Source organism: Lepidochelys kempii, chromosome 4 (assembly GCF_965140265.1).
Source record: "Lepidochelys kempii isolate rLepKem1 chromosome 4, rLepKem1.hap2, whole genome shotgun sequence".
Lineage (NCBI taxonomy): Eukaryota > Metazoa > Chordata > Testudines > Cheloniidae > Lepidochelys > Lepidochelys kempii.
Genome location: NC_133259.1, coordinates 112,706,995 through 112,851,173, shown reverse-complemented (window position 1 = coordinate 112,851,173; position 144,179 = coordinate 112,706,995). Strand labels below are relative to the sequence as shown.

The following is a 144,179-nucleotide window of genomic DNA, read 5'->3' as shown; positions in this document are numbered from 1 at the left end:
GTACCTCCTCAAGCCTTCACTCAGATGGAGCTGCAAACAGTCAATCAGCCCAGGCTCTGGTTCAGAGAGGGGCGGGAAATAAAGTCACTCAGCTCCAACCTGCATTCAGGTGGGGCAAACAAAGTCAGTTAACTCAGGCTTTCCTTCAGCTAGCCTGTGGGAGGGAGAGACTGCCACTCACCACTTTGGTGGCAGGGGGGATGCAAACCCTCCCTCTCCACTGCATCCCGGCCCAGAGCCCTAAGGGTGGCAGAGGGGTCTGCCACCACATCAGCAGGGATCTAAGCTGCAACACACTGACTCACTCTCTGCCAGCGTTGCAGCCAGACAGGGGTCTGCTAGCCCTAGGCCACTTCCACTTTCCCCCTCCAAGGGTACCCGCTGGTCCGGTGAGATAAGGTGATCGGCGGGGGCCCCAGTTGTTAGCAGAAGCTCTGCTGGGGTTGGACCAGCTGGCAGTCCAGGCCAGTCGTCTGCTTCCTGTGGGGCCGGGTCATCCAGGGGTCCAGGTGGTCCAGGCCAGTTGTCTGCTTGCCCTGGGTCAGGTCAGGATCAGGGGATCCAGGCCAGTCGTCAGCACTCTGCGGGCCTGCTGCCACCTCCCAGCGCAAGTGCTATGGGGACATGTCTGTCCCCTCCAGTGTCTGGGCCCCTACTGAGCTTCCAGGTCCTGCCTTTATACTTCCGGCCCCGCCCATTGGCTTCCGGGGGCAGGGCCAGCAGGTACGTCTCTGCCCACAAGGGGGTGGAGCCACCTTCTTCCTCTGTGTCTGGGGAGGGCCAGTCCACTTCACTACATATCCTCTCTTTGCCCCATTCAAATTAGACATGAGGTAGAGTTAAGACACTCTATATGGGTATCACAAGAGAAGAAGATGGGAAAAAACTGTCACCTGGATCTCCTTTCCCAACTCACCTAAGAAATGCTGCACAGAAAGAAAGACCAGTCCACCGTTAGATCATCTCTTCTGGGGCTAGAGGGAGAGATGTAGAGTTAAAACCGGGAGAACTCTGACAGAAGGACTTTGCTGTGTGTGCCACCAGCATGAGTGTAGCAGAGCTGTGTACTCATCAGGTGGGTCAGGTGAGGTCGTTTGTGTAGCTTCTACTTTCCCATGTTTTTAAAAAACACAATTTCCTCATACTTCTGAAGGTATAGCAAGTGCACTGAGTTAGCATTCAGTGCCAACAGGTGAGGTTGCATGCAATATGAAACCCATCCTCCATATGGATGCAATTGTTTGTTTGACCCCAGGTTGTAGATATCTAATACCGTCACACTGCACTCAAGAGTCTGAGAACATGAGATAACTGGTATTTTCTTTTTTGGGGAATGGCGTGTTGCTACTCTAGGTTTGGCATCTAAGAGCCAGAAAAAGCAATACGGTCACAGCACAGTGAATGGGAATGTTAAGTTTCAGTAGTAAGATGGAGAGTAATACATAATTCCCTGTGACACAGCAACGCTTGGTTCAATACCTTAACTTTGAAAACTGATATACAGAGAGAGAAAAAAAAAACTTTATTCTATTATGCCGTTTTTTTCTTTGTAGAATATAAGGTGCATTGTGATTGGGAAGAGGCACTTCCCAACAGCAGTATCAAAATGAAAATGAAAACTAGTGCTGAGTAGACAAAGGAACATTATACAGAATAGTACCACACTCATACACAGTGTAAATTAAACACAGCTTTTGTTATACATGTCTAGATATTGATCATGAAGAGCCTCTAGAAAAAACCTTTATTTGTTTCTTATTCTTTCCTAGATGCACCCTATTGTAGAATATCATGTCCACGTGTAATTTTATTACCTCTGTCATAACTTTTGAAAAAAGTTTCTTCTCATTGAGCTACCATGATCTTCACACACTATCCCTTGGCTATGATCAATAATGTAAAAAAACTAAAAAAGCAAGAGTTAGCTACTGATTTCTTCAGTGCCTAAATGTAGATTAGTAATAGTAGTACAGCATTAGTACTTGAAGGCCCCCAGAGACTAGTTTGAGCTTCTTTGTAGTCTTGCATTCAAGGGTTTTATTCTACAGACTGGTTCCTCATTTGGCCTCTAGAGCAAGTTATATCTGATCATTTTGTCTTTGTTCTCCTGCTCTGCTAGGATTCACTCCAGTGCCCACTGAGGCCAATAGGAGTCTTCACCAACTTTAGTAGGAGCTGGATCAGTCCCCTAGTTGACATGACACTCAGATTCATTTGTCATTGTTATCTACTCCTTATTCATCACCACTTGACTGGGGTCATGATTAAAACACAAGTAAAACGACCACCACAAGCAAGGTTAAAAAACTAATTAAGAGATGCCAAGGTCTTACCAAAATGAGATAACGAGTGGCAAATAACCATTTATAACACAAGACAAATATTGTCTGTCTAGGGATAAACTTTATTAAACTAAAACTGTTTAATGAAATCCTACAAAGACTGTGTTTGGATAGTGTCAATTTAAACCTAGTACATAGCAGCCTTCCAAGTCAACCGTAACTTTAAAATGTTGAATTACTATTTGTGATTTGAGAATGTGGACTAGCTCTGAACTAATTACTATTAACAGTGGCAATTTTGGCAAGTAACTTTTTTGTTCCTTGTCCCTATTTGCTTGCCTGTCTTGTCTTTTAAGTTGTAAGCTACTCAGGGTAGGGGATATCCTCTATTCTATATGTATAGCACCTAACACAACAGGGCCCCAACCGTGGCTGTGGGCTTTAAGCACTTGCAGAAAAACAACCAACCAGGTATAATTTTAGAGGTAAGCAAATTTATCACTAATTTATTGAGTTGAAGAGGTCCAGAACATACTTATCTATGAATTCACAAAAAGAATGTTTGTGTTAGGATTTATCTACACAGGCACACTCAGGACTGTTAATCTAAATTCACACCTTTGTTAATTCTAAGTGGATTAGTTAAACCACATTGAACCTTTGTGTAGACACTCTTATTCAGAGTTAGTGACCTTAATTCAGTTTACTTTAGTTCCCTTCCAAAGTGCCTGCCCTCTCCCCTCACAGAATCACCTTTGGCAGGCCCCCTTTCCGTAGGGGCTGTGGAGAAGAGGAGGAGCTGGCTACACCAATTCTATTCCAGCAGGACACTCCCCCAAGCTATAAATATTCCCAGCAGAGAAGATATGGCTACCTTCCAAGCTTTTGTGCCATAGGATCATCATGAAGGGACTCGAGTGGAGCTCAGCTTGAGCCTACTGTATCTTTTTCACCAGAAAAAAAATATACCCAACGATGGTATTCTCCTCCTCTAGAAGGGCTATACCACTCTGCACTGATCCTGGCTCCTGAGCTCCTTGGAGGAGGGAGGAAGCAAGGGGAAGCAGTGCCACTGTAAGCATTCCTGTTGGGAGAAACAGAAGAGCTAAGCTAAACAGCATTAAGTTGGGTTAATAGGTGGATGTAGAGCAAGAAAAGAAATTACCCAGACAATGACATTTTTAATAACTAACAGGCACTCTTCCGAGTTCAGTCAACACTCTCTTTTTTTAGGGTTGTATAGTTCTAGGTGTCACCCTAGATCTGAGCATCTTCCATGTAAAATCAATAGCATTAGCAAAGTCCCTAATGCACTTGGATGGAGTTGCTGGCACTTCTCTTTTGGATTTTAAAAAAAACAAACAAACTTTGCTGGAGTAGTACTGAACAAATAGCCAAGATGGCATTTTAGGGATTGGTGCTGCTGGAGGTACCATCGTTCACACGAGCCATGAAGAGAAGTTCTGACCATTAATGGCCCTTCAAAATCCCATTCCACATTAACCCATGTTCTGGCCAAATTCTAAACTTGGATAATTATGTTTTTTGGCTTCGTTTCCTTTCCTGACCAGTTACCTAGGATTGCTATGTGCAATGTGAACAGTTACTCCCCATTGATCACTGCACTTGAGTTATGGGCTTCTTGTGCTTGAATGTGCAGGGTGAAGTATGTAAAGCACTTTGTGATCCTCCTGGATGAAAGCTGCTCTATAAATGTACAATCTTTTGTATTTTTTTGTTGTTTAACACAAGGACTTAATGGAGCATGATCGTGGCTGGTGGTTTGCACCCTTTATAAGAAAAGAATCATATAGCAATCTTAGTGAGGAAAAAGAAGGCATCTTGAGGACAGAAATGGGTTAAAAGAAGCAGTGGACACGACGAGGAGAATTTTCCTTTCGCAAAATGAATGAGTTCCACTATGCAACCCACCCACCCACACTTCCTGTTAGTTTGAAAATTGCATCTGTTTCTTATAAGACCCAATTAATTTCTTCACAAGAGAAGCCCATTTACTTTAGTATGTGGTTGAACGTTTTCTACTGACTTTACGAAATGTTCAGCTTACAATGAAGCTGAAAGCCAGTGTTATTACTTACAGTTAATACCAGGGAACTAGGACAACACTTGCTTTTATCGTTGCTGGTCAGCTGGCATTATGGATCAGAGACTCATTCCAAATCTGAGAGTGCAAAGAGAAGTGAGGAGTCCATGACATATCAAAGCATAGTACTTTAATTTCAAACCCCATTATAATAGGTTACATTTGCCTTACAAAGCTCAGGTAACAAATGTTTAGATATCACCAAGTCAGATTATTAACCCATCTGGAAACCCAGTTGATTAGAGAGCTTTAGTTTAAGCCGAACTGCAGCCTGGACACTGTGTCCAGAGCTAGAGACCTGCTTTATAACAACTTCTTGTACACCTCCCGTTTTCCTCTCTTAGGCACCTCACCTCACTTTCCAAGGTTTGCTCCCCACCCACCCACACTTATTTTTATTTTATTTTGTAATCAGTAAAGGCAAATTTGTCACCTCAGCCTCCTTTGAGCAGGAAGTACTTAGGGGCCACCAACACATCAATCACCCAGAAACATACAAACCAAGAGTAAGAGCAAGTCAAACTACAAAATAGAATTTGGCAATTTATCCAATCATCCCAAGGGGCAGCGCTAATCCTGCATTCCTGCCATCATGTGATGCTGTGTAAAGATATATAATACAGAACTCGCCAACACATTCATAATCCAAGACGGCACCTGCTATCTCTCCTGGATCCAGAGGACCTACAGAGTAATAAAGATACTCCCAAGGTACAAGGCAAAGTCTCTTTGGTAGTATAAGGACAGAAGAATGACATAAACCAGCTCTGCAGCTCCATATATGTTTGCAATATAAATCAACTTCTCACTACAACAAACGTAACACTCTACTCACAGGACTGCAAGCTAGGAACTTGCTGCTTTATTCTACTCCCTACAATCAAACAGGGCATGAGGGACACCTCTCCCTAACAAAACAGGAAGTAGGGAAAGGGGGAGCATGACTCCATTCTCGAATACTCAGTAATAACCCAGTCCACCCCATGATGATGGCTGTAGGGGGTGATTTGCAGAAACCTGAACCACCATGCAGTTCTGTGCATGGAACTCCCATTGAAGCCAAAGGGAGATGCACAAACTGACCAAGCCCAAGGGGAGCTGTAATCGATAACAGGTGCAGGTCCTTAGCACTTTACAAAAATCAGATCCTCAATCTACAAAACAGCATGCAGCATTTCAAGGAATGGGGCAAACAAAGCAAAACTCCATTCCCAGAATAATAGGTCTATTCTTCATTCATTTTTTTCTTCTGCCCTACCAACATTGCACTTTAACAATTGAAATGAAAAGGCTGGATTATAAGAGCTAGATGTATGGATCCAGATAATATTTTCTTTTCCCAATACCAAAGCATATCTGCTGGCATAGCAGAAAATCTACATATAAATCCACAGCAGTTATATGGGGATCTGAGAACTATGTATCCAAAGTTGTGCATTGCAGTCCAGGCTATGAAAGTTGAACAGTATTAGACAATGTTAACTTGTGACTTATTGAGCTGTGAAAAACCAGCTTACATGCAATAATTGGTTTTCAGTTTTCTAACTGGATTATCCAAGGTACAGGGAGAGTTACCCAAGGTATCACAAGGAGTCAACAGCAGAAAAAAGCATTAGAGGATAGTCTTCCTACTGTGGATCTCAGTCTTTTGTCCTAACTACTTATCCATGCAGCTCCCATATACAAATGTGCAGTCCCAGACTGAATGGAGGGGAATCTATGTTAAGCAGTTAAAGCCAAAAGGCCAGAGACTGACCCTTGAAGCCAACAGAAGACATCTGTGTGACTCTGAGGCAGAAATGTCTTTTGAGGCCTGACCCAAAGGCCACTGAAGTCCATGAAAGCAGGGCAGGAGAGTTTGGTTAGGTCAAATTTGTGGTGGAGGGACAGGGAAAAGGAGGGAAGCAAGTGCAAGAGAAAGAAATAGGTTAGTTAAAAAAATTCTGCTGTAAATGAACACTTTTACAAGTATGAGCACAGGCTTTCTGCAGTCTCTGGGTCTGGGTTCACTTACAGTCGCTACTGGTTTCATAATATATAACACGGCAATCAACATCAGAAGTGGGACAATAACTTTAATATGGTCTCTTGCTGCCACGGCCAAGCTTGACAGGCCGTATTAGCATGGGTTTTGTTCTTGGGAAGAGGGAAACAAGGTATTCTTGGATACAAGACTCCTTGCAGGTTATGCAGGAGACAAAAGATCACCAGGTTCCCATACGTAACATACTGTAATGTTCAAATGGGAGATTACTTTGACATCTACTGGCCACTTTAGAGTAGAGCACTGTTAGGTTTCCAAGGTGATTCAGTGCCAGTTCTAGGCAGTTGTTCAAGCTAGCTGCTGTAAAACACGGATTTCCAATCAATAAATAAAAGATATTTATATTGCTTCCCCAGTTGCCTTCTGTACAAACTACCAAGGAAACTGGGGTAGAGGGTTACTTTAATATTGAGGAAAGAGGAAGGCAAGAACTCTGCTTCGAGTGTGTCACATTTTCAGTTGTAAGTGCTGGTATGGCTAATGGCTCTAACATAGCTCTTGAGTGTTGATTCATGAAACCTATTGCCAGGTCCAGGTGCTAGAAAAAGGACCTGCCTGATAAAGAAGCCTGGACAAAAACTAGCAGTGATCTCAACAGCTGCAGTTTAAAGGAAGTAGGGGATCAATCACTCTGGCAGCCAGGAGGAGCACTCACTGCCACGTACTGGCTCCTAGATTCAGGGTTAATATATAGGGAGCTGGGTTCTGCTCTATTACAAGTCAATGAAATGTCTCCAAATTCACTGAACGCAAAACCTCACCATAGGTGTTGACAAGGTTGATTGATGTACACTCTGTGCCCAAGATTCCAATCAGCATCAGCTCTGAATACAGAAATCATAATCTACAGGTAGTACCCACTTCTCCCACTGATGGTGCAGTGGTGTCTGGGCAACATGTATTGACACAAAATGGTGACTGCCCCTGCCTCCAAAAGCTTACAGTTTACAAAACAGACACAGAAGACATGACATATTTAAGCCCAGAGGATGGAATTGCTTGGAGAGAAGAGTTGAGTGCACGAACATGTGTTTTCCAACCCTTGTTTCAAGAGCTTCCATGTTCCCCTTTTGCAGTGAATCTGGACTACCACAGAGCAGTGCAAAGGATGCAGGTGTTCAGATTAAAGCAGAGATTGGGAAAGGGGAGTTTTCCTGCCTCCACTGTCCACTGCCATTCCCAGCCTGCCCCCAGGATTTAGCTGAACTATATCCTACCAGTGACAAGCTACAAACTATGGCTAAAGATACTTCGAAAAAGCAAAAGGTTGTACACTGAAAGGATACACGCTACTGAATACACGTGGGAGGGATTTAAATCGTGTTTGAAGTGGGTTCAATGATGCTTCAATGGAAATACTGCTTAGGATGAATAAAGATGGTTTGTTACAGCTGAAGGATTTTAGGTAAGATGGGAAAACCTGAGTGGAGGGTGTGAAATATCTTAGATGATGTTCTGGGATTCACAGCGTTCTCAGAACTAATCAACGACTTAAAACAAACTCTTTTCTCCCCCTGTAATTTAAACTTTTTACTCTTCCTGGGGTGATTCATAGTCTTATGTTTCTAGCTAAATGGAAATCCATACTATATACTTAGGGTACAAGAATTCCACTCCCCATACACAAGTTAGGTCAGCACAAGTGACTGGCCTATACATTAGACAGTATCTTTTTTCATATGAATTTCACTCACTTCCAGCCCTGCTCCTTTATTCCCCACAATCCCTATTTTTTTTCCTCCAGAGGGAAAAACTGCATGCTCCCTTGTTCACTTTATATTTTCATTGGATTTTTCCTCTCTGCCCCTTTACCACAGTCTCCAAATGAAACACGAACCTAATAATGTTGTAGCCTGAGCTGAACTTTGAAACCCACAATATCTGAGTGGGTTTGAAATTAGGCAAAACAAGTTCTGAAATGCTTGGAAGAAGGCGTTAAGCTGTTTACAGAGACATGGGGACTGAATTATATTTTAAAACCACACAGTGCATAGTTACAAGTAGCTGTGGAGTATCTGAACTCATTCATAGATTCTAAGGCCTGAAGGACAGTTTGTAATCATCTCGTTGGTCCTCCTGTATAGCATAGGCCTTAGAACTTCCCCAAAATAATTCCTGGAGCAGATCTTTTAGAAAAATGTCCAATCTTGATCTAAAAATTTACACTAGCAAAGCCTGAAAGAGGAATGCAAACAAACTGAACAACTGGATAAAGAGACCAAAATGACATGTATCAAAAGATAAGAGCCATTAATTGCAGAAGAAATATGATTAAGGCTACAATTTAGTCATGGGTATTTTTAGTACAAGTCATGGACAGGTCACGGGCAATAAATAAAAATTCATAGCCCATGATCTTTCCTTGACTTGTACTATAAATACCCCTGACTAAATCTTAACTGGGGGGGGCACTGCTCTGGTGGGGCCCCGGGGGATGCTGCTGCTTGTGGGGGGGAGGCCTGGGGCCAGCAGCACGAGCTGCCAGGGGCCGCTGAGCAGCAGCTGCTCCAGCCACCTCTGGGGCCACCGACCCACTGCTGCTCCAGGGGCTGCTGCTCAGGTGGATCGCAGGGCCAGCCACACCAGTAGCAGCTCGGGCAGTCCCCAAGGCCAGCCACACCAGCAGCGGCTCGGGCAGTCCCCAAGGCCAGCCACACCAGTAGCAGCTCGGGCAGTCCCCAAGGCCAGCCACACCAGCAGCGGCTCGGGCAGTCCCAGTGGCCAGCTGCCTGGGGCTGCCCAAGCAGCAGCTGGTGCGGCTGGCCCCAGGGCCCTTCCAGCAGCGGCCAGTGCAGTTGGATGTGGAGCCGCCCAAGTGGCTGGTGTGGCTGGCCCTGGGGCCAGTTGTTTGGGCAGCCCTGGGGTCAGCTATGCTGGCCACTGCAGAAGCCACAGAGGTTGCAGAAAGTCACGGAATCCATGATTTCCGTAACCTCCATGACAGACTGGAGCCCTAAATATGATCAATATAAGAATATAAGTATGGCCATATTGGGGTCAAACCAATGGTTCATCTAGCCCAGTATCCTGTCTTCCAACAGTGGCCAATGCGAGATGCTTCAGAGGGAACAAACAACAGGGCATTTATCAAGTGATCTATCCCCTGTCATCCTCTGGTGGTCAGAGGCTTAGGGACACCCAGAGCATGGGATTAAAGGATCAAAATTACAATATTTGATTGACCCTAAAGAACAAGAGTTGGCGGCAAGATATCAAGGAATTGTATGGTGGTGATAATCCTGAAAAACCTCAACTAGAAATCAACCAAGTAAGCCCTCCAATGACAAATGAAGAAAGTATGGCTGCAATAAGAAGACTTCTGAATGGAAAAGTACAAGGTTGTGATGGCTGAATTGTTTAAAAGCATAAGGGATGAAGGCTCGAAAACCCCATCAAGCAGTAATGAAGAATGGTTGAGACAGGTGAATTACCAGATTTTATAATCCCACTGTGTATCCAAATCCCCAAAAAAGAACAATGCTATAGACTGTAAAGACTACAGATCAGGCTAGTACCATATGCCTCTAAGATACTTTTTCAAGTTGTTCAAGATGGAATACAAAGAAAGATTGATTGATAAGGAAATAAATGAACAATATTTTAACAGCTTCAAATATGGAAAGGGCCATTATGAACACCATTATGAATTTGAAGCTCACATTGGAAATGGGGAAAATAATATATTTGGTTTCAGTGACTTCCAAAAAGCATTTGACAGAATCTACCACTACAAATTGCTCAAAATATTAAGATCTACGAGGACTGATAAACATGAACTTGAGTAGTAAAACAATTGTACTGGAATCAGAAGAAAATTATAATGGGAGATGAACATGAAAGTCTAAAAGAGATCAAGAGAGGAGTGAGACAAGGTTGTATAGTTTCACTGGATTTAATCAACATTTACAGCAATTGTTCAACTAATTTAATTCAAAAAACAAAAGAAGGTATTAAGATGAATGGAAAATGGGTGAATAACACTCTCTATGAATATGACAGTGCTGTTGGCCGATTCAGAAGAAGGTCTAATAAAGTTAGTGGAAGTTATATATAAATATGGCAAGAATATGGTCCATTCATCTCTAGACAACACAAAAACCAGAGTGGAATGCTAGGGTCCTCAGAAAACATGCAAGATTCTAGTGAACACCACAGTTGTACAGCAAAGAGAAACATTGTTTCAGAAGATGGAAGATCAGATACTGAAGTCAGCACCAGAACAGCAAGATTGTAAGAGCCGTTCAGGAAGAATAAACATCTGATAAAAAGGGACATAAATCTGAAAGCTAAATTCTGATTCTTAAAAACTTACATTTGATCTGTGTTAAGTCATGGCTGTAAAACATGGACATTCAAAAAATAGATAATAAAGAAACTACAATCCTTTGAATTATAATAGAGGAGATCTCTGAAAATATTATTGATAGACTGTGTAACCAATGAAAGAGTATTGGAGGTTACTGGAACTCAGCTAGCATTACAGATCTTATGAATAGATTAATGAGATTTGCAGGGCACATTTTAAGATGCTCAGCAGGCAATGCACATTTATGGGAACTGGAAATGAAAGTTGATGGCAGAAGAAAATGACAAAAAGAAGCTGAATGTGTTATCCTGGGGGGAGCAAAAGGACTATTAATCCAGAGAGATTAGCCAAGGACTGTACAAAATGGGCTACCATGCTTGTAAACCTCTAGTAACGGAGATGTTACATAAGAAGAAGAGCAGTGAACAAAATCATGCGAGTGTCACTTCTACAAATTTAGGCCCTGATACTGCAAACATATATACATAGAAACATAGGATTGGAAGGGACCGCGAGAGGTCATCCAGTTCAGTCCCATGCACTCACGGCAGGACTAAGTATTATCTAGACCATCCCTGACAGGTGTTTGTCTAACCAGCTCTTAAAAATCTCCAGTGATGGAGATTCCACAACCTGCCTAGGCAATTTATTCTGATGCTTAACTACCATGACAGTTAGGATGTTTTTCCTAACGTCCAACCTAAACCTCCCTTGCTGCAATTTAAGCCCATTGCTTCTTGTGCTATCCTCAGAGGTTAGGGAGAAAAAAAAGTCTCCCTCCTCCTTATAACGACCTTTTATGTACTTGAAAACTGTTATCATGTACCCTCTGAGTCTTCTCTTCTCCAGACTAAGCAAACCCAATTTTTTTCAATCTTCCCTGTTTTCTAGACCTTTGATCATTTTTGTTGCTCTTCTCTGGATTTTTTCCAATTTGTCCACATCTTTCTTGAAATGTGGCACCCAGAACTGGACACAATACTCCAGTTGAGGCCTAATCAGCATAGAGTAGAGTGGAAGAATTACTTCTGGTGTCTTGCTTACAACACTCCTGCTAATACATCACAGAATGATGTTCACCTTTTTTTTTTTTTGCAACAGTGTTACACTGTTGACTCATATTTAGCTTAACATATGCTCAGTTTTAAGAATGGGAGTAATCCCATGGATGTCAATGAGATGATGTATGTGTGCATAATGAAAACCATAAACAACAATCGGTGGAAAGTGTTATAAACTTCCCTGACATTTGTACTGGGATATTGCTCAGGAGCTCCAGCCATGGACCAGGACCCATTATACTAGGTTCTGTACAAATACAGAAACAAAAGTATGATCCCTGCCCCAAAGACTTCACAATCTAAGTATAAAATGGGGGAGCACAAGTAAAGAGTGAGATAGTATTGTTCAGCATGATTGGCAGTGGTCTTAGCACACCAGCTGCTTAAGCTTAACTGCTGTCAAGCTTTCTGTAGGCATCACGGCATAGAAGAATTTTAAGAAGGGATGCTTACAATGCTTCCCCATATAGTGCTGGTATTAATCTTCCATAGAATATAAAGTGAGGAGAAACATCCTATAGCTTTTGCATCTTCAATTCATACCCTCCCCCACCCCCAAAAGAAAATTCACACACAGTTAGAGGCTGTTTCAATTGTGTCTGCACTAAAGAAATCTTACAAGTGCAGAGGCTCTGTGGCTGAAACTTTATACCATTGAACGATGATATTGGAAGTCCCTGCTAGTATTTGAGCCCTAGGCCAGGTATTCCCACAGCTGCACTCCCAAAACAAAAACAACTTTTATCTTAAGCCTACCATGATAATGCCAGATGCCGTAGGCAAAATTCTCCTCTTACACATGCATGACAGGTTTTGACTCTGATATACTTTGCTCCCCATACATGGGTAAATCTCCAGTTGATGTCAGTGGCATTTCTGTACAAGTAGGGAAAGCATAATACCAGAGCTGAGATCAGCCAAGTGCCTCTGAAAGGAAAATTTTGGCTTTTATTAAGGTTGCTTAGAAAGCACGTATGAACATTGTCACTGAAGTTTTTACTCTGCATCTTTGGATAAAATGCAATCAAGCTCTGTGACAAAGTGGGAATTCTGAAGCCCATATGTGCCTCAGTTTCCCTTATGTGCTGCATTGTTACCTCTGGGCAGACTAAGTCACAGGTGTGAATGGTACCTAACTCTCAGGGACTAAGCAGGTCATTAAAAAGGGATTGGTTGAGGCTAACCCTATATCAGTGAAGAACCCATGAAGACGATGGCGAAGCCAATCACTGGGACTTTGACATGTAGCAACCAACAACCATAAATTGCTCTACCACTCTGCAGGAAGCTGAGCAGTAGTTCCTGATCTGGAGAATAAAGAACTGGGAGGTGGGAGCTACGGGTGTGTGGGCTGCACAAAGCATTCAGGACTCACCTGGGAGTCTGATGAAGGAGGTCACATGGACAGAGACACGGAGCTTGAACAATGGGGTTCACTACAGCTTGGCTAGGCTCTGAGCTAACCAGAATGGACTATGCTTTAACTTTTGGTCTTCTGTGCTAACCTAAAGACTTGCTATGCTGTGTTCCAGATGACTAATAAACCCTGCCATTTTGACAACACTTTGAGAGTGTCACTGCAAAGGCTTGGAGAGATGCACTGATCAGTAAAAAGTGTACGAGTCTCCATTGGGGCCTGTCTCAGTTGGACTCACTGAACAGAGCTAATGGTGTGAAGCAGGAGCACTGCAAGGCCAGAGGTCCAGTCTAAGGAGGTGGTGAAGCCAGCTGGCTTATCCTGGAGGCAGAGCAAGACCCCCAGAGAGTCTGGCACATTGAAGGGGTCCCTCCTAGAGACCATTCCAAAGTTGGGGCCATAGCACTGATCCTGTGAATCTGGGACAAGCTCTTTCAAAGACACAAAAAAGAACATGAAAAACTTCCGAATGAACCTTGAATAAGTGGCCTAATGACTCCCTACTGTACACTGAAGAAATTACTCATTAATTATTACTTGCTCATAAATATATTAAGTAAAATAGATTTGTGGTGGGTGGAGAAAGATAGCGTTCTACATTGTTCAACAGAATCACGTCAGGATTATCCTAAAATTCATAAATGACCAAAACAAAAAGCATTCCTTTACAAACTGGATAAGGCTTTAGCAACAAGGCTTACCTGTAGCAGTCAAGGTTGCATGTAGTTATAGTTATAATGCCAATGACTCTACCTTCATATCCCTGGAAGGGTAGCAGATAAGAGTGACTTGATTGCAGGTCTATAAGTACCTACCCAGGGAATAAATATTTAATAATGCACTCTTCAATCTAGCAGAGGAAGGTATAACATGATCCAATGGCTGGCAGTTGAAGCTAGGCAAATTCAGACTGGAAATAAGTTGTAGATTTTTTAACAGTGAGGGTAATTAAAAATTGAAACCATTTACTAAGGGTCATCGTAGATTCTCCATTACTGACAATTTTTAAAATCAAGATTGGATATTTTTCTAAAAAATATGCTCTAGGAATTATTTTGGGGAAGTTCAATGGCCCTTGTTATACAGGAGGTGAGACTAAATGTTCACAATGATCCCTTCTGGCCACTGAATCTATGAATGTATCCATTTTTATTACATGTATTATGGTAGTACCTACAACCCAGGGTCCATTGTACTAGACACTGTACAATCACATAACAAAGAGACAGTCCCTGCTCTAAAGAGCTTACAAAACAGAGTGTACAACTGAAATTCAACTGTTGCATCTAAATACTGAATTAATTGTGTATGTTAAATATCCTCTAAGTATTACGTAGACTGGGTAACAGTTTTGAAAGTGCAAATACCATGCAATACAAAACAATGTTTAGTCGGCTTTTAAAAACATGCATAACTCTCTCTTCTCTCCAGTCCATCCAATACAGATGCCAACTCCTTTCCTTTCCCAACACTGGCCATTGCAATCCTTTATCAACAAACTTCTCTGTACCTGGAAGGCACGGCTCAGCATCTCCTACCTACACTTCAACACTCATCTTTTTCCTCTACCCAACCTCAGTATTTACCACACTGTTTCCTCTGTTCATTCCTGGCTGTGGCTTCTTCCATGCTACTGCATACATCTGAAGCAATCCCCTAACTAATATGTGAAAAATTACTTAAAATGACCAGCTGCTTGTGGGTTTTTGTACTTTACTGAACTGACTGCTTCTGTCCCAGATCGTGCCCATTAATGGTTAGTCCTCCAGGGAACCTACTACAAGACTGGCATGGTTTCCCTACTGAATAGTGCTTGTAGCACTTCATGAATAAGAAACAAAAAGAGTACATGATAAATACCAATGATGCCACTCTCAGTGCCATGTTCATATTCTCTTATTACCATCTTCATACTTTTTTATTTTTCCCAGCCCCAACCCTGAACCTTTCAAGAATACAATCAACATCTTGATTTGCCAAGCCACAGCCTATTCAACATTCAAATCCATCCCTACGACTAATTAGCTCCACAAGAAGTAAACATTCACACACGCAAACATATCAATCAGAGTTAATCCTTCCATCTTCTCCTGCCATCATTTTTAGATCTTCAGTTCTCTGGAATAGGGACTGTCTGCAGTTTGTGTCTTGTACAGAATTGAGCACATTGTTATCACCTAAATAAGAAATGATAATGCCAATAATAGCATGTGCCATCGAAGTATCTGCTAAATTCTGTACTGGGACATTACGTTTAAAATGTTCATTTCTGCAAAGCAAATTGCTATTGTTTCCCCTCAATGACCCACCAATATAAATTTATGATTTAACATTCTGCAGGGATTATGTAGGGCTAAGAGAGTAGCTCATTGTTTATACTCACGCAAGCCTCTCCTCTCTGTGGAGATTACTAATGATCGTTAACTACAGTATTCCAATTTTAGTAATCCTTTGGGGTGTTACCAGCGAGGCAAGAAAGTTGCAACTTTAGGAATCTGTTACATTTGGAACTTATGGAGCAAAAAGTTGTGTAGGAATCTTTCTGAAACATCACGGTTTCAAAGATGCACTGAGCCACATTGGTCAGGAAAAGTTTCTCTTCCACTAACCAACCACCCGACACACTTCCAAACTGAAAACCTAAGCCCTGACCCTGCAATGAACTCCAAGTAGGAAATCCTCTGCATCCACATGGAACCCCACTGGAACCAGTGGGTTCATCCACGTGTTCTTAGTATATTATGACTTTGAAATAATTGAGTGTAAATATCTGGCTAAAGCCGATCAGTAATGTCTTTAGTGGGTATTTAATTGCTGAAGAATATTCAAATTAAAAGCTATTGATCATGTATAAAGTAATTTAGCACATTTATTTGAAACTCAATGAGCTTTGATACACCAAGATTAAGTGTACAGAATACTTTCCCCTAAACTATGTGTAATATTGGATACCATTCAGAAATGATACCCTCTGTTTGACAGCTTGTGCTGTTGTAGATCATTTCTATAAAACACATTAAAGATGGGGAAAAAAGTTTAATCTGGTTGTTGCAATCATGTCTAGGTTTTCATCTTTGCACTATACATCAAAACAGCTGTGTGAACTATCTTAGCATGCAGAAACTAAGGGCGTGAAGTTATTTAAGTATTCTAAATAGTCGACTACTTAAGCAAAATTAACTTTAGCCATGTAGTATCTCTAAGGTGATCTTAGCACACCTGAAACAAAGACACACAACAATACATACCACAGTGATTGCCAGTTTTTAATGACAGAAGATAGTCACCTGTTTGACAAAGATCACCTGAACTTTTCTAGAAGCAAAAGAAGCCGGTCACCTTTGTTGAGGTGTCAGATTAATAAAGAGGACTAAGAAGAATTTAGGCAAGGAAAGGTCATCTCAGTTTCACTGAAGAATGCCAATTTTTGCCTCATCAGCCTGTTGACATTTAATTTCCATTATTGTAGACAGGACTAAAAATAACTAGTTTGTTTTAAGTGTATTGTCAGACATTGAAATAATCTGGTTGCATTTACTATTTTATTAGGAACGAGTATTTCTCAAATTATGCTATAAAAACCAACAGAATTCAGTTCTTATGATTGTCTATCCTGAAATAGTATTAGAGCAAGTCACCATTCAGGAGTTATTTAACATAAAACTGTATTTCAATATGTCTGAGACTGTTGTAAAGTTTCTTGCAAACTTCTGTATAAAGAATAAATAAAATAATTGTGTCAGAATTTATACATATATACACACACACACATGCTTACAGTGCATTTTGGGTCACATTCATCCCTGCTGTAGGGTTCCAACAGGAGTGAATTTTGTCCACAATGTGGCGAGAGAGAATACAACTAGTAATTAGGCTGTAAGAGATGGAGTTACATAAGTGTCAAACTGGAATGAGGATGGTGAACTGGGTCCAATAAAAGCAGGTCACTAGGGAAAAATAGCTACAGGATTTTTAATAGCTTTGTTCAACAATCATTGGTAGATACAACTCAGCACAATACAGCATCCCAATGCTCAGTCATGGTACAAACAAAGAGTTTGCAGAACACAGAAAAACAAGGATTTAAAGAGGGATTTGGGGATTATGGTCTTTAGGGTCAAGTATCTACATTATATATATATATATATATATAAACAAATCTCTCTTTAAAGCATACCCTTCCAAGATGATCACAAGAAATAGCTCAATAAGAATTAATAAACCAATTACTTTTGACTCAGCCATCAAGTTGTGCACATATCCAAAGTGAAGAACACCGTGAAGTTGCTGCTACTGCACTTCTCCCTTTTATCTAGGTACTTCTATGAGTCCACTCCATTACCACAGTAATGGCCTAGAGCCTCAAGGAGATTTAGGTGCCTCACTCCCATTGATTTAGATGGAAGTTAAGCACCTAAATATTTTTGAGACTCTGGACATTAGTACCTCCCAAGTATTTATGAATTTCTCCTCACCACACATCTGTGAGGTACAGCAATGTTATCCCCATTTTAAAGATGGGCCATGGAAACACAGAAAGATTGGGGCTCAACTGAATTGCATTGATGGTGAATCAAGGATTTTGTAGGTAAATATTTAAATGAGTTTTTGGAGCATTTAGTTTTTGTGATCAACACAATCCTTGAAGAGAGAGGGATTATTATAGAGTCAATTTATCTTCATTTCCTGTATCTTATCTAAACTATAAGACCACAGTAGGTTAACTAATAAATATGGCCCCAATCCTGGAAACACTTAAGCACATGCTAAACTTTACTACCAGAAGTAGTATCACTGAAATCAATGGAACTACTCACATCAGTAGCGTTAAATTCATGCGTAAGCATTTGCAGAATTGAAGGTTGTGCAATTAGCAGGTAACTATCCGATTCTTACAACACTTGTGTTGTCTGGCCTTTCTGGCACCCAGCAGACTGAGATTTTAGTTCAGTTATGTTAAAGTTGAAAATAGATGCTCACTGTAAGACCAGATTTACATCTGCTTAGTACATTGCAGTCTGTCTCTCTACCCAAGGAAAGCTACACACCACCCCCAGAGTCTTGGTCAGGCCCTTTTTCCTCAGGGCTTCAACTTCATTTTCTCCAAATAACACAAATTCAGCACATGAGTCATCTTTTCCCCCACAAACCCACAGTCTTCTGCAGGGGTCTATTTAGCCCCTACATTCCCACTCAGCCACTTGTATCACCTGCTTTCTGTTGCTCAATTTCCCTGCAGTTCTCTACCCATAACTGAGCCACTGGCTGTCTTTTATAATCCCCTAATCTCCATCTGATCAGTCCCAGATGTGATGGATCAACTACGTCCCAGGTCAGACTGGAACCAACTCCCCTTAAAGAGCCAGCCATCCTGTGACATGCACAAAAATAAAGATGATGCTCACACTGAAGTAGATTGGGTATCACAGTCCAGATTAACTGCTCTAATTCTAAAACATAGGTCTCCAGGCCCTCCTGCTCCTGCAGGGAGTGTAACTAAGAGGTATAATTCATTAATAGCTGTCATACTTGTCAATATTGATTTCCTCCATTGGTGGAGCTACTGACTCCTGTCACTGAGCCTTGTTATCACCAGTGGTTGTAAGGTGTAAGGTGGCTTCTTCTCACATTGAAGTCAAAAGCAAACTCAGATTGATTTAACTGAGGAAGGAGCTGGCTCCCAGGGCCAGATCAACAAAAGTATTTAGGGATTTCAGCACCTAAGCCCTAGGTGCCCTGCCACCTGATTGAATCCTCAGCCCCAAGGTAGGCATCCAGGTTCCCCAGGCATTGTACAGGAAGAGGTAAGTGCCTAAGGAAGGCTTACTCAGAAGCCAGACACCGAAGCAGGGAGCTGCAAGTAGTCTGCCAGCAGGACACTCATCTGGGCTGTGGATGACCTGGGTTCAAGTCTTTGTTCCAAATCAGATAGAACAGCGATCTGAACTTGGGTTCCCACATCCCAGCTAAGTGCCCGAACAGCTAGGTCAGGTCACACCCACTCTCAGATTGTTCATCCCTGGTTGGCTGTTGTGACAAATATCAGGTCTTAGGATGCTCACAACACACCGGGAGCATGGGACCCCGCTGGTGAGATGGGCAGGAGAATGCCTAGTTTCCTGCTTCAGCGAGGGCTCTGAGCAGATTCTAAGTTGTGGGGTGATGTCAGCACTTAGGCATTTACAAAGCTACCTATCGGCAGAAACGTAGATGCCTACCAGGTTAGGTGGCAGCAGAGTGGTAGTTTTGAGAATGTCAGGGGCAGCTCAACAGTGGACTTAGGTGCCAGAATACCTGTGTGGATCTGGCCCTTACTGACTGCATGTTACTCTCTCTCCTTGCTCTTGAACTCACAACTCCTGCTCTTGTACAATCTATTTCCCTAGAACCTATAACTGCTAAAATTAAACTCCCAAGATGAACGGTTTAAAATTAACTTGGAATTCCATGACTCAGTCCATCACCACAGAGGCTCATTTGGAGCCATTATAGTCTACAGCAGTGGTTCTCAACCAGCGGTCCAGGGCCTCCTAGAAGGCTGTGGCCTCCTGGAGGGCCGCAAGCTGGTTTCTGGGGGTCCGCCAAGCATGGCTGGCATTAGACTCACTAGGGCCCAGGGCAGAAAGCTGAAGCCCCACCATGCAGGACTGCAGCCCTGAGCTTCAGCACCTTGGGCTGAAGCCTGAGCAATTTAGTTTCATGGTGCCCCTTGTGGTGTGAGCCCCAGGGGCAACTGCCTTGCTTCCTACCCCTTAATGCCAGCCATAGCTTTTATATGGAGAAAAACAATTGTTGTGGTACAGGTGGGCCGTGGAGTTTTTATAGCATGTTGGGAGGGCCTCAGAAAGAAAAAGGTAGGGAACCCCTAGTCTACAGAATAATCTGTATCTCATAAAAACTACTATTGTAGTATAAATTTAACTGGGCAAGGATATGAAATCGTGTGCTTCAGGGCTTGAGCCAATCTCTGTTAGAGACCAGAATGAGAACTATTTGGGGAATATTTTACCCTACACTGGCCTACCGAAAGGTTCTTATACCCTCCTCTGGAGGATCTGGTTGTGGCCACTGATACCTGATTAGATGAACCCAGTAGGGCAATTCCAAAGTTTCATATTCAGCTGTCAGCCAAGGAATTTATATGTGCTATTTAAAGATGTTTCACTTAAACTACACAGGGCCTATTCTTGTTTCTTTTTATAATCTTAATAGATAAATACTGAATCAGTCAATAAATCTGACTTAGGTAGCTAACATGATGCCGTTGGGTATAACTGTCTGTGCCACAGTCTTCAACGCTGAGACAACTTGGATTGATGCGTCACACCTGTAGGAACCAATATGACAGAAATCTGGCATGCTTCTAGTTAAACCTTTCCATTTCGATAGAAACTAGAAGAAACTTATAGAAAAACAAACTTTTCAGGATAATTATTACATTTCCAAAAAAGATCAGTTGATTCCTGTAAAATATCGTGTGCAATGTAATTGTTGCATCCCCTCTTTATCCTAGATAATAAATTCAGCCTTTCCTTAAGAAGTACCTCAACTGAAGCTTTTAATTGTTATAACAGTACAATTGATTTAATCATACATCTGGTTAGTATTCCTTTTCTTTGGCAATTTTAATCAGTGTAATTATCTATTTGACAGTTAGTTAGACGGGGAAAGATCTTGACAAGATACAACTTCCATGCCAATTAATCTTTCCCACAACTTTGTACAATCTAGCAGATGGATCAAACTCAATGCGAGTATTTGACCAAAGGCTATAAACCAACCATGACATGTTTTATTTTAGGCAGTAGCCTGAGAAGTTAATATTGTTTCACAAAGTCAGGCAAAGGAATTACAAATCCTATGATTGTAATAGTACCTGTTTCTTAGAAACCTACCTACTGTATCGGGAGCGTTCACGGTACACAGTTCTTATCCATGACAAAGAAAAGATGGCACCACAGGGTGCTGCTTCTTCAGCTAGCCAGGGGGCAGCGCGGTCTAGCCTGTTTTCATGGTCTCTCAGTGACACACACACCCAGGCTGTTTCTCTTTCACCATCTGTACATTAATTCTTTAGTTCCCAAGCAAAACAGAACATGACACGACACATGTGTACAGCAGGAGAAGACTTAGGGTATGTCCACACTTAAAGCGCTGCAGCACTTCAGCATAGCTACTCACAGCAGTGACAGGGGTTCTCCCATCGGTGTAGTTAATCTACATCCCCAGGAAGCAGTAGCTAGGCTGACAGAAGAATTCTTCCAGCGACCTAGCGCTGTCAACACCAGGGGTTAGGCCGGCCCAGCAACATCTCTCCAGGGTGTGGATTTTTCACACGCGGGAGAGACCTGGCTATGCCAATGTAAGTGTTCGGTGTACACCAGCCCTTACACACAGGCTTCTCTCCTCCCTCCTCTCACCACTCTGAGCTCCGCTGTTTCCTGTTCCTCCCAGGTACTGAGCCAGTTGTCTCATTAGCCCAGCAATGACCAACCAACCATCAGCAATCACCCCCCAACAGAAACTGCTTAATTGCTTCCAGTTCAACCCACAGACCGCTCTGTGCTCCAGGAACCTCAGTGAGCAGAGTGCTACGGCCAGCACTCTGTCACAGGTTAAAACAGTAACTCTATTCAATCATTTTATTTTCTTCACGTGGAGAACAATTCTGCTGCTATATTACACCTTTATGCTCATTAATGTTAATGCAGATATGTGTGGAGTCTCCCAAAAGGCAGACACAGCAGTTAACATACAACATCACTGCATTGTTTTTTTAACTGATTTCCTGATGATATAATTTCCATTACCACTGAACTCTCAAGAGATTCAGAGTGATAACAAGAACTACTGTGTAGACCCACTATTACTTGGGCTGTCAAGAGATTAAAAAAATTAATCACAATTAATCGCGCTGTTAAACAATAATAGAATACCATTTATTTAAATATTTTTGGATGTTTTCTACATATTCAAATATATTGATTTCAGTTACAACACAGGATACAAAGTGTACAGTGCTCTCTTTATATTTATTTTTTTTACAAATATTTGCACTGTAAAAAACAAAAGAAATAGTATTCTTCAATTCACCTAAAACAAGCATTTGTACTCCAATCTCTTTAACATGAAAGTTGAACTTACAAATATAGAATTATATAAAAAACCCTTCATTCAAGAATAAAACAATGCAAAACTTTAGAGGCTAAAAGTCCACTCACTCTTACTTCAGTCAATCGCTCAGACAAACAAGTTTGGTTACAATTTGCAGAAGATAATGCTGCCTGCTTCTTGATTACAATGTCACCTAAAAGTGAGATCAGGTGTTCGCATGGCACTGTTGTAGCCGGCGTTGCAAGATATTTATGTGCCAGACACGCTAAAGATTCATTTGTCCCTTGATGCTTCAACCACCATTTGAGAGGACATGCATCCATGCTGATGATGGGTTCTGCTCGATAACGATCCAAAGCAGAGTGGACCAACGCATGTTCATTTTCATCATCTGAGTCAGACGCCACCAGCAGAAGGTTGATTTTCTTTTTTCTTTGGGTTCTGTAGTTTCTGCATCAGAGTGCTGCTCTGAAAGCATGCTCCCTCCTGATCAGATTTTGGATAGCATTTCAGATTCTCAAACCTTGGGTCAAGCACTGTACCTATTTTTAGAAATCTCACATTGATACCTTCTTTGCGTTTTCTCAAATCTGCTGTGAAAGTTCTTAAAACCAATATGTGCTGGGTCATCATCCAAGACTGCTATCACATGAAATATATGGCAGGATGAAGGTAAAACACAAAGCAGGAGACATACAATTCTACCCCCAAGGAGTAGAGTCACAAATTTAATTAATGCAATATTTTTTTAATGAGCATCATAAGTATGGAAGCATGTCCTCTGAAATGGTGGCCAAAGCATGAAGGGGCATAGAAATGTTTAGCATATCTGGCAAGTAAATACCTTGCAAAACTGTACATGCGAATGCCTGGCTACAAAAGTGCTATGTGAACGCCTGTTCTCACTTTCAGGTGACATTGTAAATAAGAAGCAGGCAGCATTGTCTCCCGTAAATTTGAACAAAGTTGTTTTCTTAGCGATTGGCTGAACAAGAAGTAGAATGTCATGGACTTGTAGGCTCTACTGTTTTACATTGTTTTGTTTTTGAATGCATTTATGTAACAAAAAAAATCTACATTTGTAAGTTCTACTTTCACGATAAAAAGAGATTGCACTACCATACTTGTATGAAGTGAATTTAAAAATATTATTTCTTTTGTTATTTTTACAGTGCAAATATTTGTAATAAAAAATAATCATATCAAGCAAGCACTGTACACTTTGTATTCTATGTTGTAATAGAAATCAATATATTTGAAAATGTAGAAAAACATCCAAAAATATTTAATAAATTTTAATTGGTATTCTATTTTTAACAGTGCGATTAATCGCGATTAATTTTTTTGAGTTAATTGCATGAGTTAACTGCAATTAATCGACTGTCCTTACTATTACTGCAGTTGATACAGCACAAAAAGGTGCTTTGTGCTTTGTTGACAAAAGGACATGGTTCCTCGTCTAAAGAGCTCTTGGTTTAGATTCAAATGGACACAGATCTGAAAGCCTTCAGAAGAAAATGGAAACCCACTTCTTCAACTCAACCTCTCCTCAGTAACCAAAATATATGCCAAAAAAATCTCTACAGAATAAGAAAAAGATAGAGATACAAGGATCTTGCGCTCAGAGCTCACATTAGTAAACAGGTACGGATTTCATAAAAGCTCAGATGCCAGTGATGGGTGTGGTATAAGCAGTCAGATAGACAAAATATCAGTGGAGGGTAGATGAATGGGTGAGAGAAGCAAAGAGTAGGTGGAGCAGAAGTACATAGCACGTTTTGTAAATTCCAGTTTAAAAAAAGAATCTCTTTGTAAACCCACCCCTTTGCCCTGTGTCGTCAAGTTAATTTTCTAGTGGTGTTCTAAGTGACAAGATGTGAAATCCATTCTATTAATTTAATCTAGGTCCAGTTGAGAGCTACCAGGTCTCCCCAGCTGGAAATTCTCCTGATGTGGGGGAGACCCAAGTGGGCATATGGCCCCAGTAGCCAGCTCCTGTGCCTGCAGACGCCAGCACAGGGGCATGTTAGCATAGGTAGCGGGTGTAGCTGGAGTGTTACAGAAGTCAGGTGGCCCTTTGGAGACCATAGCCTGTCGGTATATTTTACAGCAGCCTTCAGGCTGTTCTAATCGGTGCTGGGGCTGGAGCAGTGGAGACTCAGCCTCCAAATCAGGGAGCTGCAACAGCTGCACTGTGGTCTCTGGGTCCAGGATGGATTTGGCACCTAGTATTTTATTAGGTAGAAGGTTAAAATATCTCATCGCAGAATTAATACAAGAAAATTTTAAGCGCCTAATTGTTCTCAGAAAATTGCATTTTGATTATCTTTTAAACAAGCAGGAATTAATGCAGGGAAGTCCTAGGGCCTGGGTTATACTGAAGGTCAGACTAAATGATCACAGTCATTCCTTCCGGCATTAGAATCTACGAAAAATAAATTTCTCTGCTGATTTTTAGCTTTCGACTGTGCTAATGTAGCAATATGGTTTTAATTTCAGATGAGCTATATCTGAGTGACAGCATCTCATACTCCTTCCTAAACCACCATCAGCAAAAGAAACCAGTTGGGAAGCAAGCCTTACAGGAAAATTTAGTCACTGGATGTGAGATCTTGTTTCTTTCTGGGCATGGTTCTGTTCCCATACAAGTCGATAGGAGTTTTGCCTTTGGCTTCAGTGAGAGCAGGCTCGCTGCAATGCAATCCAGTCTGCTGAGTGTGGAACTGGGGGGAGCAATTCATTTCAATATTTCCCTTGTTAATTTGTACGTTTCCATCTCTGAGTCAGCAGCATCGCCCTTAAAGCTGACATGAGGGTCAGGAGGGAATAGAGCTGCTCCAAAGCATATTAAGACTTCATTAGGTTATTGAAGCCAATATTTAAAGACATTTAAACTTAGCTGTGATTTTAAAAAAAGAAAAAAATACTTTATTCCCTTCTGAGCTGTATGCCTGCTTCAAAGAGGCTGCCAATGTAGAAAGGAGAACTTGCACTACAAGGTCATAAAGCCAATGGTGTACCAAAGATTATTTAAAATAAAATAAAAATTAGATTAATACCAGGTGGAAAGGGGCAACGAGGCCTGGGAGAGATGATGGAGTATTAGGGATTTTTTCTGCAGTTATTTTTGGCTTTTCATTATGGTATTCTAATTTTTTTCCCTTTAATGATGCTGCTATGACTAACAAATTCTAAGCTTAAATATTGCTGACTATGGGTAGTTTCACATGCTTGTCAGATAATCAGAGTGGTTAATTTTTCCAGTCCTTTTATTTAATAGTGCTGGGCAACTATAGCAAAATGTATTTGCAAAGATTCTCTTGCCAATTATTTCTTCTGCCGATTCATTTCACTGGTATTCACCACCATTTGTTTCTTTAGGCCTTGATCCTGCAGGCACATACACATGAGCTTACCATTGCTCATATGAAGTCCATGGGACTACCCACAGGTTTAAAGTAAGCATATGTGTAAGTGTTTGCAGGGTCAAGGCATTATTGCCCCACCATTTGTGTTAGCAAAATTTTATTTGCAAGGCTTGTGCAGAGCAATGCGAAATATGTTTGTAAGAATACTCACAGCCAAAGTGCTTTACATGTCCCTAGTAAAGAACTCCTATGATGGCACAAAGTAGATTTGAACTGTTCCACATTTTCTCAGACAATCTGCAAACAGAGAATGGGACTGCCTATGTTTAAAGTTTCAATCTTCCAACTAGGGAACAAAAAGAACAACCTGCAACTCAGGTGACCAATCAGTTAGCCTGCCTAACAAACAGACATTTGCGGCAACTGATTTGTGGCAGGCAATAGGCTAAAATGAGTATGCACAAATTACTGGTTGAACAGTTAGGGAAGATGGACACATCCAGAAAAAAAACTGTTCATGAACACTGCATAATGAGCTCATGAGATATGTCTTAACAGGCAAAAAGATACCTTTGAGTTGTGTTAATTCAATCAAGGTAGCTCAGCATGATTGAAAAGCCATGTAAAGAGGCAGCCTAATGTGTCTGAAGCCATGTTAGTGGGCCATATCATAGCTGAGGCTCTCTTCTAGACTGTAGCATATAAAAACACCATTAGAAAATAAATTATTAATTTCCTTGTGAGTTTTTCTATGGTACTCATCACTATAGTATCTGTGTGCATGATAAACGCTAATTAATATATTTTCACAACACCCTATAAGAGTATTTGCACCCTCTTTGCTCCTAGTCTAGTTGCATTATCAGACTATTGCCAGTCCCAGTTCACCCCCTCCCAACACTCTGGCTGATCTCAGTTGCTCCCTCTCTCCCACACAAACCAGTTAGCTCTCAGTCCAAACCATAAAAAGGGCAAAAACCATATTTTTACCTAATCTTATTCTTGGAAATGGCTGAACAATTTTTTGCTGCAACTTTCCCAATAAAATCAGTCTGAGGTAACTATTTAGCATAGAAATATTTAGCCCAAATGGTTAAACTTTGCTAAGTTACAAGGAACTGAAAACATGGTCTTATAATGGAAAGTGTCAGGCGACCTTAAGAATAGGAAATATTACAACCTCTGCCTATAATATTATGTAAGAACATGCTATCCTCTAAGGACCAAGAAATTGAAAACTGGAAGAAAACAAATCAAGGTTTAGAAGTACTTACCTGCTGGAAGATAGGAAGCTGTAGCAAGCAACAGTCAGCTGCAAAATGGCTACTTTAGGGTTGCAAAATGGCTGCTTCACTGAGCAAAGCTTAAAAGGGCAATCCCCAGTAAAACATTCTGGGGGAACAAAATCCTATCAAAGGTCAATCCAGCAGTATGGACTACTAGTAAGGCTCGGACAATTACAAAGGAAAGCACTTGTAGTGAAAGAGGTGGCTTCCGTGTATTTTACCTAATAATTATTTCATGCTACCATTATTTCTGCTATAACCTGCATTTGCAGGATAACAATTTTTCATAAGATTAAAATGATATAATAAGAGTAGCAGCCAGTGGTGCTATCAAAAGCTATATTACCTAGTGAATCAAGAATTAGACTGGGACTCAGGGGCCCTGAGTTCCATTCATCACTCAGCCTCTGGCCTGCTGCATGACCATGGGGAAGTCGTTGCCTGCTCTATGCCTCGGTTTCCCTATCTGTAAAATGGGAAAAATTATACTTAACTCCTTTGAAATCTAATGATGAAAAGTACTATAGAAGAGCTGGAGTTTTGCGCATGGATCAAGGGCAGCAAATGGCTTTATTCATAATATTACGAAGTTATATATCAAATATGCACATGAACTGAGATTTGATAACAGTCTTTTGTTACTCACAATCAAAATTCAGATTTCATATTGATTAAGAGGCATTAATAGAGAATAACTCTGTTACTGCCTAAGTCTTATCATTACTGTGTATTCAGGAATTTCAGGTCACCTTAGACAATCCCGACAGTATGTAAGCTTATTTGAAGTATATACCACCCATTTAAAATCCTGTCACCTGTGTTCTTCATACCTTGAATCACATAGATGGCCAAAGCTTACACATCTGGGTTAGCTTTCTTTTAATACAATTTGGCCCATTGTCTTCACTGGGTATGTCTCTCTAGCCCCAGCAGCAAGCCTCCTAGCCCCAATGGACAGCTTCAGACCAGTGTTGCTGCACTAACAATAGCTGTGTAGATGTTGCGGCTTAGGCTGGAGCTTCGGAGCACAACCTCCAGTCCCACCTGCAACATCAGAGCTCTGTCTACACAGTTATTTTTATCATGGTCATGTGAGCCTGGCGAGTCCAAGTCTGTCGACCCGGGTGGGAATCTTGCTGCCACAGGCTGTGTAGACGTAACCATTGGGACAACTCCAACGAGTAAAGTTAAGCTTTTGTGTAATTGTGTTCAAGATCAATTTCAGTGGACCTGTTCAAAGTAGTAAAGTTAAGCATGTGTGTGTGATATTGGGACCTAAGTAGTTTCATTGAAGTTTGACATGGTCTCCCCTCCTTTCAAAAGATATTAAGACTACATAGAAGTACTGGACTTCAGTGTTTTAAAGTCAGCTTTCCCAATTTCAGATGACATAGAAAACCACTAAAGGTGTGAAGCACGTGTAGGAAAAAGTGCAGGTTCCACAGATCAAAGTATTATTTATTTTTCTCCATCAATTTTCTTCCTTTGCTAAAAGGACATCCAACATTATTCATAGCAGATCCTCCAAGATACTGTGAGCAACCTCAGTTCTCATAGACCACAGCAGCAGCAGAGGGCTCTCTGCCCCCTCAAGAAGTGCCCAGCACCTGGCAAGGCAGATAACCCATTCACTTCAGGCAGTTAAATGTCCTAAGAAATTATATTATCCAAAAAAGTGACCATTTCCTTTTGTAGTACACAGACAACAAAATAACAGGCCTGGGTTTACTTCATCTAAGAACATCAAATCCGAGTGCCTTTTCACAACATTTATTCAGCTGGTCTGGATAAAAAGTAATGTCCAAAATATTTTGAAGTGTCTTCATATATAAAACTCTCTTACAAATTAAAAGGTCAATGGTTTTGCTCATGTAAATGGCAACGAATCAGTAATAGAGGGCAGAAGTCCAGCTTTTTATTAATTCCATCTCCCAACTCTATTAAATTAAGTAGCAGATTAAGTGCTGTACAGCTACATGGAGAAGTCCTTAGTCCTTCAAATATGTGTTGTTATTAATAATTTGAGACTGTTTTGACGGTCTTACCAGCTCCACATTTTTGCCACTGTAAAATGCAGTTGTTTCAGTGGTGTTAAATTATTGTAAAACAGATCTGCTGTTACTGCAGAGGAGAACAGCAAACTACACTATGCTCTGAGCAATCATCAGGGGTCTTTTTATTGCACGCTTGGAAGTCAATGGTGAATAAAATTCCATTTCCAAATGAATGATTAATCAGCTGTGACAAGTAGCCAGATAATGGACCCAGTAATGAAGCATTTTTATTATTATCTTTATTTGTATTACAGTAGTGACTAAAGCCTCCAACCAAGATGTGGGCCCTGTTGTCCTAGGCAGTGTATCAACAGAGCAAGAGACAATCATGTCCCAAAGAGCTTACAATCTAAACAGAGAAGACAGACCATGGATGGGAGGGGAAACAGACACACAGAGGTGAAGTGACTTGCCCAAGGTCACAAAAAGGTCAGTAGCAGAGCTTGAAATAGAACCCAACACTCCTGTCAACTGGTCATGCTGACTCTCTTTGTGGATAAAGATTAGTATTACACAATATGTGACAACACTTACATTAGTCACTGGTTATCTGCCTGGTTGGTGCCCTCAACTTCAGAAGGGGCAGCATTTCAGTGGAGTGAAGAGATTCCTGCAGTTTATTGATAGTTTGTAAAGTGCCTTGGCATCTCTGCAGTGCTGGGTCAGATGATGCTGTCAAATCTGCAACTCACAAGGACCCACCTCTTCCTACCCACTAGGGAGAGGTGGAAACGTCAGCTCACCGGCTACTATACATGCCCCAGTGCCATATGCTATGGAGCACAAACTCCTTCCTGGTGAATTTAAGTTCTGTGATGTTAATACCCTGAGATCCATGAGAAATCAGAATGCCTCCCTCAGCCTTCACCTTGGGTGGGTCACATTACAGGTTATACTGTCCTTCCATTTAATGGAGAACCGTGCTCCCCCCCTGCTCCCAATCTCTGAAAATAACCCCACACCATCTGTTCACAAGGAAGGACCCACATGTGCTTGGACTAGCCCTGACAAATGGCACAACAGACCATAAATGTGCATTATTTTTAGTATAAAGCATAATATCAGCTCAGTGCCTCTTAATAGGCACTGAATGGGGTTCTAATTTCTATATCCTGGACCAATATCAGAGCTGGGTATATGTAAGTGTAACTTCATTGGCTTCAATAAATTCACACCCATTTGTGTCAGGTGCACATTTTCTCAGAGAAGAGCCTTCCTGGTAGGTGAGAGGAAGTGCATGTGACAAGTTCTAATTCAGCTCAGAGGAAGTGCATTGGCATTAAACTGCACTTCCTTCCTCCAATGCACCATCATTGTCAAATGGAGCAAAAAGAGAAAAGCCAGCTGTTGCCTGGAACACATTGCTAACTGTCTGTGCATTATGGCAACTTTTCCGTGAGGGGCTGACAGGACAGAATCGGAATGCCTCCCATAAAGCTGGGAGCTGCTGACATTGAGCGATGTGAAGGGAAGGGGACCTGTGCTGATCATCAGGGGGAGGGTATGGAGTGTTCACAGGATGACTTGCCGGGGTCACCATCTGGAGTTAGGATAATGGTGAGGTTGGATGTTCAGGATGAATGAGGGAACAGGGATGGGGTATGGGAAGATAGAAAGCAGGCACTTTGTCCTACAGGGGAATTTGATTAGGTAAGGGAGCTGGGGAATATATATGGTAATGTAACCCTTCTGCCCGTCAGAGTTGGCAGCAACAAGGGCCGGGTTCAATATCTAGGGGTTCCATTCCAATAACACAATGCAAACCGGCTCGAGCCCCCACCCAGTGACCTGGGACAAATATATACCACCCCCGCTGGGCGCCTCCAAGAGGCAATACTTCCCCTCTCGCAAGCACATAGTCTGAGTGTAGCAAAAGCCTTTTAATAACAGAGAGAAACAATGTGGCATTATGTTGGGGAAACACCACCAACAAGATTCATAACACAACCCATGAGCAAAAAAAATCCACCCCAGGCAAATTGGGGCATGCCCTTTTCCCTTTGGTTCTTGAGTCCAGCAACCCCAAATCACCCAAAGTCCCAAAAGTCCAATGCCCCAAAAGTCTCTGTCTCTGGTCAGGGCAGCCCCAGAGTTCGAAAGTTTATCTGCGGAGCTTTACCTCCCAACCTGGGTGGAAATGGGACGGGGGTAAGAGGCACCTTACATGATCTGAAGCTGACCGCCCCATAGCTCCATAGCGGCGCTCCGCTCCGCCAGCCGCCCCACGAACTCCTTCGCTCCGCTCCGCTCCGCCAGCCGCCCCACGAACTCCTTCGCTCAGCTCCACGGCACACAAGCAGCTCCTGCCATCCACACACTGCTCCGCGTCAAACTGCTTCACCAGCCGTCCCACAAACTGCTCCACAATATATCTTCAGGCTCCCCCACTACTTAACACAACACTCAGTGATTTCAGCTCTTAGGTGAATTCAGCTTGTAGTAGGGGAGCCCCAGTGCTGGTGCACTGTCAGCTCAAAGTGAGCTCAGCAGCCTATAACTAGACTTCTAATGAAATCAAAATTAGCTCTGATATTCCACAGTGGAGAGAGGAGGAAGTGCAATTAGCATGCAAGGCCCTCACCAAGGGGCCCATGCCACCAAGTATTAATACTTGTCCCCAGCCTCTCTCCCTTCACACAGTTTTGGAACCCATGACCCTTGCCTAGCGAGTGCTACTTAGTTGATGGTGAATCCCTCCATCATAACAAAAGGCCACGTACAGTTCCAAGCACAGTTCCCATAATCAGGGTAATAACAATTTATTCTTCCTGCCCCAATAACAGAGACACTGGGGATCCCACAGCAGCCAAAGTGACCATTTGGGCAGCTATGGTCTCATTCTAGGCGTGGTGGGTGTGCCTATGCAAATGAGATTGGCCCCTGAAGTTTTTTTCCACAACTTGCCACACCTCACCACCAGATGTCAGGGTGGAGCTCATCCTGACACTGCTTACATCAACAAACTGTACATAATAACTAAATAACTGTGTAACCTATTTTTTGTAACCTTGGTGTATCCATCCTCTCATTTATCTTCTTCCTCTTGTAGCTCTCCATTGTGGCCCTATTTACCAATAGGATGCAAACTCTTTGGGCCAGAATTTTGCTCTCCTTTATGTTTACCGTGCTTTTTGGAGCTATATTATAAGTAAAACTAAAATAAAAAAAATATGCCAGAATATATATTGATCGGGGTTCCTACTGTGTTTAAGTCATAATAGGTCTCAATACAGCCTACAGGGAGTTACATCAGCATGATAAAAACCTAGAGTACTTATCAATAACTGAAGATATTGAGTGCATTATAACGGGTCCCAGAGGCATTTTACCAGCTGTGCAGACCTTGGAACCATTCACAGCAGGTATGCCTGGCTTGAAGCTGCATGACAGATACATGCATTCAATAGTATTGAAATATTAGGACTGTTAGCAATTGAGATATTGCCAAAACTGTGCGGGTGAAAGGACCCACTCAGTCTCTCTACCATTCCCAATACCATGAATGCTTATTTTTGTGAGTAATACAATTTTCCAAATGTAATCCGAGCAAGGAAAAGAACATCAGGCTCAGTCATGTACTGAAGTTACTTTGTATGCAATAGGTTTTTGTAATTCCCAGAGATGAGTTGGCCTGGGAAAGACCAGAGTTCCAACCTCTGGTTTTGCCCTTGGTTGGCAGAGGCTTTGGACCCGAGTAGAAATTTGTACTCAAGCCCCTGTGTTTATGAGCAAGAAAAGGCTGGAGTGCTACTTGACCACAGCTCCTGTGGCTGACTGAGGAGTAGGGCTGCTAGGCTCCAAAGGGAGTGAGTGGCATCCTGTATTTGCCAGAAAGATGATAGCGGCAATGCGGTACCTAGAAAGAAATTCAAGACCTCAGAGCTCAAAAGCTCTAATGACTCCAGTTTGAAGACCAAAAAAAACCTTTATTTTGGCCAGAATGATCAAATCTGGTTTTGTGTAGTGTGGTGAGGAACGTACAGGACTAACAGTGTGTCATTGGCTATAGCCAGGCACAGTGGACTAGATCCTCCAAGGTATTTAGGCACCTAACTCAGTGATTTCATTGAAAGTTTGATGACCTTTGAGGATCTGGGCCAAGTTCATCCAGATGCTGTGCAACCCTCCCCATGCTGCTTTGCAAAGCCACTCAGTCATCGCTCTGAAGTGACATGGTCCAGACCACAAAGATGTATGGAAGACATCTGGGAAGTGCAACAGAAATAATTAAAAAATAATGGTCCTAAGTAACTTCATTTATTTTAATCTACCAGTCCGTGTCTCAGCAAAATTAAAATGTACCTACCGAGGTGTGTCCATGGCTCCCACTGCCACCGTATCTAAGTTGGGGGTTCTCAAACTGGGGGTCAGGACCCCTGAAGGAGTTGTGAGGTTATTACATGGGGGGGTCACGAGCTGTCAGCCTCCACCCCAAACCCGGCTTTGCCTCCAGCATTTATAATGGTGTTAAATATATTAAAAAGTGTTTTTAATGTATGGGGGGGGGTCGCACTTAAAGGCTTGCTCTGTGAAAGGGGTCACCAGTACAAGAGTTTGAGAACCACTGATCTAAGTGCTACGCAAATCAGAATAGACTACTTCTGACCCAGGCCCAGGCAGGTAAGGAAGTGCTGTATTACAATCCTTCTTGCAGATGGGGTCCTGACACACAGACAAGGTTAGTGACTTGTTTAAAACAACACAGGAAGTCTGTGGCAGAGCTAGTAGCTGAAATCACCTCTCCTGAGTCCTAGTCTCCAAAAGACCAATTTTCCCCTCTCCTGACTCTAACACGTTTACTCTGAACCTATCACAATAATACTTCACTCTTTATATTTGAAATACCGATCTGCCCAGTACAATTCTACATAATCTTTAAAACATGGGTATTACACCCTGATTTCAGATGGTTAGCAGTAGTAAGACTGGTTAGTACTTTCATTCGTTTTAAAAAAGAGAGTTAGAAAATCTATTTTCAGTGAACAGATACTTTGCACTTTACCTGTAGTTTGCCAAAGTCAGTCAAGCCACTCCTTGTGTGGGGCTAATCAAAATGGCTATGGTTTTATAAGGTGAGAAGGGCCTGTGCAGAGACGCTGAGGGAAGGATCTGGACTCAAGTTTCCTCAAAGCTGGAGGTGGGTCGGTTGCAGTGGTCTGGTTAAAACCCTGTTCTACTCATGAGCCAAGCTTTAATGGTAAACATTTACAAGGCTCTTGGCTCTGCTCCAGCTCTGGTAAAGGGGCCCCAGTGCTGGAAATATTTCTACGAGAAATACAATGTACAATCCGCAAAACATGGCATCAGCACGTCAATTAATATTCAGTAACTCTCCTTTTACTTTCTGATTTCTTTGCAATTCAGTTCCCTGTGAGAGATCCAAACTTAGATGGCATCTAGTGGTTTTGTTTAAATCCAGCAAACACACTGGTGCTTCTAAGAGGTTGTTCCTAGCCCTCTGCAGACCACTGAGAGGTTAGTTTCCGTGTGTTGAATTTGACAGAGAGGAATTTGGGCTATGGTTAAAGCAGTTAGTGATTTGGGGGCTTCATTCAAGCTGAGGTTACCACAATCAAGAATATTTCTACCATTTCATAGGCATAAACATTTTGCCTGAACTTGCTCACTCATGGTGGAATATGGTTTATCTGTTACTTTTTATTTATTACTCGTGTTAAATATTGTGATGCATCTTATGCTGGTTCCCAGTACCACTCGCCAGCAGATCCAAACTGTACACGGTAGTTAAATAACTTATTAAGACCAGCATCTGAAAGCATATTAAATCAGGTTTTGTTCTGTGCCACCAGCTCCCTCTCTAGAATTAAAATTCTTATCTATTGACACAACTTGGCCGCATATCTGCTATTCCAGCCCTATATATAGGATCCTACCAAATTCATGGGCCATTTTGGTAAATTCCACTGTCATAGGATTTTAAATGTAATAAATTTAATGATTTCAGCTATTAAAATCTGAAATTTCATGGTAGTATAATTGTAGGGGTCCTGACCCAAAAAGGAGTTGTGGGGGGGCACCAGGTTTTTGTAGGGGGGAGTTGCGACTGCGACCCTTACTTCTGCTCTGCTGCTGGTGGCGTCACTGCCTTCAGAGCTGGGCAGCTGGAGAGCAGCACTGCTGGCCGGGAGCCCCGCTCTGAAGGCAGAGCCACCACCAGCAGCGGTGCAGAAGGAAGGATGGCCTGGTACGGTAGTGCTACCCTTACTTCTGCGCTGCTGCCTGCAGAGCTGGGCCCGCAGTCAGCGGCCACCACTCTCCGGTGGCCAAGCTCTGAAGGCAGCAGTGCAGAAATAAGAAAGGCATGGCATGGTATTGCCACCCTTACATCTGCACGGCTCTTAGTGGTGCGCTGCCTTCAGAGCTGGGCGCCCGGCCAATAGCTGCCGCTCTCCGGCTGCTTAGCTCTGAAGGCAGCGCAGAAGTAAGGGTGGCATTACTGTGTCTCCCCTAAAATAACCTGGTGACCCCCCTGCAACTCCCTGTTGAGTAAGGACCCCCAATTTGAGAAATGCTGGTCTCCCCCATGAAATCTGTATAGTATAGGGTAAAAGCACACAAGAGACCAGATTTCACAGTCCGTGACATGTTTTTCATGCCTGTGAATTTGGTAGGGCCCTACCTATATAGATGAAACTGCTATGTACATGATTTGAAAATGTGAACTGTAGTTTACTAAAGCTGTACATCCTGCATTGCAAGTTAAATGTTCACTGAATAATGGGTCTTCTGACAGGAAACAATGCTGGGGTTGCATGGGAATGATGTGTACCCTGGGCAGCGACTCTGTCCCCGCCCCTCATCCGTAAAGGGGTTTGGACCATTGAATCAATAGCCCATCCCCCAGTAGCTGATCCTGATCATTCATACCCAGCATGGTCAGATGGGGATTCTGTGATGTGCAGGGCTATCCCAGGACCAGGGCTATGGTTTATTTCATGCACTGTGCAGATTCACAAACCTATCTGCATAATTAGCCAAACAAAACCTGTATTTTCATTTGGAAGTGTTGCCTTTTCTTTAGGGTGATGGTGTTGCTAAGGAGCTCAGTTGTTTGGGGTTTTTTTCAATGTTTTGATGGAGCATAGCATTCCTCTTTGCAAATTGCTGCATTATGTTAAATATAATATACAATACTGTCTCTTTCTGGTTCATGTCAGAGTTAGCAACAAAAGCCGACTGCATGAGATTTATTATAATGAACTGCATGGGAGTTGTGCTTATTACCTATACAATTCTTGTCAGGAACGTTCCAACAGCTCCCTTTAAACTCATCCCACAAAAGGTCACCTTGTTCTTGTCTTGTGGACTTAGAAGTAAAATGGTTGATAAGAGCTGTTCATTTAAAGGAAAACTTCTGATTTTGGTAGGGGCAAGGGGATTGTATAAACCAGTTTCTTCTAACGATGATTTCTCCTGTTGCCTAGACTCCAATATTGAATTCACTTTATCAAGAACATATGGCTTCTCGCTTCCAGCTCTCTCATAGAACTGGCATAAACTGAGCACATTAGATTAAATAACTGATGTAAAAGTAGTGCAACTCCACTGACCACACTGGCATCACTTTAGATTTACACTGCTTTAATAAAGTAGAATTTTCACCATACAGTAGATAAATGAATGTAAAATTTTGTTAGTGATCAATAAAAACGGTTCAGTTACATAGAGCAAGGACTGCAGGTGGCTGAGGGTATGTCTACACTTCAAGTAGACAATCACAACTGGCCCGTGACAGGTGACTCCAGCTCGCGGGGCTAGACCTAAAGGGCTGTTTAATTGCAGTGTAGATGGTTGGACTAGGGCTGGAGCCTGGCCTCTAGGACGCTGAAGGGTGGGAGGGTCCCAGAGTTCGGGGAACAGCCCGTGTCCAAATGTCTACACCACAATTAAACAGCCCCTTATCCTGAGCCCTGCAAGCCCAAATCAGCTGTCATGGGCCAGCTGCATGGTTCTAATTGCCGTATAGACATATCCTGACGGGGCTGCGGCAGTCACTACCTTTCTGTTGCCCATTAACAAATGGACAGAAAGATAGGGATGCTGGCCCAACTTCTCTGCTCACCCCATGGAAGAGCTGGTTATGGCTCCCCGACTCTCTTGGAGGTGTTATACTTACCACAATCCTGGTGAAGTTTACAGCTACGTGTGGGGCTGCTCTAAACTCCTCTGTTTGGTAAAGGTCCTCTATGGACTAGCTGCCAGCTGAGGATTTCCAGAGTGCAGTATACTCTGGTCCGGTCACCTTCCTGTCCCTTATACCAGGGCTGTTGGAGGCTGGCTGTATGGAGATATGGGCCTTCATGGACCCTGAATAGCGCAGAGAATATGACCTGTCTTCACAAGCAAATATGGCAATTTTATACCTGGACACACAGGTGCTGAAACTATGGGTGCAGGGGAATGCTGCAGCACCCCCTGACTAGAAGTGGTTTCGATTATATACCGGGTTTACAGTTTGGTTCAATGGCTCTCATCACCCCCACTATAAAAATTGTTCCAGCACCACTGCCTGGCCAAAAGGGACCCAGTGTCATGTCTCATTCAAATGACACTGGGACAGAATTTGCTCTCAGTTACAGCCGTATAAAACAAAGTTATTGCTCTGCAGTCACTTGAGTTTCTCCAGAGTTACAACTGTGTGAGTTCAGAAATGTGGCTCATTACTGGAGTATCCCCTGCTGCACTTCAGTGTCAGCTCTGGGTATAATCCCAACCCCTAATATGGGCCTGGTTCATTTCCTCCTGGCTCAGAGATGAGAAAGCTATCTAACTGGTCTCTATTCTGATAATTGTATTGAGACAGATCTAAATTTGACCTTCCCAAGGTGGGGGTAGAAACCAAAGAGTTTTAAAATAGGAGAATTATTAGAAACTACACTGAGAAAAACAATCTGAGCAACATCCTAGTGTTCTTTAAAATGGATTTAAAATGGTAAATGCTACACAGTCAAATTGTTGACTTTCAATTTCAGAAAGTCTGAACTGCCTGATATGACCTGTTTTGTATCTATGAATTTGTGGGTGGCAAAGCTAGGAAAGAGGTCAAGCCAAAAGGCTTCCATTTTCCTTCCTTACGTCAGTGAGTGATTCTGAGGGGATGTGCTTAGCTTTTCACTAGTTTATGCTGGATTGTGAGCTCACTCATGGTTATAAATGGGTTGTCTGTACAATTGTTACCGATTACATGCGAATTGCTGCTAAATGGCACAGGCAACCCATTTGTGCCAAACGTTGGTTTACACTTTGCTCTCTTTCCAAGACAGTGGGGAGATAAAAAAGCTATCGGATTGATGAGTGGGATGTCAACATTTCTCTAAAGTTTCCATTAAGCAGTTAAACATTGCCTCACCGTTCTTTAACAAACACTGGAATATATCCAGAAATCACACTTCGTTTTTTCCTAGAAGGCGATCAAATACCTCCCCAAATCCCAGCAAGATGAACCAGTTCTTGTTTATCCTCCATGTCAGGGCTCTGATCCAGACAATACAAATGAGATTTTGATATGTTTTGCTCTATCAGTCTGGTATTCAGTTCTTAACCAACTTGGAATATACCAACTAGCTCCACACATTCCTCTCTGTGTTTCTGCTTCATTAAGGATCTGAACAACATTTGTTCCAAAAGGAGTGATCCCACCCAGATAATAAGCAAACTTTATGACCATACAAGTGAAGCTGAAGTGTACTTCACTATTAGCAATTTCTCTATTATTCAGGATTAGTTTAAGCTACGAGGGGGGAAAGCATTTCCCATTTATCAATCCATCTTTTGACTTTTTTTTTTTTTTAACTGTGGGTGTGGTTTTAAGTTCTGTCCTAAGTCATGGGAAGCAATTTTAAGATACAGCACTAAGGCCTAAATCTTCAAAGGCATTTAGGTGCCTAGCTCCCATTGAAATCAATAAGGCTTCAAGTGCCTAAATACCTTTGCGGATCTGGGCCTAAGTTTCTAAGTGAAATCCTAGCTTCACTAAAGTCAATGGCAAAGCTCCCATTGATTTCAATGGGGCCAAGATTTCTGAGTCAGCAAAGCATGCGAACATGTGCTTAACATTTCACAGGTAAGTCTTATGGACTTTGACAGAATTTAAACATAAACATGTTCAGGACTTTGAGTAAAAGTTCTTTGCTGAACAGGGATGGACTCAAATACTCACACCTTTCCAATCCAATGCAATGTTTGCTTTTCAGAGCTAGTTGTGAGTCTTTAAAATTTGCTTCATTGTTTCTGTTTACTTTGCTCTTGGAAGCTTGCTAGAACTCAAAAGAGGATTAAATATGTGGGCCATGATCCTGTAAACTACTCCACATGGTTGGACCTCAGCCATGGACCACAATAAAGTTCTCTGCAGACAGAAGGATTTGCCTACCTGGAGCAGTTCACAGCATCAAGGTTTTATGGCACAAATGTGCTACAGTCAGTTTTCACACACACAGATAGTTTCCATTATTGATTGGAATCACAGGGAAAATAGGAAAGAGAAAAAACATCAGGTGGGCTATGACTGGTAAAAACCTGAAGGTAAAGATCTCTGCATCGAGATATTGTAGATTTGAGAGCAAAATGTAGCTTATTTTAAAAAGAAAAAAACATTTTCTCTAATAAATGTATAATTACTAAGAATATTTTTTAAAGGGGGACTTAAAATATTTGCTATTGATATGTTTATAAAAACAGTTATTTGTCTTTGGGGGGGGAGGAGGAGTTTTAAAAGTAAAATTAAAAAAAAATCTGGATTCCTAGCTATTTCCTCCAGAATTCAGTGCTCTAAATGTGGTATCTGAGCAAACACCAGCTCTTGACCTCAACTCTATATTCTTCTCAGAGGTTTGTGCACCAGGATAGGGGACTCTGTGTAGTGGTTAAATACAAAACAAACCTGAATTGGTACCTTCTTAGCTTTGGTTCTGGCAGGCCTCTGAAATGAGATTGCTTTCAGTCAATTGGTTATTTCAGCACTTGACATCACCCCCCACACAAAACAAGGCAGGCGGCCAATTAGCTAGCTGGAAACCTTCCAGTTTAAAAATTCACTCGGTGCCAAAATGAACGAAGATGAAGTGGGGTAGAAAAATAAGTTTAAATTGGCTGAACAGTCTGCTCTCTATGGGAAGCTGAAAATAGAAAGCAGCCCATGGAACTCAGGAGCTTCATTATCTTTTATCTGGGGAAGATCAAACTTCCAAATTTGCAAGTTAAACTGGGATACCCAAGGTATGTGGGAAAGTGGTTACAAAAAGGGTTTTATATACATCCCATGTATTGTACAAACAAAACCTAACTACACTAAATTCTAATCGCATTCTATTCATAGTAGCCGAAGCCAGCGTAAAAGCCTTGCTTTCTAGAGGTAAATAGCTAGACTGGTGTTTTAATCTCCTCCTAGTTATCTGATTTCTCTCTTACAAACATGGGAAAACTTTAGATTTGCTTCTTTAGCAACATTCCAAGTTTTGATACTTTAACCATCTGATCATTTGTTGTGTTTCACACAATATAGATAGCACCACAGCTGACTTGTTCAAGCGACATAAGGGTTGCTGGACTGAGGCCATTCTGAATGCAAGAATAGCACTAGAAAATAATCCCTCTTATTGGGAAATGATGCTACTACAGATCTGAAAAAACAGAAAATATCTAATCATAGCAACTGTAAACAATTTGCATATAATCTGCATATAATTTGTATTACAACTTCAGTACACAAACCTAGCATTTACAAGTTTATCATAGAAATTCATAAAATATTATGAGACAATGAAGGTAAGCATTTTAAATATGAAGTACTCTAGCTGAAAAGTCCTATTAATTAGTAAAAAGGGGGTCATTATCTTAAGGCACAGCAATTTTATCTTATGTTGATGCCAAAACAAACAATGATGTACAATTCTGGCTACATATCTTGAGATTTTTGGTTTATTGGCTTTGTTCCATTCACATCAACTTACCATTATAAGGGATAATGCATCTCTCATTTGTCTTCTTTCCAATTCCAACACAGAATTTATTCTGGCAGAACAGGGAGATGGGAGTTAAGGTTTTTATGTTTATTTTTTAAATGCACACATAAATTTGCCATACTGGATCAGACCAGGGGTCCATCCTCTTCCTTGTCATGTTTCTGACAGTGGCCAATAAAAGTGGCTCGTCACAGAGAAACATACTTTTTCCCCCCCATTACAGCTAATTTAGACTCCAGCAATCTGTATGAGTAGCTCAAATTAATTTTTTCAGTGCATTATCTTGCATTTGTTGAGACTGAATTTCATGTGCCATTGTGCTGCCCAAACACCTAGCTTTGTTAAGTCCCTCTGAAGTTCCTCGCAATCTTCCTTCTTCTTGCCAGACTGGAGCCAATGAAAACAAAGTACTCAGTACCTTAACAGATCAAACCTTAAGCCCAGCATCAGTGGTTAACTGTATTTTAGAGTACAGGAAATTATATGTTCCCCGCTAATTGGTACAGTCCCAATACGTTGTGCTGTTTAACTTGCCATATAAAAAGTTAATATATGATATAAATTTGACAAAGTTTATACAATCTCTTTAATACAAAAAAATCCAACATTCTGGACATAATTTTTAACATTAAACTACAAAGGTGTGTGAGGTGTGTCCAATTCTCTCTCACTTAAGGCTTGACCCCATTGTTCAGTTAAATCAGCAACAAAACTCCCATTGTTTACAATGGGGCAAGATCAGGCCTATAAAGAGTTTATAAAGAAAAATCTGCTTTCCATTAATTTATACTTGACACGATTATTAATAAAAAGAATGCTGACTAAACAGAGCCAACATAAGATTGTCAAATCCTTAGTAAGTGATAAAAATGAATACAGGACTGAATTGCTGAGGAAGATAATGGAGCAAAACCTGGTGAACTTGTTCACATTTAGACAGTCCAAATTAATTTTGGGGGGCTTGATCCAAAACCCATTGAAGTCAAGAGAAAGATTTCCATTTCCTACAATTATCACTAATTAAGGTCCTCAGGGATAGATTTTTAGAAGTATTTAGGCACTGAGTGGGATTTCCAAAAGCACCTTCAAAAAAGCAAATTCACTAAAATTAATTCTTTTAAAGACCTTGTGATTTCCTTAAACATTATTAACATACATTAAGATACTTCACTTTAAAAGCTCATGTTTTTATAACTTTTTCTGACTGTCAAAGAACAGTATATTTAGAAAGAAGATTATGAAATCATCAAGCATGATGGAACTCATAAAAAATGGTTATTAACCTTTCTGTAACTGTCCTTTGAGATGCATTGCACATGTCCATTCCATATTAGGTGTGCGCACGCCATGTGCACAGTTGCTGGAAATTTTTTCCCTCAGCGGTATCCATTTGGTCAGCTTTAGCACCCTCTGGTGCCATGTGCTCATGTGCCAGTATAAGGTGTTCAGCCAACTCCGCACCATCTCAGTTCCTTCTTGCCGGCCAACTTTGACAGAGGGGTAGGAGGGTGGGTCGTGGAATGGACATATGCAACACATCTTGAAGTACAACAGTTACAAAAAGTTTAGTAACCTTTTTTTCTTCTTCGAGTGCTTGCACATGTCCCTTCCATATTAGGTGTCTCCCAGGCAGTACCACCGGAGCTTGAATCAGAGTTCATGGACATGCTGACTGCAATACAGCTCGACCAAACCTGGAGTTATCTTTAGCTTGCTGTGTGATGATGTAGTGGGATGAAAATGTACATACTGATGACCAAGACACTGCTCTGCAGATGTACTGGATTGGGATCTGGGCCAGGAATGCGCTGAGGAAGCTTTCACCCTCGTTAAATGGTCTATCACTATAGCCGGTGACGGGACCCCTGCCTGTTCATAGCATGTGTGGATGCACTATGTGATCCAGGATGAAATCCTCTGAGCTGAATTAGGAAGGCCCCTCAATCTCTCTGCTACCACCACAAAGAGCTGCTTGAATCTACGGAACAGTCTTGTCCTCTCAATATAGAAAGCTTGGATGCTTCTAACGTCCAGTGTGTGGAAACATTGCTCCTCCCTGCTTGCGTGTGGTTTTGGGGAGGAAACTGGCAGGAAAATAGACTGATTACTGTGAAATTGCTAAACCACTTTTGGGAGGAATGCGGGGTGAAGCTGTACCTTGTCCTTAAAGAAGACCGTGTATGGGGATTCTGACGTAAGTGCCCTGATCTCTGAGACCCTTCTGGCTGAAGTGATAGACACTAGAAAGGCCACCTTCCAGGAAAGGTATGACAAGAAGCATGTGGCCAGTGGCTCAAATGGGGGGGGCCTGTGAGTTTTGACAAGACCAGGTTTAAAGTCCCATGAGGGAATGGGCTCCCAAATCTGTGGGTATAATCTTTCTAGGCCCTTGAGAAAACAAATGGTCATCTCATGCAAGAAAATTGATCAGTTATCCATTGGGAATGCCAAAATCACTGCCAGGTGGACTTTAACAACTGAAATTGCCAGACCTTGCTGTTTCAGATGTAGCAAATACTCCAGAATGGTCTGTAGAGATGACCAGATGGGTGAGAGGCTTTGCTGGGAAGACCAAATGGAAAAACGCTTACTCTTGGCAAGGTATGTAGCTCTGGTAGAGGGCTTCCTACAACCTAGCAGAACCTGGTGAACTTGCTCCAAACAGGTCAACTCCTCAGGATTGGAGTTTCCAAGCTGACAGATGAGATTGGGGTGGAGCATTTGACTATGGTCCTGCGATATCAGGTTGGAATGAGAGGGAGTGGCATCAGAGTTGCTACCGAAAGGCCTAGCAGCATAGCAAACCAGTGCTGGCAGGATCAGGCTGGGGCTATGGGAATGACTCCTGCTCTCTCCCGCTTGATCTTCAGCGGGACCTTTTGCACGAGAGGAATGGCAGGGGAAGGCATAGAACAGGTGCCTCGTCCAAGGGAGCAGGAAAGCATCTGTGAGTGAGCCCGGACTGTGGCCTTGCAGGGAGCATAATTGGTGACATTTCCTGCTCTGCCTGGTCACAAACAGATCTACCTGGGAAGTCCCCCACTGTTGGAAAACTACCCTTGTTACGTCGGAGCAAAGGGACCACCAGTGCTGACTGGAGAAATACCTGCTGAGGTGATTTGCCAGCTTGTTCTGGGCTTCTGGAAGGTGAGAGGCTCAAGATGGATCAATTGCGTTATGCAGAATTCCCACAGGTGGATAGTTTCTTGGCACAGGGGGAAAGAGCAAGCCCCTCCCTGCCTGTTGAAGTAAAACATGGCTGCCATATTGTCCATGAGCACTAGCACGTTCTTGTTCACAATAGGGGGTAAACACACCTGACAGGCTAGGTGGACCGCTCTTAGCTCCCTGACATTTATATGTAGGGAGAGCTCCTCTGGGGAACCACAGGACTTGCATCCTGAGGTGCCCAAGGTGAGCCCTCCATCCTAGATCTGACTCATCTGAAACTAGGGACAAAGGCTGTGGCCTGGTGAAGGGGAGGCCTGAGCAGACCAAACAGAGGGCTCCGCCATAAGTCAAGGAAGGCAAAGACCAAGGGCAGGAACTCCAAGCACCAAGTCCAGGTGATAATAGCTCAAGTGAGTACACCGAGGCCAGCCAAGCCTGAAGTGGTCTGCGGTGTAGCCTCACATGCTGCAGTACGTAACTGCACATGGTCATGTGGCCTTACAGTCTGAGGCAGAAATGAGCTGTCATGATTGGATGGGCCTTGACTTGCACTATCAATGACCGCATTGTCTGGAAACTGACTTCTGGGAGAAAAGCTCTGGCCTGGGAAGAAACAAGAACCGCTCCGACAAACTCTATTCTCTACATGGGAATGCGGGTAGACTCTATAGAGGTTTTTAAGGTCAGGCTTGACAAAGCCCTGGCTGGGATGATTTAACTGGGAATTGGTCCTGCTTTGAGCAGGGGGTTGGACTAGATGACCTTCTGGGGTCCCTTCCAACCCTGATATTCTATGATTCTATTCTATGATTCTGCTCATTTGTAAGCAGGCCCAGTGCCTGAAAGGTCAACTGTATGAGGTGGATACTGGTGTCCATTTGGGCCTGGGACCAGTCCTTGACCTGCCAATCATCAAGGTATGGCTAGACTTGTACCCCTCTTCTTCTGAGGAAGGCTGCCACTCCCACCGTGCATTTTGTGAGAACCCTTCGGGCCGCTGAAAGGCCAAATGGGAGAACCATGAATTGGTGGTGAGTCTGGCTTACAATGAACCTGAGGAACCTCCTGTGGCCTTGGAAAACTGAGACATGGAAATAAGTGTCTCTCAAGTGAGGGTGGCTTGCCAGTCCCCCAGGTCCAGGGAGGGGATGATGGAGGCCAGGGAGCCCATGTGGAACTTCAGCTTTTTGAGGTAGCTGTTGAGACAGCGCAGGTCTAAAATGGGCAGACCCCACCTTCCCTTGGCCTTTGGCATTAGGAAATATTGGAAGTAAATATTGGAAGTAAATATCCCTTCCCTCCTAAGTCTCAGGAACCCCCTCCATGGCTCCCACTTGGAGGAGGGCTTGCACCTCCTGGACCAGAAATTACTCATGAGAAGGGTCCTTGAAGAGGGATGGGAAGAGGGAGGGTGCGTGTGTGTGTGGCAGAGTGGAAATAAACTGGAGCATATAACCCCTTTCCACAGTGTTCAGCACCCAGTGGTCCATGGTGATAAGAGACCATGCCGAGCTGAAGTGGGATAGGCGGTCCAAAAACAAAAGGGGGGACAGGATCAGGTGGCATGGGAACTGGTAAAATGCTCAAGGGCATCCCATCAAAAGTTCTGTTTGGCTGCCCCCGGGTATCTGAGTGGGCCAGGCTGGGATGTTGAGGCAGACGAGGGCAGCTGGCTGTGTCTAAACCCTCTGCTTAGTTTCTTTAGCAGGTCCTGAGGGGGCGGTGGAGCTGAGAAATGGGTGGAGTGCTGAGGCCTGAAGTGCTTCCTCAAAGGTGCCAGGGCATAGAGACCCAGAGACTTGAGGGTGGCTCTGAAGTCTTTCAGGGCATGGAGCTTTGAATCCGCTTGCTCTGGAGAAGGGTGAAGCGCCTTCAAATGGAATGTCCTGGATGGACTGCTGGACTTCCATTGGCAGTCCCAAGGACTGGAGCTAAGAGCACCAGCGTATGATCAGAAGCCATGGATCTGGCCACTGAGCCTTCAGCATCCAGGGCGGCCTGAAGGGAAGCCCTGGCTGCAGACTTCCCTTCGTCCACCAGAGTGGAGAACTCCTGCCTGGACTCCTGAGAAAGTAAGTCCTTGAGTTTCAACATCCATTCCCAGACATTGAAGTCATACCTCCTCATCAATGCCTGCTGCTTGGAGATGTGGAGCTGTAGACCCCCTGTAGAATAAACCTTTCTATCAAAAAGATCTAGTCTCAGTGTCTTTCACCTTGGGGGTCACTCCTTGATGCCCTTGCCTGTCCCTCATTGGCCACCGAGACCACCAGGGACCCCAGAGGAGGGTATAAGTACTTGTACTACCATCCTTGAGCGGGAACAAAGTACCCACAGGGCTTTAACCGGTCCCACGATGGCCTAATTGAGATGGAGAACCACCTTTGACAGGGCCACTGTGGTCAAAATATCAGCCAGGTTATGGGAGGACTCTGACTACCTCCACTTCCAGCCTGAGGTTCGAGGCCACTCTTTTCAACAGCTCCTGATGAGCTCTGAAGTCATTGTAGGGAGGTGATGTGCATGCCCCTGACACTACCTCATCCAGGGAGGAGAAAGATGCCTGCATCAGCAAGAGGTCCTCTTCTTCCCCTTCTGCACTGACTGGATTCCCGCAGGTCTAGGTCTTGAGGGTCTGTACTGGGCTCAGTACCAGATTCCAGGTCAGGTGATTGTCAAAGGGATGGAGGTGCTCTCCTTTCTGAGGCCACTGAATATGAGCACCTGGAAGGGGGCCCTTGCATTGGGGAAAAACCGTATGGGTTCCAAAATGGCCACTGCATCTGCACAGGCCAATGCCCACTGTGCCAAGCATTCAGGACTACCTTGCATCCAGATCCAAAACCAAATAGGGCTGACCAGGGTGGGAGGGTACTGGCAATGGTTTCTCGGTTGGGGATACAACTCCAGTTCCAAGTCCAACAATGAGCCTTCCTCTGGGGACCATGAAGGAGCAGTACCCATCACTGCTGGGGAAAAGTGCCAAGGTGGGAAGACCTGCATCAAGGCCAGCAGGGCCAGTGTCCCTCTAGATAGTTCTGAGGGGTCGGTACTGAACAGGAGCTTGGGGCAACATTCTCCCTTCTGGTCACCGGCATGGACGACGCCGACTCTTGTACTGCTGGTGACAGTGGTACTAAAAGCACCAGCAACTCCCTAACCACAACAAATGCCTTAGAGATAGATGGTACCGCGATCCAACTGGTGCAGCATTGTCCCTCTGGTGCCAATGGCTGGTCCAGGATCGGACTCAATGGAGCATGTACAGGTTGGAGTCAATGGTACTGCCCTCGGACCAGGGGCAGAGGAGTAGCCAGACTCAGGTCGCACACCACTGTGCTCCCCGTGCTTGGCTTTCTTTAGAGTTGGGAATGCCCCCTCTCAGCCAGCTGTTTCTTATGTTTCTTTTCCTTGGCACCGGTGAAGGGGAACAGTGCTGAGAGACTCTCACGGCAGGAGGAACACTCCACACCAATGCCGAGGTACTCAGTGCCAAGTCCAACTGGCTCGGCACCATCAGGAGAGATTTCAACCTTGCCTCCAGGTCCTTCTTAGTACGGGACTTGAAGTCCCGGTATACCTGGCTGCAATCTCTGATATAAGTCTCTCCCAGGTACTTCAGATAAATGGAGTGTGGGTTGCTCACAGGCATAGGCTTGCCACAAGAGGCACAAAGATTGAGACCCAGACACCGAGGCATGCCCCAGCACCAGCACTGGACAAAAACTCCACTAACCACAGTGAAAAATGCCAACTAACTATGTATAACAAATTGACAACAGTCCAAACAAGAAATAAAGAACTGGGATGAAAGAAACAAAGGGAAAAATAGTAAACTAAGACCACTGAGAAGAGTTTGCCAAAGCAGGAGGAGCAGTTCCAGCGACCATCACAGGCAGTAAGGAGGAACTAAGAGGGTACAGGTTCAGCCAAACCACTTATATCGGCCCATGGGCGTGTGGCACCAGAGGGCACTAGAGCTGAAACGGCATTTCCACTGAGGGGAGAAATGTTCAGTGACTGTGCATATGGCGCATGCATACTTAACATGGAATGGACATGTCCAAGCACTTGAAGATCAGATGATCATGAGAAACAAGGTATTAACAGTATGTTCGTGAAAAAGGCGGAATTGGCCCCAACAAAACTTTATTACAAAACAAAAAAAGCTGTAAATTTTAAATTACTCACGTATTTTTAAAAGAAACACTGGCTTTTTGAATATAAAACAGATAGACATGTAAGTTTACTGATTTCTCTGACATCATGAGAGGCTGATTTAAATAGAACAATGAGCAGACCTCTTTAGCGATCAAGCTACAGAGCTATTATCAAAATAATCAGTTAACAACAGAGGACCCTATCCTGCGCCAAGTTCTGAGCAGACAGATCCCAGCACCAGCATAGAGCATGTTTTTTCCCCTTCGTCAAACTCTGATTAGGGATATGCTGCTATTCAGGAAAGCACATGCTAAACTACCACTGATGTCAGTGGAAGATATTTATGTACTTTTGTATTTTTCTGAACTGGGGCCTTGGTTTAGAAAGAAGGCCCAGGGATCCATCACTTACCCTGAACTGCATGGAAGTCATGTCATGCTGAATGACAGTAAATGATATGCACTTGCATGCAGACACCTACGATGCAATCAATAACCATCTGCTTCTCCCACCACATAACCTCTGCTAAACAATTTGTTTCTATATATCCCCACAGACTCCAGATATCCTTTGACTTCTATATAGCACAGCATCCACCTCTGATTCCCCTCTGTGTGTCCTTTAATTCTCAAGAATTATCTCTGGCCTCTCTGCTCAGGCTTGTGGAACCCAGGCTATAAAGATCCCAAATGCACCCCAGAATCTTTAACACCAGCTGCTGTAGTACTTCAAAAGAGGTTACAGCTAAGGATTTAGGACTGCAGCTGGAATCTGAAGGCTCAGGGTGGGGCCCCAGGGGCTGAGTGAAAAGAGCAAAGCTCATTTGTAAGGATTAAAAAGTAGACAGGTAATGGAGCTAGATGGGGTTGCTAGGCTGGACAGAGGTAGGAGAATGTGGGAGTCAATACACAATAAAGACAAATATGAGGACGTTAAGAGGAGCAACATAAGGAAGGGAAGGGGACATGGAAAAACACAAGAGATGCACAGGGTAAGTAAATAATATACATGGACCCTAAGATGCATAAATAAGCACATTTTAGAAATATAAAAAAAGGATGTATGGAGAAAATAAAGACTAAAAAATATAAATGGAAGAGAAAACAGAATGAAGGAGAAAAAGATCAACAGGAAGAAAGTACAAAAAAAGAGGAGAGGGGCAGAAAGGAGGACTAAGAGACCCACAGAAAAATGCAGAACACAAATTACTATGGGAGAGCAGCTGTATCCAGCAGCAAAAGAACTTGTTCTATGAAAACACTAATGCTATGGTAAATGATTAAACAGATTTTTTTCTAAATGTAAAAAGTAAAGCATTTGGGTTTTTAATTAATAACTAACTTCTACATCCCTGGGCCAGGGAAGCTAATGATCCAACAAGTGCACCAAATTCGGTGATGAATCCTGGTCATGTGCCACCTGAGGCACGTTGCACATATGCTAAGAAGTAACTTGAACACAACTGGCAATGTCCCTTTCACTGGTGAAAAGGGCCGGTAAAGGTTTGCTTTGTTATTTTAATTGTTTGGCAGCAGGGCATGAGGGACAGGACAGAGAGAAAGAAAGGGAAAAGAGGAACAAGTGAGGAGAGGATTTTTTCCAGGTGCAGCAGTTAGAAGGGTTAATTTTTATTTTTTATCTAATTTATACAGAAGGGAGCAAGAATACTAAGAGTTATGCAAAGTGTATTACATAAAATTTGGAGGAAGGGGGAAGAAGAATTAACATTTATATATGTTTGCTAGTTAAATGCCATAAAACGGCTAGACATTTCTTTGTATTTATATGAGCAACTGGAGGTGAATTCAGTGTGGCCAGAAATTCACCCTTGTGCCCCTAACTAGACAAGAAAGGCCCAGTTTGGAGGTCATTATTGCTATTACAAGCCATGAAAATATTAAATGTATAGAAAAATAATCACCCTTTTATGACAAATCCAACTAAGTCAATAGGTGGCTGTACCAACTTCAGTGTCTTGTAAGGCCTAGTGCAGAAAAGTAGGAACCCTACTTTTCTCAGCATCCCATTAGATTTATAAGTACAGGGGGAGAAAAAGATTACTTACCACCAGAAATTGTAGTTCTCTGAGTGTGTTGCCCCTGCATATTAACAATCCCCATCCACCCTCACGTCTTCCTGGGAGTTCTAAGAACTCAAATTTAGTACAAGGGACTGAGCCAGTTGTGGCCACACAGCCCTTTTAATAAATGTGGCTAATGAATAATTGTTATTGCAACTGAGGAGGGTCATAGCGCACCCATTGTCCATTGCAGTTTCAAAACTTTCCAGAAAGCTTTGAAACCATTCAGAGAGGGGCATCCCAAAGGTGGGAATATGAAGAAGCCACTTTGAAATATTAATCCCACTTTACAGATAGGAAACAGCAGCACAAAATGATACATTAATTCAACAAACAAAACATCAAAAACTTGTCCAAATCCACACAGAATGTTTGTGGTAGACTGAATTAAACCCAGATCTCCTGGTTCCCAGTCTTGTGCTTCAGCCATATGCCCATTCTTCATCCTTCCTTAATTGAGCAGTGATATGTGATAAGTGATATGGAAACCCAGCAGTTAAGGGGTTAATAACTAGATAGACCATGATTTAAAACAAACCTAATATTTTTGTAAAAGAGGATAATTCAACAAAAGCTCCTTTCAGCATCCACATCATACTATGATGGTACAACCTCAAATGTACATTTGTTGGGGGAAACAGGACTGAGCTTCCCAACCTGCCCCTCTCCAGCCCAGAAAATAAACAATCTCTATTCAATTTGACCCGAAATAGAGCGTGCTTATGCTGAAAATCTGCCTGTTTGGTTGTGTACTCTTTAAGGCGGGGACTGGCCTCAGCTTGTTCCGGTGAAGTGCCTAGCACACTTGTGAGCACTCAGAAATAATAAATCACAGCCTTTTTAGTTTTCTACCATCCAGTTAAAACTACCATTCACACTGCATATTGATCAGTTTCAAAATAATACAGTGAGCCCCCCCAAAAAAGCCAAAACAACAGACACACCAGACACCACATTCATACCATTTGTAACTCTCTTTTGGAATCTCGTCTTTCACACACTGGTTGCAAAGCACTGGGATTGTCCACTCCCATTACTTGCCTCATTTCCTCTCCAATTACCTGCCCACCTCCTCTCTAATCATGTTCTCCCTGTGACAGTAAACAGGATTTCTACTGGCTTTTCCCACCTTTAGAAGGCTAAGACAGACTCCTCTCTGCTGAAACCAAGCAGTCTGTCTTAAATCTCACCTCCTTCTTGGGCTTCCCGTTCAGATGTACCCCAGAGTACACTATGTCGGAAAGAGACTCTCCAGAAATAAGTAATATTCAGTGGAGCAGAGAAGAAATTTGTTGGTCACAGAGAGGATAAGACTGAGTGACTTAACTTTTTATTTGTGGCTTTTACTCTGAACTGTATTGGCAAGAATTGCTGTTGAGATTGGGTCATAGGGAAAGAAACAAGTGCCAGGCCAAACCCAATCCAGCCCATCCTGCCAAGGTGCATAACATCCCTGGGGGGTTATGAATGAACTAAAAATGACTGATCCTAATTGATTCATCAACAGTTTCTAATGCGTGCTGAATACATCGCTCATCATAAACAGACCAAACTGCTGACTGAGGTTCATCCAAATTCATGAACACATACATGCACTGCATCAAACAAAAAAAAGGACATTGATATGGTACACTAATGTTCATTACTGGCATCTTGCAAGTAGCAATGGGGACAATTTGGGTCCTTTAAAAAAAAAAAGTATGTTCTTATTGTAGCTTTATTTCAAGGACTGTTCCTCATTAGATACAGTTTATACATTTTTGCACTATATAACAATGGAGTATCTTCCAAATTATTCCTACAGAAAATATATTACTGGTTCAAATGATAATATGACAATAGCTTCTCCAAGTTACATTTTGCTGAGTGTCAGTTTAGATCACAGGAAAAAAAAGACAAAATGCCTTTGCAAAATACCTTACAGCAGTAATGCCTTTAAAACTATTTTGAATACAGGAATTCTAATCCAATTTTACCTCAACATCAGTCAGAAAGATAGTAGGGCATATGTATACACAGTTACACTGCTTTATGGGAATATAATTCAGAAAAATATATATCTTAATTTTTCAAAGTGTGTGGTCCACTGTTTGAATCTAGGCCAATAAAACAAGATGCCTGCTGCTTTTCAACACACAATGGCGTAGCAAGTTTTCGAAACCTCTAACTGCACTACAGTGATGGTCACTGTTCAAACAAAGTTCCTGGCAACCTCTAGGCCTGTTCAAGGGAAGAAAGGCTGCCAACGGTATCAATACAAAGAAAAATATGTTCACTGAATTGCACACATTGAGCTTCTAGGAGGGTTAACAGTTCTTGCCACAGGCTCTTGACTGTAGTTTACAATATCTGCCTTCACCACCCTCTGTCATAAAAGAAAACACAGCGATTATCAAGATATCAGAAGCAGACATTGTTCAAAGTGCTACTAAAAACATTTAATACGGCAATTATTTTAATGAACCCTAGAACACAGATGTGTTACTATGAAATATGTTTGTGCTAATAAAGAATCAGTACGAACAGACATACACTGTAGTATTCTTTTTCTGGAAATTATGCGGTAAGACTTGTCTAGGTGTTCATTCTCATTCTAAATATTGATTCTTGGCACTAGATGGAAAAAGAGTGCCTTGGTTACTAAGTTTTCATGACAATTTTGTAAGGCTGATGTACGTATTAACATAACTCACTTTAAAATCATTAAACAGTATTTTCTTTAATGAGACAAGCTTTTTGTATTAAGTGTTGATGGTAGATAATAAAACAGTATCTGTTTAATAAGAATACTGTATGTGGTATTTTTAATAACAGTCTATTGTTTAACTGGAAATTTGGTATATATTGTTAGAATGAAATGGAAATTTTTCACTCTTTCTGCCCGCATAGGAAATTAAAAACCAAAACAAGATTCTGAGTTAACAAAATGACATTTCAGCAAAGTTGTAATAGGCAGAAAATTTAAGGAGCAAAACAAATATAAAAGCTAGGTATCTCCCATATTATGTACTCCACACATCTATTAGTGAATCTATTCATTAAGAACTTAATAAACTTTTGATGGGGGTTCTTTGGTGCATTCTGTATGTTGCGCAACCCTTGTACTTTACAAAGAATTTCTATGCGGATCTCATTCTGTATTTGTATATTAAAGATTCAAACCACAAGAGCATTTTATCCAAGATTATATCTGTACAAAATCAGTTTCAGTCTGCTATCAACATGTTTGCCATTAGTAATAACTTCTACCAAACCACTAATGAACTACCTAAAACTTTAACTTTTGAACTTCATCCCATTTTAACTGGCCCATAAGATACATTTTTGGATTACTATTGGTGACATGTAACCAGTTAGGACATAAACATGAAATCAGCGTACCCAGTTTTCAAATCTGGACAACAAATCTAGAGGACCCAATTCCACGTGTAGTGCTCAAATAAGGAATCTGGTGTCCATTTTGAATTGCTGTGCGTCAAATTGAGTACGCAGCTTTGAAAATTGTCCCAAAAATATTAATACATGATATTATTACAGAGCTGCGAGGAATTAATCAGTATTTGAAATTTAATTTAATCTGTGTAAATGTTGTGAAGAGATATACAACATTGCTTCACTATTAATAGATATACAGCACAGAACATTTCAGAGTGGTATTCATTGTCATACTTACTACTTCATGGAAAAGCAAAGTAATAAAAACAACATTGATTTTTACCATGATACCTGAACTATTGCACTGAACAGATTTTACTCTGACAGTTGGCAGTGCTGTAGTGTTGGTTATCTTCTTCGGGATACTTCACTAGTTCTGCCCTGACAACATGCTGTCAACCACATGTCAATATAATGGGCAAATAGCAAGGAAGAGAATGAAAAACAAAAAAGAAAATGGAGAGACAGATCAATAGCTGAAAAGAAGGAATGAATGACACAAATGACAGCACAAAAGCAAAAACAATTAACCGAAACAAAAATGCATTTCTTTCCAGGCCCCGTGCTGAATAAGAGACAGATATGCCTAGCAGAAAGTTTTATAGCGGGAGTTGGAGTAGCTTCTCAGATTCATCATCAATCATGCCCTCTCCCACAACCAACACAAAATAATCAGTTTAAGCAACCAATAAAAATGTTTTGCAGCTCAGACATGAAAAGGGATTTGAAAAAAAAAAGGGGGGGGGAGGGGGTAAGAGGACAGATTCTTTGCCTCTAATCAATGTAAATGCTACATAGATCCACTTCTATTCACAATTATATTAAAGATATGCATGCATCATTCCCACTTCAGAATTGTAGTGCAATTCCAAAATGATAAACATAAAACCTCATATCCAAATGCTTTCAGTTAGTACATGTTTTACTTGCCAACTGTTCTTAATCACTTGCAAGTTTTGCTGAAGCAATCCTTCAGTGAAGTGACTGGGACATACAACTTGCAAAAGGAAAAGTAGAGGGGATGTGCGCATCTGCATTTTATGGTTGAATTCTAATGACTCCAAATGAAGATTTCACTCAGGCTTAATAAAAAAAATTCCTTCAATGCTCTTTGCCAAATATTTGCTTTTAGTAAAAACAATCAATCATCTGTCCAAACCTCTCTTAACCTTTATAAAAAACTTAATTGAAAAGTCTTCAGAATAAAAAATATTTATGCTTACAGGAGAAAAATACAAAGACACAAATCAAACAGTAATGCAAAATAGCAGGGGGAACCTACGACAGCAACTATATGGACTGAGTCTACTGGTTTAATATTTCAATTCTTACATAATTAAAATATATATGTTTGTTACAAGTGAAGCACAAATGGGGGGAAACAATTTTATATTTCTAAAGGAAACATCAATTAATATGGACATGAATATATAAACATTGTTTGCTGAAGATAACCTCTGTAAATAAAGCATATATGTAAAACAAGCAATAGTAATTGAACTAGACGGTAGAGTGTTTAGATTTATTAACTGCTGAAGTACTCTGCTTAAGTTTTAATTGATCAACTTCATATCTTATCGGGTGGACAAGAGTCATGATTTACTAGACTTCTGGCCTGATGTTATCAAGGGAAGGGTTGCCTAATCCCGTGTAAGGCGCTAGTAGGGGGTTCAGCATTAAACAGTGTTATCTGACCTTGCAGGACCTAATTTCTTCATACCAAGTTCTACGCTAGACTGAAGAAAAAGGGTCCTTGCAATCAGTAAGCAATTAATTGTTCCCCCCCAATGTTGGTTTAAATCCCATCATGTAAACATAGCTAGGTTAGTGACCCGTGTTTAAGTCACTTTGTGGCAGGAGACTGACTAACATAAATGACTTGGATTTTCTAAAGGAATTTCAGCTAAATAAGAAGAGAAGAAACAGCATGCAACACTTTTTCCTGCTAGCTTCCTACCCATTACACACACATTATGCGTTTTGGGACATCTCTATATTAGATTGGAAGTATTAGCCAAGGCTCCAGTTTCTATCAACAATCAGATCCACAAGTTTGTTTGGCGCAGGTGCTCAGAATTCCAGACCTTGCTTAATGCCAAACACTGTATTATAGTGGCCCGGCACACTAGCACGATCACGTTAAATGGGCATTTAGTTAAAGAGAAAAACCTTCTATATCACTTAGAAAAATGTTAATTCTTGCCAATGCCCAGAAACAAAGTTGTACCTCATGCAGTTTCTATACTATGACTGGAAGTAAAAAATATTGAAAGAAAAACATTTAATCAGTAAAGGAGCCATTTCCTTAAGTTTCAACAGCCCCTTGTGTTTTAAAAGAGTTAGGAATTTGAGGGCTGAAAATAAGATGTAATGTGTAAATTTTTTGTTTTGGAATTCTTTGACTTTGAAAACATGCTCCAAGTTCCAGTCTTATCTACTTTTGTTTTATCTGGCCTTTGACTGACTATGGGTTTGATTAGGAGGCACCATATTCTAAAAGACTGTCTTGTACCAGGTAAAGTCAACAAAGGTTTTGCTGTTGACTTTAATGGGACCAAGAGCTCCCTCCATCATGGCACAAGTGTTTTATATGTCTAACCCAAGCCTTCAAAACTTGTGTGTCAAGCCCTGCAAAATCATGATATTGGCTTAGAAACTATGATTTAAAAAAAAACAACAATACATTTGGAGTTGCTTTTATTTACCTTCTGGATGCACTTGAGTCACATTTTGAAGTTTTTTTCCATAATCGTAAGGGTAAGAAACTTTTTTTTTTAATGAAAGCTGAGATTCTCGTGCATAAAATCATGGAAGTCAGCAATGTTATTTTTGTAAAGTGTACACTTAGAGTGTTAAGCAATCAGACAACTTTTCAGACCTCGTGATTCTGTTTTGGTGTGTGTTCCTCAGACACACAGATTCTTCACTTTTGGTGGTTGTCTGAGTTCAATGTTGGGCTCGATATATGCAGTTACAACAAAAAGTGGATCTATTACATTTAAAAAATAATCTCCATTTCTGTGAGAGTTAGAAGGATAGTAAAGCAGCAGTTCCACTCTATTGCTTTTTTAGCAATGTACCTAAGTAGGTATTCCACTCAATGGACTAATTCCAAAGCTATCGTTGCAGTATTTAAAACAATGCACATTTTTAAAAATAGAACCCAGTTCTGATCTTTGTTTAAAAATTCAAATAATTGTATTATCTGTGTTGCTATAAAGGCAACCTAACTTTCACCAGATGCTCCTTGAATCTGAGTGCTTCAGAAACTTTAATGAATATATTCTCACAATGCTTTTGTGAAATACGGACGTTTCATACTCATTTTACAGATGGAGATATGACATACAGGAGATTCAGGGACTTGCCCAAGGTCACACAGGAAATCTGTGGTAGAGCACGAAAAGAACCTCTAGCTACTGAATCCCATTCCAGTGCTTTAGCATCCAGATCATCCTTCCTCCCTGGCAAGAGCCCAATTCCATGCTTCTAGAAAATATGAAGCCACGTACTACCCCATAAGAGCTTTCCAGTACAGGGACTAGGAAATCTACAATTTTCCTCTTACGAAATTTTCTTCCAATTCTTTTGAGAACACAAGGTTAAGACTTGTCCCTTCCCCATTCCAATCCTGTGTAGCGACCAGAGCATTTTGTCTCCTAGACCCACAGATTTCAAGATACCAGTGGGAGGCACTAGCCTCAACACAGCTCCCCAGGCTCCTCCCTTACTTTCTCCATGGGCCCCACTGATGCTCATCTAAGAAAACAAACATCAATGGGAGTTATATTATTAGCAGGAATTTCTGTTGACCCAATATAGGTGGAAGCCTTGCCAGGCCCAGCAAGTGCTCTAGAGCTTTTACCCCCTCAACTCCTCTCCCCAAGTCAGAACACCACAGAGTTTGTAGTGTCTTGAAATCATGGGACAATACAGTGGAGCTGCTGCTCTATCTACTTCAGGGCTTTGCCTCCTCTCTACCTTGGGTTCATACTGGAAGGTAGTATGTGGACCATGGTCAATGTTTAACTTATAGTTAGGAGCCTCATGTAGGCTGTTACTTCTGCCATTTACCTCATTCTGCCTGACCAATCCAAGACTGACTGCTGAGCCATTTATTTTTCTAATATAATAGATAAGAAAAGTAGCTGAAATTTATATTACAAACCATCTTTGGCTGAAACTATAAGTTCCAATAAATTGGCCAGAAGAATTACGAACCATAAATATAATACTGAGGTGGGGAAAGGCCTTACGGTTGATATAGGTCCAATATAGCAAACTATGCATTCTTGGTTTTGCATTACGTACAGATCTTTAGAATATCTGATGCGCTTATTTTAGAAATCTACAAAACTTGATATAATATTTGGCTCATTTCTCATATCCTCTTTTTAATTTGCAGTACTTTACCATCTATTTCCTAGTTCTATGCAAAGTGAATTCACACCTAGACTATCAAAAAAGCATGAATATATTGCTGCTTTTGGCACTGCTGTGTGCAGATCTGAGATAAGAACGGTGTTTCAATGTTGTACAGTTAAAGAACAACTGATTTCCAATTTAATGAATTTATACATAAATCATTATGCAACTAAGAAAAGCAAATAGCAGGCACCTTTCTTTCTCTCTCACTCTCTCGTGCTACATATTATATATAAAGACAAAAGGACATTGTTCTGATCTTTTTTATTTTTGTGTAGCATACAAACAAAAGTTTTTCATAGCTGTTTTGCTTTACTTGTTAGGTGTGTACTGCACAATATATTTTGGTCTTCTATTGTTAAAATAATTCTAGCTATATATTTCAACACAGATTGTAAATATTGCCTTGGGGAAAGACTTATTTTCTTATTATATGATTTGAAAATAGATGTATTGTATATTTAAGCAAACTAGAGAGCAGGCTGTCCATAAAAGGGTAAAATTTTAATAAACATATTTTACTGAATTTTTTTGACTTTTTTAAATAACTACTAAGTCAACAGTGGCCAAAATGCAGCCCCTTGAACTGCCAGAAGAGATTGCTTTGAGTATAATAAGTAAATTAAAAATATATGTATTATAATCTCATAACATCATGATACAATAAAAGTTAGATTCTGTATTTTAATCCTTATTTTCAGGGGTTTATGAAACTTGTGTGTGTAAAATCCTTTTGGGTTGGATGTTTGTGCGCACAGTCAACCTGAAAGGGAAATTATTTTTAAAAAAATGGAATTTAGAAAAAATAGGAATGTTTTTAATGAGAGGATTGACATTCTTTTTGAAGTTTTTCTCCTAAACAGTTTTCTTTCATTAATGTGAACTAACTGCTTTTCCTATTCTGGGGACAAAAAAATTGAGAAAAATATATTTTTCTCAATTAATACTATTATACATGTGACAAACACTGAATGACACAAAATGATCATCATATTTTTCAAATACAGTCATAGTCCAAAAGGGGCCTGCAGCAGCTGAACTATGTGCTCATACAGAAGTCACCATAGTCACATCCCTAGCTATCAATTTAGGAGTATGGGCAAGGGCTTCCTTAGAAAACCAAGTTTACAACTGTTGCTGGGATCTATTTTCTCACCCTCAGTCCCTATTGAAACTAGAGGAAACAGAAGACAATCCCCCACATGTGATTGGAGAATGTCACTAAGATCAAATTGTCTGATGTGAAACGCATGCAGTGTTAGTTCTTGATGGTCTTTTTTGCCACCAAGATTCTCCTGTAGTGTCCGATACACTGGTAACTAATTAATAGGATTAGCCACAAAACACAGCACTGAGGTACCCAACACACAGAGAAGCTGAATGCAATGAGATCATTTAAAGATATTTCAGTGTTAAACTAAGATTTTTTGGGATTGGTACTTCCAGGAAGCTAATTAAAAATCAATGTCACAAACCCTTCATAAAGGAATAAGCAGCAATTTTTTCACAGCCATTTGAACATGATGGGCTTGATTCTCATCTGATATAAATCAGTGTCGCATTAATGGAAATATGATTTACTGAAGCCAGTAAAACTATGCTATACCTAGCACAGCACATGTCCCCTGGGGTTAGGGTTCAAGCCTCTGAGGTACAGAAGACCAGGACACCTGGAATGATCCTAAGCACATAAAATGGGACAGCTGGCAGTGTAGACTGAGCACCTTTATGGAGCTACCTCAAAAAAGGGATGATCCAGGGAAAACCTGGACAGGTGGCAACGCTACCTAGGGTGCCAGTACAACTGAGTTGCCTAATTAATTGGCATGAGAGACTCTAGAGCCAAAACTCCAACCACTTCCCATCCACCCACTGGTGTAGGGTGGGGAGTAGTTACTTTGAAGAGGTTGCTTTTCGCTCTTTGGGATGGGCAGTCAACATAGAGGCACCTCGTTGTGTGGGTACAAAGAATGAACCAAAATCTGGCCTTAACATACTGTATTATATGGATGGGGGTTTTTTCTTGACTGTGAGAACCACATGCAACATCTTTTTCCACTTTGACAAGATATTGTTTACAGTTACGTAAATGTGCAACATTTATATCCATTTAGATTTATACCTACAATTCCTTTTTTTTTTAACCTATAACTCTCTAAAATAAATTCTATTTAAAAATGTACGGAACTACAAATAAGGACGTAAGTGCCATAAAATCATACCTAGTGTTTAATGAAAGCATATGTACATTTGACAATGTCTCTGTTTCTGTATATCTATAACTATATACCTATATCTTTATCTAATTAAACCCTCCAAGTTTGTTCCTGCTTTTGGATTTCTCAGTGTGTTCTGACTTGTGTTTTTGAGGACTGCAAGTATACATTTGTACCATGTAAAGTACTGAGCACACTGTAAATGCAATGAGTGTGTCAGGCACCATAACTTGAAGATACAATAAAACTATATATAGGTATATAAACACACACTTGGATGTATTTAATATAGCTATGTTATTTTTTAACCGGAAAAAGCTTTTGAATTTTTTTTTCTAATTTAGTAGGACACAAATTTTGCAAAGTTTAAAATGTTTTTAAGCTACACATATAAGGAATGAATATATACGGAAGGCTGTAATAGAAGCATACAACTGACTCAAGCACAAATGGGATGCAGCTTACCTTGAAGGAAAATTTATTATTCATTTGTATTCAGATTTTTTTTAAACACCAACAAAATATCTAATAAAAGCAAGGTATGCAGGACAATCACCTGTGATTGTTCCATTTCTGCTTTGTTTAATTTGATGCCAAGGATGTCAGCAGTAATTCTCTGAAAACACAGGAAGACCTACATAAAAAAATAGAGCTTAAATGATTAAAAACAGACATCCTCAAGTTACTTTTAAATATATCAAACCTTTCCTGAACTGTAAACAATGAGATATGCAAAAATATGACCTGTGCAAAACAGATCTGAAAATAACTTCATCTGGTAAATTCAATGCTGTTTAAAATAATTCAGCAATGATATAAGGGAATGAACAGCATGCTGGATTGTTAGGCAGCACTTCTACTTTGTCTCCAGAGACGTAAGTTTAAACAAGTGCTTATACAAAACCCCTTTCAAATATGATGATTAGTTTTGCAAAATATGAATAAGGGCATTCATTAATGTTTGCTTGAAAAATATTTTACTCATGTATTGTGCAGCAGAAATGTGGGTTTCTGTACCTCAGAACAATTGGGTTTAGCACATACACCACCGGGGCCCCTATTCTGCATGTGATTAGTTCCCCACTTAAAGTTAGACACATGTGTAAGTGTTTGCAGTATAGTGTCTTAAATCCATAATGGCTTTTAAGAAATAGCATTATCTCATTAACAACATGCTGCATTTAAAATATGTGGCAGCCTGGCACTGAATCCTATACTTGGACAATAAAACAAGATGGACACATTGCATAAAACCCCTTTTAAAAAGTGAAACTTTCCCTAGACAGACATTTGGGCTGTGCCTATGCTACAAGATTACATCTTTTGTCCTTGAATTGGTTGGTGTCATAAATACAAAGGGAAGGGGGTAAGAAGCTCTGATACAGTACTATAAAATCTTCTTACCTGTAAAGGGTTAAGAAGCTCAAGTAACCTGGCTGGCACCTGACCAAAATGACCAATAAGGGGAAAAGACACTTTCAAATCGGGGTGGAGGTGGGGGGAGGGGGAGGAAGGCTTTGTCTGTCTGTTTGTGTGATGCCTCTGCCGGGGACAGATTAAGAAAGCAAGCAATCCAACTCCTATAGAGTTAGTAAGTAATCTAGTTAGAAAATGCGTTAGATTTTCTTTTGTTTTTGGCTTGTGAAATTTGCTGTGCTGGAGGGAATGTGTATTCCTGTTTGTGTGTCTTTTTGTAACTTAAGGTTTTGCCTAGAGGGATTCTCTGTGTTTTGAATCTGACTGCCTGTGAAATTATCTTCCATTCTAATCTTACACAGTGTTTCTTTTATCTTTTTTTGTTTGTCTAATAAAGTTCTGTTTTTTAAGAATCTGATTGGGTTTTTGGGGTTCTAAAAACCCAAGGTTGGTCTGTGCTCATCTTGTTTATCTCAGGCCTCCCCAGGAAAGGGGGTGTGCCAGTTCTCAGCACAGCTCGCAGAGGATTGGATTCTGGGAGATTTGGAAAGTCCTCTGTTCTACTGTGGGACAGTAGCAAAAGAAAAGGAGTACTTGTGGCACCTTAGAGACTAAACAATTTATTTGAGCATAAGCTTTCGTGAGCTACAGCTCACTTCATCGGATGCATACTTTCCACAGTATGCATCCGATGAAGTGAGCTGTAGCTCATGAGCTTATGCTCAAATAAATTGTTTAGTCTCTAAGGTGCCACAAGTACTCCTTTTCTTTTTGCGAATACAGACTAACACGGCTGTTACTCTGAAACCTGTCAGTAGCAAAAGAATTAGTTAATATATTTCCGCTAGTCCATATCTACACTGGAATTAAAATGAGTAATACTGAACTCTCTACTGAATACACTCACCCGGAAGATTTAAGAATGGAGTTGAAGTTTTCACTTTAACAGTATAAGTAGCTGCTCACGAGAAGTAGATACTTCTGTGTAATGTATTCTTTTATGTTCAAGTATCCATATGTTTCTGGCCAGCAAGTTAAAAAACTCAAAAAAATTCTATGAAACACTTCCGTAATTTGGGGATCAGTGAAAAAGAAAACTAGAAAGGCTCTTTCACAGATTTCAACATTAACTATATCAATTACAAAAAAAGAACCGTTAATTTGCTCATCACTGACAATGTATCAAATCAGTTTGAAAAGGAGATGTTGCCTATTTGAAAAAACATATTATAGAATGCGCCTACTATAGTGAGTATGACATTAAAATTGCAAAATGTTTAGTTTTGTTTGTTCGAAAACAAAAAGTTACACTTAAAAAAATTAACTAAATCTGACAACCTGATTGGAGCACAGACTTTTATACAAAATTTTATGGCCAATTTAGAAACCCCTGATAATCTGTGTTCATAACAGAAATGTTAGAGGTTATTACGTGATGACTGTTATCACAAACCTATAAGATTAATTTTAGAATTTTATTATAATTTTATGTTTTTTGAATAAGGATCTTAAACCACAATATTTGAATACTCCATTTTGAAAACATAATTCGTTTTGTACATTAAAAAGTGTTTTTTTTTATTATTCAATTATGTAGCCAGGGTAGTAAATCATTTATTAAATATGATGGCTTCCACTAAGGAGACAGTGAGATTGTTTTTATGGCTTTTCATGCCCATTTCCATAACATCAAGATGTGTAACAAAAGTTAAATACAACACCATGTTTATTTAAATTGCCTGTTATAGTTAGCACAAAAGTTCTTCCTGTCTCATCTAACCAAACGTACTAGCTGATTATGGTTCACAGTCAAATAATTAACCAAAAATGCATTTTTAACTGTGTTCTGAAGGTAAGTAAATTAAGCTTCAATGAACCACCAGAGGGAGTGTATCCATTGGCTGGGGACCCTCTACTGAAAATACTGTCTCCAGACCTCAAGACAATACTCCTAGAGACCGGACTGGCAGCAAAGAGAGATTTAGCTCATCACAGCTGTCATGCTATGCATAGAGAAACAAAGAGGCAGTGTGCAAGGTAGCCAGACCTCAAACCATTTATAGATTAGAGCCAATATGTGGAATTTCAAAGCAGATGAGACGTCACTATAATTAACAAAGCACAATTATAACATATATACCGATGATCTATTCCGCTAGCGAAGCAGTTGCACTCTGCAGTGACTGAAGTTCTGGATAGCTTGATAGTTGGAGTGCAGTGAAATGACCACATCACATTCCAGAGTTATAGTTTTTTTTTAAAAAAAATTATTTGATTGGTCTTACTTACAGAATCGCCTGTCTTGGCTGACACAAAATGGCTACTGAAACCATTTTCCTGGCAAAATCGTTGGTGTTTGTCAGTTTTCACTGTTCGCATATGCTCCAAATCAACTATAAAAAGGTTCAAAGGAAAAATTACTATAATGGAGCCCATTTATTTAGATACCTGTCTCAGCAATTATTCCTTGAAAATGCTTACAACAGACACAATCTTTCCCTCATACAAACAACAACCTTTTGTTTTTATAATTATTTGCTAAAGGAAAAATAATCCATTACTTGAAATTTCTGTGGGTACATGAAAAATAAATTACAATAAAAATTGAACTGTGAAATGCAATAAACTCATTTAAAAATAAAACCCAAATTCCATGCTCAGGCACATACAAGCAGCTCCCATTGTCTCTATTAGGAGCCATGTACACAAGTCTGAGGGTAAAACTACGCTCCAAATGTTCTGCATGCAAACGTGATACACTACAAAAATTCTAATGTTATTCAAATACTGTTGCAAAATAAAGGTAAAGCTTACAGATACATGTCTGCTTCCATATAGTTTGCTTCCAAGTTAAAAATGTAAATGAGTTATAAAGAATGTTAATACAAAGCAGTGCAGCAAAAATATCCGTTACATTAAATCCACTAAAATCACACTGAATAAATATTGACATTCATTTATTTGTAAATGGAGTTTTCAATTCCACAAAGATATACTTCAGAAAGCTGTATTAAACAACACAAAATGCATATTTTAAGAGTGGTATGCATTATTTTCATTTTTCCCATTATATACCCATTGGAAGTAGAGCAAAGCTTTTAAACAATATGTTTCATTGAAACACATTGGGTGCTTAAAATACAACATGGAACTCAAGTCTTGTACAGGTTTTATTGTGTACATTCCAATTTCTCCAAATCTGATCCTAGGGTAACTGGAAGCTATATTGAACAGTTTCTCTTTTTATTGCATTACAGTCCCTATAAGGGTGTTGACTCAATGCCGTCAAATTATAAGGCAAATATATTCACAAGGATTTAAGGACAACTAGGCTCTTTGAGTCAATACAGGAAAAAAAAACTTAAACTGATTTCCTGAGGAAGGGACCCAACTGACTTGTAAAAACTTGTAAATTTGCAAATCTAGTAAGTCTGCATAATAGTGTCATTTGACTATCAACTGAAAAAAATGTTCTCATACTACATAAAAGGCTTTATTTAAAAATGATATTGGAGGTCTTTAATTTGTAGGCTCTGGAGATTTTTTTCTCTACAAGATTTTTGATCTTACAGGAGATTCCTATACCCCATTTATGCTGCTTACCTTGGTTAATGTGGAGCTTTTTGCCACATGTTGCTTTTCCTTACACATCACTGAGGCCTTGTTTACAAGAACAGACCTAAAATCATCCATCTACCACAGGCATTAATTTGTGGAGGACTAAAATACTAAGCTATTAACAAGAATGTTTATAGTACTGGTTTATCATAATATTGAAGCTAGAATACTTATTTAACAAAAAAACAGAAAGAACAAATACCGTTAAGATAAGTCCCAAATGAAGTCAGTAACCAATTTTAAAAAAAAAAAAAAAACCTTGCACAGCTAATATAGCAACTGCTTTTTTTTTTCTCTTGAAAAGAAAATCTACTACAAGAGATGGCTTGTGCCAAGAAATCTTTTAGATGGAAAATACAGAATATTTTCTTTCCCTATTTTTAGTCTTCACATTTTAGATGTAACATAGCTGTGTGGGAGGGAACTACACCACCACACCTGCTGGAGAACTATTTTGGGGTGGGGGAAAAGGTTTTGTTTTTTTTAATTCAACCTTAATGGGCCAAATTTTTAGAGAGGCCTCAGTCCAGCCTCCAATTTTATTTTATTATATTTCTTTAAATGCATTATTAAAAGTGCATATCCAAACTCTATGCACCTGTACAAATACTGAACACGCAAGATAAATTTGCTTAATACATTATGACTCTGCCACCGATGCCATTTAACTCTACCAGTGACTCCCAGAGGAGTGACAACCTCTCTCTCCCGCCAAAAATATTACAGAATAAAGAAGTGCCACAGCATGCTTTGACAAACTCAGGATCTGTTGGTCTAAGGGAAGAAATTCCAAAGTAAGTGGCAGCACCCTCACAAAAATTGCCCTGCAGCAGCCCTTTCTCCCTTTTAAACCAGGAGATCTCAGTTCAAGCAGCTCCACTTATTGCAACTGCCAGGGTATCCACCAGAGAGAAGTTCCTTCAGGTAGCCGAGCTCAAGTCATTTAGGCCTCAGTTCAGCAATGTACTTCTATATTGGTTTTTACTTAGTTTACCTAAAGGGGTCGAAGACCTTTATCCAGCATGGTTCTTAAGCACACAAGTAGTCCCACTTCACCACCACATTAAAATCCATGCTGAAAGTACATGAAAGCCAATGCAGATTTTAGGGCAAGGATGTAACATACTATCTGCATACAGCTGTACTTCAGTATAAGAATGGTACTGTAGGTGGCATTATATGAAGGTTTAGATACCATGTGGTTTTGTGTCCAGAACAAAAAAATAGAACAATATATAAACTACATCTCAGATTAGACAAATGAGAAAGAGGAACGCTAACAGAGGAAGAACATGGGAAAGAAGAAGGAAAGGGGTATGCTTGTAACAGAGATAACAAATGGGAAAGCAGTGCCTACAGTGAGATCCATAACAGGAGGTCCCTAGCAACCAGTAAGCAATGTAACTGACTTAGTTTAACATAACATGTTGAAAACAAAAACAAAAGGCAGTAACTAGAACTATTATTACTCATCTTCCTTTGAATAAGATACTGGCCTGCTTCTTCTGCAGATACAGAAGTGAAGGTGCAATGGAGGGTCCCAATATTTTCAAAGCAGACGTATACCCAATAGTGAATTTAGTATCTTTGGTACATAGCCAAGTGTCTGAAATGTAATTATGTTTGCACAAAACTATTATGCCAACCATGAATCATGGAAAACCCAAACCATGCTATTGTCAATTTTACTCTCCCTCATCTTTCTAGCTGCTAGTTGTATTTTCGCTTGGTCTTGGAAGAGGCAACTTCAGTGGTGTTCACAGTGCGATCTATCAATGACAATATTACCATTGAGTATATTCAGACCCATTTTGGGATATACAAGATTCAAAAAAGGCCACAGGTTCAAATCTTTCTGAGCCCTCCAGAATTCCAATGAAGCTCAGATTATTCCTGTCAAGTTGATTCTCAAAGTCTTTGTTTCTCCCTCTAATGTACTGAATTTCTTTTTTTCCATTTTATGAGCCTAGTGGGTAGCATGACACTATCATCCATAGCGGTAAAGGTTGGCTAATCCATACATTTAATCCAGGTAGCTAAAACACAGAGTAAGTGTATCCAAAGTCACTGAAATGAAATTATTGGAGCAGGAAGAAGATAACGCCTAACTGGAACACATTCAGTGACAAGTTAAAAGACAAGATTAGATGGTGGCCATGTCTCCGCGGTGAGAGGAGGGGGGTGGGAAATGGATCCCTGAAGCCAGAGAAGAGTTTGCAGTAACTACCAAGGACAGTTTCAATCTGTGATACATTCCACATTGTTCATGGAGGCTTACCCATAACTAACTAACTATTTGCTCATTTACTGTCTCATTCTATACCTACCAGTTTGGAATGTACTGAAGTAGTAAGACTGTTACAACAACCACCAAAATTACATTCTCTCTACAAGTGATTTGATTCCACAACCAAGTTATTTAAGAATGTATTATGGCAGTCAGTGATTCTGTAAGTAGAAATAACCTGTTCTCTCATGATATGGACAGTTTTCTAGTCAATATCAGGCACAGGATAGCCTACTGGATGGGCAGGAAAACAGCAGACATATTATATCTTTATTTTAGTAAGGCTTTTGACACTGTCCACTATGATATTCTCATAACCAAACTAGGGAAATGTGGTGTAAATGAAATTACTATAAGATGTGTGCTGGTACTCATCAATATGTTTATTCATGACTTGGATAGTGGACTGGAGAGTACGCTTACAAAATCTGAAGATGACACCAAAGCTGGGAGGGGTTGCAAGCACTTTGGAGGACAGGTTTGGAATTCAAAATACCCTAGACAAATTGGAGAACTGGTATGAAAATCAACAAGATTGCATCTGTCTTTATGGAATTTAAAGTACTATTTAAACTCATTTCATTTGCACCATTTAGAGGGCAACCCAAATATACCAAAATAAAAAAGCTTGCATCAGACCACTTACCAACTGTCTTTCATTTACATTCCAATCCACTGTAAACATGCAAAACTCTAATAATCAGAACAGTTTAATTAGCTCTAGCCCACTGATTTCAATAAAATGAAACAGGGACTAATTTTACTAGCTTAGCAGAAGTTGATTTCAACAAATAAAAACCTGACACCAAGTCCCAATAGGGACATGTTTATTGTCTCAAAATAAGGCTTGGTAATAAAACATGTTTAATGTAACTTACTATATAGAGCTGTAATAAAACTAGTAACTACCGTGACAGGCCAATAAGTGCCAAAAGATATTTTATTGGGCAATCAGTAAAATGCTATATGTTATGGTAAAGATATTTCAAAAACAGTCAGTCAGTCATCTCATGGCTGATAAATGACAAGTTCTGAGAATAACAGTAACAACTCAAAAAAGTTACAAAAACAAATAATTACACATACTTTCAAATGGCTCTGTGCCACAGAGAGAGAAGCAATTATGCAGAAATACGGTTCAAAGGCCCACACAGCCGGGAAAGTAGCTACATATAGTAGTAATCTCCACTCACCAAGTGGCTGCCAGCATTCTGCATCATTACCACCCAGAACTCCACAAGGAATAAGAGTTTGCTGGATTAGGGGCAGGGCAGGGTTACAGTTCTGCATGAATGCCACACAACAGTGGAGGGAACAGGAGCATACAGCTCACAAGGCAATCTGAAGGCAGCCCAGGAAACAACCATGATGCCTGTGCTGGGAGCAGTGGAGAGGAGCAGCCACTATGCATATTAGGCAAGACCTGTGTCTGTGTGTGTTTAATGGTTTGCAGGGGTTTCTCATGGATCTCCAGTCTATTCATCTAACCTATATGGCACCACTCCCATATAGAGAACCTGAACTATGCTTATGTCAAGGTATTGTATCTACCACTAATTGCTAAGCTACCCATTTTTTTTTAAATCATGTACATTAACACATTTGATTTGCAAAGGTAATTTCACAAGGGTTTCCCCAGTCTAAATCGGATACCCCTTTAATTTAAAAATATACAGTTGTGCTAACTGTATTGCGAGGGCATCCATCATTAATAGACAGTTCTCATATTTATGCTTAAACTTTCACAAATCAATGTTACATTATTGGCATATAAGTATGCACTATATATGTGCATGCATTTACAACCATCTGATTTTATCATTAAAAATGGACAATTTCACAATTTCATATTTAACTGTAATTAAGGGTAATTTAAGTTATGAATACACATTATTATTAATCTATAGCCCTATTTATAAGTATATTCTTTTATAGAGTATGTTGTGGAAAATGAAATATAAATCTTTCTGAAAAGTATTTGCAGCTGTTCATACAAGTTATAAAATTACACAAAGTATAAACAATGAGCTATCACAATTAGCCCACACAGACGTGACAAGTAAAATGTGCTAATAATTTATTAATTTTATTTACATGTGCTTAATATTATGTACATATTTTCTCTTCTAAAATACTCCTGGGTCATTATATAAATGGCCAGTATATAACATTTTCTCTTTTTCATCTTATTTCCTTACTATAGTGTCAGATGGCCTTTTTCACTAGACATTTTTAACTCAAGCATCTTAACTCAATCATGCAATACACTGATTAAGTGAATTGTCTTCATACTGGTTTGTATGGGGAAACAATGTAGTTCAAACACTACAGTCATTTTAACTTCACCTCAAGTTTTGTTGTGCTTAGGTATTGATGCACTAGGGAAAAGGAGGGGCACCACCATAGCAGAAGTGCTTTAATATATCATGCCTTAAGGCATGATGCCACTGGGGTATGAGGAGATATATGCTGGGCAACAGGATTTACTACACTTGTTTAATAGGTTTAGTGGCATGCTCTCTAGCACTGTCCTACCAGGTTCCTGACTGGCAGGGCCCAAAGTCCTGGTCAGATACAGTCCCTCCTAGGCACTAGCCCTATCTGGTTCCTCCCCTTGTATTTCCCAGCATCCCAAAGTTATAGCTCTCTTCTGCCTGAGTCTATTACTCTGTGTCCCATTGCTCCCCAGCTAAGTCTGGGAGCTACTAATTAGCCCTTAAATTTAACAACTATTTGGATGCGCCAAATAGAGGAGTTATATTTTGTAAGATTTTCGGGCTGAGTACATTGTTATTTTCTGGTTAAAGATAAGTTTTCATTAAAAAAAAACAAAACTTAGCTACGATATTTAGATAAAAGGGTAAACACGACATATGCAGGAGTCATATGCATTAATCAGTCACCGAGCTGCATTATTTCAGTATTCAATCATTTCTTCTCATTACGGTTATACACTGTGTATCACCTACAGAGAGAGAGAGACTGCTTTTAAAAAACTAGCTTTGACTTGACACTTGTAAATTAGCATCAGTATAATGCACTCTCCTTTACAAGGTAAACAATGGAATCTTAGTGTCAGAATGGGAACTGCAACCTTTTATACTTAAATTTCTATTAATGCCTGTAATCCTTTTCTCACACTAAAGCTGTATCAGATGCCAAGAAAAGAACACACTTTCAGTGAAGTCCTGGTGAAACGTATACCACCCGTCTGACTTAAGGAAGCTGAAAGTGAAATATAAATATAGTTCCAGTACAGATTTTCTCAGTAATTTTTTAGGTTATCAAGAAAACATCTAGAGTGTTGATCTGGTTATACTCATTTCAGACAAACTACATGTCACATTAACTACCTCCAGGAAGTTATTCCAAACACAAAATAAACTGTTTATGCCCCTGCTCAGATAGATAGCATGACAGATTGTTATTAGTTGAAGACAGATGAAATACATTAATTTGATTGCAAGCATGTGTTTACTTTCTTGCTGTCATATACACTCTAATGCTGATGCTTCTTTATGAGGACATAGTAACAAATCAGATACCGTATTAGAAGAATTGTTAAGGCAGAGTAATAATAGTTAGTGCCATATTTTAGCATTTTAGAAAGCTATTACTTTTCCTCTTTCTCCCACAAAACCATGAAAATATCTAGAAATTACTTTTACAGAAAACCGGAAATTGATAGCGCAAAAACTCAGTAACCTACACAATATATTTTTAAAGCTTCATCCTCGGTAGGAAACCACAGGTATCAAAAATATGCATTTCAGAACAATTCAAGAAAAACAGCTCATTTTATAATCTTAACTCTTTTTAAACAGAGGACCAAATTCGGGCAGAATGCTAGATATAGGCACAAGAAAATTCATGTCTACTAGAGGGAATGTAAGGTGGAAATTTTTCATCACAGTCCTGGCCCCTCTAAAACCAGAAAAGCTTTACAACAGGAGCTTCAAAAGGGTATTATGAGAGCAGAGGTGAGATCTGCATGGTTTTGTGCACAGACTTCCTTCTGTACATACACTTCCTGACCATGGCACCAGCATATGCATATAAAAACTATGAAGATTACTCTTGCTGCTAAAACGAGTAATGTGCACAAAGGTGTCGGATCTGTGGTGGAGCTTTCTAGAACAAAGCACACAGTAAATCAGCTCGGCAACATACGTACACGTACGTATTAGGTCATCATGCAATGGGTGTTTCTACAACATGAACTAGCAAAAGCTAAACATAATGGGGCAAGTTTTCCTTTATTGTATTTTTTATGTTCATTGTAATGGTTTTAATCTAGAGATTAATCTTCTGAAAGAAAAATAATCAGATTTAATAAGGACTTTCAAGTCATATTTAAACAGATTATATATTAAAAAATGCCTGTCTTATGTTGTCGTTAAGGCTTCAACAAATATATTAGTTCTTGCAAACCGTTAGCAACAAGACAATACTGAAAAATATAGTGCTTCCAGGATTTAAAATTGGCTTCAGTCAAATCGTAAGCAGATTCCAATGAAAAGCAACAAGCCAACTGTGTTCATCTCTGGAGCATATCTGCGAGCGGCCTTTAGTATGGGCATGCCAACAAGTGTGTCAAATGTTTGGTACCTCGGGAAATATTTATTTTAAGGAAATAGGTTGATATTGCTTGCAAACAACCTTCTTAGCATTTTTAAGGGGATAAAATGCAAACAAAAGTTATTCTAAAAGGGGTGAAAGAATATGCTTAAATTTGTTTTCAAAACTAAAAACAAGATACAAGTTTATACAACAATTTACTTAGAAGCACTGAAAGAACATTACATAGTGTAGATGAAAGATATTTTTTTCAACTGGACATTTTCCTCTTATTTCACTTTTGATACATTCTTGGCAGAAAACTTTACAGGCACCATAGAGTCATTGACTGAACAGACTAAGTCAATACAGATAATTTGAACTTGATCCCTTTTGTGTTTTGCTTTGCCTTCATGTCAGACACATCTTTAGTTCTTAATCCTACCACAAATACTTTAAGAAACAAGGATGATGTTCAAAACAGAAGACAGTATTAATTAGACAGATCAATTGAGTTAAATTGCAATATATTTTAATTTAAAACACATCACAGGAACAATGGTCTATCCTTCACTTTTCTGAGGGAGGGAGAAGGAGGCAAGAGCTGAAACGTAAAGATTTCTGCTGATTTTGGTTTGTCCCATCTCCAGCCATTGAGCCCCTCAATTCCTAGAGTGACTAAGAGCTTATTAATGCAGGGACACTCAAGAAAGTTCAGACAAATTAATTAAAGATATGAAGTTAAAGCATATAAAACTGTTGTGTGAACAATCTCATTCAGCAGTGTCGCCTTTGTACGCTTTAGCTTAATCTCAAATAGAGACTACCACTGCATGGTGGAGAGGATTGTTCAATCTCCATTACAATCTACCTAGATATCCAGGTACTTACATTGCCCTCATCACCAGAGCATCTGAGTGCTTCACAATTATTAACAGATTTTTTCCTCACAATATCCCTGTAAGGTAAGGAAGTGATAGCCTCATTTCACAGATTAGAAAATGAGGTATAGGTTCAATGAAGTAACTTGTTCACAGTCACACAGAAAGTCTCTCATTGAGGCAAGAACTGAATTCTGTTCTCCTGAGTCCAAGTCTGTTGCTCCGTCCATCATACTATCCTTCCTGCCACAGACTCCTTGGCACCTTGGTTCAGATTCCCAACCATGGTGCCAATCAGTAAATATTGATTATTGTTATTTTGTGATGAAGACACTTGACCAATGGAAGTAAGTTGCTTAAGTTAAAACTGCTACTTCTGTCTCAAGCATCAGTATATGTATAACTAAGTTTTTTTACTTGCAGGTTATGTCTAATTCCTTTTATTGTCATAGGACCTCTAATGGAGTACCTACTATATGCGGGGAGGGAAGAAAGAAAGAAAACATGACCTGTGCTGGTGATGAAGGGAGAAAACCCAAGATTAAGCTTTTTTTTTTGCTGGATTTGTATCATACCAATCACTCAAGATGCCACAGTGATTACCACAGTATAAATGTCAAGGTCAGTAAAACAATTTTCTATGCCATATTTAAATGAAACAAAAAACAAAACAAAACAGCAAATCCAACATACCCATCAAGACATCCTATAAAATTTGGGCTCCAATCCTCCATTTAGTTACAATCTAATCTATCATAGGCACACTAGACCAAATATTGGGAAATGTAGCAACATCTCAGATACCATAGTGTACTAACTATATCAGACAAATGGCAATCACTGCACACAAGTAACAAGCATCACATTACAGTGTAAAGGCAATGGTGGTGATTATTTTGTGGCTCTCTGAATTTCTATTTGCACAATATTTCCTCTCCAAGTGACTTTTCAGTGAATAAATAGAGTTCAATTTGAGGACTGTCAACCTTTTACAAGCACAACAGTCACACAAAAAACATTTTTTTAAGTAAATGAACTATACAAGAGCATTTGTTTCAGTTTCCAAAACACTTAACTTATTACACTATTTCATACTCACTCTTTGAGGGATGTGTGGGGGGGGGGGAGGGATTTAACTTTACAGAAATGCTGGTTTCAAAACCTTTTTAATTGATGTTTAATTCCATGATGATTGCACTTCATTCTTTCAATTTAATTAAAATTAACCTATTTGGTCAATAAATGCTCTATTCCAGTAAATATAAATTCAAGAAAAAGTATTTTCCTCTAGAATGAAGAGACTTAGTAGCTGTTCCCACAACTTTACTGGTCTTGCTCCCTATTTTATACTATCACCATGTGCCTTGAAACACAGCTGGCCGGCAGAAAAGATATCAGAATCATCTCTTTAATCTACAATGAAAATATATTTCAAATATCACAGACACAATGGATGAGTTTAAATTAATTTGGTTTGGTTAATCTACTAATGACATACTGATAAACAATTAATAAAGACATTATTTGGTGCAAAAAGCAATGTTCCTTTGTAAGAACTGACATTAGAGGCTACTCTATACTGCATAAATTAAACAATATAATGAAATACAGAATTTACAGTTACAATAAAACCAATGCAAAAGCTAATAATGTATGTTCACTATTTAGCTATTTTATAAACAGTGTAGCTCACAAGAAGAAAAGTACATTAAGGTACTAAGGTTACTGAAACCCAAACTGAATGAATATTTTCCTGTAGAGTTCTTTCTGCTTTAGTCAAAGGCATGAAAGATGTAATGTACTAAACAATCAGAAGATGGTGCTAGTCCAATATATCTATGAGCCACGGATGGATCAGCTTCTCTTTCAACATATCACTCTACATTTTCCCCAATTTGGATGCATCTAAAACAATATAATTGAATTTACTTGCCCAACGAATAGGTATATTCATTACAAGTTAAATGCTAGTAAGCAGCATGTCCTACTAATGAATATTTCTTAGTAAAATTCATGAATTTTTAGTTAATCTAGAAATAACTGTCTGTATATTAGCTATATAAAGATCATTAGAATTTAATAACTTCACAGGATCTCAGGATTTTACAGAAAACTTAAAGGAAATTGTCTTTATACAATAACAAAAGCACTAATTTCAACTCATAAGTGTCTAGTGGTGAAATCCTGCTTCTCCAAAATCCCCGCAGTCAATGGTAAAACTCCCACTAACTTCAACACAGGATTTCAACCTCAGAGTTCCAGAGTGACTTTATTCAGACTCTTGGAATTATCTCACTATTAAATTAACATGAAGAATTATTTATCTTTACCAACTTAAAAGATTTAATTATTTCTGGACTAAGGTTTAGATACTGGCCTGTAAATATAGGCATATCCCAAATAGAAAAGTGTCTCCTTTGAAAGGGCTGCAGCTGCTGTTAACTGTTGCTATAATGAAATACAAACATCATACCAAGTGTCTTGTGGGCATCTGTGCACAAAAGTAACGTAAAATAGGACTTAATGTGGTAGAGAAATTTTATCTTTACATATCAATGTATTTATTTATTAATATATGCCCACTTGAAATGAATGTATTAAGAGCAAATCTCAGAGTAACATATTCCATGGATTCAAACCAATCTACAAAGAAAGGTAAGTATAATTAGCCATATTATGGAGATGGGGAAACTGAGGTACAGAGAACTGACATGACTTTCCCAAAGTAACATAGCAGGTCAGGAATAGAAGTGCAGAGAAGCAGTTCCCTCACAGACTCTGAGTCCAGTCTTCTTAGTGGCAGCTGTTGCGTCCGTCTACAACTCAGAGAGTGCTTCTACAGGTATCCTTCTGTTGATCTGAGTCCAAAGAGCCAAGAAAAAAAATGGCTATTTTCTGGAGTGTCATTTTTTGCCAATTCTCTGAATTATTTGCTCCTGAGAGAGCCAACTTGGCTCCATAGCCTTTCATGGTTCATTCCATTGTCGCTTCCAACAGCTGTAACGAAGAGTTGGAGACACTTTTACTTCTCCAATGCACCTCTCTAGGAGCTCTCCCACAACAACAAACAAAACTATAAATGAACACAAAATTATCATCTAGGGTATAAAAAGAAGCCATGTATGCTCAAAGATGAGGGCAAGGTTTTATTTTTCTTATTATAATTTGCCTCCAATATTAAGTAACTGGAAACATCAATTCCTCTTCCAAAGTTTTTTAGTTTAGAGGCAAGATTGGCATGTATCTGAGAATAATTACTCAGAGAGTAACTGAGCTATAGCTGTTTAATTGTTCCTTGTACATCAAATCCTACTTTAACCTAGTTTTTCTGATATCTTAAAGCTTCTGTAACTAATTATCACCAATTCGAGTTGTTATGAAATGATAGTTTTTTAAAAAAAAATACAAAACCAGGACTTCTCAGTAAAAATTACAACAAATTTTGATGTACTGTAGAGAAAGAATGTACTGGAATACAAGCACATTCAGCTAGACTACCGTGAATATACTAAATGTACAGTCTACATGTTTCTAACACTCATCTGGTAGATACACACATGGCCACATTCTGCCCTCAATTATGTGTGTGAAACCACTATGAAGGGCTGAATTTGGACTACTATGTATATGCTGAGTTTTTCTTGCCTTCAAGTGATGTGCAGTTTGTTTCTTCTGGATATTTTAATTCCTTTGGTCAATTCTCCTTCAGGATGCTAACTCTGTAATTTGAAAATTCAGTAAATTGGCAATTTTAAGAGTTGTATTAAATCTAAACCTGGTACCTTTTGTGTACTTGTTTGTTCTCAGCAGATTAACTGCTTCTAGTCTTCAGCCTAAGTTAAAATGCCTGAATAAAGCTCACATGAATAGAAATACTTTTACATTATTGACAAATTTATCAATAGTCCAAAAAAATCTTGACCATCTGGAAAGTTGCTACATGAGAGTTACACTAGGACTCTCTCCCAACCTTAGAAGGCAAGTGATATATGAAGTGTGGAAGGATACAATCAAAGATCTTCAAAGTGTTATCTAGATATAGATATATAGGCCTGGCAGAAAAAGTTACTCACCTTCTTGTAACTGTTGTTCTTTGAGAGGTGTTGTTCATGTCCATTCCAATCAGGTGTGCGCGCACGCATGTGCATGGTAGCCAGAAGATTTTTCCCATAGCAACCTCTGTCAGGTTGGTCTGAATGCCACCGGGAGTCACCTCTTCATGGCGCTCAATATAAAGCCCTGCCAACCCGCCACCCCCTCAGTTCCTTCTTGCCGGCTACTCCAACAGAGGGATGCGGGGGTGCATATTGGAATGGACATGAACACCACATCTCGCAGAATAACAGTTACAGAAGATGAGTAACTGTTTTTTCTTCTTTGAGTGCTTGTTCACGTCCACTCCAATCAAATGACTCACAAGCCCAAGTTCAGGAGGCGTCCACTGATTGGAGCACTGTTCTTCCGAAGGCCACATCGTCTCTGGCCTGCTGGGCGATTGCATAGTGCGTGGTGAAAGTGTGTACGGAGCACCACGTTGCTGCTCTGCAGATTTCCTGGGTGGGAATATGTGCCAGGAAAGCGGCTGAAGAGGCCTGAGCCCTGACGGAGTGCGCATGACTGCCATGCACTTGATAAAAACACGAGGCGCTGCTGACAGGCCGAACAGGAGGACTGAACTGGTAGTGGTTGTTCACTACAAACCTGAGGTATTTTCTGTGGGATAGAGTTATTGCTATGTGAAAGTATGCGTCCTTAAAATTGAGGGTGGCATACCAGTCTCCTGGATCCAATGACGGGATGATGGAGGCCAAAGAGACCGTGTGGAACTTGAGCTTCTTCATGAATGTGTTGAGTTCTCACAGGTCTAGTATGGGCCTGAGCCCGCCTTTGGATTTTGGTATTAGGAAATACTGAGAATAGAAACCCTAGCCCTTCTGCTCCTGAGAAGCCTCTTCCACTGCCCCTCGCGAAAGGAGCAAGTGCACCTTCTGTATAAGGAGTTGCTCGTGAAAGGGGTCCCCGAAGAGGGATGGGGAAGCGGGGCGGAAGGGAAGGAGGGCACAGAATTGGATGGAGTATCCCCTTTCTACCATGCGGAGCACCCAGCGGTCCAAAGTGAAATGGGACCATGCACGGTAGAAAAGGGACAGTCAGGAGAAAAAGATAAGGCAGGGTAGATCCAGTTCTTCTTCTGGTGCGTCATCCTCGACCACACCTTCAAAAGGCCAGTTTGGGGCTGGAAGGTGGCTTGGGTTGGCTGAAGCCCTGGCCTGAGGACAGGTGCAGCCTTTTTCTGCCGTTCCTATTCCTCCACCGGGAGCCATTCTGTCGGTTCTGTTTGTAGAACCGTGGAGGAGGTTGAGGCCTGAAATGTTTCCATTGCATGGCGGGAGTATGTAGGCCAAAGGATTTGAGGGTGGCTCTAGAGTACTTCAGGCTATGTAGCCTTTTATCTGTCTTCTCCGAAAACAGTCACAACCTCAAAGGGGAGGTCCTGTATTATCTGCTGGACCTTGTACGGGAGACCAGAGACCTGGAGCCCCTTCTCATGGCCACCCCTGTAGCCATGACTCTCGTGGCTGTAGCAGCACTGTCCAGCACAGCCTGCAGGGAAGCTCGGGAGATTAGCTTGCCCTCCTCAACCAGCCCGAAAACTCGGCACGGGAGTCTAGAGGGAGCAGCTACACAAATTTTGCCATTGCTGCAAAAATGGCCGATTGGTTGGAAATTCGAAGCTGCACCCGTGGAAGAGACCTTCCTCCCGAAAAGGTTGAGTTTTTTAGCCTCCCTGTTTCTGGGGGAGGGGCCTTGGAAACCTTGCCGCTCACGCTGATTAGCAGCGTCGACAACAAGGGAATCAGGTTGCGGGTGGGAATAAAGATGTTCATAACAATTAGAGGGTACAAAATATTGCCCATCATTGCACTTGGCAGTGTGTGGCAATGAGGCTGAGGTCTGCCACAGGGTTTTGGTGGTGTCTGCAATAGTTTTATGAGTGGTAGGGCAATACGGGAAGGTCCAAAGGGTGCGAGGATATCCACTCTGAGATCAGAGTCCTCTGCTACCTCCTCTGCCTTGATGCCCAGACCCTGGGCAACTTGGCACAACAACTACTGCAACACCCGACTGTCTTTAAATGCTGGGGCTATGGTGGTGCCAGCCAGCGCCTTGTCCGGCGACAACGAGGAGGAAGTCCCAAAGAACAGTGGCTGCTCCCTGCCATTGGCTCCCAAGGGCTCCCGTGACTCTCAGGGATCCTGTGCAGGTGCCAACACGGACGGTGCCATGGCTAGTGCGGGGCTGTCAGCACTGAACTCGGTACCGGCGTCAGCATCACCGCTGCGGTGCTGTCGGAGCCACTGTCAGTGCCACCGTCGGTGCCACTGGTGGTGCAGGAGCCGCTGTCAAAGCCGATGCCAGCAACAGTGCTGCCGCCGAAGTCGATACCGGTGATGGTGCCGCAGCCGATGGTGTCGACGTCAGTGGCAATAGTTTAGTGGCTGGTCGTGCAGCCAGTGGAATAAAGGTGGCCGAAACCACTGAAGTCAACAGTGAGCGGGACCCTTGGCTCCTTCCTGGGCTCTGGTGAAAGGACCAGGGAGTCCAGAAGGGCCACTCAGGAGGGTTCTGCCACTGCGGCAGCCACAGCGCCAGGTAAGCCCGACTCTCCTGCCGTGACCTGGACCTCCTTCTCCTGCTCTTATTGGAGCGGTTGGAGTCTGATTCCGACTCCGAGGTCTCCAAAAAGGAACACCACAGAGGAGCCGTGCTTTGGGGCACCGACTGGGTTCTCTTTCCAAAGAGGTCAGAGCCGGAGGGTGCCGCGGAGAAGGAGAGCGCCGGGACATTATCGCTGGCTTCCCTCTTGATTGCACCTGGGGCCGTGGTGGTGCAGACAGGGCCAGAGCCGCCTCTGTCCTAGGGGGCAAGAATGGAGCTGTGAAGCACAGCAAGTCTCGAGCTGCCTCAAAGGCCTCCTGTGTCAAGGGGAGCAGCAGTTGCTAGTGTCAAAGTTTGACTCAGACTCACAATTTATCAGACCACCCTGTTTTTTAGCAAAGCTGCTCTGCTAATACATTTAGAAGTGAGCCCCCCGAGTGGGGCTTGTGTCTCTTAATTTATACAGCTTGCTGGAGAACAAGTTACAGAGAAGTTACAGACAAAAGAAGAAAAAGATTTTAATCACCACCCTTCGAGATCCCTGAGACCAGTCACATATCTTCAGTTACCTGCCACCCTGAATAATCTCCTTTAACAGCTTCCAGTTAACTTAACTAATTGCCCTTCACACCTTCCATTCTGATGCCTGCTTCTTAGACGTGCTGGCTCTATCTTAATTGCTCCTCCATTCAAAAGCTAACTGTCCCTACGTGTGCTCCCTCAGATACTTTGTAACATGTTTTGGCATGCCCTCTCATATACAATGTATCCAGCATGTCCCCTTATACAATGTTATACTTATACAATGTTATACTTCCACACTAGCCAGTAGGGTCCAGTGAGCACGGTGGGCCCAGGCTCAACTGCCTCGCCTGGGCAGGAGTCGACACAGCTCTGCCCGGGGACCTGGTGCCGTGGCCCGACTGGGGTCTCACAGCCATTGGCTCCTTAGATTTAGCGGGGTGGGGGGAGGGGGCAGAACGGTCTCTCTCCAGTTGCTTCTTCTTCTGAGGCACTGGCGACTGAGCCCAGTGCCTGGCCATCAATTGGCCACAGGAAGAGCCGAGTGTCTCAGGAGTCCTTCACTTTCGGCATCGGTTCCTGGGATGACAGTGCCGGGGCACTCCGCATCAATGAGGACATGCTGGGTTTGGGGTCCCCCGACCTGGGGTCTGAGTGGGGACGAAGAGCTGCCTCCATTACGAGAACCTTAAGCCGCTGTTCCCTTTCTTTAATAGTTCTGGGACGGAACTCAGGGTCCTTTTGCTGACCTTCCCCTAGGCACCTTAAACAAGAAGCGTGAGGGTCACTCTTTGGCATGCGCTTAGCGCAGACGTCACAGGTTTTAAACCCCAGGGACCGCAGGATACCCTGGTTCCAGGGAGTAAGGGGGGGGGGAGGAAAGAACCCACAACTATCTCTAGCTAATTATAACTACTACACAATACTAACTAAAGAAAAACTATATACAAAATGGAGATAAAGGCACTTGCTAAGCAAGGGCTATGGGACGTTCCAGCTAACCATCACTGGTGGTAAGAAGGAACTGAGGCAGTGGTGGGTTGGCAGGGCTCTATATTGAGTACCATGATGGTGCAACTCCAGGGGGAGCCCAGGCTGATCCTACAGAGGCTGCTATGGGAAAAATCTTCCAACTACCATGCACGTGCACACACCTGATTGGAATGGACATTAACAAGCACTTGAAGAATAATTCAATTTATTATTTTTCTTTTTTAATTTTGACAGATAATAGATGTTTATTTTAAGCATTTTTTTCTATTTTTATCTATTTACATTTTCAAAGTTGCATGAAATCATGGGGGAAATCAAACAATTATTTAATGACAATAGGCACTGAGATTCAAAAAGTTAAAGCTTTGTAACCATTAACGCACAAATTGTCAGGATCACGTCAAAATATACAAAATAAATATCCTTAAATTCAACTAAGAAGTTCTCAAGCTGCGTTTTTCTTACTTTGACTATCTGTAAATTTCCATTATTGTAGATGGAAATGTGCCCCGGCCACCTCTATGTGAGTAGCTATTTGTTCAGCTAGCTGGAAGAAGAGGGACATTGCCCCCTTTAAAGTCTCCCTTACAGCAGGTAGGGGAAAGGGTGAAACTTAGAGGGATGGACAGGAAGCAATTGTGGCCAGGTCAGGATAAGGCATCTGCATTGCCCTTCCTACTGTCCGGAAGAGTGTGGGTCGGGGGGGGGGGGGCAAATATTTAAACTCCATTCAGCTTTATGCTAGTTGCCCCTTTTCCTTGGGGGGAGGGGGGCTGGGAAGAAATATTTCCCTCACCGCTAGATTGGCTGAGGTGGGGTGGATTTTTTTGCTTCCCCCAAAGCTGGTCTGGGAGCTGGTGGGGTAAAACAGGAGGATCAGGTTATAATGTCACAATTTAATATGTAAAACCTGTGGCAGATGTCCAGTGCAAGTACTCAGTATGGAAGGGATACAATTATCAGATTGAATGGATTGGGAAAGGATTTGAAGAAAAGCATCCTTATGGGAGCTGAGTAATGGAGATTAGAGGCTCCTATGTTTTGTCAGCGGGGAGCAAACCCCCTTCTTTTCCTGACCCTCCTTTAACAGAGCTGAAGAAGGGGACTTTGGGCTCCCCCTCTGATCCAGATGTAGAACAAACTTCCCCCTGTCCTTCCTGCACTGTAGAATTTGTTACTGGGTACTCCCAAATATTATAAGTGAATAAAGTTATGGCCTCATTAAACCACATCCAGGGCCTTCTGTCTTTCTTCCAACATGGATGGATAATATTTTTTCGCTGATTTCATCAACATATACAGACTTGGTAAATGTTGGTATATTTCATAGTTGTGAGGATTAGTTTGTAAAACTTTGAAAATGTAAAACTACTAAGGTTAAGGCTAAGTTTGGACTTCTGAATCATAGAATAATAGAATATCAGGGTTGGAAGGGACCTCAGGAGGTTATCTAGTCCAACCCCCTGCTCAAAGCAGGACCGATCCCCAATTAAATCAAACAACTCCCTCCTTTTCACATGCTTGATCTCAACACCAACATGATTTTTTTTATGTTTGAGAAAAATCCCTTCAGCCATTTTTGTGCTACAGGAGAATGTAAATCCTGAAAGTGTGTTTTTCCAGTGTCTTTTGTCAGCCATAATTCAAAATAGCTGAACAAACACATTCTAAACTTTGCAGTTAAGTAATCTTTAATGAGAAGAAACAGTTCCTTTGCTATGCTTGAAAAGAGAAAGGGGAGTGAATTAAAAATCAAACTTATAGGGGACTGACAAGCCCTTTCTAAATATGCTCAGGAGACCTCTCAAGATTTCAGTAGACCCCTAATGGCTCCTCTGTGGCCCTACAATGCATGCACTATGATGCAATCTAGCCGAGTAGGCTTAAAGGCTGCTCAGAGACAATTTGCAGGAGGATTATGCAGGTGGAATTTACAGAAGTTCTCAGCATCCACCTAAATCTAGACCCAACTAAGTTAATGCTAAAACTCCCATTGATTTCAATGGGAGCAGAATCAGGCCAACACTGAGCCACTTTTGAAAAATCCCACCGTAAAGGCTCGTCTCAACAAGGAACATATGTTAAAATAAAACTTTTTCTGTTTCATTAGGGACTTAAAACATACTTGTTAAAATGTGTTAACTAACTTTTTTTTTTTTTTTAAACAAACCTCTTTCATATAATCTCGGTAAGAAGTGAAATTTTCAAAAGTTTCTTAAGGTGCTTTTGAAAACTTTATCCAAGATCGAAATGATACTAATTAAGATTTTTGGGGCAGATCCTCACCTAGTGTAAATCAGCATAGCTCTACTGACTTCACTTAGGCCATGTGATTTTATATCAGTGAGAATCTGGACACTTTTCCCTTCTGTTGTTCTTTCCCGGTGTGTACCTTTGCTAATTCAACTTAGCAGAAAAATGTCTCCAACCTAACAACAACAACAACAGAGGGACATGCTTTTCCTCTACCTAGTTCCCCTCTGTGAGATGTCCACTTCAAAGCTATTTGGAAGAATTTAAATACTAGCCTGAATGGGAAAGTTTTTCGTACCTTGTCATAAATATAAAGGGAAGGGTAAACCCCTTTGAAATCCCTCCTGGCCAGGGGAAAGCTCCTCTCACCTGTAAAGGGTTAAGAAGCTAAAGGTAACCTCGCTGGCACCTGACCAAAATGACCAATGAGGAGACAAGATACTTTCAAAAGCTGGGAGGAGGGAGAGAAACAAAGGGTCTGTGTGTCTGTCTGTAGTCTTCTTTGTCGGGGATAGACCAGGAATGGAGTCTTAGAACTTTTAGTAAGTAATCTAGCTAGGTATGTGTTAGATTATGATTTCTTTAAATGGCTGAGAAAAGAATTGTGCTGAATAGAATAACTATTTCTATCTGTGTATCTTTTTTGTAACTTAAGGTTTTGCCTAGAGGGGTTCTCTATGTTTTTGAATCTAATTACCCTGTAAGATATCTACCATCCTGATTTTACAGGGGGGATTTCTTCATTTCTATTTACTTCTATTTTTATTAAAAGTCTTCTTGTAAGAAACTGAATGCTTTTTCATTGTTCTCAGATCCAAGGGTTTGGGTCTGTGGTCACCTATGCAAATTGGTGAGGCTTTTTATCCAACATTTCCCAGGAAAGGGGGGGTGCAAGTGTTGGGAGGATTGTTCATTGTTCTTAAGATCCAAGGGTCTGGGTCTGTAGTCACCTAGGCAAATTGGTGAGGCTTTTTACCAAACCTTGTCCAGGAAGTGGGGTGCAAGGTTTTGGGAAGTATTTTAGGGGGAAGAACGCGTCCAAACAGCTCTTCCCCAGTAACCAGTATTAGTTTGGTGGTGGTAGCGGCCAGTCCAAGGACAACGGGTGGAATATTTTGTACCTTGGGGAAGTTTTGACCTAAGCTGGTAAAGATAAGCTTAGGAGGTTTTTCATGCAGGTCCCCACATCTGTACCCTAGAGTTCAGAGTGGGGGAGGAACCTTGACATACCTCTTTTCATTTATTGTTTTCTTTATTATAATATAAACAAGGAAGTTAAATGCTAAACACAGTGGTAATTCAATACATTTAATTTTCTATCTATTTAGTTTATCCAAGAGAAAGTTAAGAGGTGACTTGATCATAGTCTACAAATATATATATGGAAGAGATTTCTGATGGTAGACAGCTCTTTAATCTAATGGAAAAGGGCATAATGAGATCAAATGGTCGAAAGATAAAGCTACACATATTCAGACTAGAAATAGGTTAAGAAAAACTGTAATATTGAAGAGAATTAACCATAGGGACAGCTTACAAGACTGGATGTCTTTCTAAAAGATAAACTAATGCTCAAACAGAAGTTATGGACTTGATACAGAAACTACTGGGTGAGATCCCTGGCCACTGTTATGCAGGTTGTCAGACTAGATGATCAGATTAGAATCTATGAAAAAGCTAACATGGCAAAGTCAGGAAAGGCAAACTGTTAAAGTTCAATAGTAAAATTACTTCATACATATTGCACTTATTTTCAACTACTATTTAGGTTCTCAAAGATATACTTAAGAATATAAAGTATGTGCAATATAGACAAGTTAATGCTAATCAGTACCTTAACTTTTTCAATTCCCGACTTTGTTTAATTATGTAAATTATACACAAAATTCTAATCCCATCATGGACAGTCAAGTTAAAAAAATGTCAAGATGAAGTCATTACAACAAAAATAAATTACTTAACTGTATTTGTGTCTATTACAGTTGACTCTTCTCCTCAGAGATGTGAGAGTGCAGCGTGGAGCTTGTTAGCGGGTTCTGATGGACTGAGTCGGGATAGGGATGAGATTTATTTACTAGAAGTGGTTGAGAGGCTTTTATTCTGGCTTTCTGATTAAATGAAGTCCTAACATCTTCATGAAAGGTATTTAAACAGACCAGGGAAGAGAGGACTATGACAAACTCTATTGCTTGTGAACAATTCACCTTACCCCTTAACTTATCTTGCCCACCTGGCTGTGGTATAACAGAGAAAAGTGTTGTGCAAATTAGAAATGCAGTGAAATTTCCTAACAGACTGTACCACGTTAGACTGCACATACAACAGTGATGCTGAGGCAAACAGAGACTCTGGAGCCAGATTTGATAAAGGCATAGACACAAGTGCAGGGAACTCAACGGCATAACTGGGTGGTAAATACCAAGCCAGATTCTTTCAATGCCAGCACAAGAAATCCAGTCTGTACTGCGCTCCTGTCTATGAAGGATTAAAAGAAAACAGATAGCTCAAGTGCTTGCATCCATGCAAGAAAATGAAAGACTAAACTGTAGCTTTGCCAGGTGCATTGTTGTGCTCCAACAGGAACAAATCAAGAAACACAATTTGTCTCCTGGTTCCCCACTTGTTCTGGAGGAATGGGGAGTGAGGAAGTATAATCTACAATAAGGTATCTATAACTGGCTCAGCGTACATTCCCCAGTGCATCAGCATAGATATGGGGAGACATGGCCGAGGCTCCATCCATTTCCCACTCCTTCCCACCCCACTTATGTTGGGAGAAGTACAGTGGGGCACAGAGGCTGCTCTCCCTCATGCATAGGTACCCAAAGTACATGTACCTTCTCCAGGGAAGAAACAGTGCTTTATAGCCTCCTTCCTCTCCAGGGCAACCTGCAAGCTGTACCACAAGTTAGCCCTATGTCAGCATAGAGATGGGCAGGATTTGGACAGAACAAGGATCATTCTGAAGTGCTCCACTCTATATGGAGTATTTAGCATCTCAAATTCTCTTTCTAGTCCCATTCAGAGTTATTGGCCAAATCTGGTTTACCAGGATTCAAGAAAAACAGTTAGTTAGAAACCAGCAGTATCTTGGGAAATAAGTGGTGTTAGATGTTTCAATCATGCACACAAGTAAAATGTGTCAAAAATTAGGTGTGAGGAAGCTACCTTCTTCCCTGAGGCTTCCTCTGTGACCTCGGGAGTATCACCTTCCTCCAGAACAATGATCAGGATCACCCAAGGATCAGATGGGTATGGGCCTATCCCAGGGAAAGGCACTGGGGGACCTACGTCCTCTCAACGTCTTGTATATTTCTAACAAGCAATTTCCCTAGACTCAGAGAAATTTCATAAAAAGTTAAAGAGAAATGGCAAGGTGCCTCCTATTACCACCAGCCTAATAGCTTGTGCTGCTGCTTCAATAAAACACAGCTTTTTTTAATAGAAAACAACAGTTAAAAGCAGTTGACTGAAAGTGAAGAGCTATTGAAACATGCAGCCCAACTGGCAACTTCACTTTTAAAACAGTTTTAAAACTTTCTCCCCTTTTACAAGTATTGTTTTGCTTGTGGCTTTTAACAGCTGTACACCCACGCCTGGGCTAGATCTGAACTTCTGTTTTCCCAAAACTAAAGCTTTAAACAGCATTTGATTTAAGTTTTTTGTTTTTTTTTTTAATTAAAAGGGGAGGTTAAAAGGGCCATGGCAATGGGTGATGCAGCTGTGCTTATGCCAGGGAAAGAAGTCCAGAACAAGAAATGAGGTAGAGTAATTACACAAAATAGCTCCACAAAACAAAGTTTTCACCGTGCATTTCTATTTTAATTTTAGTTAATGGAAAGTTAACCCTGTGTGACTTATCTCAGATGTTTTCTCAAAAGGAAGTGAAATTCATTATGATTTGGCCAAATCTTGACAAATGTGATAATATGATCTACCGATATAGTGCTCTCCAGTCAGATCCCATCAGAATGAATTCCTGTTTCATAGATTCCAATATTATTTTAAAAAATCTTAATATAAAAAACAAACACATCAATGACCAGAGTTCAAATGTATTTAGATGCCTAAAGATGCACATAGGTGCTTAGTGGGATTTAAAAAGCATTTTACCTGCTTAAGTGCTTTTAACTCCCTAGCAGTTAGGCACCTGACCTGATTAGTAGAGTCCTACAAATCTGCAGATATCCGCCTTAAATCCACGGACCATGTTTGGAGATTGGATACAAATACAAATGTTGTATCCACGTAGGGCTCTACTGATTAGGTGCTTCTGAAAAAGCTCACTAGGTGCCTATCTGCATTTCTAGGTGGCTTTGAAATCGGACCCTAAATACTTATTAATGCCAAAACATAGCGCTAAAGATAGGAGAAATTAAACTAAAAAGGAAGGTGGAATTAGAATTCACATTTACACACCTATTTTTATAGGTATAAATTGAGTATGAAAGCACACAATGGTAGTGCTACATATCATCAGAGTACTTAAAGAGTCTTTGCTACTAAAGCATTTAAAAAAACATAATAGAGCATTTATTAGGCTGAATTTGATAGGATTATGAAGGAGGTTCTACATTAATTCACAAGGATTATTTACCCAGCAGAATAACAGCTCCAAAGGAAATCCTTCCTAGTGCACATATTATTTAAACCAAAGAACCATAATGGCTCATCTATCAAGTTAATTCAGCCAAAGAAACTGCTGAAAATCCTCATAAGATTTGTACTGTTCAAAAAAATAATAAAATATGTGCCTGTAGAGTAACCCACACTTTTCAAAACACAACTAGGATATTTAAAAAAAAATAAGAACAAAATACTGGAGTCTACACTGGTCTGCTAAAGCAGTGTTCCCTGAAGATCTGAGAAGGGAAAGCAAAGTCAACAGTATTAAAAGCACTCCCTGTATACTACGTCCAACAAGGGGCTGGGTGGGAGAGAGGAGAAGAATAAAAGAAGTAAGAGAAGAGGGCTCCATGCTGGAGGAGGTCAGTGGTTAGTGCAAGGAGGCAGATGGAAAGTTCTTGGGGATAGGGTAATTACATGCACACATACATGGAGGAAGGGAAGGGGCAAGTTGGGGCTAAGGACTAGGACAGAGGGGACCCAGAATGAGGAGGGAAAGCAGGATTACTTGCCTAACTGGGACCCGGGATCCAAGAGGCCCTAACCAGGGTCTCCATCAGCTTGGATACTCGCAAATGTTCTTAAATATGAAAATACCAATCCCCACTGGGGTGGAATACAATGGTTTATGGGATGTCATGTTCAGTACTAAAACAAACTTTATGTTAAAGTAATAAACCACCTAAAATATTATTGCTATAATAAGACTGACATATTTTCCATTATAAACCTCCAGCTAGTTAACTGTATTTTGATCTTCTATCAAAGTAGCTCTTTCTGTGATTCACGGCTTTGTTACAAGGGAAACTCAGACCAAAGGGCAACCAGTTATATATAGAGGGACACAAATTACATCTTAGCATCTCAGTATACCTGACCTAACAAAACAATTTAATCACAGAAAAACGTCACACTGAAAAAGGCAAATATGACTTTAACACACTTCCAAAGCTCCTGAGAATAAAATACTGTGTTTTGAGAACTATTTGCACAGTAGTTCACCAATGACAGCTAAAATGATACTTTGAACAATTCACACTGTGCCAACTACTGTCTGAAATAAGTCTAATACTTTGCACTGTAGGAGGTGAAATTCCACCAGATAATTAGAGTGACTAAGTAAAAACATTATTTCATATAAAATAAATTAACATTTGTTATGTAGTCTTGCACACAAGTTAATTATAGAGGTATCATTCAAGGTAGAACTAACCTATCCATACCTGGCAGTCAGTGACATGGAAGCTCCTTAACACTGTGTAAGCTACCTTAAACAGCTGGCTAAGTCATCTTGAAGACAGTTGGGCTCAATGTAAATGGGACCATACAGAAGGATTGGCTATTATACAGGATACTTTAAAAAGGGTGGCAGGTGAGGAGGAGGTGGACTGGGAATTCATTCATGCAAGATACTCCCTAAAGAGGAATTTATGAATTCTTAACTTTTCTTATGATACCCCAAAGAAGGCACGGTGATCCTATAGTACAGGAAGCCACATGTCATTGCCAAAAGAAACCTGGGGTAAAAAAAACTTTAAAAGCTGGTGTACAGCCAAGATATCATTGGATTTTTTGAAGAGTGTGGGATTCTATCCTTCCCCACGCCCATTTCTTCTCCTATAGCTTGGGGGAGAGAGAGAGAGAGAGAGAGAGAATATACATCTCCTCTCTAAAGATTGTCAGCTGGGAGCTGTCCTTTCTGCATCCGATATCTAATAGCACAGTGCTCTTTAATCTAGCAAAGCCATAATAAGACCCAATGGCCAGAAGCTGAAACACGACAAAATTCAAACTGGAAATAAGGCAAATATTTTTAACAATAAGATTAACTAACCACTGGAATAATTTACCAAGTGATGTGTTACAGTTAGATTGTAAACTCTTCCGGACAGGGACTTGTCTTTTACTAATGTGTTCACAGTGCGTAGCACAACGGCTTCCTGGCCTATAATTTGGTCTCCTAAGTGCTAACACAATACAAACAATAAATAACAATGAGAGTAAGGGATGTGATGGATGCTTCATCACTTGAAATCTTTGGTCAAGACTGGCTGGTCTTTCAAAAAAGAAATGCTTTAAATTCAACCTAAATTACTGGCCTTGAAGTAGGAATTACAAAGTGAACTGCTATGACCTGCATTGCACAGGTCAGACTAAATGATCACAGTGGTTTATTTTGGCCTTAAAAATCTACGGGTGAAATTCTAGAGGAATGGTTTAAAAAAAAAAAAGGGTGGTTGTTATAGAAAAATTAATACACCAGTTACATACCCAGAAAAATAGACAGAAGACAAGAAAATACTTAGATATGTAGTTACACCATTTATTCAAAGTACATTCACCTGCAAAAAAAACCCAACCAAAAAAAACCCAAACGCTTCACTAGTCCAATTGTTTTTGAATATTAACATTTGATAGATATGCCTGGTTTGTTAAATGTGTGTAATCACAGATTTCACTCAGTGTAACATAATCATTAAAAATGACATGTCATGGGTAGTGTAAAGATGTTCCCTCTGTAACCTAGTAACACCCTGTCAAACAGAGATTTGATATACGGTTTCTCTAAACTAAAGCTCAATGTTGTAATATTATTGTATTGTCTCCGATATTCACATGGCATGGATTTGTAAACCTGTTCAAACATTCTCAATAAATAAATTGTTAAAAAAAAAAATCTGCATGTGAAATTGTGTCTCCACTAAAGTCAATGGGACAATATGACTTAAAGGGGGCCATGATTTCATGCTAGGAATCATCTTCCTAGGTGTTAATTATCTCTCCAGAGTGAGGGAGGCCCTTTGCATGTTGAAGAGGAGTACTTGTGGCACCTTAGAGACTAACCAATTTATTTGAGCATGAGCTTTCGTGAGCTACAGCTCACTTCATCGGATGCATACCGTGGAAACTGCAGAAGACATTATATACACACAGAGACCATGAAACAATACCTCCTCCCACCCCACTGTCCTGCTGGTAATAGCTTATCTAAAGTGATCATCAAGTTGGGCCATTTCCAGCACAACTTGATGATCATCACTTGATGATCACTTTAGATAAGCTATTACCAGCAGGACAGTGGGGTGGGAGGAGGTATTGTTTCATGGTCTCTGTGTGTATATAATGTCTTCTGCAGTTTCCACGGTATGCGTCTGATGAAGTGAGCTGTAGCTCACGAAAGCTCATGCTCAAATAAATTGGTTAGTCTCTAAGGTGCCACAAGTACTCCTTTTCTTTTTGCAAAGATAGACTAACAAGGCTGTTACTCTGAAACCTTTGCATGTTGAATACCTCACAGGTATCCCCCAACATTCAGAGAAGATATAGCCTCTTACTCATCTTCTGGATACAGTGAAATATTAAGTGGGCACTTAACACCATCTGGCTTCTAAGAGACACTCTGCATGAGATTACAAGTAGGCCTCCAGAGTTGTAGAACATGACTGGGCTGCCCTGAAAGGCTCCATTCCATTTATGCACCAAGACAAAAGGTTTGCTCCAAACCAGAATGCAACCGGAGCGCCAATAGTTTAAAAAAAAAAAAAAAAGGTGGTGGTGTGTGGACATCATTAAAATATAAAAAATTAACCTGAATAAGCATGATGTGAAAATTCACCAACAGGAATAAGATATAAAATGAGTTAATAGTAATTGTCCAAGGTAGAGTATGCCATGATTCCAAGAAAATATAACTTATTTCTAAATATTTTCTGTTTTAAGGGACTTCGTGATTATTTAAAGACATTTATCTGTTCCCCTTGCTATCCAGTGACCTGTTTCCATTATTACTTCAGTGCTTTCGTTTAAATTTAAACACATGAAGGAAAATTTAATGTTCATTTATTGCTTTGTATGCCAATATGACTTCTTTGAACACGTGAGAATAACTGTATACCATGGAATTATGAAGTTGCTATAGTACTTACTCTTCAGTAGAGTAATTACTCTAGCAAGTGTGTAAAGCAAAGAGGCCCAGTTGCATAGGGCTGAATAGGGAGTTTTATGAACTGCATAAAAGCATGATTAGTATGGGGAGAAAACATGTTTCACACTTTTATTGTAAAGAACATGAGAATCACATGCCAGAACAGATGTTCATAAATTGGGCCCTTAATCTAGAGCACTTTCCAGGTTTTAAGATATATCCACTGGTCTGGTAGAACATATTCCTCTCTTTTTAATATAATTCTCCTGTTTAGTTTTTTTTAATAAATAAGTTTATGAGTTAGTAGTGTTGCCAGCTGTTCAACTGATTTACTGTCAGAGTCTGCTTTAATATAGAGTGGCTTTTGTGGCTTACCCATATAGATTACATTTTAAGCTTCAAGATATCACTATAAAGCAGCTGGAAAAAGTACTGGCTGTGCTCAGAAACCTACATTATTGCCCTAGTGATCAACCACTTGAAATATGCAACTACCCCAATAACTACTCAGTCCTCTGAAAACAGTTTTGCCTGACTCTGCTCTCAAACTGGAAGTCTTCTCTAAAGCTATAGTTTATAGATTTTTACCAGAAAGACAACATAAGAAAATTAATGATTTGGTAATTGGAGTACTATCTGGCAATTCAAAGTTCTCTTTACAAAGACTATTCCTTTATTTAATTTCCTTTACAAAACAAACTTCAATTTTCTCCTCACAGTTCATCACAATGGACATCCATCAGGAACAATTATTCAAAATGGTGAATTTGGTGGAGTTCAAGTTATAGGCTCTCATAAAAGTTAAGGTTTATTATTGCAATGAGTTATTTCAAATTTTTCTCTTTTCTTTAGAAAAGTTACAACTAATAAAGTTAGGGATAGAATGAACAAGTTCTAGTAAAATCCAGATACCCTTAGACAACATGGGGCTGCATGTGTGCAATGATATATTAAATGAATGCCCTCCTGCATCTCCAGAAGTAGGACTTCTAGAAATCTCTTTGCAGCACCATGAACATTTACTAAATGGTACTATGGTAAAATTATTGACAATACTTAAGAACTTGGAGACAGTACCTTTATTAACAACACAGAATTATACAGCAGCTATGGATGTGCTGATTCCTTCTCCCTACTCCCCATCTTTATCTGCAAGTATAGGGTATTTTGATTCTGATATCTGCAACCATGGTACTATGTTTTAAATGGAACAATGGATTTAAGTCAAATGTCTCTACAATGGACACTGCCTACTCATTCTAATGTTGATTCAGTCCAACAGATGATTTAACACTGTCACACACAAGCACACATCTCCTGTATTGATACAAAGGGCTATGAATATTCTACAGCTCATATTATCTGGTCCATTTCAATATAATTTTTTGAGGTTTTCAAGCTTTAAATATAAACTGCGATGTGCTCCCCAAAGATACTGTATGTGGTTACAATATCTGTCACACACTCTAGCGTTGGGCGGATCAGAATCTTTCTGTCAAAAAACTCTCTGAAACTGAAAATGAATTTCAACTACAGTAGAACCTCAGAGTTACGAACACCTCGAGAATTGAGGTTGTTCATAATTCTGAACAAAACGTTATGATTGTTCTTTCAAAAGTTTACAACTGACCATTGACTTAACAGAGCTTTGAAACTTTACTATGCAGAAGAAAAACGCTGCTTTTAACCATCTGAATTTAAATGAAACAAGCATGGAAGCAGTTTCCTTACTTTGTCAAAAAATTTTTTAAACTTTCCCCCCTTTTTTTTTTTTTTGTAGTTTACGTTTAACACAGTACTGTACTGTATTTGCCTTTTTTTTCGGTCTCTGATACTGTCTGAGTACTTCCAATTCCAAATGAAGTCAGTTTGTAACTCTGAAGTTCTACTTAAAACAATTGGGAGGGGGAAGAAGAGGCTACTTTCCACAGAAATTTGTTTTTTTCATCAAAAAACAATGCCTGAAAATTTTTTGGTCAAAAACCAACGTTTGGTTTGGAAATGCTATCACAGTGCCTCATATCTCCATTCTCAGCTACGGGTTGGGCTCCCTCACTGGACTCCATCTCCCATAATGAACCACAGACAGCAATTCTCAGGTTGCACCATCTCCCCAACTAAGAGGAGAGACTGTGGTACATCTTGGGAGATGTAGTCTGACCAGGGAGACCAGCCTAAGGAGAAGACTGAGAGTACAAGGCACTTGAATTACAATTCCCATGAGACATTGTGGTGGCATATCTGAATCCTAAGTACTTCAGTTCATGACCCAAATAAGTTGGCTTTTGATTTTCTATCAAAAAGTCAATATTTTCTGTGGGGTGGAAAGGGTTGGGGGGTAGACATTTTCTAACCAGCTGTACTTTAGAGTTTGACTAACTCCCATACATTGTAGCATTAGAGAGGGAAGAAATCACAGAATCATAGAAATGTAGGGCAGGAAGGGACCTCAAAAAGTCAAAGTTCAGCTCCCTATGCTAAGACAGGACCAAGTAAACCCAGACCATTGCTGCAAGGTTTTTGTCCAACCTGTTCTTAAAAACCTCCAGTGAGGACGGAACAAGCTCTCTTGGAAGTCTATTCCAGAGCTTAACTACCTTATAGTTAGAAAGTTTTTTTCTAATACCTAACCTAAATCTCCTTTGCTGTGATTAGACTTCTTGTCTTACCTTCAGGGGACATAGAGAACTGATCACAATCCTCTTTTTAACAGTTCTTCACATATTTGAAGACTTATCAGGTGCCCCTCCAGTCTTCTTTCCTCCAGTCTAAACATGCTCAGTTTTTTAATCTTTCCTCAAAAGTCAGGTTTTCTAAACCTTTCATCATTTTTGTTGCTCTCTTCTGGACTCTCTCCAGTTTATCCACATCTTTCCTGAAGTGTGATGGCCAGAACTGAACACAGTACTCCAGCTGTGACCTCACCGGTGCCAAGTACAGCAAGACAACACTCCTGTTAATACACCCCAGCATGACATTACTCTTTTTCACAACTGCACCATACTGCCGCTATTCAATTTGTGACCCACTGTGGTCTTTCAGCCAGCTGTGTACCCACCTTAGAGTAATTTCATCTAGACCACATGTCCCTAGTTGGCTTATGAGAATGTCATGTGGAATTGTGTCAAAAGCCTTATTAAAATCAAGATGTATCATATCTACTGCTTCCCTCTGTCCACATTAGGCCAGTAACACTGTTAAAGAAAGACATTATGTTGGTTTGGCATGATTTTCTCTTGACTAATCCATGCTGGCTATTCCTTCCTCATTCCCTAGGGGTGCTCAACCCCAACTCTGCCGCAGACTCCACCCCCACTCCAACCCTTCCCCCAAAGCCCCACCCTCACCTCCTCCCACCCTGTTCCACCCCCTCTGCATGCTGCTGAACAGCTGATTGTGGCAGGCAGGAGATGCTGGGAGGGAGGGGAAGGAACTGATCCACAGGGCTGCCGGTGGGTGCTGAGCACTCGCTTTTTTTTTTTCCCTGTGGGTGCTCCATCCCCGGAGCACACACAGAGCCAGTGCTTATGTTCTTTATAACCCTGTTATGCTTCAGATGCTTACAAACTGCTCAATAATCTGTTCCACTATCTTTCCAGGTATCTAATTTACGTTGATTGATCTATAATTCCCAGGTCCTCTTTGTTGCAATTTTAAAAGATAGTAACTATGTTTGCCCTTCTCCAATCCTCTGGGACCTCACCCATCCTACATGAGTACTCCAAGATAACTGCAAATAGTTCCAAGATTGCTTCAGCTAGTTCAAGTACCTTAGGATGAATTTCAACGGGTCCTGATAACCTGAATACATCTAACTTATCTATATATCCTTTAACTTGTTCATGCCCTATTTTGGCTTGTGTTCCTTCCCCTTTGTTTTTAATAATGATGTTGAGTATCTGGTAACCATTAAGCTTTTCAGTGAAGACTGATGCAAAATAGGCATTAAACACCTCAGCCTTCTTGAAGACATCAGTTATTAGTTCTCTTTCCCTGATAAGCAGAAGGTCTACATTTTTCTTCATCTCTCTCGATGTATTTTAAAGAACCACTTCTTAATGCCTTTTATGCCCCTTCCTAGGTATAACTCATTTAGTGTCTTAGCCTTTCTGATTTTGTGCCTACATGCTCATCCCTGGCTGGGATGATTTAGTTGGTGTTGGTCCTGCTTTGAGCAGGGGATTCGACTAGATGACCTCCTGAGGTCTCTTCCAACCCTAATTTTCTATGCTATTCTTTTGTACTCCTCCTTAGCAATTCATTTGGGTTTCCACTTTTTGTAGGATTCCTTTTTGATTTTCAGGTCATTAAAGAGCTCCTCATGGAGCCATATTGGCCTCTTACTATTCTTCCTATCTCTCCTTCTCACTGGGATAGTTGTTGTTATGCCTTTAATACCATCTCTTTGAGAAACTGCCAGCTGATCTCCTTTTATCACTTAGATTTTCTTCCCATGAGACATTACCTGCCAGTTCTCTGAGTTTGTTAAAGTCTGCTTTTTTTGAAGTCCATTGTCCTTATTCTGATGCTCTCGTCTCCTTTCTTTCCTTAGAATCATAAAATCTAACATTTCATGATCACTTTCACCCAAATTGCACTCCACATTCCTTTGACTCCAATTCCTCCCTGTTGGTCAGAATCAAGTAGTTAGTGAGGATGAAGTAGTGGGGACATTTCAAAGAGCACTCTTCTGCAAGTTCTTAAAAATAGATGTTTAATAACTGATGGTCTCTGCTCTTTTCTTTTGATAAAGAATATATACAAGAGTTTTACTTTTTACACTATGTCTATATAAAACAGACTTAAAATGTATTTCATACAGTTTAAAGCCAGAAGGGACCATTACATCATCTAGTCTGACCTCCTGTATATCACAGGTCATTAAATTTCACCCAGGTACCCCTACATTGAGCCCAATGACTTGAGATAGACTAAAGCATTTCAGTCCTCAGGGGATTAAACTGTTCACAGCCAGAGAACAGGGGAGACTGAGGTGCCACGAATGTCCAAGGACCATGCAATGATTAGGTGGGATATCCTCAACCAATCCTAGCAGGCAATTCACACTCCATGCTGCATGGAAGGAAAAAAAAACTAAGGTCCCTAACAATCTGACCTATGGGGAAATTATATCTATTACATAAAAAATATAGATATACTAAAAGAAAGTTAAGGGTGCAAAATCAAGCACTCAAAAGTTAAGAAATGTGACAGTTAAGACTGTCCGAATTAAGGTTGCCCATGAAATCTTAATTCAGCCTCTTTCTGCATATGTATTATGATACAATCTTTATTTACGTGGTCACATACTATTTTTCCCACAAGAAAGTCTTCCACAAATCATTTCATCTCTCTGCGACTCTGTCTCCTCTCACCTTCAGCTGTCTGGTCTATTTAGATTATAAACTCTTTCAAACTGGGAAGGACTGTTACTACATGTTTATATAGCACCTAGCAGAAGAGGGCAGCGATCGTGGTTGGTGCTTCCAAGTGCTAATGTAATACAAATACAAATGTTTAGGTTGAAGAGTTAAGCACCCAAAACTCAAAAAGCAGCAATGTTAACAATAATTCTGCTCCCTTCTGTATATACATAATACAAAAGACTATTTATTGATATCACATACTATTACTGAATTTGCTATGCCTCATTCAGTGCACAGACTGCATGATGCCCAGCAAATGAGGTAGGGTTCTGAGATGCATGAGGCAAGAATCCAAAGGATCATTCTGGGCCAAATTCTGTTCACAATTACATCAGTGTAAATCTGACATAATTCAATTTAATTTGGAATAAAACCAGAGACTTAACACCTGTATAACCAAGATCAAAATTTGTCCTTCAGATTGGTGGCTCAACAAGTGTGCAGTGAATGAGATATGACTGTTTACTGTATCACAGAGACCCTAAACAATGAATGAGGCAGGGTGGTAACTGCTCATAGATAGAATAGTATGTAGCAAGGGCGAAATTCTCTCTTGTGCAGAGGGCCAGCACAAAGCTTCTGTATCACTTACATCCTATGGGAATTTTACCATAAATGAGACAAAGTACACTTATTAAGCAGTAAAAGACAAAAATATTTTAAAGTAATATTTCCAAATGAATGGGGATATATTAACAAATTGGTAAAATATATAATGAAATTTCAATAGAGAATATATATTGTAATACTTCTAGAAACAGGAATTTCACTATGTGAAGGGTTCCTCTTTTCTGCTTTAGTAGGTTATTTTAAATTAGAGTCAGACCTTTGCCTCATTCACTACACACCAGAGATCAAACTGGCCCATCTTGTGGAGGTTCGGTGAAATGATAGTTATTTTTGAGATTAGCATCATGAGCTACAGAATCTCAGCTCCTTCATTTAAAAAAAACAGTTTCTAGCCCTTATGACTGGGAAAATATCCTTGAAAAATATCAAGCAACCATAACTAGTACAAGTTTATTATCTGCCTGTAATCCTGGAACAATAGCAGAGAGGTGTGAACAGCCCCAGTCATCTCAGTGAGGTGTTAAAAAAGGAGAGGGATGATCATATTATAGAGATCAGCAAAATCTATAGAGTACTGTAGTATCTCTGTTTGTTTAACAAATGAGTAGTACATGGAAAAACACCACCACTTAATTTTTTCCCCCTCAATCTGACCTGTGAAGTAAACAAGGCAGAAGGAAGGGGGAGTCCTCTGTTAGCATCCGAGCCTCACCTAGGTGGAATCCCACCCCAAGCACATGGAGAACTCAGTAAGGCATGAAAATCCCACCCAAAGGGATCCAAGCTCATAAAGCCCAGGGAGACATTCAAGATCCACCGAGGAGGAGCCAAGCAAAAAGTTTAGAAGACCACACATGATCATATTTTGAAGTTATGTACAATCTATTGAGAGTGACATCTCAGTGTACCAGGTGGATGGAGCAATGTTTGCGAGGGGAGCCTGGAACTATACCAGTACTCACCACCACCACAACCTCCCCACTTTCCTGCAATTAGAGCCCCAGCTACACACCATCTAATCTGCACATTGAAATGAGAGGGATCAAAGATCGGATCGTAAGACATACACACAAGGAACAAAGATAAGATGGTGCACTTCCTGAATTGAGAGCTTCACTCTACAACTCTAGGTCCTGTTCCCCAATTGGATCTGCTCAGGTTTCAATGGGACTCCGTGCAGATCCAAATTGCAAGATTGAGACCATAATGTTCGTCCATTTTGTACAGAACTGCTTATCACTTTCGAAAAGAAAAGAAAGAAAAAAAGAGAAAAGAAAAATATATTTACTATTTGCCTTCACAATTTGGCTATTAGCAACAGAAAGCACAAAATGAACCAGTGCATGCACAGTGAAAATGATAAAATTTTAGCTGTAATTTGCCCCTTAACAATTCATGTAACTATATATACACATCTATATATATACACACACACATATATGTATATGTATGTGTGTGTGTGTATATATATAGATGTATATATAGTTACATGAATTGTTGATATATATATCATGATATATATACACTAAACTGGGAGGAGTGGTAGATATGCTGGAGGGGAGGGATAGGATACAGAAAGACCTAGACAAATTGGAGGATTGGGCCAAAAGAAATCTGATGAGGTTCAATAAGGATAAGTGCAGGGTCCTGCACTTAGGATGGAAGAACCCAATGCACAGCTACAGACTAGGGACCGAATGGCTAGGCAGCAGTTCTGCAGAAAAGGACCTAGGGGTGACAGTGGATGAGAAGCTGGATATGAGTCACAGTGTGCCCTTGTTGCCAAGAAGGCCAATGGCATTTTGGGATGTATAAGTAGGGGCATAGCGAGCAGATCGAGGGACGTGATCGTCCCCCTCTATTCGACATTGGTGAGGCCTCATCTGGAGTACTGTGTCCAGTTTTGGGCCCCACACTTCAAGAAGGATGTGGATAAATTGGAGAGAGTCCAGCGAAGGGCAACAAAAATGATTAGGGGACTGGAACACATGAGTTATGAGGAGAGGCTGAGGGAGCTGGGATTGTTTAGCCTGCAGAAGAGAAGAATGAGGGGGGATTTGATAGCTGCTTTCAACTACCTGAAAGGGGGTTCCAAAGAGGATGGCTCTAGACTGTTCTCAATGGTAGCAGATGACAGAACGAGGAGTAATGGTCTCAAGTTGCAGTGGGGGAGGTTTAGATTGGATATTAGGAAAAACTTTTTCACTATGAGGGTGGTGAAACACTGGAATGCGTTACCTAGGGAGGTGGTAGAATCTCCTTCCTTAGAGGTTTTTAAGGTCAGGCTTGACAAAGCCCTGGCTGGGATGATTTAACTGGGAATTGGTCCTGCTTTGAGCAGGGGGTTGGACTAGATGACCTTCTGGGGTCCCTTCCAACCCTGATATTCTATGATTCTATGAATATATAAGTAAATAAATAAATAAAATAGAAAATCAAGCAAAATGTTGAAGAGTTCAAATCATATCCTGAAAAATGTTTATTGTAAGGGTTGATTTTCCCTCAAATCATAAGACTATTTAAAAATGTGTAGTGTACACTGGGGACAAATATCACACTGGGGCAAATAAAAGTTCTTCTAAAAAATCACAATATACCTCAGTAGTGATATACATACTAGGTGATACAGAGGCTGCAATGGTAACTCTCTCTTAAAAAAGTAACCAGTCTCATATAATTCTGAATTTAAAAAACAAAAACAAAAAAACTAACACAAGATTGAGGCTATCCAAGGGAAACTCTAATTACCAACCCTTTTAACTTTTTTAATTCCCCCTCCACCTTTTCTCCCCCCCCTTCCTGAATCTGAACATCTTAGTTCATGTTTTCCAGCTGACAGAAACAAATTCCAATATTTTTTTAAGATTAGCTGCCCTTCTGCTGTCTTGTGTGCCTCAAGAATCTGACAGCAAATTATAATTTACTTTGAAAAACAGTAGTGAAGTACATCAAGAAAACACGCAAAAACCTGCTACCTTAGTTTTAACTGCCACAAAATCTCCACTGATCAGAAGTACTAAACTATTTTAGTAGCCAAAGTCATGTTTCAGAATTCCAAACTTCTATCAATTACATTCAATTGCTTTTAAGCTAGGATGAAATTAATTTAAAGAATATCTCAAATAAAATTCTTAATTTTTTCAGTCGAGTCAAATCTAAGAGGGAGATGTTTACATTTTCCTTGCTGAACAGGATGGTAATTCTCCCTCCTCCATCTTCCCCCCCATCCTCCCCCGATCTGACCACCGCATAGTAAACCATCATTTAGTGTACACAAATCAGATGAAGTTAGAGTGTATGCATAAACATTGTACCATTCCTTCTTTATTACAGTCTTGATTTTAACCACTGGTTAAGAAATAATTACAAAAACAATTATTTACTGAACGATATCTAGTTCTTGAATTAAAAAAAGAGTGCTATAAGAGCACTTTTTTCCTACTTTGTCCAAAAGTCTGATATTAATGTCCTTTTCACACTTGAACGTTGGTTATCCTCTATCATCAGCTTTCCTCACTGATAATATATGAGAATATATTTCCACAGTAGCTAATGGAGACATTCCTACAAATCAATGTGCTGCAGTGATACAGAAATAAAAGCTTATTTCACTGTAATGATGCTTCCAGACTTCCCTCAAGTCAGGTGGTTACTTGCAGTTAATGATCTGTGACATACCACACAAGTAGTCCTAAAAAGACTTATTATCCACTGCATGTGCAACAATATTTGCTTTATGGATGGCTAAATGAATGAAGACATTCAATGTAACTGTAAAAGTAAAATCAAAAGAAAACTTACAAGTAACATGTTTTCTTTGAGTAAAAGAGCTGTGAACATTTTCCATTAATACTTAACCTTTTGCTGGAGCAGTGAAACCACATATAATGCTTGAATCCATAAAGACCAAGAGCTGTTCAGGGTTAATGCTGATGCCCCCAATCAAATGCTGTAACTTTTTCATAAATGCAAGAAGTCTAATTTCCATTGGTGAAATCACACTGTATTTATGTCACATGATAGAGAAGAAAAACTTTAGAAAGAATGAATGTGCATACTCTGTGCCTTTGAAAAGCTTAGCGGTTTTCTTTTAATCAAACAAAACATACAAAATTAATTTCTAGAAGTTATGTTGACGTATTTTAAACGGCATGATTACACTTACCTACGAGTAGAAACGCATTGCAAATTAATTCTAAATAAGCTACTCAGACAGCACAATATCTTCCATAGCTGTCAGACTGTGCAGACATTCACACATTTTCTGTTTATAATTTTATTTCATTTACTAGACTCAGCTTTTGTCCACCATATGTCCACTGTACATTAACTATTCCCTGAGGTACAATTAAGGGCTTTCCATTTGTTGTAAGAAGACCTAAGTATGAAGGACGCAGCCAGAAACAACATTTCTACCTAAACCAAAAACAGAAGCACATTCAGCCTGAACTATGGCTTATGCAGCATCTTTTTTTTTATTAGACATGTGTCCACATTGCTAAAGAAATGACAGCCAGAACCCGTGGCAACAGTACATGATTTCTCAACATTTTGTGTGTGTATTATTATAAAAAGAGGATATGCGTATTGTTCTAACCTTTGTATTTAAATCATTTATTACCACTTGTCATTTTTAATGGCATGTTCTCTAAATTTAAGCATAACTATTTACTGTATGGTAATTTTTTATTTATTGGTATTTTTGTAGCACTCACTGCAGCGGTATCTGAGCTCCCAGGTACAGTAACAGTATTCTGTTAGACTTTGAACCTGGCTGTCTAATTTCTGTTGTTCTTTGGAGGCAGGACATATGTGCACAAATAAAACAGCACCTAAAGATTTTTAACTGGGGGGAAATAAATCAAGTCTGTTGTTTTTGTCCTCATAAACAAAAGAAAGCGTAACATGGTAGTCATTTGCCAGTGGGGCTCATTTAATTCCACTCTTAACTGCCTACTCTTTTCCTCTTCAATTCTGAGTGAAAGAGAAAAACAATGTACTAGCTAGAGTTTAGTGCAGACAGGCAGTGTGCAAGCTTCCTCACTTAACTCTGTTAATGCATTTCAGTGGTGACTTACAAAAGTTTTGTTACTCTTGTCTTGCTTCTCTCTTGCTCCCAAAATGGTCTGGTGCCCCCGGCCCCCCGATGGCAACATAGGTATAGGTTTAGAAGACACTAATTTCCACTTGTAGCCTACGCAATATTACATTCCATAAATCAGATTCAGCCTGGCGTGAGTGCAAGTCCACAGTCCTGAATGGAATTATACCTATATCTCTGGAGTCCAACTAATTTATATAGCTATAAATATATATGTCAGCTTCAGCTCAGTGGCTGAAGCTTGAAGTGCAGTCCCCAGCCAGCCAAAGAGCAGGCTTACTATAGACCTATCCTACCTACTCCTGTCAGAAATGGCTTTGGACTTCACAGCCAATGTCCATAAAGATGGCAATGAGCTGACGCAGCCGTTTTTGCTACAGTACTGACAGGATGCATCCCTATGCTGCTCTGTTCCTTGCTACGGCTGCTGCCAAATCATGGGGCCTCCACAGACAAAACTGCCAAAACTCTGATCTGCCATCGTGCCCCATCATAGCTAGCTGCCCTAGAATCATCTTCAACCTTGGAAGAAACTAAAAGGAAAGTGAAATCCCTATTTAGCATACTGGATGGTCTAGCAGATACAGTCTCCATTCTGGCTTCCCAGCTAATGTCAAGAAGGACTCTGGATGGGGACTATGAGTAGAACCTGGGCTCCCCCATGAGATCAGATCCACCATGTACATTTGTCCACATAGATGAACATGTAGATATTAAGTCCAGGACCCGACTACCCTCTTGGTACCCACATCCAGGTTCTTTGATACACCCTGGAGGTCCTCTCCCGGTCATATTCCCACTTCACAGCTCATGGAGTATATCTACATAAACATTACAGAACTATACATCAATACTCCCAACTTCTTCTATCTTACACAACCTGCTGCATGCTTGCATGCTAATGAAGGAATGAACTTGTAGTTCAGACTGCACTTGATCCAAGCCGGGGTAACTATTACCTCTAACATATTGCAAATAGCACTCCCAAAACTGTCCTGCCAGCAATGGCAATTTAACTGCGGTAGTCCCATGACCTCTTTGGCACTGCAGTCAGCCAGCAGTGCCACAACATCTATCCCCCTTTGCTGCACCAACTAGAACTTAGGGTCAGGACCATGCCACTGAGGCGTCCCTTCTGATGCATTTTTGGTAACATAAGTAAAGAAGTTTGTTTTTAAAATATGGTTTTAATTTTCCCATGTCCTTAACCTAATAAAGAATGTATTCATGAATTGAGCTGCAAATATTTTAGAACTTTGCATAAAAGGTTGCTTTCATTGGACATTTTTTTTTCTTTCATTGTCTTGAATGATTCTTTAGGATGTTAAAGGCCAAACTCACCACCAAAACAAAACATGCAGGGAATGTGGGGTTTTCTTAATAATCTGTGTAGGGATGATTATTTAACATAAAACATTCTATATCTACACAAACAACTTGTCAGATGGGCTATATCACAGGGTAAGCTGGACCTTTAAGGGAGTCGTGGGTTCAGCCTCACCTTTGACTAGTTTCTCTCTCAGTCCAGGGGTCATATGATGGAAGCATATGAATAGGGGCTTATCTACACTATCTGTGGTTTGCTGATACATCTATACCGGTATAGTTATACGAGCAGAGCAAACGCAACATATGCCAACAAGAAGGAGTTGTATTATCAGTATACAGGTTTCAGAGTAACAGCCGTGTTAGTCTGTATCCGCAAAAAGAACAGGAGTACTTGTGGCACCTTAGATGATAATAATAATAATAGAGACTAACAAATTTATTTGAGCATAAGCCTTCATGGGCTACAGCCCACTTCATTGGATGCATAGAATGGAACATATAATAATAAGAAAAATATATACATACAGATAAGTTGAAAGTTGCCACACAAACTGTGAGAGGCTAATTAGTTAAGATGAGCTATTATCAGCAGGAGAAAAGAAAACTTTCGTAGTGATAATCAAGATGGCCCATTTAGACAGTTGACAAGAAGGTGTGAGGATACTTAACATGGGAAAATAGATTCAATATCTGTAATGACCCAGCCACTCCCAGTCTGTATTCAAACCCAAGTTAATGGACTGCTTGTGTGGACTGGTCTAGGCTGAGGTTGATGGTGGGACGGAAATTGTTGAAATCATTCAACAACCTCAGCACCATCAACCTCAGCCTAGACCAATCCACACAAGCGGTCCATTTCCTGCACACTACTGTGCTAATAAGCAATGGTCACATAAAACACCACCCTATACTAGAAACCTACTGACTGCTATACTTACCTACATGCCTCCAGCTTTCATCCAGGACACACCACACGATCCATTGTCTACAGCCAAGCTCTAAGATACAACCGCATTTGCTCCAATCCCTCAGACAAAGACAAACACCTACAAGATCTCTATCAAGCAGTCTTAAAACTACAATACCCACCTGCTGAAGTGAAAAAACAGACTGACAGAGCCAGAAGAGTACCTAGAAGTCACCTACTACAGGACAGGCCCAACAAAGAATAACAGAACGCCACTAGCTGTCACCTTCAGACCCCAACTAAAACCTCTCCAGTGCATCATCAAAGATCTACAACCTATCCTGAAAAATGATCCCTCACTCTCACAGATCTTGGGAGACAGACCAGTCCTTGCTTACAGACAGCACCCCAACCTGAAGCAAATACTCTCCAGCAACCACACACCACACAACAAAAACACTAACCCAGGAACCTGCCTTGCAACAAAGCCTGATGCCAACTCTGTCCACATATTTATTCAAGTGACACCATCATAGGACCGAATCACATTAGCCACGCCATCAGGGGCTCATTAACCTGCACATCTACCAATGTGATATATGCCATCATGTGCCAGCAATGCCCCTCTGCCATGTACATTGGCCAAACCAGACAGTCTCTATGCAAAACAATAAATGGACACAAATCTGACATGAGGAATCGTAACATTCAAAAACCGATAGGAGAACACTTCAACCTCTCTGGCCACTCAGTAACAGACTTAAAGATGGGAATTTTGCAACGGAAAAGCTTCAGAAACAGACTCCAGGGAGAAACTGCTGAGCTTGAATTAATATGCAAATTAGATACCATTAACTTGGGTTTGAACAGAGACTGGGAGTGGCTGAGTCATTACAGATATTGAATCTATTTCCCATGTTAAGTATCCTCACACCTTCTTATCAACTGTCTAAACGGGCCATCTTGATTATCACTACAAAAGTTTTTTTTCTCCTGCTGATAATAGCTCATCTTAATTAATTAGCCTCTTACTCCACCTTTTCATGTTCTGTGCGTGTGTATATTATGATCTTCTTACTATATGTTCCATTCTATTCAACCGATGAAGTGGGCTGTAGCCCACAAAAGCTTATGCCCAAATAAATGTTAGTCTCTAAGGTGCCACAAGTACTCCTATTATCAGTATAGTTATACTACCTCCCCGAAAAACATTAGTTACGCCAACAGAAGCACTCTTCTGTTGCCATAGCTGCATCTACACTGGAGGGGTTTGCTGGCATAGTTCTGGCTGTCTGGGGTATGTGATTTTTTGGCACCCCAGACCCACAGAGCTAACCTGACAAAACTTTGTCAGTGCAGATCTGGTCACTGTAGACCGGCCTAGGAACAGGCCTGCTGTGGGGTATATGACTAGGCTGAGTTCATTCCGGAGAAACTCAAATGAGCAGGAGGATTGTGTGAACTGCTCTACACAGACACTCTCCTTAGTTCCCAGGCAGAGGATCTGCAGAGCGCAACCCTGCAGGGAGCAGGAGCCAGCTCGAAAGGTTGGTGGAAGAACTGTGTTCTTTTGAACTTTATATTGAACAAGCCAGCCTCTCAGAAAGGGAAGGTTATTGAGAAAATACACATATTTTGAAGTTTGATTAGCTGGGGAAGAAAGGGTAATGGAGGCAATAACTGGACTCAAAGCAGACCAGGAAAGCCCTGATATAGAAAGGATTCACATGAGTGCACTCTAAAGCCAAACATTCATACGTAGACTGGAAAATGTTTCTTTTTTGTGGTCAGATAAGATAGGTAATAAGATTGTATTTTGTGTGAATGCAAGTTAAAGGGTACACTAAAATATAACCTTTAAACTTCACAATATAACAGCACATCATTTCCTGCTCAGAGATAGCACTCCAAGATCAATTAATCATTGCTAAGGCGAACATAGAGTCAACATTCTTAATTAGTGTTGATGCACTCTCCTCTATGCCCTCATCTGTCATGAAGACTGTTTAAAAATCTGAGTTATTAGTCTTTATTGGGGAGAGGATCTGGTTAATATCTCTAAGAGTAGAAATCATTCATCCATCCACCATACACTGGTGCCTGATAATTTCTACCCCCAATATAATTTACAGATAACCACCGCCCTGAGACTATCTAGGCAGCTATAAATCAAAAAGAGAGTAGCTCCCATGCAACCTGGGTTAATTTTTGTTTACAATATATCCACAGAGAATGTTGGTTTGACACTTGAGGAGTCTGTTAATACATCAGATACAGAAAATATAAAAGAACTAGTCATGGTAAAAAAAAAACCACAAATCAAATAAAATATAGTAGAACCATGCTAACTCACACTAATGACTAGAAAGCTTACAGTGAATTACTGAATTGTTAGAAAGTGAACACACAAAGTTAAAAAAAAGCAAAGATCTTACTGTACAAAATTTACTTGTCTTAGCTTGTGATAATACTTAATAAACTTGTAGAATACAGTATCTTAAAGGGATAAAGTCAACACACAGGTTTTTGTTTTGAACTACTTGCTGAGAACTGGAGCTTATTTCATCATTCCATGCTGCCTTGATTAATATTTAATACAATGTAACTTTAGTATTGTAATTGACTTTAGCAAACAAGTTCTTTACTTCTGTTATTAACATTCCTGTTTTAGAAAAGCTGTATTATCACAGTCATCACAGATTTTACAACAAATGTGAAATTCAGTATTTAATTTTGCTGTCAGAAAATAAATGTGAAATGTTAATCAGTTGCTTACTGAATAAATAAAAATAAAAGCTTGAGAAGTGCTGATGTGATTAAGCAACTGATTTAATTGATGATAGGCTGCAAATGAAGGAGGCAGATTTGGCTGGACCTTGGTTACAATCTATACTTGCGCAGTTTACATCAACCTAATTATGTCAGGGTACACACTACAGCCTTGCTTCCACCAATATAAGTGCCTTACTACATTGACATAACAACAACTCCACCTCCACGAGAGGCGTAGGGCTTATGTCGGTATAGCTAGGGCGACACAGAGTCCATTTTAGACTCTGTGGGTTACTTACATCAGCTCTTGGAAGTCATTCTTATCTATTTCAGGGCTTCATGCGGGAGCTGTGAAATTGACAAGAAAGCTGCTCACAGATTGTGCTGTGACCCCGGGATGAGTGGGGGGCTCCAGCTAGAGCCCAGTTGCCCACTGGGCTCCCCGCTCAGACCCAGGCTACTGCCCTGGCTCCCCACTCGGAGCCAGGCTACCCCCACGGTCCAGGTTCCCCACTCCTAGCCACGCTACTTCTCGAGCTCCCATACCTGGCTGCATTGAGGTGCCCAGCTCCCCACTCCTTGCTGGGAACCTGCCTGCACCCAGGCTCCAGGCATGGAACTATGCACTGGGAGCCCAGGCAGCTGCTGTGTTTCAAGCAGCGAGCCGGGGGGGCAGCCAGTCTCCAGGTAGGAAGCTCCTCACACTGCCTCTCAAGTCAGTGGAAGCACTCCTGGTGGGGACACTCACCACCGCTAGACGGAGGGTAGTGTGGACATGAACTACTGCAGTATTACTGAGGTAGCTGTAAGTCAACCTAACATAGGTTGACTTAAGTTTGTAGTGTAGATAGACATGCCTTCAAACTGAGCCTAACAAGACCACTGAGATATGATGTGGGAAAGTAAAGGAAGAAGAGACGAGAAAGGAAGAAAACCCCATCATAACAGAAGACTAGGAGAAAAGAGACCATATATCCTGAAGAGAACAGTACTGTTTTCTCATAGAAGGATGGTTCCCCTAAGTTTTTGTGTTTTTTTCTGTCTCCTGCTCCTAATGATCTAATCTGCAGGGCAAATTCCTTCTTTCCTGCTGCACAGAGAAGAGATAAATACTCCAGAAGCAAGAGGAGGAAAAAAACATGAAAAACTTAAGGGACCTCAACTCATCCCAACACACCTAAGAAAGCCAGTACTAAATTAACAAATAGTATAGTTCTCTCAAAGTAAGGTTGGTGTGAGCAGAGGGAGAGGGACAAGGAAGGCAGGGACTGTCTCCTAAATTTTGGGGTTTCTTCAGCTTCTCCTACTTCTGGATGGTTTAATCCTCTGGAAGTTAAGCAAGGTCAGGTTACCCTGCTTGCCTAGAGGATCTGCTTCTGAAGACAAGCCTGAAAGACTTTAAAGAAACTAACTATACAGGGAACATATATCAAGAGGCTAAAGCAAATTTTTAATGAAATCTTTTCTACCTAATTTTGAATCCTGCAGTATAAAGCAGAGATAGTCCAGATAGTTATAAAAGAAAAGCTCATGTGATTGTCAACTAATAATATTGTACTGTACTGAAAAGAGAAAGTTAGATACTTCTGCAACCTGCTCCATGGGAAAAAACCACAAGACTGTGAAAGTTATCGTATTGTGATTATGCCAAACTGGAAAAGTAGCTCTTTTAAATTTGATAAAAACAATAATTAATATGGTGTTTAGTGCTCTGAATAACACAATTCTGCATCCCCACCTGGAGGCAAAACAAACTTCTACCTGGAAAGGGCATTCACACCAACATCTCAGTGGCTGGGTTCTGAAGGTCTACCTAAAGTCTTTGACTAGCAGGCTACTGATGTAAAACAAACAGTAAAGTTATCTAAGCAGTTTTTGGCAGTTTTCTGTGTTAAAGTAACTACTACTTAATATTATGATTTCAAAGATGTTAATATTGAGGATGTGTAATGATGGAAGCCACATATGATAAAACTGCTTCCTAAGAAATGCTGAAAATACTAATGAGTCAGATATTCCTTACACAAAGGTGTTCGTGTCCACAAGAGACAAATGTGCATATATAAGTGCCACAGGAGAAAAAGCCTAACACACATGCTGCTGAATGGAGTGCATGTCATTTGTGAAGCCAATCTGCAAAACATGCCAGAGATGTTTGGAAGAAAAACTTCAGTAAACAATCTTGTTGCAACTGTTGTATAAAAAAAAACACCAAAAACACCACATACACATTCATAACTATTTCTGAAAAGAAAGCCAGATACAAGCAATGCTTAACAGCTCCAGGTAAATCCTCAGTATGGATTTCCTTATCAGTATTCAGTGGATGGAACCCTGGGTTTCTTCCCATTTTCTACCCTGCAGAACAGCCAAATAATTAAGTTTTCTTTTAAAAAATGAGAGAGAGTGAGAGTGAGAGAGAGAGAGAGAGAGAGATGCATATTGTAACTTTGTCAACATACCCAAATCATCAAATGTGTCACTACAGAAACACAACACTGCAGATGCATGCAGTTCATAAGTGCTTAAAAAGTACGAAGCAGGCCAAATTAAGGCTGTCTGTCCAAATGATCAGATGCTGAATACAACATCATTAGAAGTCACAAAGAAAACTTCTAATTAATGGGACTGCAATTAAACATGCAGAATAACCACTGTGGAAATAGTGTCTAATGGCAGCCTTCAGTGATGCAAGTACGGTGGTACGGTACGGTACGCCATACCAGTAAGATATTTATAGCTGGTATGGCGTACCGGAAAGACACAGGAGGAGCCCGCCCCCAGCCCTTCCAAGCAGCTGCATCTTCTGAGTCCTCCTGCATGGGGTCTGTACAGCAGCCCTGCCGGAGGAGTTGCACGTTTTGCCCCTTTCGCCGCTGTGGTTCCTGGGATAGCCATGCGGTTCATGACCCTCCCGAGAATTGCAGCGGTGAAAGGAGCAGAACGTGGGGCCACCGAGCAGCCCCACACCGGCAGCTCCTTTGGCATGGCTATACCGCCCCCAGCCTGGCCCCTAGCCCTTCCACGCAGCTGTGTCTCTGAGTCCTCCCCTCCCTGGGGTATGTACAGCAAAAGTCTTCGGCACAGCGGGAGGAGGACGGAACTCCCCTCCCCACAGATAACGTAGGATGGATGTGGATCATGGGGAGGGGACAGGGAGAGCAAGGGGGACCCTGGCGAGGAGGAGTCACGTGCAGGGTCATGTGGGGAAGTCACGTGCCCCCCCACCTTTGTGTCCCTCCCATTAATGCAGCGTACTGGCAAGAAAGGATTTCTACTTGCAACACTGGAAGTCTTCGTAATTACACTACTGCAAGGGAGAAATGCAGAAATAAACATTATTGGAATAATCTCCAAAAGCTAACTGAAAAGCAGATGAGAAAAAACACCGCTCTAAGACAGGTAGCTGGAAGAAGCCATAAAAGGCTAGGAGAAACGAACAGAAAATATGTGCCTAATTTAATGAACAGGAGTAATTCCACTGACTACTTGTTTAAGTGCTTTGCTAGATCAAGATTCTAAGTATCATACTGTTAACATACCTGGATTTTACACAAAAAAGCAGGTTTTGTTGGTAAAATTCAAACATCCACACTTGAAAATTTGGTCTTTAGAGAAGTAAAAAACATTTTAAATTAGTTGAAATTAAAATCACCTTATTTGTATTTTGTGACAAGTGATCATTAGGAATCCAATAAATCCGTTTGCCATGGAAAAATGCAGAATTTGTGTTTTTACAGAGAATCTTTAGTTTTTACATTTTGTGAAAAAATAAAAACATATACAGTAGAACCCCGTTTATCTGAGTTTCCATCACCCAGCTCTTCGTATTAACCAAGCTAGGGCTGACAGCCCGAATCGGGGCGTGGGCTGTCAGCTGAAGCCCGAGCTCCACCACACACGGCTGAAAGTAAGAGCCCCGCCGTACGGGGCTGAAGCTCTCCGGATTATCTGAATTTTCGATTAACCAATGTGGCCCCGGTTCCAATTAGGTTGGATAAATGGGGTTCCAGTGTATCAATAAAACACTGTGTTCAACCGATACCTGTGGCTAGGGAAACTAAAGTTCAGCGTCTCATTTTAATTGCGGAAAAAAATAAGATTTTTATGGGTTTTTTAATCAGAGAATTTGGGGGATTTTAATTACGGAAAACTAGGATCCCTGGTGATGCTATATATCCGTGGATACTCTGATCATTTATGGAATTAGCAATCATTACGGTTTAGTTTCTGATGTCTTGTCTCAATGAAGGACCCCACAAGCTTGATACACCGTGGTCATGATTATGACTTTGGATGAGATCTCCACTTACACAGAACAAGACTACAACTGGCTGCTACAGAGAAGAGAGTGAAAACTATCTGAGACAAGTAATAAAAGTCATTGGAAGTAAGGATAACAAAGTACTAATAGACCTTGTTATAAGGAACTGGGGATGAAAGCCAATTGATACAAAAGTTTAATCTGCCTTTTCTGCCCATTCCAAAAGATATAGTTGTAGCCATGTCTGTTCCAGGATATTAGAGAGACAAGATGAGTGAGGGAATATCTTCTATTGGACCAACTTCTGTTGTAGAGAGAAAAACAAGCTTTTGAGTCACAGAGAGCTCTCCTTCAGGTCTGGGAACGGTACTCAGAACCTCACAGCTAAATGCAAGATAGAATAGATTTGTTTAGCATAAGTAGTTAGCACATATTGTAAGGGTGCTTTTGTCTTTTATCATTTTCCTGTGAGAGTTCATATGAGAGCATAGTGCACTAAATGCCCCAATAGCAATTATCACCACACTCTTGAATGAACTCTCACAGGAAAATGGTGAGAGACAAAAACACCCTAAATAGGGTGACCATATTTTGGCCGAGACAGTCCCTTTTTTTAAGCCCTGTCCTGACCATCCTGACTTTTTTGCTAAAAATGGGCATTTGTCCAATTTACACTTGCCAACTGATCAAGTCAAAAAACTGGGGTGCGGAGGAATGTGTGTGTGTGTGGGGGGGAGTGGCAATGGCACCCTCACACAGAGGGGGCAGGGCTTTGGCAGGGGGCAGGCGGGGTTTGGGTGAACAGTGATGCCAGCCCCAGCCTTGCATGTGGAGAGTGGGGGAGCCAGCCTTGCATGGGGAGAGCCTCATGCAGGGAGGAGCAGGGGTGGGTGAGCAGCTTGGGCCAGCCCTGCATGGGGGGATAAAGGCTCAGGCTAGCCCCATGTGGTGTCCCTTTTTCCCTTTGGGAAATATGGTCACCCTAACCTTACATCACCTGTGGGGTGAACACTTCACAAAGCGATCACTCTATATCTGACCATCAGTCCTCATCCTCAAAGGAAATGTGTACAACACTTTCAAAAGACAGACATGGAACTTACATTCATAATTCTGCTAGATACCAAAAATCATGGACTGAACAGACACGCTGGATTTATGGTTTATTACAACAATCTGTAATCCACTAACCCCCCCCCGTTTTGTCCTAAAACTGCAGAGATGTTAATGGGTCACTCTACCTTGAATGGTCCCTTAGAATATGTGCTACCTACTTTTGCTGAACAATCTGTTCCATCTTGCATTTAGCTGTAAGGTTCTGAGTACCTTTCCCAGACCTGAAGAAGAGCTCTGTGTGACTCAAAAGCTCGTCTCTCTCAGCAACAGAAGTTGTTCCAATAGAAGATATTACCTCACTCACCTTGTCATTCAAAAAGATGACTTTTACCAAAAAGTCTGTAACTCATGAAAGCTTATGCTCTAATAAATTGGTTAGTCTCTAAGGTGCCACAAGTACTCCTTTTCTTTTTGCGAATACAGACTAACACGGCTGTTACTCTGAAACCTGTCATTTTACCAACATGTTCACTTCCAAACCATTTAGTAGTACAGCGAAAGCAGAATTTAAAAAAAAAAAAAAAAAAAACTCTTTACTAACAAATATGCTAACTGTCTTCTTCTATGCCTAGCAAGTATCATAAGAAGATGCAGTACACAACTACATTAACATTCTACAATACTTGATGATAACTTGCACCATTTGAAAACAGCATTTATTTGGAAAAGGTATTTTCAACTACCTTAATGCATGTATGTACGTAGTTCAAAGTGAAGGAGGAAAATGTAGACTTAAGATATCATCTCTTCCCCCTTCTTAAAATATTATCTAAATGAGAATTATTTCCCCACTTCAGTTAAACGCTTTCACAAGAGGACTAACTGACATCAAGAAAAGTTCCTATTCCTTCACAGGTGGTATCAATATGTGGAATAGTATGATAAATGGGAGTTTAAAGCAAAGTAACATTAAGATACTGAAAAGGGACACCAGCACCTTTAAACATATGCCAAGACTTTAACCACGCATTTTTGAAAGTTGGGCTCTTAAGTCAATATTTAGTCACCTAAATAGTGGCCTGATTTTCAAAAGTACTGACTTGAATGGGAACTGCTTGGTACTCAGCATTTTTTGCAGTTTTCTAAAAAGATATGCTGTAGCTCAAACATAAATTATGGTTTTGAGACAGAAATTATTGGATGAGATTATTTACCCTGTGTTATGCAGGAGGTTAGACTAGATGATCATAATGCTCCCTTCGGGCCTTTAAATCTGTGACTCTGTATGTTCCAAATAGGTCGCAGCTCCCAACACGTTTTCCTATCATCACCTACTGACTGCAGAAGCTGAGCCATTCTAAATGGAATGCATTTATTTAGACGCAGTTGTCAGTTGTGTTAGCTTTAACCCCTGTGATACATAGGCATCAAAACCATACTTCTCCTGTGAGTACTGATCTTATTATCTGCCTGCTTGTGTCACAACAGGAGCATGAATACAATAAAGTACTCAGGACATATTGAGATAGAATCCTTCTTTGATTTCCTCTTCCTGTTATAAAGTTTGGAAAGGTAATTAATTTCTAAATGCTTCATTCCGGTCATGGTTAAATAGCAATAAGGCACTTGGATATAAAATAATTACTAATCTACGTAGCATTCCATGCTCCCTTCCTCTGGAGAGATGCCATACTTCTAGAGATTTCCATAACAGCACTATACATTCTTTAGGATCACAAGAAAGTTCTATTTTGCTTTATTTTCATATCCAGCTGGCCACAGAACAGACATAAATTAGAGGCTCTCCAAAACAGATGAGAGGTACCCCACTCCTTCAGCTCATATATTTATGAGCTACAGGCCCTTTTCTTGGTCAATGTCAGTCTGCTATTCAAAAATTCATACAGACCCATAAAACCAAATCCTACTTTCAGTTGTATTCAGTGAGTTCCACTAGTTTAATGAGGTTTCATGTACATAATTAAGAAAAGAATTTGACTCAAATTATATAACAGAGATACAGTTCTCTCCTTTAACCGAAATTGAAAATCAATGTCTGATTTTCTGTCTATGATGGTGTCATTCCAGCAAAACAGCATTACTTATGTGTATCCTCTTGTAAATACTTTACAAGCTTTGCACAACTCCAGGTGGAAAGTCCAATTTCTAGGTAGAATATAAATCAATGAAAAATATTTTTCATTTGGATTTCAACAGAATCTGTACTATTGGCTCTGGTGTGTTATGGTACAACAGAGTCTATGTTATACTTTCAGAAGTGCTATTTATATATTGTAACTAAGTGTTGCTCTGTGTTCTTCCCAGAAAAACAAAAGCAGTCTTTCATAATGAACATCAGAAATAGTTTCAGCATTGCGGTTGCAACTCTAGAGTTAACGGCTAGGAATTAACGTATCTCAACTTTACTTTCATTTGCTTGTAACAGTTTCAAAAAGTTATCTTTCTGGATGAAATGTATCAGGTTTGTTCTTGACATGAACATGAATTATTTGAGAAAGACACAAAAATGTGTTTTACCCTTTGTGTTATTTAAACAAATATATGTCCGTTACTAAAGATTATTAGAACTTTTTCATTGCATGGCTTTTTTTATCTTTTTAAACTGGGCATAACCTGCTCCTACTGAAGTTAATGGTAAAAAGATTAAGAGAAGTGGGATGAAGCCCTGTGATTTCTAATCAGGGAGTTTCTGAAGGACTGATTAAAACCAGGAGAAAATTAGGATCCAGCTGGTATTTTTATGATTGGGAAATAATTTCTTAAGAAGGGTTTTTGATGATTAAGAGTAAGAAAAGGATTAAACTATGTTCTGATGATCAAAAAAGGGTTTACAATGAATGACAAATACCAACAGAACTATGGAGAATAATCCACCTCTAAATTATAGACGGTATGCAAGAAAATAAAAATGTTCCAGGAAAAAATCTCTTTTTATGCTTAAAGCTTAATTCCATGCTTTTAAATTATGGAAGCAGATTATTTTATTAACTGATTTCCACCTAGCAAAGAAAAACAGTCACTGTTACAATATAGAATTTAGAAAGACCTAAAACATAAAACCCATTATGTTGTTCCTTTGTAACTAAAGATCTGTCTTATAGTATTTCTCAATATTAAACAAACAGCCAAAGTACTTCAATTAACTAGTATTTATGCATTAATAACTTACTTTTATTGCCTACCAACGCCACAAGTGGCTGAATTTCTGATTCTTCATTTGCTTTCTTTACCATATTATACCAGTCTTCTAAATTTTCAAAGCTCTGGTAATTGGTGATGTCATATACCAAAAGGATACCCTGAGGAGAAAAGATATATTTGAAACATTATACATTGACAAAAGTTATTCATTGCAATAAGTTACTATTAAATTCACATTAAGTTTATTTTTTAAAATTCTTCAAAAGCTGAGATGCCACTAATTGTAAATTTTGTTTTATTATTATTATTATTGTAATCCAAACTGAACAGTTAGGATTCAAGCAACTCCACTAAATAAATATTTTATGAGATAAGACACATAGCAGTACACAGACTTTATTACTCATATATTAATTGTATCACAGCTAGAGAAACACAATGGAAATTTAGCAAAGAAAAACAGCAACCAGTATATTACTCAGAGTAGAATGTCACTGTCCAACATTTACATTTCTTTTAAAAACCTCAAAAGCTTTTCAAAATGAAAGTTAATATTGATTTAGTTAGGGATTGGTCCTGCTTGGAGCAGGGGGTTAGACTAGATGGCCTCCTGAAGTCCCTTCCAACCCTGATATTCTATGATTGTAAAAACTAAGTTGTAAAAGGGCTGCTAATTATCTAGTTTTCACCATAGGTTTCCAGATTTGATTTTTTTTTTTTTTAAATTGTGAATCACATATTTCTTATTGCCTGCCTGCTGCTTCTATTCTCCCAGCTGGGGCAAAAAGCCAGCTCCAGTCCTTTACTGTTGTAGAAGACAAGTATTGGCAGGCTTTTAACAAAACTCTAAGGGCCTGATCAAAAGCTCAGCATAGGTCAATGGAGAGACTAGCATTGACTTAAATGGACTTTAGGTCATGTCCTAAGTGAGAAATATTCAAAAGACAGATATTAGTCAGGTGTCCCATAAAGTCCATTATTTTGTGGCGAAAGTCCATTGACATCCCTGACTTCCCTGCAGGCTTTAGCCTATCTCTTCTCATCTTTTTTCCTCCATGGATTCAATGGTCAGCTCTCACCTTCATTCTCTTCTCAATTATTCACCCCTTTGTCCTTCTCTCCCACTGTTCCCTCCAATTCAATATCCCATAGCCCAGGCTCACATCCAGAATCTGCTTCTGCTGATCCTGTTCCCATCGTTCTATATACCTCTAAAGAAAAATCACAAAGACCACGTAGCGTTCCTCCACTACAAATCCATCCTTTTCTCCTTATGTACCACCAACTTCCTTGCAAAACCGCTTTACTATTCCTTCAGAAGCCCTGCTTATAACCTACGACAACTTTGATTCCTCCCTCTCCGTACAGTATTATCAGCTTCTTCAAGGAGATGGACAAGAACTAGCATGATCTCCCTTTCACCCTCTTCCCCACGAAACACTCTTTCCTCTTTTATCTCACTCACTGAATCTAATGTCTTGCACCAACCGTTCCCTTCCAACTCTTCCATCGCCTGCCCCTTGACTCCATCTCTCCCAGTTACTGATCTCCTTACTCCTACTCTACCCATTCTTCCGAAATATTTCAACCTGGAAATATGCAGGAGGGAAGTAGCAGTTATATAGCAAAGTTACTTTCCTAACTTTGAACATCAGTTATACAGTAGGAATTGGGGGGAAGGGGGAAGGGGTACAAAGAGACTGGGATTGGGACAAGCCATGCCCTGAAGCAAGTATGCTCATGAACAGGTCAATCAAGGTAACAGTTGACTGTGAGGACTGAAAGTGTTCACATGGAAACTCAAAATAAAGATCATTGTGAACTGGAGATGTGCCATCAAATACCAAGGAGAATGTAATAGATACATACTGCCTACTAACCAAGTGGCTATTCTACACAAATGGATTTTTGAGCAATTTGTGGCTGTTATAAAAACAGAGTGGCAGAAAATAAAGGAGGATGGTAAGGTCTTGAAATGAAAAGATAGACCCCCTTGGCAAAGCCCCACCTTCATTCATCTTGATTTGGGCAATAAAGCAACACCCCAGTGAGGGCAGAAAGCTTAACACAATTTATCATAGCTACCTGACAGTTGGGATGCCAAAAAACTGCACTGTATCCAAATTTTTGTTTTACTAGTGGAAGCTTTGTTGTGAGCAAGACACAGTGTTGTGCCATGTCTAATGGGAATGGAAGAAGGGGAGCACAAGGGTAGGGGTTGTTTAGGTAGGAGAATAGGAGTGAGGTTGGTAGAAAATGAGGAGGAGCATGTGGCATGCTCCTTCCAGCTCCAGTACTGCCACCTTCCCCATTTAGTAGCAAAGCATGACAGTCCTTATCTCAGATAGCTCCAGAGTTCAGAAGACACTTGGGCGATAGCAGCATGTTAAACAAAATTAATGCAGAGTAACGTATTTAAAATATTTATACCTAACATGATGGGCTGGCTGTCTCCAGTATCTCTTCAGACCACCACTGTGCTGCTGCAAAGCCAAGCATAGCCTCTGCTCCCCCTTAGGAGAAAAGGAATCCCACAACAGAGGTTTCATGGAAGATACTCTTGAAGTGAGTTCTAGCAGCTGTAGCTCCACAGTGTCCTTACTATTACCTTCCAGGCCATCTCCAACACTGCCTTAAAAAATGATGTACTTTCCTCAATCATTCCCTGTCTTTGAATCCTCTCACTGATTGTCCCACACAACAAGTTTAAACTCTTGGTACTTGCTCCTAAGGTCCTGCACAATTCTGCCATGGCCTGCCTGCCTGCCCGTGTGCACGCACACACACACCTCTAACAATACCGACTTCTCCCTGCTGTTTCTCTTTCTCCCACTCCAATGTCTAGACTTTTTTCCAGGTTACCCCTTATGCATGAACTGGGAGATCACTCTCAGTATATCCGGAACCGCACCCTCTTCTTAATTAAACAACAGAAGCAAATGCGGATGTCTGAACTCATGGAAATGATATAGGATTGACAGTGTTCACTACTCTCTCCTTTCATCTCTTGGGGCTTACTTTGATTGCAACCCAGGATATCCACAAATTGTGGAAACAGGCCCAATGCTGTCTTCAAATACCGGATATCAATGTGTTACCCAGGTTTTATATCAGTGTAACTCTATTATTTGAGACATGGACTGGCAGGGATGCAATAGAAGACAAGGACAGACTGATTTTATGGCCTTTACACTAAATACTAATCTGTAATCTTATTTTTTGCCCCAACAAAAAGATAATGTATAATGCTCTACCACTGACTTATTCTGAACTTTACAATTATGGAGGTGCTGGTCACAACTTCATATCTAATATTTAGTTCGGTTTTCTACTGAAAGCAGAGATTCAACCTTCATTTTCTCTGGAAAAATACAGTGTATCCTCCCCAAACTTACAATACTTTAAGTACAGAGAGAACAGATATAAAATTCAATCATTGCTATTTCCCCAACATGCACATGAAATACACTTGGAGGCATTTTTAAAGGATAAAAAATGAGAAAGAAAAACAATTAAAATTAGCCTGGTAACACAGATGTAGCACACTGCCCCACCATGAGAAAGAAAAATGTTTGAGAACTGACAGGATACCACGACGTGAACAGTATGTTAATTCTCTAGTCTCCGGCACATATTCCCTGCTTGCATAACAACATTCTGGCAATGGAGACATTATGCCTACCTTACTGTACATGTGAGTGTTTTTTGTTTCTGAATTGTAGCATATTTGCAAAAATAGTCCACTGGAAGCTGAGTGTACTGCAGAAATGATTTGCTGGTCTCTAGAGAAGGTATGGTCCGCACTACTCTTATTCTGTTAACAAGCTAATTTATGAAGTAGCATATGCCAACTCTGAAGGATACTTTACACTAGAGATATGGATAGGGTCTGCAGCTATACAGCTCAGAGTTGGGAGTTGGTCTAAAACATATTTACAGCATAAAAATGCAATTCTAAATGCTTCATAACAGTATTAAATGGAATTATACATAATTTGACACTAGAAAAAACATTTAAGAAGTTTCAAATATTTACAACAGTAGTATATTAAAAAGACTAAAGAAAATGCTAATCCAATAATTTTATAGTTTAAATATTTTATTATCAATGCTTATCAAGTTATAGCCCTATCCAAATGATAGATATGATTACGAAAGAGCTGATCAAATTTTAATTTGACATCAAATTAAATTAAATTGAATGCTCATGAAAAGCCTCAGATTAAAAGTAATAGACACTGAAATCTTCTAGCCACAGAACAGACGGAGCTCACGTAGTGGCATCTTCCCCCTACAAACATGCAGAGAGCATCCATGCTTAAAAGGTAAGGTAGTTCACTGTCTATGCCTATTAATCATCAGCTTCTCTGAAGAGACGAACCTAAAGGTTGCCAAGACTGGCAAATCTGTGATGTGGCCACATTCTCACTAGGGACTAGATGCAAACTACATAGCTCACAAAAGTACAAAAAGGAGCCAATCTACTTGCATCTTCTTTTGTAAATCTCTTAATAAGTTTTCCCATTGTTAACATAGGTACATAAAAGTTCCTTATACTGATAATTATCACAATAATACATTAAACAAAAATCTAAGTTAGCTTTTAAAGGGTGCCTTACTCTGGCTGTTTAAATAATATTTACTTAGCACCTTTCATTCAGAAAGATCCCAAAGCTCTTTACTGTCTGCTAGAATCATTTCAGCCACCACGAAATTTAGCCAGCTCTGGGGTGGAATGCAGCAACCACATCATTCTGGGCTAGCAACACTAAAACAACAACAGTTTTAGGAGGGGAAGTAAATTACTAACTTCTTCAGCTGAAAGTACATGGAAAATTAGGTAGATACATTGGAAATAGACTGAGACACCAAGGTTAATACCAACCACTCCGATTGCAAAATGTGACATAGGAAGCCCAGAGCTCTGTTCTATGCCTCAGCCACAAGATGGCATCTCTAACAGTACCATAACCCAAAGCTCCATCCTGGAGAGTTGATTCTATTCTGAATGAGAAAGAAGGAAGCCACTAATGCCAATTTCTGCAGCACCTGGAGTTTCTTTGAATACCCCTCATCCAAATACTAAGCACACCCAACAGTCTGATTATGTCATCTGACCAGATCATGGACTAAGAGGATATAGGTACAGGATATATTGTTTACAATGACTTGTGCAGAATCTGTATCTACCATATGCCCCAACCCAGGAAAATGATGCATATGGGTAGTAGACCTCTACATCCACGTGGAGTCCATGTGACTTGCACAGGCATAGCAGTCCATTCACACACAAGAAGTTGCAGAACCAAAGCTTTACATGGTTAAGTTCCTTGGGGCAGGAGGCAAGTCTTCTTTTTTGCAGACAAAGCAACAAGAAAACTACCAGTACTTAATAATTAGTTCTATGGAAATGACACATGACGTTATCTGCCTTAAGAACTGAAATTATTGCCTTTTGCACACTTAATAGAACCTAAATGAAATATTCTGGATAGATATTTATGCAGACTGTATATGGTTGCTTCGGTCATACATTCATTTCACAGCTAACAAGGCATTAAGGGCCAGATTTAAAAAAGGTATTTAGGCATGTAAAGATGCATATAGGCACCTAGTGAGATTTATAAGGCACCTATCTGCATCTTTACGTGCCTAAATACCTTTATAAATCTGATGCCTAATGATCTGGGATTTATGAACTCACACGTAAAAGTGATTGGATGTGAAGGGACTGACTTTTCAGGAAAGATTAAAAGAACTAATGGTAACATTTTGAAAACCACATTGATGATTTAGGCACTTAAGTCACTTATTCAAAAATAATTTTGGTACTTTGGAGACAAAATCCCATTGACTTTCAATGGGAATTAGGTGTCTAACCTGCTTACATGCTTCTGTAAATCCTATTAGACACCTATCTGCATTCTTAGGCATTTAAATACTTTTGTTAATTTGTAAATGGAGACTGGAGCAGTGGCATATTTCAAGACACTAAGTAAGTAGGTAATAATTCCTTATGAATTTTTTGCTTCAAGAATATCATCATATATTTTGTCTTAATTAAATATCTAGCTTTGGCTTATTATAATGATCAAATACATTATTCAATCATGGAATCATTTTATCTATGAAATAAAAGATCCAGGGCTGAAACCTTACCTTAATATTCAGTATGCATTATATTTTCACATTACTTAATTCCAAGATATACACACGGGTTTAACAAACAGAGCAACTGATCAGGATGCAGTATTTCTATTTGCACTTTTTAAAGTTAGACTTTAGCATATCTCGTAGCAGGTTATCAAAGTACAAAAACCTCTTTAGGCAAAAACAAATCAAGTCAGAGTGCAAATGGATTCTCCGATTTCATCCCTCTGAACAACCTGATTGTATCTCTAAAGAGCAATTAGTTTTGGGTCTGAATTAAGGTGACTTCTTATAGTCGTTGGTGACAAGGCGAGTAACACCAGCAATTTCAACTGCCTGCTGTGTTATGGAATGCAGGTGGATGCAGCTATATGTTCTGCCTATCTACTCCCTTTCTTTATACTTCACTATATTGCCTGCTCCCAAGAATTTTGTTATATACGTAGACTAGGATTCTTCCCTTCAAATTCCACATGGTGCCCTATTTCGATCTCCCCTTTTTCGTTTCCACTAAACCTTCAGATTCCCTACATTGAAGCAACTTTCAGCCTGGAAGAGAACAGACGACAGCTTCTTCCAGAACTATCCATGCTGTTTCATCTGTTCTTCATGGAGGCTGCTGGGAAGCTAATGCTAAGAAAGTGTTCAGACCAGCCCTGGGAGGACAGACATCTTGGCATAATACTTACTAGAATTAAGGAGACGGAAACTGACATTAATTTATTAGAAAGTTGCAACTAGTGTAGTTTATCAATCAAATAAAAGTAGCTTTTGCAGTTCTTAGTTATTTTAATGGAAATGTTACCAGATCACCCAATGCTGCTAAATTACAGATTACTATGATTTAAAAGAACACAATCAGCTTTATAAAAATCACACTTTGGTCTGAATTTTTTGGGTCTACTATTGCTACAAGAAACTCCTAAAATCATCAGTGAAAGTAATAAAAGAAAAAGTATGTGTGCTCATTGGGAACACTGTGAATAGTTAGTTTCCTTGTTTCACTGCAGTCACTTTCACCTGTTGCTTGATAGGTCTTTCACAGGACAGAGAAAATCTTTTTAAAAAAAAATTAAGTTAAGCGTGGCCGTAAAACCACAGACGTTACCAGGGTGACTCAGGTTCAGGTGTAATACTTAAAACTACTTAGCCTTTTTTAGAAATTGACTAAATTTTAAATCGACAAGGAGGTCAGATTATTTTACCCTATCAATTTGCAAATCTTAGTCATTTTAATTAGCAGCCCCCGTTCTATATTTATTAGTGTGATGCCAAGCCTCCACTCTTGTCCAAGTCTAGAGCCATATTCTTCCCTTTATTGTGAGAAGTAGGGACCAGAAAATAGAAGTAAAAAGAAAAAATACATGAAAACAATACATTTTATCATATACATTGTCTATGGTTCCTGTTGCAACTATTGCCAAAAATAAAAGAATGTAGTACTTAGTTTGATGTTACTAAGCCAAAAATAAAATTATGTGCTAGGGCTATCGATTAATTACCGTTATCTCATATGATTAACTCAAAAAAATTAATCATGATTAATCACAGTTTTCATCGCCCTGTTAAACAATAGAATACCAATTGAAATTCAATATTTTTCAATGTTTTTCTACATTTTTAAATATATTGATTTCAATTACAACGCAGTATACAAAGTTCACAGTGCTCACTTTATATTATTATTTTTATTACAAATATTTGCACTGTAAAAATGGCAAACAGAAGAAATAGTATTTTTTAATTCACCTCATACAAATACTGTAGTGCATCAATCTCTTTATCGGGTAAGTGCAACTTACAAACGTAGATTTTTTTTTGTTACATAACTGCACTCAAAAACAAAACAATGTAAAACTTTAGAACCTACAAGTCCACTCAGACCTACTTCTTGTTCTGCCAACTGCTAAGACAAACAAGTTTGTTTACATTTACAGGAGATAATGCTGGCAGCTTCTTATTCACAATGTCACCTGAAAGTGAGAACATGCGTTCGCATGGCACTTTTGTAGCTGGCATTGCAAGGTATTTACGTGCCTGTTATGCTAAACAGTCATATGCCCCTTCATGCTTCAGCCACCATTCCAGAGGACATGCTTCCATGCTGATGATGCCCATTAAAAAAATAATGCATTAATTAAATTTGTGACTGAACTCCTTGGGGGAGAATTGTATGTCTCCTACTCTGTTTTACCTGCATTCTGCCATATATTTCATGTTATTGCAGTCTCGGATGATGACCCAGCACATGTTGTTCATTTTAAGAACACTTTCACTGCAGGTTTGACAACACACAAAGAAGGTACCAATGTGAGATTTCTAAAGATAGCTACATCACTCAACCCAAGAATTAAGAATCTGAAGTGCCTTCCAAAAGCTGAGAGGGACGAAGTGTAAAGCATGCTTTCAGAAGTCTTAAAGAGAGCAACATTCCAAAGTGAAAACTGAAGAACCTGAACTACCAAAAAAGAAAAATCAATCTTTCTGCCGGTGGCATCTGACTCAGATGATGAAAATGAACATGCATCAGTCCATACTGCTTTTGATGGTTATCGAGCAGAACTCATTATCAGCATGGACACATGTCCTCTGGAATGGTGGTTGAAGCATGAAGCAACATATGAATCTTTAGTGCATCTGGCACATAAATATCTTGAAACGCCGGCTACAACAGTGCCATGCAAATGCTTGTTCTCACTTTCAGATGATATTGTAAACATGAAGCGGGCAGCATTAGCTCCAGCAAATGTAAATAAATTTGTTTGTCTGAGCGATTGGCTGAACAAGAAGGAGGACTGAGTGGACTTGTAGGTGTTAAAGTTTTACATTGTTTTATTTTTGAATGCAGTTATTTTTTGTACATAATTCTACATTTGTAAGTTCAACTTTTAAGATAAAGAGATTGCATTATAGTACCTTTACTAGGTGAATTGAAAAATACTATTTCTTTTGTTTTTTACAGTGCAAATACTTTTAATCAAAAATAAATATAAAGCGAGCACTGTACACTTTGTATTCTGTTGTAATTGAAACCAATATATTTGAAAATGTAAAAAATATCCAAAACTATTTTAAAAAAATGTATTCTATTATTGTTTAACAGTGTGATTAATCGCCATTATTTTTTTAATCGCTGGACAGCCCTATTATGTGCACATCATTAAAAACTGCATCTCATAAATCTACATGTTGTTGCAATATTTTGTTTAGTCCTAGCATTCACTTAAAGTTGTTTCATAAGCTTTTGGGGCAAAAATTAATTTTCACTATATGCATGTTCTGCAAAAAATATTTAGCTACCTGGTTGCCTCCTTTTGTTTGCCCTCTTATAACCCCACTTGCTTGTATGAGCTTAATGGTGTAGGATTGCTCTTAATTTCCTCCTTCTACTTTTTCCCCTCAGGGGGCATCTGCTCTCAAAGCAGCCAGTATATCTACCATACCATGTGGATATCCAAACAGCCTTTACTGTTTACTGTGATTGCTTTTCTCAACCCAAGCCACAATGCATGGAAACATACATCTGTTTTTCGAGAGTTGTTAGGGATCTGCAAACTAGCACCTTTGCTGCTTTTTTTAAAGCCAGCGCAAACGTCACTATATCCAAAAATAAAACTTGCACATAAATCAATGCTAAAATAAATTTTAAATTAAGCAGCTTAATTTTGTGACTAAAAAAGTTTCCTGAAAGAGTACGATTATGAAAACAAAGTTGATAACTTTTGTTTTGTTTTTACTGTACCTGGGCTCCATAGATATATTTATCCAACATCTTGCCTCCTATTGTTTGTCCCCCAATATCCCACACTTGAAGAGTAACATTCAAGTTTCCTGAAAAAGAAAAATATGCAGAAGCTGATTTCTTTGAAGACATTGATTTGATGAAGTTAGATGCAACTAAATTCCAAATGTAACATTAAAGCAGTTGATACAATTCCAGCATATTTGTACTTTTTACAAATATTTTCTTGTACACCTAATAAATGTTTGGTCAAAATATGGAGATGAACAAATCAACTGGGGAAAAAAGTTAATTCCTATTAAATTATACTCATTAAGATCCAGTAAAAATATAGCTAGATATGAACCACATCTCACTGTAAATGTTCTATGGAGGAAAAGAACTAGAATGGTATAAGGTACAGTTTTCCTAAGTCGAAGTTTAATAATGTATTTCAGAGAAGCAATCTGAAAAGAAGCTTAATAAAACAAATCTTTATACCACAATAGTTGCATTGTCCTTTATTTCTAGTAATATCAACCTAACCACATATTTTATCTCCCGTGCGCCTGTTCAACTGTCTTAAACATTTAAAACTAGGATGCATGCACAGAGTAACTCTATTTTGGTAGAGCTGTTCTCAGTATTACTGTACAGCTAGGTGACTATAATGGAAATGCTAACACAACCCTATTTTTAGGATACAAAATCCTTCCTCCTCTGCCCTCCCCCCTCCAAAGAGGCACTCAGCCATAAACCTGACTTGGCTTACAAATTCTCAGCCTCTAAGTTATTTTTTTTTAAACCAATGACTAGACCATCTCTTTTTGGTACACCACTCAAAGTAGCTTTAAATTCAGTTTTGAAGACCATTATTCTATACTGTAGATAATGGGTTTTGTTTGTTCTATACACAACCCCTAAAAAAACCCAAGAAACAGAAATACCAAAATGAATGATATGCAAAGAGGTAAAAAAAAAAAATCATCTTCAGTCCATGCAAACCTGTCAAATTCACATAGTTGTTAAAGTCTATTGCATCCAAAGAACTCAATGGTCCACTGAGCCATCTTTAGATGTAATGAAACAGATGTATTTTATGAGCAAACAATCCAAACTAGCACACAAAAATACATACATGCACACAGATCTATGCCAACCTGTAACACACACAGAGTGCATAACTTGACTGTCATCTTTTATGATCAGATACCTTCTACAGTACAAAACTGATTGTCAGGAAGCATCAGACTCTAGTACAGTAAAGTTCAATACAAATTTTCACCAATCTAACTACAATGCATACATTAATAATACTTTAAGTATAAAAAACTATAACTTCCAATTAATTTTTATTTCTAGACAAAAATGCAATAAAGTGACACATTCCACATAAGTCATAAGTCTAACATTTCTTAACTCATACCAATAGTGTGGTATGTAATGGGGGAAGAAAAAGCAAAATACTATGGGTTACAGAGAGAGTTTTAGCCTTAAATTGGATATTTATTATTATATTACAAACTTTATGTTCTTGAGCAAAATGTTGTTATCTATTTACCCATAAAGAAACAGAGCATTTACATGAAGAACTTTTATTAGCATTAAATGAGTTACACAAGTAAATATCCCACTTATTGATGAAAATTTATTCTACTGCTTTGTGACAGTAGACAGTAAGTTACAAACAGATACATGGATATACTGTGCTTGGGCTACAAAATGTAACAATTACATTTTTATAACACATTTTGTTTTACTTTGGTTAAGTGTTCAGACTTTTTAGCCAAATCTTTTAAAATTGGTACATATGTCTCAGATGTGAATATTTCATGTACTTACTAAAAGATTCAATTGATTCAGAATACTAAAAATAAGCTTTACTTATTAATCTGTTTTTAAATTTATGACATCCCCTTCTTAAAAACAAAGAATATTTATGGAAACAGTGTATTTATGTTCAATATTCAAAAGTAACCTTTCACCTGTAATAAGAAACATATCTGTTTTCATAAGGCATTGACAAATCATTAAATGATGCTTTTAAAACTTAGAACATAAATCTATAGTGACTACAGATAACACAGGAGTAAGTCTTTCATAACACATATGTGGTTATGAACAAACTGGTGAATCAGCACTAGGAAGCAACTATGCTTCTTCAGTGGGTAACCAAATTAAATACACCCAAAAGCCCACCAAACAACTCATTCTGTAGTGTCCTATATCTAACTTCATTGTAACAGGTTTCAGAGTAACAGCCATGTTAGTCTGTATTCGCAAAAAGAAAAGGAGTACTTGTGGCACCTTAGAGACTAACCAATTTATCTGAGCATAAGCTTTCGTGAGCTACAGCTCACTTCGTTGGATGCATACTGTGCAAAGTGTAGAAGATCTTTTTATACACACAAAGTGGGAGGTATTTTTTCATCCTTGGTGTGTATAAAAAGATCTTCTACACTTTCCACAGTATGCATCCGATGAAGTGAGCTGTAGCTCACGAAAGCTTAGTCTCTAAGGTGCCACAAGTACTCCTTTTCTTTTAACTTCACTGTATTTGTTCTATTGCCAATTTACCATTTAATTCATGTTAGATATATGGGAAAATATATTAGAAATAGTGTAACTTTTGAAACAAGGAAATTTTAGAATCATAATTGTGTGTGTTAAAATGTTTCCAAATTGATTACTATCCAATGTTGGAGACAAACACAAGTTACTGGGCTCAATACAGGGGTAACTGGGTTATCTTCTCTGGCCTGTGTTACACAGGAGGTCAGACTAGATGATCTAGGTCTCTTATAGTCTTAAAAACTTATGAAGTTTTCCCCTTCTATTAATATTATAGAAAATAAAATCTTGTTTGTCTAAATAAAGCTTCATTGTTTCATTCATGTTAAGGTGACTCCTGGCTTAAATTAAACTAGAGCAATTACTGAAATTCATATTGATTATGTAGAGTAATAAATTAGTATTAACCCTATACTGCTTCATATGTTTTTTTGCAAGATTATTCCATGTTGTGTAGTATCTATTTTGTGGTCAACTTTTTAGGATAGCTATGACAGTAGAAAAAATCTGAACAATATGACTATTTAAAATTCAAATATCAGATATGGTAACATTAAATTTTACTTTTGGCATAAAATGTATTTATCTACTGACCAATTTAAAGGAAGTGTATATTAACTCATGAGTGGCAATAACAAAAAAGTTAACTATACATGAAGAAAAATGTCAACAGTTTGCTTTTTTACAGCTATAGTATGCTTTCTCCAAGCACCAAAATGAATGTACCAGTAAACAATTAAAGCTAAAGAATTCCAGAAAAATTGCATAGAGTCTATTGATGACAAACAAGAAAATTCAAGTGGAGTTTTTTGTTTGTTTGTTTATTAATTTGTTTTACACACACTTAGTAGAAAATGGCATGCATTGGGATGCAAAAAATGAGTAAATTGGAACATATAGGTATATAGGTTGCTTTTGGTCTGAACTGAAGCCACTAAAAGGATTCAACAGTGACCTTTGTAAAAGTATGCTTGGTGCATTGGTTAATCTTACTTAAAGCGCTGCACAGTCCAGATGAAACTAAAAACACAAGTCTGCCTACTTCTTGTACTGAAGACTTAAAAAATCCTTTTCACAGTAGAACCCTGTTTAGTGAACTGTACCCACAACCTCCCTGCAAGTATTTTGACTATGGCTCTTAAGAAGCTCTATCAGCAGAACCTCTGGCTAACAGATTGACTATTTAAAGCCATAAAATCTGTAGAGTGATTGCATCCAGACTTTACAGAATATTGGATCATGAAATATACTGAAATGGATCGGTATTTGGAAAATAATTACCTGGAAAAAATTTCATGGAGAACACTAAAAATCAAATTGTTCACAATTACACTACTCAAAAATACTTGCAAAATGTATTAAGTTGTTATTTTATTTGAATCATCAACTGGTAAAATGTTATTCCACTTCTTACTGTAAAATTATATCAGTTACTAAAAAAATTGAAAAGTATAAGACTATACTGGATAAACACAACATTCCAAACCAACATTTCATTTTTATCTACTAATATTAAGTTCCTATTTGTTTTTAAATAGTTTTTATGGGGATGGAATAATACATATTTCTGTTTGGTTTTAAAACTATCATTTCAATTTTGAAAAATCTGCTTACATTTAAAATCAACACATAAATTAGTGCTGTTCCGAAGTCAGTTATCTACCAGCTGTCCTACTAAAGGATGCAAACTAGTGTATGTTTTTCTACTGATATTTGCATACTTTTGTCTAGTTATATGAATTCATCTTTAGAGAAATATTAATAACTTTGAATAAACAAAACTAATAGTTGCAATCAATAAATTAAAAGAATCCATTTACTGAGGAAGTGCATTCCATAGTTACTTTTTGAACTTTAAAACCTTTCCCCCCCAAAATCTGACTTTTCCATAAAAATGAGACAGAGGGACACAGTGAGAAACCAAGGGAAAAATGCATCTTTCCTGATATAAAATGTATTTATTTTACAAATACAGAAATAAGAAAATATACATGAGCAGTCACTATTCTATATGTTTGGGTGTGATTTACACCTACACTCTTATTTTGAAACAAAATAATTATGGAACAAAACTATTATGAATGGGGACAAAAGTATTATACTTCTCCAAATTTTCCACCCAAAAGGAATATTTAGAAACTCAACAACTAATAGCTTCTGTATGTTTAACCATTGGAAAAAACCTTGCAAAAGTACAAGTTCTCAGCATACATGCTGTATGATTTGTGTACACATTCCATTTACAAGTGCTGCTGTAAGTATTCTGCATAGTTGTATTTCTAGAAGAGCAGGCAGGACAATAAAAAATTACTCTATCCATTTTATACAGAAATAAGCACACAGAGTTGGAATTTGCGTCAAGTCATACACAAAAGAGTACAGTGGAATAACTAATAAAATAATCTTGAAGAACAGAATCCTTTTACGTACTCCTGCATTCTATATCACTTGGGGGGAAAATTAACATAACATTTAAAAATTATTGGCAATATAGTTTTAACAAAATGAAGTTCAGAACACTGCATGTTTTCATGGAAGATTGCAAATTTCTTTTCTAGTTTGCTACTTGTATGTTACCAAAATAAAGACAGAACTTGCATCAACTTTATCATACCTGACTGCAACTTAATACTTAAAAGTGCTTTTTCCAGCTTTCATTTATTAAGCTCACCAGGGTAAATTGCTTTTAATGGAATACTTTCATGCTTACAAATTGAACAGCCACAATGAATGAATGGTTCTTTTTATACCCCCAATTGTTCAGAAACAAACTTTAAGCACTAACCATTCTTTTTTTATTATTTTTTGCATTTTCCATGCAGTGTGTGCAACTGGCATCTAAATAGTTTCTTTGCCGTCGTGAACTGAAACATCTTGAATGCTCAAACTGTATTTTTATGAGTGCCGAGGGACGTTAAATTTTAGTGGTCTATTAAATGCCAGCAATTTCATGCTGCCTTGCATAAAACAGCATTCACATATTAGAGCACAGCGATTCCATAGGTACATTATACTTCTCCCCCACAACCGAAATACAAGTTCAGTGTATTTTATCTAAAAAACTAGATTTATTTCAAAATGTAAAGATATTTTCAGTTAATACATAATTATATTTGGTTTATGTTGTGTATTATACTACTATCCACTTGAAGAGGTTAATTTTAATAGGGATACCAAAAAGTAATATTTTTTAAAATGTGGCTAATAATGGTTCTAGGAAAATAACAATCTTTAAAGACATAAACTGCCAGTACACAATCCTTTTTCACTTGGTGTCTACATAATAAGAAATCCGAGAGAAACTACCCTCAATAGCCAAATTAATTGTTCTATTTAAAAACATCTGCATGAAAAGCACTAGCTTATGTTATGTATTTCATTCTCAAGACCTTGTCGCTGGAGTCTTACTATTACCACCACTTTCAATCTAAGACTCTATATTCTCTTACCTGGTAATGTTATTCTTTTCAAAAAGAAGTCCAGTCCTACAGTCTGTCTGTACTGTTTCCCAAAAGCTTCTTGGGCAAAACGTGTGGCTAAAGATGTCTAAAAACAGAACCATATCAAATTATTTGGTATTTTAAAGGCTGCAAACCCAATTTAAACCAGTCCTAAATCTTATAAAACAAAGGTAAACAACTTTTTAATCAACGCCAGCTAACAATATTCTATGATAGCAGACAAGCTTTCTGTCAAGTTTAAAAAATAATAAAAGTAGATGATAATGGCAAGTTATGTCAGCAAAAAAACAAAGAGTAAAACATTCAGCATGCTTCCTGTACATTTTAAAAATATTCTGATATTAAAAATGCAGAATTGTGTTACATTTTTAACTGAGTGCCAAATAGCGCACTCTGCTCCATACAAACATACGGTGATATGGTCTCTACCCCATAGGGCTAACAATTGTTAAAAAGAAAGTCCTGATTTCTACAACACAGGACCATGTGCACAGCACTAATCACAAACCTTCAACACAAGGCAACTGCTCACACAGATCCACACTGCAGGTCTGTATGGTTGCAGGGATCCACTTCCTGCACAAATGTTGCAAGATAAGGGCCTACCTGGGGACTAACCTAGTGCCTGATCCTGCAAACATTTATATGCCTATTGAGACTACACACATGAAGTTTTGCATATATTGTGTCAAACAGTACGTTGGAAATTGTTTTCCTAGTGTTAAATTTCACAAAGTTATGTCATCGTGAATGTACACGGATACATAGAGCTGCCTTTTGAAATAACAGATTTCTTAATTTTTACTAGGAACCTCAAAAAGGGCATGCTTCTAATGACTTTAATATGCAGAAAGTAACAACGTATGTATTTTCTGTTTCTTCATGACCAGTTCTAATCCATTCATCAAAGGCAATAAAAATACATGATATAATGTAAAAAGGATACAAAAGAATAGAAAACACCAGTTATATGCATTCCTAGAACTGTTGAAAAAAAAATAATGTGATGCCTTAAAAAAGTGTGATGTTGCTTAAAGAATGTATCCTATATCAAATCATTGCCAGGCATTTATCAGTCTCTTGTTAACATAACATCTACAAACTGCAGAAATTAGCCATATTTCTGCCTCTATTTGTAAGGGAAAAAAATATCAGGAAACAGCTTCACAAAGCCCCTACACTGCCAGAGACTGACATCCGAAGTGACTAAATAGGAATCTAGCCAATCTTTAAATAAACCACTAAACGACATCAAGTGTTATTAAAAATGGGTAATAGAGGATATCCAGTTAACATACAATATATTACAATAATACAAATAGTCCTGTTACTGAAAACCAGACATGTTACACTACTAATGTATTAAAAAAAAGGAGGAGGGGGGAAGAGGGACACTGTAACGCTCGCTCTTGTTCTACAACAGCTTGTACCTTTTTTTCATGAGAAGTTATTTATACATTACCACCACCAAAGGACTCCACAATTAAGGAATCAAGCATGAATAGGGAAATAGGGATCCAGAAAGTTATTTGTGAAGGAAGTAATACAAAACTTAATAGTTGCTTGATTGTATCATTCATATTCCCACCACTGTCAGAGATTAATAGGTGTCTTGAACTCAGAAGATATTTTTAGACCTGATCCAAAACCCAATTAAATTAATGAGAATCTTTTAATTTACTCTAGTGGACTCAGGCTCGTAGAGAATTAGAAAATTAGAATTAGAAAACAAGCAAACTATAATTAAATAAGCATATTCATGCCATTTGTACCACACTTGAAAGTGAAAATGTTGAGGATCACAGAGGATGAAAATCCATCTGTCACCGCAAAACTATCTGACAATTATTTTAAAGTACATATTCAAAATAAAATTCAGTAAAAATTTTGACTGGAATACCACTAACTCATTCACATTGATTTTGTAATCTAACACTGAGCATTTGATCATTTCACAAACAGTATTTAAAAAAAAAAAAAAAAAAATCTATCACCACCTCAGATGTAGGCAAGTATAAATAAAGTGCAGAAGTACACTATATAGGCCCTCTTTTCCTGTAAACTGAATGTTTAATTACAAAATAGGAACTTTTCCCTTGTAATTTCCTCTTTCATTAGTGAATAATAACTAGCACCTGGGATGAAGAACAAAATATAATCTGACTATATCATAGGGTTTTGGAATATATAAAATGCTAATTTAGATCCATGATAAATAAGCAAACCCTCCCCTGTTTTAAGGGTACAGTAAATATTAACTTTATCACTCTGTGACACCTGATATTCCCAAAAGGTTTCTAGGGGTGTTAATAAAAATAAACAACACATTCAATTAACAGCCAACCAATAAGAGCAACCAGTAATCAACAGCATGGCAAAGTTCTCTTAAATAGTTTTCCTCCACTCTCCTGAATGCAAAGGAATTTATAGCAGAAAGTCATTGACTAACTCCTTTTTTAATTTTTTAATGAATGTTAGTGCTCACGAAAGGTGTAGGATTGCCAGCCATGAAGACTGGAGTTCTCTATTCATTCACAGAACAAGTATTTATCCACAAGAACACTGACAGCAGCAGTTCAAGTCCTCTACACATGGAAAAGTTGTCTCCATGCCCATTCAGGTCCATCCACAATGCAAAAGCTCCCTGCGATCCTAAAACTATTCTCTAGAGGGGTTCTTGAGAAAGGTTTTAGGTAACAATTTGGCAGCAGCCGTGGCCTGTGTGGTCAAGGTAAATTATTTTCCATTCCAATGGTTGATGAAAGCCATTCTAGCTCAAAAGAACATTTTCTGTGACTGTTTTTAACAAGGTTTTCCCCACCCAAAAAGTTTCATTAATCTGAAGAACAATTTTGTAACATAGACTGGGTCTCATTCCATGACCTCTCTACTATGACTGCTAACTAGAGTGCCCGTTGTGTTGACAGACTCTCTATTTAGGACCCAATTCAGCAAAGCATTTAAGCACTTGCCTAAATATAAGCATATGCATAAGTACTTTGCTGAACCGGGATGGCTGACTGAATCTGGGTCTTAATGCATATGCCTGATATTTATTAAGCAGCCCAGTCCCTCCCCTTTCAGCTAAAGTTCTTGGGGTGTTGAATTAGCAATTCATATAATTAAATCATAAGAGTAGAAGAACAATAAAGAGCTTAAAAGCCAAACCAGCAGTTTTAAGAATGAGTGATTTGGGGGGAGTTCCCTACAAAACAAGGATACAGTTTAATGTAAGGGGTGAAGGACAGGAGAAGACTGCTTGCTTATATTTTTAGATCAATCACCAACTAGTTGTATCACCTGTGCTGCAAATGGTCCATAAATTGTCGTGAAAAAGAGCTCTGCAGCTCAAAAGCTTGTCTCTTTCACAACAGAACTTGGTCTAATAAAAGAAATTACTTTGTCTCTCTCATATCCTGGGACAGAAAAGGCTACACCACCACTGCAAACATTCATTTACAGACAAACAAACAAAAAAATCAGACTGTCTGAAAAACAGTTACCATCTGTCAAATGTTGGCAAGTCATGGCAAGTCATGGTATAGGCCAGTGTTTCCCCAACTTGGGACACCGCTTGTTCAGGGAAAGCCCCTGGTGGGCCAGGCCGGTTTGTTTACCTGCCGCATCCACAGGTTCGGCCGATCGCAGCTCCCACTGGACAGTGTCAGTTATGCTTTCCCACCAGCCATGTTGTGGTTATTTGTAGAGCAGGAGTAGGAACTTCCCAAAGGCTGCCCTACTTGCCTTTTCCTCCCTAGGAGGTAAATTTTTCAGAAGTGCTAATGGGACTTTGGCTGTTACCTCTGGATCCCACAATAAAGGTCTTCCATCAAAGGTTTCCACTTTACCAAACCCATTGAGAATTCACTATCACTACCCAAAAATTAATCTGTATCCCCTCTCACCTCACCCCTTCCAGTTTATCATGTCTCTATTTATAGTAGCAATGCCCACTGGACCACATTCTGTACCAGCACCAGATTGTAAGAATCTTAGTTAGATGCACAAAATGACAGAACACTGTAGGGCACAAAATGCTTTAATTTTTGTACGGGTTATGGAGTAACTCAAATATGGATAACTTTTCATTGAAGAAAGTCTAGGTCTAGTTTATAAAAAACACAGTGATCTAAAATTTTGCTTATTCCTAGTTTACAAAGCAAATAATTTTATAATTTTGTTTTTTTGGCCTTCCCACTCCACTGCGACCCAACAATGAAAAACTGTCCTATAAAAGAAAAAATGGCTGATAAATGTTTACAGACAACCTATTTATTTTCACTATCTAGGTTTGCAAGTCTGAATATGGCTCTTTGAATAGTTTCTCCATCTGCAAAATGGAGACTATGATAGTAATCTACATGATAGTGGTGGAGTGAAATTTAATTAATGTTTCTAAAGTACTTTGAGATCTTCAAATGAAAGGTAGTACAAAAGTACAAAGTATTAGGTGGGTAGTGAAGCTATAAATGCTAAATACTTTTTAGTTAGAGAAGGAAATTCCAGTTCATTAATGGCTGGAAATAGTTATATGATGAGTAGACCAATATTTACAGTACTTCCTCAGAGATCAGCAATAATGAAGTCTGAAATTATGTTGATCAATGAGGTTATAGAATGTGAAAATAGAGTCTCACTACCCCCAGGTCAATTCAAAATTAAAAAAAAAAAAGAAGAGGAAGGGGGGAGAATAGACACATCAGAAAGATCTAGGAGCAATGCACAGTTGAGAAGCCCACCTCAAAGCTGATGTACGGGAAGAGGGTTTTAGGATTCCTACCAGGGGCAGGACACAGTTAAGTTCCATCTTTTGTATCAACCTTGAGAGTAGATATCTGATAAATTGAAGACCCACACCCATCTGGAAGGGAGAGAAGGAATGTGCACTGCCCCTTATCTCCAGCCCGAAAGCCTCCTAACTTTTGGGGTGGTCCCAGCTATTTTATTCTTCCTCTAACCTCCCAGTAGGTAAGGGGATGGTGCATTTCTGCTGCTCTACCCACTCCCATGACCTTTATTTTTCCAAGAACACCTTACCCATGAATAGCTCCGGAACCTAGTTCCACAGAGAGACACAGCTTTCCCGAGCAGCAGCAGAGCAAAACTAATGTGATTTTTGTTAGTTTCACTACTGCCATGTTTCTCAACATGCAAACCAATGAGCATGTGGAAAGATGTAGAAGCAGAATCCAGAGACTGACACCATTTTTTCAATCGATATTAATGTCACTAATTTTAAAAAAGTTTGGTTTCGTTTCTGGAGGGGAGGGTTTTGACAAAAGCTCTCGTTCCTGAATTTTGTTCCCTTTTCTCTTTCCCTCCTATTCCTTCCTATAAAAGAAAGTCATTTCTTTTATACTGCTGTGTATTTTTGCTTAACTCAATCCTCCTTTTCTGTTTCAGATTTCTTTTCCTCACCTGGTTTAATCTGTTTTCCTTATTTTTGTCTAACTCATTCCAACCCCTTTTTATCACCATTTTTCCCTTAGGTCATGCATTGTTTTCCCAATTTTTTTTCTTTTTAATATTTTCTTAGCATTTTTTAAAATTTTAATCTTTTGTTTATTTTCTCCATTTTATTATACTGTTTTTCTTCTGGCCTGTGTCTTTGTACTTCTATCAGTCGCTCCTACCTTTCTATCATGCTGTTACCCTTACGTCTCTCCTCCAGGAGCAGCACTTCCACTCCTTCCCATCAAGTCAACCTGATTTAGACTCCCCAGCTACCCTGAATCGTTCCCATTTCCCTTACCACCCTGCCATGTCACCACTCAGGTTTAGCCCATCTATCCCTCCATCTCAATCTATGGAGAGTTTGACGGGCCAAACCTGAGTAGCACTGTGACATCATCTGACAGGTCGCAATGCCACTGCTGTGCACTGAGTGCTAGGTGGGCTCTCTCTCTCCAACCTTCCCCTCCAGGTCTCATTTTTCAGAACCCCCACTATACTCTTGTGTATATTTTTGTAGCAAAAAAAAATACACGTAGTGTCGTTTCCATGAGTGTTTTTCCCCACACACCTGTCATGAAATTTTCTCAAAAAGTGAATGGGAGTGAAGCATTGCTCTCTGCCTCATGAACGGGGCACGACTGAGGAGGAGAAATGGAAACACTGTCCTGGACTGCAACTGCCACTGAGCTGTCTGAGCAGTTTTGTTTTTAAACTACTGCCAGGAGTTCCACAGAATTTGAATCCTTCCCCCTATCTCCCAGGCATGACACCAGAAGACATGCAAGTTTGCTGCCTTCTTGTAAGCTGGCTGAATCATTGTTCCTTGAGAGGCAGGAGACCAGTGTTGTCAATGCTGGCCCGGAGGAAGAAAAGGAAAACATGAAGTTCTGGATCTCAGGAGGGAATGAGGGAATATATCTTCTGCCACTATTCCCATTCCTCTCCATTGACTGAAGATCATAGTTCCTGCAGAGAGAGGAATGTGCACAGTGAATGGGGGCTGAGAACGTGCACAAAGGAGGCTGGATGAGAAACATATACAAGAGGGAGGCTGGGTGGGGGATAAAGAAACTTATGCTTATACCCACACCATTTTAAGAACGAGGGGGAACAAGTGACAATACAAGAGAGGAACTCAAATGGTTTGGTCTTAAGAGGTCTCCAAATTCACCTGAACTGGCCCCCAGGCTGTATTTTTATCCCCCTCATTCAGGCTATCAGACCTCTTTTACTTTTGCAAGATTTTTCTGCAAGGCCCAAAGTTGCAAGTTCCTCTTCCTGCAGCAGAGGATTCGGGATGCAACCAGGAAAAAAAAAAAAAAAAAATGCACCAATGCTTGTAATTCCAGTTATGGTAAGAGGTCTTGCCATAAGGTGCTAAACAGCAGTAGTGAAAACGACTTCTTAGTTTGATTTGTATACTGGGAAAGCTAAGAGCAAAAGACTAGAGCAATCTTGAGCATTTATAATACGCTCCTTAAATTGTCACTTGGAATTATTTGTCCACTGATTCAAACATAACACTATTTTTATGGCATAAAAGGTTTTCTTTACAACCATTAGAGCTAGATACTCTTTCATTTAAAGAAAAGAGTAAAGTCTACATTTAGCCACTTGCCTTTTTCACCACAGAGAATTTTCCTACTGATCAATGGCAAGCAGATTTTCCAACACCTGCAAATTATACGAAGTCTTGGTTTTTCACCTGAATCATAAGTAAACCAGTTTTTCCATGTCTGAACTTTTAATTTCCTACTGGAAAGTCAGTAACAAAGGAGAAATTGTACTTTAGAAATTCACATTCATGAGGGAGATTATCAGGTATGTCTTATAAACACATTCAAGATATGTGTAATAATACATACACTATGATCACTTTTTGTTGCAAGTAAAGATCAGGTCTTATTGTCTTCTTTGGTGCATAGTGACTTGTGCTTTGCCTTATTTGACTCTAGGCTGGTCAGGGACCTCATGTAGTCCACAATTCTGTAACCATGTTATTTGTTAATTACATTCCTAACCTTCACAGAAAGAAAACCTTGAAAACGTGAACCAAAATTAAAACACCACACTGGTGACTTCCCATATCCTGAAATAATAGCTCTGACAGATATAAAGTTGCCTTATTCGTGTGAGTAGTCTAGTAGTTTTTGAAACCTTAAGAACACAACTTGAACAGCAACGTTCCTAACTAGTGCACTGTTGATTATTTCAGCAGCAACATCCAGCTAGTATGTTTGTCCCCGAACCCCAGATTCCCTCCCTCTGCCTTGCCAGAACCCCAAATCCCTTCTCAGTGCCTGTCCAGATGCCAAAAGCTGCAGCTCCCCCCACCCCCCCACCCGACAACCTCTGTGATGCAACTATGCCTTGCCAATACAAAGTGTGCAACATACCGAAAATACGGGAACAATATAGGATAAATCGGTTTTAATGTCAAAATAAACACCACAGAGGCGACTGTAGTGATTGTATTAACAACTTTTACCTTTATTAAGGACTTTTATACTTGAAGTTCAGCCAGTCTAGAATTCCTAGGTTGCCGCACCAGAGCGTGGCAGGACGCAGGAGCCTTGCCCAGCGTTTGAGCGCCGGTTGCCAGGGGGCGGAAGGGTCTAGGGGGCTGCTCGGCGCCACTGCTCTTTGCGCCCCACAAGACAGATGGGGCTGGCCACAGTAGCCTCCCCTCCCACTGCCTGTCTCGGGGGGCTGCGCTGACAGCGGGGAACCCTCATCGCTGCCATTCGCTGCCCCAAGAGGTCTCTGGAGACCCGGCCGGAGAGGCCGCTCGTGGCGCGATTGTTCCACCCCCACCGCCGCGCTGTGGGCTCGCGTCCGAGGTCGTTGGACTCCCGGGGACGGGGCTAGGGACAGCGGCCGGTCGCCTGTCAGTCACTGGCCAGATATGGCGACAACGACAGGCGCGACAGACACGAGTCGCTCGTGACGGGGGGCAGGGGCTTGGCTCTTTGAGCTACGCGAGCCGCACGCGCTGCTAGCCGCGGGGTGGGGCCGGCTGGGGGGCGAAGAAGGCGGGTCCGGTGCGAGGCCGGGGCCTGCACCCCGGGACGCTCCGCGGCTGGAGGGGACAGAAAACATCCCGGGGCGGGCTGGGGTGCAGCCCCGGCAGCGAGGGCAGACGGGCCCCGGCACTGACCTTGCCGGAGGTGCCATCCCCCAACACCACTAGCTTGAGCTGCCGGTCCGGACTCTCCTCCTCCGAGTCCGACATGGTCCCTGCGCCCGGCGGGGCAGGGCGGGGAGCGGGGGCCGCACTCACGAAGCCGCTACCGGCACAGAGGCCGAAGCCGCCATCTTCCCTGGATGCGGCCGCTGTCACTAAGGCCGAGCCTGGGCGAGACCACCGCGCGGCCGAACCGGAGGAGGGCGAGAGAGACGGGGCGGCGGCCCCAGCGGCCGCTCCCCGGCCTGGGAATCAGCTCGCTGGGCCCCCCGCGTCCCTGCACCCTCACAGCCTCTCCCCCCTCCCTGCGCGATAGTGGCTTGGCCCGGAATTCTGAGCGCTTCAATGGTTTCATCCCCTCGTGACGCCCGGCGTGGTAACTAAGGGCCGTGGAGTGAAAGGTCACGGGGCGGGGAGCGCCACAACTGGCCCCTCCCTCTCCCTTCCCCAAGGGGGCGGGACTTAGGGGATTTCCCGCCCTCTGCTTTGCCCCCCAGGCAAGGCACGGGGATTATTTGCCCTCTGCTCAGGAGGAGGGGCGGCGGGGGGCGGGGCATGGGAATTTTCGCCCCACCCCCTCGCTCAGGGGCGTGGCATTTACTCCCGTCTCCGAGCGCTGGGCGAAGGGGGTGAGCAGAGGGTTCTTTTGCCCAGGCCGCGTGGAGGCCCCCCCCTACCACCCCCCCGCGTCGCTCGGCCCTAGGAAGCGGGGGAAGGAGCTGCCGTGGCCTGGGGAGGGGAACCGTGTCCCCAGGCTGCTGCCGTCGGGCGGGGTGCAAATGAGAGCGGGGCTGGAGCCGCCCCCAGGGGAGATCAAGCCAGCGCCACCCTCCCCCGTTCTGTGCTGCTGCCCAGGTTGGGGAGCGGGGGCTGTAAGATCGCTTCTCCCCTTCCTGCCCCAGTGATTCGGGGCGCGGGCCCATGCACTGAAGCGCTCCCAGGGGAGGCAGGCAGCCCCCTCCCCCCGCAAAGGAAGAAGCCCTTCCAGGGCCTGGGCTCAGGCGGTGTGTTTCTGGCTGTAGCCATCAAGGACTAACGTGTTGGTGGCACTGCTCCCCTACAACGCAGCTGGCAGCCTGAGCCGGATCGGACCCCTTCTTGTGTGCAGGGCCGCAGGAAGGAGCCCAAGGGGAGGAAGCCATCAAACAGAACCAGATTTGAATGGCATGGGACCCTGTGTGCCAGGTCCCAATGCTTCTCCCTCGGGTTTGGCCCAGCCACCCATCTGTCATGCCAGCAGGGAAGGGGCTCTACAAGTACTCCACCAGCTGTGGTCAGCCCCCCTCCCCTCCCCCACGGTACACTTGCTGAGTAGAAAGAAAAGGAGTACTTGTGGCACCTTAGAGACTAACCAATTTATTTGAGCATGAGCTTTCGTGAGCTACAGCTCACTTCATCGGATGCATGCCGTGGAAACTGCAGCAGACATTATATACACACAGAGATCATGAAACAATACCTCCTCCTACCCCACTGTCCTGCTGGTAATAGCTTATCTAAAGTGATCATCAAGTTGGGCCATTTCCAGCACAAATCCAGGCTTTCTCACCCTCTACCCCCTACACACACACAAACTCACTCTCCTGCTGGTAATAGCCCATTACCAATGATAATAATAATAATAGCCAATTGCTGAGTAGGTTCTCAGAAGTGGGGGAGGTGGCTGGCTCTGTTTTTAAAAGGGGAAAGGTGCCAAAGGTCCTTTGTCTCATTCCCCCCATTTTCTGGCAGCTGTGTGCATTGCTCACTAAGTTCTCACTAGAGAATCTTTGATGATGATACATACACAACATAGATGAGGAAAATACTCAAAACATCCATCTTGATTCTTTTCATTATGGAGCTAGGTGAAAACACCTGTGCTGTCATAGAAGTGTAAGTCAAAGTGTAAAAAAGCAAAAACCAGCTGAGAACTGAAAAATTGGATGCTAACAGACTGTGAATCCTAGTGATTATTTAACATGGTGATATTGCTTCACACTGACTCAACAGACATTCTAGGCTTCAGAGTTACAGTCCTGGAATCTTTTTCTATAGACTGTGGTAGTGCCCAGAGAGCCACTATTTTAGGCAATGTACAAACAGAATAAAGGATGTTTCCTGTCTCTAGACCTCTGTGAGTTTGCATAGCTGGCATATAGCTTGCATATTTGGAGTTCAAAAAGGAGGCATTCCCGTTGCGTGCATTGTAAGAAGCATATTTATGCACTTCTTTAAAGCATTCCTTTCTGAAAACTGACGGTTAAAATGGCATCTAAGGGTCCCATTTTCCATCTCACAATGATTTCCAGTAAAAATTTGCTCAGTTTACATGAGGGTTTTTTTCTTACCGCAGCTCCTGCAGACTCAGCCTGGGTTCTGAGAGCTAATCTGGGTTCTTGTATGTTATTACCAGTAACGAAGATTCAGTGGCAAGAATACTTGGGATGCTGACTAGCTGGCAAGTGTCCATGGCCTGGCCTGTATTTTTGCCTAGTCTACATGGTCACTTCATAGTACAATACCCTGAAAACTATCCGGGAGATAAACTAATGCTAACCCCCACAGGAAGACTGGGAATCTCAGTTTCCTGATGTTAATACTGAGGTCTTATATAGTGCTCTTCATCAACAGATCACAAAGTGATTCATAATCTTCCATGTGTTTATCCTTATAATGCCATATGAAGTAATGATATGTCAGTCTTTTCAACTTTGGCAATTTACAACGTACCAGACCTTAACATCTCATAATTCCAATTACATTCTTGCTTCTTTCTCTCAACTTCAATTCTAGACTGATTTCTACAGCCACTATCTTGAAAAC

General features: G+C 40.2%; 1 protein-coding gene across 4 annotated transcripts; it reads right to left on the bottom strand.

Moving 5' to 3' along the window:
• Positions 1-51,750: 51,750 nt before the first annotated feature.
• On the bottom strand, positions 51,751-141,721 carry RAB28 (RAB28, member RAS oncogene family). 4 transcript variants are annotated; one of them, XM_073342487.1, is made up of 8 exons: positions 141,348-141,712; positions 132,725-132,821; positions 126,726-126,814; positions 116,862-116,991; positions 64,214-64,317; positions 61,065-61,142; positions 54,159-54,259; positions 52,715-52,797 (listed from the first exon to the last, which is right to left on the bottom strand). In XM_073342487.1, exons 1-7 carry the CDS (start codon positions 141,420-141,422, stop codon positions 54,164-54,166), a joined length of 669 nt encoding a protein of 222 aa, XP_073198588.1. In that variant the 5' UTR covers positions 141,423-141,712; the 3' UTR covers positions 52,715-52,797; positions 54,159-54,163. The 4 variants fall into 4 exon arrangements, with proteins under 4 accessions (XP_073198589.1, XP_073198590.1, XP_073198588.1 ...); XM_073342488.1 differs by lacking the exon at positions 54,159-54,259 and having other exon boundaries at positions 51,751-52,797; positions 141,348-141,709; XM_073342489.1 differs by lacking the exons at positions 54,159-54,259; positions 61,065-61,142 and having other exon boundaries at positions 51,751-52,797; positions 141,348-141,714.
• Positions 141,722-144,179: the final 2,458 nt, after the last annotated feature.

Coding starts and splice junctions, on each gene's coding strand:
- RAB28 (XM_073342487.1), bottom strand. CDS start 141,422: ATGTCGGACTCGGAGGAGGAGAGTCCGGACCGGCAGCTCAAGCTAGTG. Junction 126,815..132,724: donor GAAAAGAATAACATTACCAG/GTAAGAGAATAT, acceptor TTTCTTTTTCAG/GAAACTTGAATGTTACTCTT. Junction 54,260..61,064: donor CAGAAATGGAACAATCACAG/GTGATTGTCCTG, acceptor TGTGGTTGACAG/CATGTTGTCAGGGCAGAACT.